Consider the following 129,967-nt stretch of genomic DNA (forward strand, 5'->3'; position numbering starts at 1 on the left):
CCCACTGTGAGACCCCAAAGCCTGTGCTCAACTGCAACCCTCTCCCCCAACATGGGTTCAGCTTCAGACCCTGGTAAAGTGTGAAGGCAAAGGATGGGGAGCTGAAGGCCAGCAGCGTCTTACCTGCAGGTTCCCCCTCGGGGCTTGAGTGGCTTGTCTCCATCTGCCCAGGAGGGGAAGACAAGAAAAAGGACAGCTTCCTTATAGCTTCACCCAGCTGGAAGAAGGCACCTCAGCTTGGACCTGAGGTGAGGACAGAGTGGCCATGAAAGAGGGACATTCTTGTCCCGGTTCCCCTGGTAGTGCTCCCCACCTACCTTGCATCAGGCATGAGGCCAAGGACCCTGGGAAACCACTCAGGGTTGCCATGTCTGGGTGGAGAAAGGGGACTAGATGGCGAAACTGAAGCATCAGACTAAACTCGGGATACCTGCTTCACCAAAGTAGCCAGAGGCGGAGTGAAGGACTTTCCCTCTTCAACTTGGAGAGCGCTATACACATCCTACAGATACCACCTCCCACAAATAGGAGGACAAGTTGTCGTTGGACAGCCAAAAAAATGACAAATATGCCACGGGAATTCCCTGGTGGTCCAGTGGTTAGGACTCTGCGCTTTCACTGCTGTGGGCCCAGGTTCAATCCCTGGTCAGAGAACTAACATCCCGCAAGCCTCAGGGCACAGCCAAAAAAAAAAAAAAAAAAGACAAATATCCCTACAGTCCACTGTTTTAGATGTCCAACGTCCATGCATGTCCTTATTCTAGTATTTACTCTTAAAAATATCATAGGTATTATATATATACATATATTTATATGTATCATATAATATATATATATATACATGGTATAATACATCTATGCCTCTTTCTGTCCAAAATACATTCACTCATTTCCCAAAGGGAGACAACTCACAATCTTGTCAATGACCACATCCATTTCCAAGTCCAGGATTTCGAGATGGTGTCCATTCCCCCTGCAATTCCTTTACCAGCCCATCTCAATATTTTGCAAACTACAAACTACACTGTAAAGTTAATTACCACCAATATACCCTATACACAAGAGTGGAGAGAAAGAGAGAAGAATGGGAGAATTAAAATATATAAAAAATACACTGGACACAGCAATAAAAGAAATATATGTAGACTTTTCTACAACAAAGCTTTGTCTGGTGTGAATAACCTCCCTTCTTCACTACCCAGTTCTTGATACCTTTGCCTTCAACCTGCATCTTGCCTGTTCAGGGTTCTTTACCAGGTGACATGTCCTAAATCTTCTTTTTTAAAGAATTTGAGTTCTTGGAGGATCTCCCTGTATAGACACTTCCCCGAAACTTTTTATTTTGGAGCATTTCCAACCCACAGAAATATTAGAAGGATGGTACAGTGTACACCCATACACCTTCATCTAGATCTGCCAGTTATTACCATTTTGCCTCATTTGCTCTATCTCTTTAATATAAAAACTTTCTTCCTGACCTTCTGAAAGTAAGTTGCAGACGTCAAGACACTTCAGTATTTATTTCCATTGTCTTTCTTTAGCTTGCTTGGGCCTTATTTGGCTTCTGCAACGTGTGAATTCGTGTATTTCATCATTTTTGGAAAATTATTGATCACTTTCTCTTTAAATATTGCCTCTACCCCCTTTCTTTCTCCTTACCCTCTGGGACTCCAGTTAAATGCATCTTAGATCTCTCTCTATATCCTCTATGTTTCTAGTCTAGTTCTGTATTTTCTTTTCTTTTGTCTTCCATGCTGTATTAAGGACAAGACAATGTCTTCCTATGTACCCTGTAGTTCACTCATTCTCTCTTCAGCAGTGCCTATTCGCTTTTTCAGCAATTTATTGTGTTCTTAATTTTGGTGTTGGTATTTTTCAGTTGGACGAGTTCTATGTGGTTCTTTAAAAATTCTGTTGTGACACTTCTTACTAGAAATGTGTTGCCTGTGGGGAGGGGGAGGGGTGAGCTGTGACGGGGCGAGAGAGAGTCATGGGCATATACACAGTAACAAACGCAGTAAGGTAGAGAGCTAGTGGGAAGCAGCCGCAGGGCACAGGGATATCGGCTCGGTGCTTTGTGACAGCCTGGAGGGGTGGGATGGGGAGGGTGGGAGGGAGGGAGACGCAACAGGGAGGAGATATGGGAACATATGTATAACTGATTCACTTTGTTATAAAGCAGAAACTAACACACCATTGTAAAGCAATTATACCCCAATAAAGATGTTAAAAAAAAAAAAAAAGAAATGTGTTGCCTGCAGATATTTTTACACTTGTCTTTATCTTCTTTAAACACAATGAGCAGTGTTATGTTATGGTGGGTATCAGGTAATTCCAGCATCTGAAATCTGTATGGGTCAATCTGTGCTTTATATCGTTTGCAGTCAGTTTTTTCTTTCTTTCTTAATTTTATTTATTCTCAGCTGTGTTGGGTCTTCGTTGCTGCGTGTGGGCTTTCTCTAGTTGCTGTGAACAGGGGCTACTCTTTGTCGCGGTGCACGGTCTTCTCATTGTGGTGGCTTCTCTTGTTGCGGAGCCCGGGCTCTAGAGCACAGGCTCTAGAGCACAGGCTCAGTAGCTGTGGCACATGGGTTTAGTTGCTCCGCCGCATGTGGGATCTTCCTGGACTGGGGTTCAAACCCGTGTCCCTTGCGTTGGCAGGCAGATTCTTAACCACTGCACTATCAGGGAAGCCCTGCAGTCAGTTCTTGTGCAAGGTTTCTTGTTTCTTTGTGTGCTTGATTATCTTTGACTAAGAGCTGGATATTGTATCTGAAAAAGTATTTTTAGAAATAATTTGAGGCCTTGGATGACAGTACATTCTTTCAGAAAGGATAGTGCTTGGTCCCAAATATGCTTCCTTCTGCTAGGTGACTAGAGGCATTATAAGGATGCGTCCACTTAATCCAAGTTCAAGGCTTGAGCTTCCCTGGACCACCTGGATAATATGATTCTGGACTACTAGTCCACAGAAGTTAGGATCCCATCTTAAAGTGGGCATGTATTGGTAGTAGGGTATCTGACTTCTACCTTGGGCAGGCTCTGGGTTTTGATTTTGACCTTCCCCACCAAAGACCACCAAACAACAGCTTAGCTTCACAGTTATATCTTCCAGATCAGTAAATGTCCCCAGGACAAAAATTGCCTTGAATTCTGGGCTTACAGCTCTGGGCTTCAACCTCTTAAATGTTAGCTCAGGAATTCGTCACTATACTACTAGCTTGTCAATGCTTTTAAGTTTTTTTTCACTTCCTCTGTTTTTTTAGTTTGTATTCAGTGGGAAGGTTGGAATTAAATACCAAATCAGGTGGGCTTCCCTGGTGGTGCAGTGGTTAAGAATCCGCCTGCCAATTGAGGGACACAGGTTTGAGCCCTGGTCTGGGAAGATCCCACATGCTGCAGAGCAACTAAGTCCATGAACGACAGCTACTGAGGCTGTGCTCTACAGCCCCCGAGCCACAACTACTGAGCCCGTGAGCCACAACTACTGAAGCCCACGTGCCTAGAGCCCGCACACCGCAACGAAGAGTAGTCCCCGTTCTCTGCAACTAGAGAAAGCCCGCACACAGCAACGAATACCCAACACAGCCAAAAATAAAGAAAGAAAGAAAATAATTTTTTTTTTTTTTTTTTTTTGCGGTCCGCGGGCCTCTCACTGTTGTGGCCTCTCCCGTTGCGGAGCACAGGCTCCGGACGCGCAGGCTCAGCGGCCATGGCTCACGGGCCCAGCCGCTCCACGGCATGTGGGATCCTCCTGGACTGGGGCACGAAGCCGTGTTCCCTGCATTAGCAAGCAGACTCTCAACCACTCTGCCACCAGGGAAGCTCCAGAAAATAATTTTTTGAAAACTACCCAATCAGGAGCCTGTCTCCCTGACTGTAATTTTTTTTTTTTTTTTTTTTTTTGGTCTCGCAGCTTGCGGGATCCTAGTTCCCCTACCAGGGATCGAACCCGGGCCCTCACAGTGAAAGCGCCGAGTCCTAACCACTGGATTGTCAGGGTATTCCCATCACTGAACATAATATTAAGCAGATCCCCTGGGTTTTGTTTATATTTCTCCCTGCCCCCACTGGGTAACAGCAATCCCATTTACCCTAGAGAATTAAAATCAGTCACCCCAGCCAACAATGGTACCCACTTTTTACTTTGCCCAGTGGCAGGTGGAACTCAAAATAGCCCACTGGCAGTCTCAGATCCTAATTTAGAGAAAACATTTTTGTGCCCCCTGGTGGAAGCATTCCTTCATTGGGTCCTAAAGGCTCTAGATCAGCCAGAGCCCTGAGCGGCAGAAACAGAAAACAAACATTTTGCAAAAGAGTCATTAGTTGAGCTTGCAAGAGGCTGCACCCCGACTTCCACTGCTTGGTTCCTGTCTGTAAGAGTAACACTGTATATATATATCGGTCACTGGTTCAGAGCATAGGGAGTATCTGTTATTCAGTGATGGAGTATTTCTTAAAAGAATCCCAAAAGAATCAAAAGCCATTGGTGCTGCGCTCATAAACTGCCTTTCCAATAATAGAGAACTAGCCTACTTATCATTTCTAATATTTTTTATTTAAAATTTTTTATTGAGACATACCTACAGAGAAGTGCACAAATCTTGTGTAGGTCAATGAATTTTTACAAAGTGAATAAACCTGTGTAACCCAGATGAAGAAAAGGAACATTACTAGGCACCTAGTGCCCCCCACTCCTTGTTATTATCTTCCACAGGGAACCACTTTCCTGAATTCTATCCCCATAGGTTAGTGTGTCTGTTTACATAACTTGATATAAATGGAATCATACGATATGTCCTCTTTCAAAATTGGTTTCTTTTATTCAAATATTAAGTTTTTTGAGATTCATTCGTGTTGTTGTGTAGCAATAGTTTGTTCTTTTCAATGTTGTTTAATCCACTCTAGCACTGTGGGCATTTGGGATGCTCCAGTTTGAGGCTATTACAATTAATGCTGTTGTGAGCATTCTCATACAGGCTTTCCCATATATGTATCCACGGACAGAACTGCTCAGTCATGGGGTATGTGTGAGCTCAGCTTCAGGGCTCGCACACTGTCTTAGACAGTTCAGGCTGCTGTAACAAAGTACCACAGACAACAGACATTAACTTCTCAGTTCTGGAGGCTGGGAAGTCCAAGATCAAGGTGCCAGCAGATTTGATTCTTGGTGGAAGTCCACTTCCTGGTTTGTAGACGTCTGCCTTCTTGCTGTGTCCTTACATGGCCTTTCCTCATGGAGAGAGATATTTCTGGATTCCTTTTCTAATTAGGGCACTAATCCCATCATGAGGGCCCCACCCTCAGACCTCCTCTAAATCTAATAACCTCCCAAAGACCCCACCTCCAAATACTATCACACTGGAGGTAGGGCTTTAACATATGCATTTGGGGGTCACAAACATTCAGGCTGTAATGCATACTTTTGACTCCTGCTTTGGAGCCACCTGTGATACCCACAATCATTTGGGGATACAAGAGTGCACCAGGATTGTTGCTGGGTGTCCTTCCAAGCCGCTGATGCCTATTCTGCAAGTTTGTGCAAGGTAGGCAATGAAAATACCTCTCAACTCTCATCTGCCAAACATGATTTTAAGGCACAGTGATGGTAAGATGTGTCCTGATTCTGAAATATTAAAATGGGGGTGGGGCAGGGAATAGGTGCATCTTAGAATTGCTGAAATAAGATATATTACCAGGACCAAAGACCAAGCCCTGGGGGCTCTGACAGTTACAGGTGGAAGAGAGGATGGAGAGCCAGCAAAAGAGGCTGAAGGTAAGCCTCTGTGATAGCATAGGATAGCCTCTTTGTGAAGGTGTGCCAGTGTGATAGGGGGACAGCCAGAAGAGTGCATGTCTCAGAGACCTGGAGAAGAGTTTGAAAAGGAAGGGAATGGTCAGTGGTGTCATGGGGGTTGATAGGCTGATAAGGACAGAGAGGAAATCTCTAAATCTGTTGAAATGGAGGTCGTGGTGTCTTTGTTAGAAGATGTTTCAATGAACTGGGGGAACAAAATCCCCATTAAACTGGGCAGAAAGAGACTTGGAAATAAGCCAACAGAGATATGGAGTATAAACAGAATATGTGTTTTTATAGGGTGAAAAGAAATGGGGTGACAATCAAAAGCAGAATGGGCTTAAGGAAGGGCTCTGATTTTTTTCAAAGTCGTATTTGTAGATGAATTTGCGTGATTCAATAGTGAAGGAGAAATGAATGGTACAGAAGATAGTTGCAGGAGGGAAGTTCTTCATGGAGGTTACGAGCTTGGGAGTAGGAAGCAAGGGAGAAGAGGCGGGCATCAATTAAGTTGGTGGCTTGATATGGTGGCAGGAAGGTGGGGGAACTTCTGTCAGACCCCCAATATTCAGGTCAAAGATCTGCCAGGTTCTGGGAGTTAACTTCGCCCTCCCTAAAATGGGCACATGTTTGGCAGCCCAAGTGGACTGTTCACTCCTCTTACCTTCGAGTACCCACCAACCCCTGGCCTGTAAGTGAGGGTAAAGGGTTAACCATGAGGTTAAAGAAAGGTCGGCGAGGTAGCAGGACGCATGAACTCTATCTAGGCCACCTCTGGGCCTGCCAGTTCTCCCCAACCTCTCACCTTCTCATTTTTGGACGGGCCCAGACTCTCTCTCTCTCCTCCCACTCCACCAGGTGGAAGAGGGAGAACTGGAGCCGGAGTCTCGGGACGCGCGCCCGTCTCCGTCGCGCCTGCGCATTCGTCCCTCGTCTCCATGGCCCAGGAGAACCGCAAGTATCTCGTACTCCGTCGCTCGCTCTCGGGCGCGCGCGCACGGGCGGCGCCTGCGCAGAAGGACGAGGAAACTGGTTCCCCGTGCGGCCCCAGCGCCTGCGCGCTGCGGGCTCCGGGCCTCTAGGCCTGAGGGAGAGGAGCCGGGAAGATGGCGGCTGTGGTGGAAAATGTAGTGAAGCTGTGAGTGGTCGTTTCGATCTCTCCTAGGCCGGGAGGTCTTGTAAGGGGCCTGGGAGCAGGGGGCGGCATGGGAAGGGACGAGGCGGAGAGAAGGACGTGCCCGGGAAGGCATTGTTGCGACTCCTAGTGGGGAGGACAACAGGAGACTCCAGAGAAGACGTTGCGCTTCTTTGGAAACTTGTGGAGGCCCTGAGGGTGGCCCACAGGAGCCCCTAACGGGCAGCCTCCCTGTGGGGCTATGCGGTCTGGGCGCTGCCTTCATGCTGAGGGTTTCCAGAGTATGGCGCCCTTGTTGCGTACGAGAGACGGTCCCGCGTTCGCTCCCGAGACGTCTCAGTCCGGGGGAGCCGGGCAGAGGGCGGACCCGGGAGTGGCCCGGCCGCCGACCCCTTCTCATCGGCTGCACGCAACCGGCCCTGGAGGAGCGGGCTCGGCAGCCCTGGCGCTGTTAAGCACTCTGGGCTGTTTTATTCTAAACAGCCCCGTGATGTTCCGGGTGGCGGAGGGGGCGGCGGGTGGTCCTTGAGTATCAGGTACCCGAGACCAAAAATATTCTTGGGAAGAATTTGTTGAGGAGCAGATACAGAGGGAAAGAACTTCAGGGAATAGGGCCTTTGCGCCGCCCAATCCCAGCCATCCAAAAGCGGGCATTGGACGGACGCGGTCCAGGCCGCCCTGCCGCCCAGAGGGGCATCTAGGCCGTCCGTCTTCGCTGTGCAGTACTCTTGGGCTAGGCAGATTTCGAGCAAGGTTAAAGTTAATGGTTGTTGGGTAAATGGAGAATGGCCTGTTAGCTGTGAGTTAAAGATGCCTTGGGACTTGATGTAACCCAGACTCCTCCCTGCAGAAGAATCTGAATGAATTTTGCAATGGGTTCATGCCCCCCGTGGGCGAATACAGCAAGCTCCTTTGATGGGTAAGTTTGGCTGGCTGCAGAGGTAGGAAAATTGAGAGCTGTCTGGGTGTCTAGTTTTGGATTTTGACTGAATGACAAGGTAAAGGTTTGGGAACTCTTCTAAAGGACTCAGCTTCTCATCTGTCTTTGCGGTGGGCTGAGCCCCACTCTTCCCGAGAGCCCTTTTTAAGGGTACATTTGCTTCTCTCCCTCCCCCTGCCTGGAGCCTTTTCTTTGAGAATGCTTTCCCACTTCCATTAAGCTAAGTGCCTTCTCCTTCTCCTCTTGTGGGTTGTTGTTGTTTTTTTTTAACTTGCTTTCAGCTCCATCCTGCTGCCTCTTTCAGCCACCCCTCCTCCCAACGCTATTATCTTTCTCTCTGATCTGCCCACTCCAGTTTCCCCAGCTCTCTCTTCAAGCTGACATTTCCCTCAATTTAGGAATGATGCTGTTGATCCTTATATAGTTATCCTTCCTGACTCAGATGTTCTTTCTTTGTTTCCCTCCCTTTCTCTTTGTTGACTCCCCCTGTCCCATCGTAAGGGGAGGTTTTACACAGGTTTCATGCTTCTCGAAAAAGAATCTAAGCTTCTACTTTGGAAACCTTACTGTACTGGGGGAATGTCAGACTAGCCTAGGTTTAAGTGTTATACGTAGTGAGATTCTTTATGTTGGAAGACTTTCATCGGGGAAATAGGGGTAGCAGCCCTTTTGTGTGATGTTAGAAATGAGGGTTTGGCCATTTAAGTAGAGCATGACTTATTTCTCTTTAAAGAACTGTAGCGATCGTGAGGGTCACCAGCCACTGGTTCCTGAATACCAGTAATGAGAAACCAACTTTCTCCTCCTCAGTTCTAGCTGTAGAGAGCTGTGGACCACAGTGAATACATTTCCCTACAGAACTTGCCCTTTAAGAAGGGACTTGCCGGCTTCCTGTACCATATTCTCATCCTGGAAAGAGGTGCTTTTCTGGCGCTTCTCTTGACCATGGTGTGCCTAGTCTTCTGACAGCTGAGGTTATACATCGAGGTCAGGACTACTAGCTCATCTTTTCTGACTTGCATTTTGTTCTGGGAGAAGAATTTCCCTGTTTATAAATTTTATGTCCCTCCCAAACGTGGTGTCAGAATTGAAACGATCTTTAAGGGGTCTTACTAGGGCAAAATAATGGTGTAAAATAGCTATGTTTGCTGACTGGTTTTGAAATCCTCTGAGTTAGGTAACGAGATCTGGAGAATGATGTTACCTTGAAATTTCTTGAAATAGGAGCCTTAGATTCTTAAGAGATCTCTCTCATTCTCTCTTGCTCGTCAGATCCTCTCTTCCTCCAACTGGTGTTTCATTCTCAGCTCTCTTACTCACGAGACAGTTTGCCCCACCTTCCGAAATCCCACTTAACTCTCAAGAGCTCTGATAGAACATCTCTCATCCATCCCCCCCAGCTGTTTCCAGCTTCCTTCTTCTGACTTTGCAGCTCTCAGCCTGTCTAGCCCTTCCTTCCATTTGACTTACAGTGTCAGTGTCAATTCTCATCAGTGGAAACAAAGGAGCTGCTGCACTCAGCCTTGTTTATCCAGTTTTCCTCTGTTTAGTGAGGACATGGCTGCCTCCTAAAGGCGAGCAAATATGAACCTGTTCCCTTCGCTCTACTGTCCAATACAGGATTCATGCCTACCTCAAATTACGGTCAGTACGGCGTGTTGAATCAAGCCAGGCTGTCTTGTGGTGTCACAAGATGTGTGTGCAGTGTGTGTCTTTTTCAGCTGCTGGGAATGTGCTAAGCTGTGCCTAAGTGGTCTATTGTGGCTGCCCAGTGAAAGCCCCCCTCAGATTCCAGAGAAGGGTTTGTTGCTGTAGCTTGAGTTATGGACATAAACAACAGAAGACCTCGGTTCAGCTTCTTTTGCTAGGAGTCTCCCTCTCGTAGAATATGTCAGAGCTTATCTAGTTCAGCCTCCCCAATCAATAGCATAGGAACCTGAGGTCCATGTAGGTTGATTAAATGTCCACATTTATGTGGTGACTTGAAGCCAAGCCAGGTCTTTTTAATCCTTAGTCAAGATGCTTCAGACACCATCGTGGGTACTGAGGATATTGTGGGAAAGAAATCATCTCTGCCCTCATTTTGTTTATTTTGAGATTGATTGGATATATAAATGTGAATATAGTTAAAGTTCCCATACTAAAGTACTTGTTAAACCCTGAAGCATGAGAACAAGATTGGTTCTATATACATGCTTCTTAATTTATTTACTTTTATTTTTGGCTGCATTGGATCTTCGTTGCTGTGCGTGGGCTTTCTCTAGTTGTGGTGAGCCGGGGCTACTCTTTGTTGCAGTGTGCGGGCTTCTCATTGCAGTGGCTTCTCTTGTTGCAGAGCACAGGCTCTAGGTGCACGGACTTCAGTAGTTGTGGCTCGCGGGCTCTAGAGCGCAGGCTTGGTAGTTGTGGCGCACAGGCTTAGTTGCTCTGTGGCATGTGGGATCTTCCCGGACCAGGGATCAAACCCGTGTCCCCTGCATTGGCCGGTGGATTCTTAACCACTGCGCCACCAGGGAAGCCCATACATGCTTCTTAGAACCAGATAACTCCTGGCACTGTGCAGTTTTGCAGCTTTTTAAAGCACTTTAAAAAATCAGATTTCAAATGGAATCTTTTGAGTCCAAGAAGTTTCTTTCCTAAAAAATTTGATGGTGTGAGAATGGAGAATGTCCTAGGATAGGCCTTTGAGCAAACAGGTTTTATATCAGTGTAATGGTACTCAGTAGAAAGTAGGCTTCGAGAGTGTCCAAGTATTTTCTGATGTTTTCCATTTATTGTAAAATTAGTATATAGAATTAGTTGGCTAAACACCTAGTTTAAAGTTAAGAAGATATAAAATGGCACATAGGAGAAAGTCCCCTAGTCACCTGGTTTTTCTCCTTGGAGGCCTGCAGTTTCTTTTCCACCAATTGGCTACATAAATGGTGGCATCCTATAACACTGCTCAGCCCTGTACCTTTTTTTTTCTAGTTGTCTTGGAGATTGTTTAATGTTAGTACACGAAGAGTTTCCTTTTTTTTTTTATGGCTAAGTAGAATTTCATTGTATAGATAGTTTGTATAGATAGAGTTAGTATAGAGTTTGCTAAATATAGTTCCATAAGTCTCCCAGATCTTTTTGAATTCTTTTCTCATTTGTAAAAAGGAGCTGACCTCTGCTTCTCAGAATCCTGAGGGTTAAGAGAAATAGCATCTTGGCTAGCACAGGGTTATACTCTTGAGAGGCACAGAATGAACATTATTTTCTTCCCCTCTTTGTGGGTTAGACTAAGGTCCGCTTAGACACATGATGAAATCCTGTGTTCCTGACGGTAATTTATTTGTAAAGTACCTTTCCTCATAATGACTTAGTAAAGGGGCTTGGTGTCCCGTGAGGCAGAAATGGTAGCAAATGAAAGCAGAGTGACACTCTCCAAGTCCCTTGAGCCTTCTAGAGAAGCAGATGGCAAGTGAAAGGGATAGCTCAGCACCAGCCCCACACACACACACACGCACGCACGCACACACACACGCACACACACGCGCGCGCGCACACACACACACACGCACACACACACCTGATCTTTGTCTTTCCTGCAGCCTTGGGGAGCAGTATTACAAAGATGCAATGGAGCAGTGCCACAATTACAACGCCCGCCTCTGTGCTGAGCGCAGCGTGCGCCTGCCTTTCTTGGACTCACAGACCGGAGTAGCACAGAGCAACTGTTATATCTGGATGGAAAAGCGACACCGGGGTCCAGGTGAGGGTCCACTCAGGAGCACAAGGAGGAAGAAGCGTCCTCATCTTAGGTGATGAGCAGCTGAAAGGGTTTTCCTTACTGCTTTCCACCTGTGGATGACTATAGTCTTCCCATGATTAGAAGCCCAGGGAGGATGAAGCATCTTTGTTTTCTGCAGGCTGCACTGCTGAAGCTCTTGTTGGGCTCCTGGAGAGCTATGTGTTAGCCAAGGCCTCTGAGCTTACATCTGTTTTTCTTATCCGCACCCCGTCCCCAGGCCCTCACTGTCCATATTCCTCCCTTGCTCTAGAACTCAGTCAGGGCCTACTCATGCAGAAAGTGTTTGGTATTATTTTCTAGGGTTAGGTCTTGACTTCTCTCTCTTTTTCCCTTCCACAGGATTGGCCTCTGGGCAGCTGTACTCCTACCCTGCCCGGCGCTGGCGGAAAAAGCGGCGAGCCCACCCTCCTGAGGATCCAAGACTTTCTTTCCCAACTATTAAACCAGGTAAAGCACACTCCTCCCTGAGCAGGGGCGTAGCCTGCTGTGTAGTAGGAGGCCTGCCAATCACCTGTTACGTACCAGGCCCAATGCTAGATCCTAAAGACGCTAAAATGAATGAGATGTGATTCCTTCTGTAAAGAACTCAGTCGAATAGAAGAGACAGGTAAACAGATAAGTTATGGTGCCAAGTGAACCACGGTGTCTTGGTTCAGCCAGAGACCAGAAGACAGTGACTGGCTAGTGGCTGATCTAGCAATGTATACACCCAGAGAGGTCTGCTTTCCGCCCTTCTGAGCCTCGCCTCCTCCTGGCCTTGCCTGCAGACACAGACCAGACCCTGAAGAAGGAGGGGCTGATCTCTCAGGACGGCAGTAGTTTAGAGGCTCTGTTGCGCACCGACCCGCTGGAGAAGCGAGGCGCCCCGGATCCCCGAGTTGATGATGACAGCCTGGGCGAGTTTCCTGTGACGAACAGTCGAGCACGGAAGGTACAAGATTAACACTGTGGTTAAGGGAACTTTGATGGAAATCAGTCTCCTCTTCATCAGAGGCCACCCAGTAATCAGAATAGAAGTAGAAGCTGTGGGGCTGGAGGCAGCCACCTGGACTTCTGTTCCTGCTCCATTCCGTAATGAGAACTTCATTGTTACCTTCCAGTCTTTCCTGCTCCTTTCCTTCTAACTACAGACTCTCGTTCATCTTCTGTTGCCACCGAAGTTTTTTGGTGCCTGGGGTTACATGGGGGATGCAGACCTGGTCTCTGCCAACAAGGAAGATAAAACTGTACATAAAAATAATAAGAGCTAAAAATATGCCAGGCACGGTGCTAAGTGCTTTTCCATCATCTTCTCCAGTCTCTACAACCTTATGAAATAGGTATTGTTGCCCATTTCACATATAGGGAGACTGCGGCAGATCAGTGGAAAAAAAAAAAACTTCCCACCAGGCCACCCAAGTAAGCAGGAAGGCTCTAATTTAAATCTGGGAAGTGAGGTGTCGGAAGGGAACCACCACTAACCCGCACCTAAGGTGGCAGATCGGAGGCAGGAGAGGCCACAGCTGCTTGGGGTATCAGGGAAAGTTTTATGAAAACATGGGGTTTGATTTAGCCACTTGGAGTTGATGGGAAAGGCATTCCAGGCTAGGGGAGCAACATGAAGAGAGGCGCAGAGGAAGGAGAGCCCAAAGCACTGAAAGAACAGCAGTGAGGAGTGAGGCTGGAGCGGAGGGGCCAGGTCACGGAGGAGGTTCTGGGCGGCCTCGGCCAGTCCCATCATGGGGGAGCTTTTGGATGTTCCTTATTTCTGCCCATCCTAATCTTCCTGTCCACTCAGCGGATCCTAGAACCGGATGACTTCCTGGATGACCTCGATGATGAGGACTATGAAGAAGACACTCCCAAGCGTCGGGGCAAGGGGAAGTCCAAGGTGAGGGGCCGAGTGCTGCCTGCAGCCTGGGGGCTCAGGTAGCCTGCAGAGTCCCACTGTTTTATTGCTCGTTGTTGCCATTTTCCCTCTTGAGTGAGATGAGCAGCCAGCTTCCGGGAGAGTCTAACTCCTCAGGCCTAGACACCTTATTAAGGGCTTTTTTTTGCTCTTCTTCACAGGGTAAAGGTGTGGGCAGTGCCCGTAAGAAGCTGGACGCTTCCATCCTGGAGGATCGAGATAAACCCTATGCCTGTGACAGTGAGTGCCTCACGAGTGGGTGGGTAGTCCTTGCCTTGGACCCAGCTCCTCAGGAGATGAGAGGAGGGGAGGTTGTGTCCTTGTTCAAAGTGGTAAAACAAGCCTGGACTCTTGTCCTGCCTGCTGCCTGGTTCCCTCTGAGATCCCTGAGAGGCCCTGGCCTCCGCTACACGGTGGGTGAGCCCTGCATGCTCTGGGGGAGATTGCCGTCCTCGGGGTGGGGGTACCCGTGAGGGGCACACACAGCAGGCAGGGTTGGCCTCAAATAGGTTGGCATCCAGGTCTGCTGGCCCCAGTCAAGTCAGGGCCCCAGGAGTCCAACACTGACTTTTTCAATGTCTGTGCTCTCTCCCCCTTTTCTCTCTCTTGCCCACTTCTGTCCCTCCACCCTGGGAGCACCATCACCGCTGGGGTTTCTCTCTCGTTTGCTCCGCTTTCCTGCTGCTGCCGCACCTGTCTCAAGTGTATCAAGGCCTTCTTCTCATGACTTTTCTTTCTGTCTTTCAGATAGTTTCAAACAAAAGCATACCTCGAAAGCGCCCCAGAGAGGTAGCTCTCTCAACTTTTCAGACTTTTGGTTTTCCTATCCCTTTTTCCCTCCTCCCTTGTTCCTGCCTTATCATCTGTGATGCTAGTCGTAAAGTCTCTGGAATGGCATGGGGACAGGAGCAATGGGCCTTCTGTGTGCTCCGCTCCTCACGGTCCTGGAAGCTGCCTTTACCACTGCTTGTCTCCCACAGAGTTGCTCCTAGGGCTGCTCGGGCCCACTGCATGGGGTGGCTTCAGAAGCATTATAAGGAACCCGTTACAAACAGATCCCTCTGCTCCCCCTTCCCCAAAACAGACACATAGTGGTCAGCTAACGTTCCCCACCATCCCGCCACCCCCTCCTCCCATCCCTTCCCTGTTCCTTTCCTGCTGCCCCCTGCTCTTCTTGGTATCACTGCTCAGAACTGCGAGATGCCTCGTGGGGATCTGCTTTCCTTGCTGGTTGGGGGGTGGGGGGTCGGGCAGGGCACTGATGTGGGAGTGTCTTTGAGTTTCTTTGGGAGACAGCTACCCCAGCAGACTCAGTTGGTAGGTTATCCCCAAGAGATCCACCCCCTAGCTCCTTTATTTGGGCAGAGATGGGCTATGTTATATATGGAGTAGCGTAAGCCTCCTTCATTTACTGAGAGGTAAAAAAGTTTGGAGTCTCTGCTACCTTTCTTCCTTCCTGCCATATTGCAAGACTATAGAAATTTCCTCTCCCTCCTGACCTGGAGCTGCCCAGACTATTCCCAGGGCAGGCGGTGATGGGGCAAGGGCTCAGCCTCCCAGACAGCCTACGTGGAGGAGTAGAGGTGGCCGTGGGCTGGAGTTTAGTAGGGAGAAGAGCCATGGAAGCTGGAGAGCCCCAGGCCTGATGTTCCTGGCCACGGGGAGGCGGCTGTCACTAAAGGCCTGTCCCTGAGCAGAGCTGATGGGGGTGATTACCTCTGCCTCAGGTGGAGCCCACAGCTTAGAGGGGCAGGGATGTGGCACTCTGGGATCCTGACACCCTTCTCTGCAATCTTCTCTGCACTTAGTTTGTGGAAAACGTTACAAGAACCGACCAGGCCTCAGTTACCACTACGCCCACTCCCACCTGGCTGAGGAGGAGGGCGAGGACAAGGAAGACTCGCAGCCACCCACCCCGGTCTCCCAGAGGTCCGAGGAGCAGAAATGTAAGCTGCTGTCAGAGGCGGGGCAAACAGGTGTTGGCCTGGTTATGAAAAGCCCTCCCTGCAGGGATGTTGAGAGACCCAGAGGCCCACATGGGTATCATGAAAGTTCTTCCCTTTCTCCCTGTAGCCAAGAAGGGTCCCGATGGATTGGCCCTGCCCAACAACTACTGTGACTTCTGCCTGGGGGACTCCAAGATCAACAAGAAGACAGGACAGCCCGAGGAGCTGGTGTCCTGTTCTGACTGTGGCCGCTCAGGTACCTCCAACCCAGGGCCAGGGCAGCCCTAGCCGGCACCCAGTCCCCGAGGGGCTCGTGGCTTGCCAGCATCCAGCGGCTGTCACAGTCACCCAGGTCACCTCGCTTCTCCCCGACCTCCGGCTGCCTGTTTCACTCGCTCCCCCCACAGGGCATCCGTCCTGCCTCCAGTTCACCCCCGTGATGATGGCAGCCGTGAAGACCTACCGCTGGCAGTGCATCGAGTGCAAGTGCTGCAACATCTGTGGCACCTCCGAGAACGATGTGCGTGTGTCGTCCCGTCCCGTCCCACCCCCGCCCCCAGCACGCTTCTGCTCAGCTTCTACTGTACTTTCCACCCGTGGGAACTTTGATTTGTTGGGCAGGTGTTCACTGAGTACCGACTTGGTGTCAGACACTGTTTTAGGCAATAAGCACGCTAAAGGCAAACAAGGTCCCTGCTTTCGTGGGGTTTACGTTCTTGCGGGAGCAAGCAATAAGCAAGGAAGTGGGTGACGTTTTTATGCTCTTCCATGAAGAAAGTGAAAGCAGTAATGTGGCAGAGAGTAACTAGATAACTGATTCAGATAGAGACGCCTTTTCTGAGGAGGTGGTGTTGGTGTTGAGGTTTGGGTGATACAAAGGAAACAGTTCAAGATTTGGGGAGAGAGTATTCCCAGGAAAGAGTAGCCAGCAAAAAGGCCTAAAGGTGGACACACTGGATGGATTGAGGCCCCTGTGGCCGGCTGGAGCCCTCCTGCAGTGGGAGAGCAGGTAAAAGATGAGGCTGGAAGGCGGGTGCCATCAGCTCCGAGAGTCTAATCAGGAGTGATGTGGTTTGTCTTACGTCTTAAAAAGGTAACTCTGGCTGCTCTGTGGAGGACAGATTGGGAGGGAACAATGTGGAGGCCATGAGATCCGTTAGGCGGCTGGTGGCGTCCAGGTGGGATGACAGTAGTGACTCTGTCTGGGTGGAAGTGGACAGCAGTGATTTTCTGTCCAGAGGGTCCCATGTCTGTTCTTACTGCCATCTATCCTGCCCCTCCTGGAATTAGCAGTCGTGTCTGCAGAAGCCCTCCTTCCTACCTGTCCTCAGCAGCCCAACTGAGGCCCATTAGTCATTCACCTCCCCCCTTCCTCCTCCATCTTGCCTTCTCTAGGACCAGCTGCTCTTCTGTGATGACTGCGATCGTGGCTACCACATGTATTGTCTCACCCCGTCTATGTCTGAGCCTCCTGAAGGTAGGTTTCCCTGATCTCTTACTCAGGACAAGTATTTTATTAGTAACTTGGAAAATCGCCTGTACGGTTAAGTGAGTTCTCGTATCAGTGATACATTCTTTCAGATGAGGGAGTAGGCACATTGCCTTCACTCAGTTCAGAGTGCTTTCCTAGCATTGCAGCTTTGAGGCTTTAATGTTTGTACATTATCACCAGATAACATTTACAAACACAGAAAATCGACAGCCTGAGAGAAAAGAGATGCTGAGCAGAGAGTAATTACCAGAAGGAGAGATTTGTTTTCCTCCAACAAGTCTAAGAAACTCAGTTCGTAGCTTGTCTGATGCGAGACTAGTTTTAGCACTCCATTCTCGACAGATGTGAGCGTTTGTTTCTGCCAGTGTGGGGGAGGGAGTTGAACCTGGAGCCTGAGTGGGTCACTCTGGCCCTCCAGCAGTGCTTAACGATGCTTCAGGTTTATGGAAGGTCTTCGACAAAACCAGTGGTGACACCAAAAAGTGGCTGCCTCGCCGCAAGTCCTCTTCCAGCCAGGTGTCTGTGCCGAGGCCCCTCCTTTATAGAAATTCAGAAGCTTACTCAGGAGGACACAAATGCCTAGTAGCTGTTACTGTGACAAAGGACGTGGGCCAGCATTACAGGCAAGAGAAGGTAGCTCACTGTCATGTGGGCTGACTCGTAGTGTAGGTCAGACGGCTGTCACCCCCTAGAGAAGGAGGCCACTAACAAAGTCTGAGGTCCTGCCGCAGCTGCAGGGGAGCACTCGGCTTTTTCATCTGTCATCCCGCGTTTATAAGTTTCATCTGTCATGCCATGTTTGAGGAGAAGTAGTGTGTTTTGGGGATTTTTAACCATAAAATACCAGTTCACAGGCACAATTCTACATTAACTGTAGAAAGGCTTTCCTAATGACGTGCTGTCAGACACTGAGGTAGTGGAGGGTTGCAGGCAGCTCGCGGGGGGGGCCCCGTAGAGCCATCAGATGGTCTAGGCTCTAGGTCAGGGGTTTGCAAACTGTGACCCTCTGGCCAAACATAGCTGCAGCTAGTGTATATAGCTCACAAGCTAAAAATGACTTTTACATTTTTAAAGAGAGTTTTTTTTAAAAAAAAGATATGGCTGAGACTGTATGCGGCTCACAAAGCCTCAAGTAGTTAGCGCTCTCCGGCTACTTACAGGAAAGCTCATCAACTGCTGCGTGTTTACCTTTGGGTCAGAAAGGATCTTACCTTTTTGAGAGTCTCATATCTCTGAAGAGCTGATAAAAGCTGTGGATTCTTTCCCCCAGAATAATGTTCGAATACACGTACGCACAATTACGCTTATAACTTCAAGGCATAAAGGGCTCATTTTCTTTCTCAGAAAAAAAAAAGCATAGAAGAATCCAACCATAGCAAATATTAATAAACAAGGTATGAGCTAGTTATTTTTCTCATAAGGGACATTATTTCCTGTTTTTCTGTGAAACCAGACTTGGGTCACAACAAGTTGGGTCATCATAGTTGGCCCCCTTTCCTCTGATTGGGTCCTCAGCCTCTCTCAGGCACCTAGTGATGGTGGGGAGCCCTTCTCATCTTTCCGTGGTCTTCACAGAAAGCTGTCTTATGTGGAATCAATATTGGTTTCTCTAGAGCCTCTATTCATGATCTTTATTCTAACCTTTGGGGCCATGAGAATGAAGTGTGGTTCTTCTGTAATCACAAGTTTAAAGCTTTTTAAAGCTTTAAAAAAGTTATATCTACCCAGGTCCCCTTTAGTGATTCTGATTTAATAGGCCAAGAGGGCCTGGGCATCTATATTCTGAAATAGGCCTCTAGGCGATTATTTCTTATATCTCCATTGAGAATTATTTTTCATGATATTTGAAGACCTAGAGTTCCTCCCTGCTCAGGATAACTGTGAAACTTTGCTACTGCAGAACATCTCCCATCCTGCCTGTAGCCAATCCTGCTACTGGAGGTGAGGTATGGGGAGTAGAAGAACAGCAGATGAGGATTGTGCGGGGCCCCTCCTAACCCCGTTATGCTTCTCTGCAGGAAGTTGGAGCTGCCACTTGTGTCTGGACCTGCTGAAGGAGAAAGCTTCCATCTACCAGAATCAGAACTCCTCTTGATGTGGCCGCCCCCGATCCCCCATACATCTAGGGCTGTTTCTCTCCTGTGTTTCATACCCACCTTCCCTTCCTAATCTCTTTCACAAGTCCAGAGAACCTCGGGGAGGTCGTGCCAACCTGCCTTTGGCAGCAGCAAGCTGAGGTGGCAGCTCTGACCGCCTCTGGCCCCAGGCCCTCAGGGAGAACGGAGCATCACACTGCCCCAAGGCACACCTGTGGGCCCAGCTCCTCGCTGTTCCCCATGAAGTGCATTCACTCTGTCTGCCTTGGGCCCCGGCCCTGGTATTCACAGCGTTCAAACCGTGTCCTCCGAGAAAGAGTGGGAGAGCAGCTCACTTCTCTCAGCTCTGCCTCCACTCTGGTCCCCAGGGTTTTCCCTTCCCCTGGAGGTGAGCCAGGCTGGGGCCTCTGCCAGAGCAGCTGGGAGTGAGAACTGAGCAAGCTTGCAAGAAGCTTCCGGTGCCCTCTGTGCTGCTTAGCCTCACAGCCTCCTTCCCCCAGAGTGGCTCTCTGCGGCTCTCTGTTCCTGCTACCCAGGATCCTTTGCCTGAGCCAGGATGCTCTTGGTCACCCTCCTGGCTCTATCCCATTCCCACCACTCCACCCCAGGGGGAGGAGCAGCTTCACCTGATTGTTCCTTGTGCTTGCCTGGCTCACTGTCACAGGCCCTGGTCTCTAGTGACTGAAGCATTCCCCACCCTTGTTATTTCCTGTCTTCTGCCTCCCCTCCTCATTCCCTTTGGTTTTGTGGGGAGAGGGGAAGCATTAGGGGGCCAGGCCAGCAGCTTGGGGGCCACAGGGAGATGTTGGACAATGTGCCTGTTTTTTAACTCGATGAAAAAGCCTACCTCCGAAATCCCCTTTTAGTTCTTCCTGGACCTGGGCATTCAGCTCCTGCCCTTAACTGAATTGGGAGCCTCTGCCTCCTGCTCTGTGTATCCTGGCTCCTGGGTGGTGGGGAAGCCACATAGACATCCCTTTCTTCCCTGGCACACTCGCTAGCAGCTGGTAAGGTCTTCGCACCCTGATTCTTCAGTTTTCTGCCTGGTGACACATTAAGTAGTGGGGCGGGGACAGTCCATGCCAGGACACCCTGGAGTGTCCTTCCCCTTGGCTGTGGGAAGGCCCTAATTCACTGTCACTTTGGAGTTGAGGTGTTTTTTTTTTTTTTCTTTCTTTAGTTCCTGTATACTAAGCATTAGTACAAATAAACATTTTTACACAGAGCCCTCTGCTGGATTGTTTATCTCCAAACTCCCTTTCCTGGTTAAGGCCACTTCATCCTAAATCTTTCTTCCTTAGGACAGTGGCTTTTTTTTTGTTTGTTTTGCGGTACGCGGGCCTCTCACTGTTGTGGCCTCTCCCGTTGCGGAGCACAGGCTCCAGACGCGCAGGCTCAGCAGCCATGGCTCACGGGCCCAGCCGCTCCGCGGCATGTGGGATCTTCCCGGACCGGGGCATGAACCCGCATCCGCTGCATCGGCAGGCGAACTCTCAACCACTGCGCCACCAGGGAAGCCCAGGACAGTGGCTTTTAAATGTTTTGAAGCATAGCTTTTACCCCCAATTAAAATTTTTGCTTAAGCTCAATAGATTAAGTTGATATAAAATTGGGTATTTAATTTCTTATGTAGATTATAACAATTTTTTTATAAAGAACAATGAAGTTTTGATTAATACAAAATTTGGGTTAAAAAATAACTTTAAAATCCTGTTTATTTCTGTATTTTTGTTGGTTTGGAGGAAATTCTGCTGGATTTGTATATGCAAGTGGTGACAGGTTTGTAACAGCTGACCTGGCGATTTCAGATACTTAAAAATAGGTCCAGAAGCTTGATTATAATGACAGGAAAATTAATGACATCACAGTGAAACACATGAAACCTTTCTGCACGAGTAATGAACATGAGCAGAGAGATACCTCAGCCTTGCTTGGCTGACGTACTTTCATTGTATGCAGTGTGCATGAACTCAGCCCATAGCGCAGCGCTGCAGCCTTCCTCCAGGCATATATACGTGCACAAAAATGAGTTTCCTTTTCCTGCAGCCGTTTTAAAGATTTGAATCAGTTATGAACCCCCTGAAGTATCTTTAAGGTTTTCTGGGACAGTCTGAAAGCCACTGTTTCCTACTGAAAGGTGTGGCCGGGGCCCTTGTGTTCAGTTAAGTAAGCAGGGTGCTCTAGTTTGGGAACTGTTAGGGACAGCACAGCCCCCATCCTCATGCCTTTACATGGAAGTAGGCCTGGAGCAGAGGGAGGAAAGCAATGAAATGATCCTTGGTGGTTCAGTGGTCTAAGGCGAGAACAGATAAAAGGAAAATGTAAGAAATGAGGATGCTGATGAGAACACTAACAGGCATAAGTGAGAGGAAATTTGGAAAGTTTGCAGGCGGTGGATTTAGGATGGCATACAGAAGGATGGAAGAGGGGTCAGGATTGGGATGGGAAGGGAAGCCTATGAGAAAGCAGACTCATCTGTGGCCCCAGGCTTCCAATCAGAGCTGTAAAGGGAGAGGAAAGGAGGCTAGATCTGAATGGGGAGCACTAGACCCCAGGTTAGAAAGTCTATATTTGATTGCAAAGAACTGAAGGCTACCAAGGAAGGGAATAATATTAAATCTTGGGGCTTCCCTGGTGGCGCGCTGGTTGAGAGTCTGCCTGCCGATGCAGGGGACACGGGTTCGTGACCCGATCCGGGAAGATCCCACATGCCGCGGAGCGGCTGGGCCCATGAGCCATGGCCGCTGAGCCTGCGCGTCCGGAGCCTATGCTCCACAACGGGAGGAAAAAAAAAAAAAGAAAAGAAAACTAAATAAAAATTAGTCTTTGGGACTTCCCTAGCTGTCCAGTGGTTAGGACTCTACACTTCCAATGCCAGGGCACGGGTTCAATCCTTGGTTGGGGAACTAAGATCCCGCATGCTGCGTGGCATGGCCAAAAAAAAAAGAAAATTAGCCTTTTCTCACCCTAAACCAGAACTGGCCCCACGCAAGTAGTTTATTGTAGCCGGGCTGATAGACGTGAGGCCCGTGCTGTCCATGGTAACATGTTCTGCGTAGCTCAAAACCTTCCATTTTTTAAAAAAACACTCAATGAGGGGTATTAGACCTGTTTGGCAGATGAGGAAGCTGCCTAGGGTCACGGCTAGGAAGACCTCCGGCGTTCACGCTGCCCAGAGTCTCGTCAGGCCCCGAGGGCCGGGACGCCTAAGGCTGGCGGCGCCTCCAGGACTCCCGCCGCGTCCGGGATCCGCCTCGCCGTCCCTTAGCACTGGAAGCTCCGTCCCCCGGGGGACCCGGCGACCCGCCACTTTCGCGATGCCCAATGAGACTTAGCCAGGGGCGGGATGGACGCCACCGAAGGCCAATCTAACTGGGCCGGGGCGGGGCTGAGGCGGTGGGAGCTGAACTGCGGACCGCGGTCTTCCCTGTCGAGAGAGGGCCCGGCGCGGGCGGCGCGCTCGGGGCCCTGCTGTGCGCGCGCCCGCCACCCGCGCAGCCCCTCTGTCCGCTCCGCGCGTCCCTCCCCTGCTCTCCCGTAACCGCAGGGATAGGGGCTCGGGAGCCGGGCCGGGGCCGGGGCGGGAGCCGCGGGACGAGCGCCTGAGGTGGGTGCGGAGCGGGAGGCGGGGAGGCGGGGAGGCCTGGAGGCCCGGCGGGCGGATAACTGGGTCCGCCCTGCCGACGGACCCCGGGTCACCGTGGGGAGAGGCCGGCCGGGTTGCGGAGCCCGACTCCCAGCCTGCCTGGGTCCCGGACGCTCGTCCCCGCGCCGTGGTACCCCTCCCTGGCCACGACCCTCCCGGCTGAGGACACCCCGCCCCTCTCGCTGCCCGCGGCCTCCTAACCCCTCTGGCCCTTCGTCGCCTGTGCACCTGCCCTTTCGGCCTTGTGCTCCTACTCCCCCTCCAGGCAGGACCCTGGCCCAGCCTTACCTGCTCAGGACCCAGCACCAAATTAGACTTGCTCCTTCAGCCCCCAATCCGTCCCTCTTTGTCGTCTGTACACCTGTCACCTCAATTCTGTTCATTCACTCCACCACCCTGCCCCGAACATCTTCATCTACATCCAGCCTAGGCCATCATCCCCCCACCCCCTCCCCCTCTCGGGGATTCCTCCCGCCAGCTCTGATTATCTCTACACCTGCCCCACTCAGCCCCAGGCCCCCTGTCCTGGCCCGTCCACTCTCCTTTGTTGCCTCTGCAGCTGTTCCCTCAGCTCTATTCATCCTTCTCCCCCAAACCCCAGCCCAGACTCCCTTCTCCCTCTGACCAGGGGGCCACTTCCTCTGGGCTCTGTTCTGTCATTTCTCCCCATCAGTGCCCAGCCCACTGCTCACTCAGCCTGGCCATTTCCCTTCCTTTCAGCCCAGCCCTCTCACCTCCTGCTCAGGGTACCCTCACCCTCTTCCAGCTGGTCCGGTCTTCCCTGGCCTCTCCCCCACACCAGCCTATCTCCCAGCCTCATATGTCTCTTTTCTTACTGACCTCCTCTCCCAACACGAGTGGCCTCCACCGTTGCCCCCGCTCGCCGTTTCCTCCCCACACAGGTGCTGTGGAGACACCATGGAGCTGTGCAGCAAGAAGAAGCTTCACGCCCTGTCCCTGGCCGAGAAGATCCAGGTGCTGGAACTCCTGGATGAGTCCAAGATGTCCCAGTCGGAGGTGGCCCGGCGCTTCCAGGTCTCCCAGCCCCAGATCTCCCGCATCTGCAAGAATAAGGAGAAGCTGCTGGCGGACTGGTGCAGTGGCACGGCCAACCGGGAGCGCAAGCGCAAGCGGGAGTCCAAGTACAGCGGGATCGATGAGGCTCTGCTCTGCTGGTACCACATTGCCCAGGCCAAGGCCTGGGAGGTGACGGGGCCCATGCTGCTCCACAAAGCCAAGGAGCTGGCCGACATCATGGGCCAGGACTTTGTGCCCAGCATTGGCTGGCTGGTCCGCTGGAAACGCCGAAACAACGTGGGCTTCGGGACCCGCCATGTAGTGGTGTCTCCGTTCACCCCTGAGCTGCCTCCCCCAGCTCTCACGCCCCAGGCCCAGCTGCCTCTTTCTCTTAAAGATTTCTCCCCAGAGGACATTTTTGGGTGTGCTGAAGTGCCCTTGCTGTATCGGGCAGTGCCCGGCAGAGTGGGTGTGTGTGATCGGGTACAGGTGCTGTTGTGTGCCAACAGCAGGGGCACAGAGAAACGGCGGGTGTTGGTCAGTGGGCTCCAGGCTGCCCCAAGATGCTTCTTTGGGGTCAGCAGTGAGGCCCTGCCCGCCTCCTACCACCCTGACCTGGCCATCCCCTGGTCAGAATGGTTGGCACAGTTTGATCGGGACATGGGGCGGCAGGGCCGACAGGTAGCCTTGCTGCTGGCTGCCCGAGTGGTGGAGGAGTTGGCAGGCCTGCCCGGGCTCGGCCACGTGAAGCTCTTGCCTCTGTCCGCTGCTAGCACCACGCCTTCCCTGCCCAGCTCCGTGGTCCAGGCCTTTAAGGCCCATTACCGGCGCCGTCTGTTGGGCAAGCTGGCTGCCGTCCAGAGCGAGAGGGCTGGTACATCGCTAGCTGAGGCCGGGGCAGGCATCACAGTGCTGGATGCTCTACACATGGCAGCGGCGGCCTGGGCCAAGGTGCCTCTCCAGCTCATCGTGAGCAGCTTTGTTCAGGAAGGGCTGGCTCCAGGCAGAACGGCCCTGGCCCCGCACAAAGCCTCGGAGCTGCCACCCGTCCCCGGTGGGCTGAGCCTCGAGGAGTTTTCCCGCTTTGTGGACCTGGAGGGTGAGGAGCCTGTGTCTGGAGTGTGCAAAGAGGAGGTGGGCACCGAAGACCAGGGTGGGGGTGGAGAGGACGTCTTGGAGCCCCTGCCCACCAAAGCCGACGCCCTCCGGGCTCTGGGCACGTTGAGGAGGTGGATTGAGTGCAAGGGCAGCGGCCCTGAGCTGTTTGCAAATTTCTACGCCTGTGAGGAGGAGGTGGAGCGACTCTGCTGCCTGTGAAGGGCCCTTCCAGCCGGAGCCCCTCCTCTCCTGTTTCCCATGGAAACGCCCTCGCTCAGAAGGCAGATTGGGGGCTGGTCTCTTTCCCGTGGAAATGGAGCTTTTGTGAAAAGCGTTGAAGGGAGACAAGTTGGGAGACTAAGTCTAAGCTCTGAGCGAAAGTTCTCCAAGCCCTGAGAAGAGGGTCTAAAGATGGGGTGTCAGGGAGGGAAGCTAGGCTGCATGGTTTCTGAACCGCTGTGGAGTCAGGGACTTGGGAAGGTGGAATTCGGGCTTTACAGACAGGCCGATCCCTTGAATTCTGCGTTAAAAACAGTTCTGCTTCTGGAAATAAAGTTTTTAATCAGAAAAGAGGCCAGGGTGTTATTTTCACGGGAGAAGGGTGAAAACGTTCACCTCAGATTTTTTTTTTTTTTTTTTTTTTTTTTTGCGGTACGCGGGCCTCTCACTGTTGTGGCCTCTCCCGTTGCGGAGCACAGGCTCCGGACGCGCAGGCTCAGCGGCCATGGCTCACGGGCCCAGCCGCTCCGCGGCATGTGGGATCCTCCCGGACCGGGGCACGAACCCGTGTCCCCTGCATCGGCAGGCGGACTTTCAACCACTGCGCCACCAGGGAAGCCCCACCTCAGATTTTTAAATTGATTGCTGGGGGTCGCTGCAACGCGGCTGTCGAGCTGTGTGCGGATGACCAGCAGTGAGCCTCTCCTGGCAGGAGGGACTCCCAGGACGTGGGGACTCCTCATGGGCAAACAGGCAGATCCCAAGTATTGCCCAGGACATTCTGCTGCTCTGATTTCTCTCTCAGATTGCCATGGTAGGGGTGGTGTCTGAGAAAGAAGGGGACAAGCTAGGGACATTCTAGGGGAACAAAAAGGAGCCAGGGGAATTCCTTGGTGGTCCAGTGGTTAGGACTCTGCACTCTCACTGCTGAGAGGGCGAGGCTTGGGTTCGCTCCCTGGTCACAGAACTAAGATCCTGCAAGCCGAGTGGCCAAAAGAGGATTTGGAATAGCCATGCATTTTTTCTTTTCATTCATGTGATCATTACACGACATCTCTTCAGCAAGGCCTCCTGTGTGACAAGGTTGCGAAGATGGTGTCCCCGCCAGGCAGAACCTTGCAGACAGTGACAGTGGAGTGTGATTAAGGGTCGTCATAAAGGCGTGTGCACAGTGCTGTGGCCCTGGGGAGCCTCGGGAGGAGGTGAGCTTTGAGCTACAGCAGAAGGACAGACAGACAGAGGAGTGGGAAGCATAGTCCTGGCAAAAGGGCGGCAGGCGAGGAGGCAGCCGTCCCGAGAGAGCACGGGGAGGCCCAGAGAGCTGGAGGCACCTGTAGCCCCCCAAGCCTGGTGGTGGGGCGCCCCCAAAGGGTTTCACTCATGGTGGGGACAGGTCATTTGTGAGGTTCTAGAACACTGAGGTGTGGAGGGTGGGTCAAAGACGTGAGACCTAGAGGCAGAGAAACTCCCACTGGTCCCAGTGACAGATGGGGAGGCCTGAGCCAGATCCCGCACGGGAGCAGGATGGGAGAGGACGGCTCACCTGGAAAGGACCAGGACTTTGGACGCAGACAGACCCTGGCTGCTGGAGTGCAGCTCCAGGCCGAAATCCTACATGAGGCCTTTCACGCCGACCGCAGGAATCACAAGACAGGGCGGTGTGGTTTTCTGGGGAGCATCACAGTCAAGGACTCAGACCAGCCCAGGGACCTCCTTGTGTGGCCTCAGCTCAGGCGCTCTCTAGGGGCTTCGCCAACACCTCCTTACTGGGGGCGTGGGCTGAGACCCTTCCTCCTCTTTGATGTCGTACCTTTCACTCCCAGCGCTTCTCTCCCTGCCTTCCCCCGCTCCCCACCCCACTCCCACTGTCCATAAAGAGGCAGGAGACCGTGTCATCTGACCCTCCCCAGTGCTGTTGCATTGGGGAAAATGGACCCCTGGGGAGCTGGCGCCTCTTTCTGCCTCTCAGACAGTAGCGCTCAGTGAATAAAGACCGACTGTTCTTTCAGGTTGGTTCATCGTCCTCACTAACCACCTCAACACCTGGCAGCCCGACAGTGAGACAAAGGTGTGTCATTGCCCACTCACTTTTAAACAGTTCTGAAGCTGCCTGCTGGCTTTCCATTTCTGCCTAAGGTCCCGAATAATTCAGCCTTTCCCCACAGATTCTGCTCTCCTACCTGTATTCTTTTTCTTTCTTTCTTTTGTGGCTGTGCTGGGTCTTCGTTGGGGGCTTCTTTAGTTGTGGCACACGGGCTGCAGAGCTCGCAGGCTCAGTAGTTGCAGTGTGTGGGCTTAGTTGCCCCGAGGGCTGTGGGATCTTAGTTCCCCGACCAGGGCTCAGACCTGCATCCCCTGCATTGGAAGGCAGATTCTTAACCACTGGACCATCAGGGAAGTCCCACCTGTATTCATTGAAATTGTCCTTTTTCTGAAGTCATTCCAGTTCTGACATATCTCTTTTTAAATGTTGAAGCCAAAAGTTACATGATCTCTAAAGGCCTGACCAAAGCAACCGAGGGGCAGATAAGCAATCTGTCCTCAGGTGAGTCGTATTCCTGTTGGAGGAGCGGGATAGAGCACAGGGTTTTCTTGCTGACTTCTTTCCAGAGCTTGTTTTTGGTTTTTTTTTTTTGATTTTTTTTTTTTTTTTTTTGCGGTACGCGGGCCTCTCACTGCTGTGACCTCTCCCGTCGCGGAGCACAGGCTCGTGACGCGCAGGCTCAGCGGCCATGGCTCATGGGCCCAGCCACTCCGCGGCACGTGGGACCCTCCCGGACCAGGGCATGAACCCGCGCCCCCTGCATCAGCAGGCGGACTCCCAACCACTGCACTACCAGGGAAGCCCTACAGCTTGTTTTTTAAAGCCACCAGTCCCCCAAAAAGAGGGAATTCCCTGGCAGTCCAATGGTTAGGACTCGGCGCTCTCACAGCCTGGGCCCCAGGTTCGATCACTGATCAGGGAACTAAGATCCCGCAAGCCATGCAGCGCGGCCATAAAGAAAAAGCCACCAGTCATCTCTTCTTTTCTTGCATTGATATCGTGTATCGTACTTAACTTTTGGTGGGTGGCGCCATGGGCTCATTCAAGCCGTATTTACTGAACGCTTTGCTTGTGGAGCAGGTCCTGTTCTGGGACCTGAAGCTAGTGCTGAACAAGACAGAGAGGATCCTCCTCACTAAACCCTTCCTTTCTGGTAGAGGGGATAAAGAAAAGACAAGTAAAGAAATAAACACGGTGATTTTGGACAGCAATAAGTGCCAAGATGAAAATAAAACAACCATGTCCTAGAGAGTGACTGGGAGAGGGGAGTCAGGGAAATGTTGGGGGGAGTAGTGACTGATAAGAAGGGAACACCCATTCTTCCAAAGGAAGAGTGTTCTCTGCAAAGGGAACAGCAGGTACAAATATCTAAGGTTAGAAACCGCTTGACAGGTTTAAGAAACAGAAAATGAGAGAAGGCCAAGCAGAGGAGGAGGGCAGAGAAGTGGGCAGGGGCCTCTGAGCTGGCAGCACTTACATTTCATTGGAAGTGAGACAGGAAGATTCTTTTTTTGCGGGGGGGCGGGGAGAGTGGGAAGATTTAGACAAAGGAGGAACATGATATGTTTTACGTTTGAAAAAAACTAATTCCAGTTGCTGCATGAAGAATACATGGCAAGGTAGGGAGCAAAAGTAGAAACCGGAAAACCAAGTAAGTTAGGAAGCTACTGTGGTTGGTGGGACTTCCTCACGCACTGGGCATAAGGTGTAAGGAGCCAGAGAAGGCGAAGAGGACTTCAGCTACTCCCAACAGACCTAATTTTTTTAATCAAGGTCAGGCAGTCCTATCCAATTTTGCAGGTTTTGCCACATGCAAAATGGGGGACAAAGAAATTATGTGCATTATTTCAGTTGATTTAAATTTTCTATGTTCAGAAGGCATTCAAGGCTCCAGGGCAGCAAAGATGCATAAGACACAGTCCCTGTTCCTAAGAGGCAGAAATAATATGGGTCAGTCATGAGCATTAAACAAATTAATATTTATAAAATGTTTACTACTCGCCAGGTGCTATTTTAAGCACTATATATAGGTGCACTATATATATATAGGTTAGATATTATTGTTATTACATTCAGCAGCAGCATCAGTCTTGAGAAGATGACGAACGGGATCCAGAGAGCCCCAAGGCAGAAAGATTGGCTCCCCGTCTTTTTTCTCTCTGCATTGCACTCTAATTTCTCCCAACCTACCTCCAATTCTCTTCAGCTGTGACAGTTCTTTTTCTTTTTTCTTCTTTTAAATATACAGAATCAGGGAATTCCCTGGTGGTCCAGTGGTTAGGACTTGGCGCTTTCACTGCTGTGGCTCGGGTTTAATGCCTGGTTAGGGAACTAAGATCCCGCAAGCTGTGCAGCACAGACAAAAAATATATATATATATATACATATATATATATATGTATATATATAGTCATTTTTATGCTGTCTTGCTTCTTCTCTTTTAATTCTTTTATATATTTAGATCTTCTGTGCATGGTTATTTTACATTCTGTATCTGATAAATCTAACATCTGAAATCTTCGGAGGGACAAATCTGTTGCTTTTGTTTCTCCTGAATCCATGGTGGCTCTTTTTTCATTGTGGGTCTGGTCGCTTTTTTTGTCGTGGGAATTTTTTTATTGGTTGCATTTAATCCCTGGAAAACCTGAAGATCCTGATTTGGGGGCGCTCCTTTAGAAAAGCCTGTAGTTACTCCTTCCAGACACAAGGTGGCGCTACCATCATGATAAATTAGTTTCTGGCGGGGGAAGGTGTCCCAGAGCTGAAGGACAGTGTGGTAGCAGGTGCCGTGGTTCACAGGAGCCCATCTTATTCTTAATTTTTTCCCACCACAGGGAGAGGCAGTTTTCTTTGTAGGTTCCGTTTACCGGTGGGTGGAGGTTTTCTGGTCTACTCTTTCACTAAAGGTATAGCCCCTTCCAGGATCTTGACTTAATTTATCAATCTTGGGTTCAGCTACCTTAATGTCTGGGCCAAAGTCTAGTCTTCTGTGTGTTTCTTTAATCTTCAAGGTTGCAGTGTTAGCATTTGCCCCAAGGGCTGCACAGTTCCAACACGCTGTTTACGCTCACTTCCTTCTTTTGAAGGGGTCTTTGGGAAGTTCCCTTACTTCTTGCAAAGTTAACAATGGTTTTAAAATCATGTTTTAATGGTTTGGAACCTAGTTGCTTTAGACACATGTAGCCCTCGTGTCACTATACATGTAAATTAGGTCTCCTGCAACTTCTCCTACTGTGATCGGTGCTGTAAAAATAAGTATAACATTTGATGACACGAATCCAATGAGACGCTATTTAACATGTTTGCCCAAGTTATAAACCCTTTATGTGGGACTTCCCTGGTGGCTCAGTGGTTAAGAATCCGCCTACCAACGCAGGGGACACTGGGTCGAGCCCTGGTCCGGGAAGATCCCACATGCTGCGGAGCAACTAAGACCATGTGCCCCAACTACTGAGCCCGCGTGCCCCAACTACTGAAGCCTGCGTGCCTAGAGCCTGTGCTCCGCAACAAAGAGAAGCCACCACAATGAGAAGCCCACACACCGCAACAGAGTAACCCCCGTTCACTGCAACTAGAGAAGGTCCATGCACAGCAACAAAGACCCAACGCAGCCAATAAATAAATAAATGTATTAAAAAAAAAAAAAAAACCTTTATGTGTGACCCTCAGACACCACCCCCATTTTCAACCTCAGAGCAGGTTCATTTACTATTTCCTAGCTCTCAGGGACTCCTCTCTGAGTCTCAAATAATGATGACCTCTAATAACATCTGTTAATTCCTTAAGGAATTTAACAGGCGTATTCTGAGTCCCTGCTGATGTACAAACATCTGGCTTTTTAAAATATCTTCGGCCATTTCCTGCCTGATCTTTGTTTGTCTTTCCATCCTCCTTTCCAAGAGGAGTGAGTTGTTTTCTCACTAATCATGCCACGCTTAACTCTCACCTCACTGCAGCACTGTTCTCCGGGCCCTACTAGCAGCCCCTGCCATAGGCCAGTGGAAGCAACTCAGGCCTGGGACTGCATGGCCCGAGGGGTGCCGGCCATTCTCTCTGGTTCTAATGAGGTGCATAAAGAAAAGGAGCTCCAGCCCCTGCACAGATGCCTCTGGACAGAACCAGAGAGAGGAGACAGAAACCCATGCCCAGCAGTGAAAAGGCAAGCTTACAGGCATCATTTCTGCCCCCAAAAGGATTTAATTAAAACAAAATCAGAAAAGGATTTTAAAATGTTATTCTCTTGCTAACTGGTAATGTGGTGAGAAATGACAAACTACAGAGGACCACTCTGACCTACTGATCCCTCCTTGCCCCGTTTCTAAGAGCCACCTTCTGTTTCACATGTATACTGCTTGCTCCCTTTGAACCAGCCGCCAACTCCCCTGAGATGTTCCAGTGACTGCTCCCCAGCACTTCTGTGTCCGGCCTAAAATCCCTGGCACCGTGGTGGTCCTGGACTGGCCACTGGGGCCCAAAGATGGACCAGTTGGAAGGGATCTCAGAGGAAAATGGGGCACAGAAAGGGCAGTGACTGTCTCAGACAGACCTTGTTCTTTCACACCAGGAACGTAGGCTTCCTGGATCTGTGCAGGAGTTGAGGCCACCAGAACTGGAGTCTGAGTCACTTCCATCAGACTCATAACTTCCTCAGCTAGAATGGGCAGTGTATTTCTTCTATTAGAAGCATCCAAGGACTTCCCTGGTGGTCCAGTGGGTAAAACTCCATGCTCCCAATGCAGGGGGCCCGTGTTTGATCCCTGGTGGGAGAACTAGACCCTGCATGCCGCAACTAAGAGTCCACATACTGCAACTAAGACGTTCGCATGTCTCGGGGCTTCCCTGGTGGCGCAGTGGTTGGGAGTCCGCCTGCCGATGCAGGGGACATGGGTTCGTGCCCCGGTCCGGGAGGATCCCACGTGCCGCGGAGCGGCTGGCCCGTGAGCCATGGCCGCTGAGCCTGCGCGTCCGGGGCCTGTGCTCCGCAACGGGAGAGGCCACAGCAGTGAGAGGCCCGCGTGCCGCAAAAAAAAAAAAAAAAATGTTCGCATGTCTCAATGAAGCTCCCGTGTGCTGCAACTAAGACCCAGCACAGCCAAAATAAATAAATAAAATAAATAATAAATATATTTTTAAAAGAAGCATCCAGAACACCATTTCTTTTTTTTTCTTTAACATCTTTATTGGAGTATAATTGCTTTACAATGTTGTGTTAGTTTCTGCTTTATAACAAAGTGAATCAGCTATACGTATACATATATCCCCATATCTCCTCCCTCTTGCGTTTCCTTCCTACCCTCCCTATCCCACCCCTCTAGGTGGTCACAAAGCACTGAGCTGATCTCCCTGTGCTATGCGGCTGCTTCCCACTAGCTATCTTTTTTTTTTTTTTTTTTTCGGTATGCGGGCCTCTCACTGCTGTGGCCTCTCCCATTGCGGAGCACAGGCTCCGGACGCGCAGGCTCAGCGGCCATGGCTCACGGGCTTAGCCGCTCCATGGCATGTGGGATCTTCCCAGACCAGGGCTTGAACCTGTGTCCCCTGCATTGACAGGCGGATTCTCAACCACTGAGCCACCAGGGAGGCCCCCTTAGAGGAGTCTTACTGGCATCAGGGGAGGAGGTCCCAGCCCCCAGTGTCTCCCCACCTCCTGGTCCTGCCCTACATAGTGGATGCTGGTCCCCAACCTTTCGGTGAGGTCACAGTCCCGGGAGGCAGGTTCGGATGTCTCTTTCTTCAGAGAGAAGTGTCACCTGGACGCTGGATTGGGTCCACAGCACAGCTGGCCTCAGGGCACGTTGCCAGGTAGGGCAGAGGCCCAAAGGGGAATGCAGGACAGCAGGTGAGGTCAAAGGTGAACTTCCTTTCTGAGCCCCGGAGAGTGGCTCCGGCGGTGCAGGTGAGTCTGGGAGAGCACTCAGCATGGCACCTGGGCACTTGGCAGGTATCCAGGTTGTTGGGGGGCAGCCTGGGGACTGGGCAGAAGCACCCGCCTCTCCTCTCCTCTCCAGCAACTCCCAGGAGGCTCCAGGACGGCTGGCTCTGGGTGCTCCTAGGCCGCCAGGACTTTGGCTTCAGCTCCTCCTACGTCACCCACCTTCCCCAGGAAATGACCCGTAATTGGGGTTACTATGACGGAAGGAAGAAAAGTGTCTCACCAGAGACCCAGCCGGTCACAAACTCCTCCACGGGCACTGTCTGGCAGGGGTGGGCACTGGTGGCTCCAGCAGAGGGGACGCTGGTAAAAGTGTAATTCCACCCTCCCCCTGACCCTGGATTGATAATCTGCTACTAATGTTTAACCCTGGGTGAGGGCCCAGTGCCAAGACCAGGACAGGAAGGGAGCCAACGCAGGCGGCCTGGTGGCCTGGAGCTGTGCAGAGCGTGAAATCTCACAGGGCAGGGAGGATGGCCCACGGTGGCCTGACCCCCCTTGCCGGCCAGCAATGGCCTCACAGTGTGACTAGGCCTGGCAGCTGGGCTCAGGCCCTGGTGGGACCCCTCCAGGGCTGCCTCAGTCAGCCAGGGTTTAAGGAGCCAGCCCGGCCCGGCCCAAGCAAGGCCCGCAGCAGTGGGGCCTGGCCACGGGGAGGCAGGCCCAGCAGAGAGGAGTGACTCACCAGGGCCCAAAGCCACCTTCTCCAGGGGTTGTTTACGACTGACTCCTCCGCGTGTGTCAGAAACAGCCTCCCTCGCCTTCCCCTCCTCATGCCTCTTTCCGGGGTAAGGCTGGAGACTCGGTGTACAAAGGGTGGTGTGTCTGTCTGCCTGGGGGTGACCAGGCTATGACTTCCCACTTCTCTTCAGACAACAACCCAAACTGACAGGACAGGGACCTGAATCCCTCCCTTGCTCTCTGCTTCCTTAGACCAACTGCCTCTGTCGCCAGTTCATGAAATAAGTGCTATAGCATGAATGATTTTTTTAAAAATAAATTTATTTATTTATTTTTGGCTGCGTAGGATCTTCGTTGCTGCGCACGGGCTTTCTCTGGTTGTGGCGAGCGGAGGCTACTCTTCGTCGCGGTGCACGGGCTTCTCATTGCGGTGTCTTCTCTTGTTGCAGAGCATGGACTCTAGGCGCGTGGGCTCAGTAGTTGTGGCTTGGGGGCTCTAGAGCACAGGCTCAGTTGTTGTGGCACACGGGCTCAGTTGCTCTGTGGCATGTGGGATCTTCCTGGACCAGTGCGCTCGAACCCGTGTTCCCTGCATTGGCAGGTGGATTCTTAACCACTGGGCCACCAGGGAAGTCCCAGCATGAATGATTATTCCACTCACCCTCTTGCTCTGTTATGAGCTGAGTATGGTTAAATACAGTTACTCTTTGTTTTGAAAATGCTATTTTGTATCATTTAAACATTTGTTGCCACTTTGCTGTACACCAGAAACTAACACAACATTGTAAATCAACTATACTTCAATTAAGAAAAAATTCATTGCCTCTTTTTATAAATCAGATGATTGCTCACCTGTTGTGTCTTCCGTTAAGTGTCTGGTACTTTTATTTTTCCTACTCTGTCATCTTTCTCTGCCCCAGAACGGGGGCAGTGTACATGGAGTGGGAGCAGCACAGGCTTTGGCACCTTCTAAACCAGGTTCCAGTCTCAGCAGCCCCGGGCAGCCTGGTGATCTGTGACCAGGCACACACTTTGAGGTTCTCTGCTCCCATGTCATTTGGGAGGCTTGGGAAGTCATTAAAGGGGGTTTCCAGGTGTTGGTGTTGTCGAGGAAAATAATCGATACACAATGTATAATAGGAATTGAAAAGAGTTTTATTTGAGCCGAACTGAGGACTAGAGCCCGGAAGACAGCCTCTCAGGTAACCCTGAGGGACTGCTCCGGAGAACCATGGTTTTCGGCGCAGTTTTATGCCTTGTCAGAACAAAGAACATCAAACAAGTCAGGGAGACATTCTTTCATGGTTTCAAAAAAACAGATCAGCACGTACATAGAGCGTCAGTATGGCCTTGGCGCCTGGGAAGTGAGACTTATCATCGAAGGAGCACCAGCATTGGCGTCCCAGGAAGAGAGGCACTTAATCTTCTATTTATTTATTTGGCTGTGCTAGGTCTTAGTTGCAGCCTGCAGGATTTTTAGTTGCGGCATGTGAACTCTTAACTGCGGCATGCGAGATTTAGTTCCCTGACCAGGAATCGAACCCGGGCCCCCTGCATGGGGAGTGTGGAGTCTTAGCCACTGGACCACCAGGGAAGTCCCTAATCTTTATTTTTAATGTGGACATTCTTTGCTTCTGGTCAATGCGCCCTTTTCTCTAATGATTAAAGCAGACGTACAGTGTATCCTTGGTAGGCCACAAACAGGCTGTTCCAGTTAGCACCACATTCAAGTTAACTCAGGTATAAGCCATAACAACTCAGGTATGAGCCATAACTCAGGTATGAGCCATAACTCAGGTATGAGCCGTATAAGCCATAACTCAGGTATGAGCGTTTCCTTTGTTAGTGTCCACGTTCAGGACCACATCATCCAGGCCACGTTTCTGACATTCTCTGGCAACCTCACATCGATTCCTATGACGTAAGGCCCGGGAGACAGCAGTGGTGGGGATGTGGTGGCAGGGTGGGATGCACACATGCTACCGGAACACGGGGCAGGACAAGGGGGCAGACCCGTGGATGCAGGCAAGGTGCTGACTGCAGGTTTGGCTGCAAACGCAGAGAGAATGGCGGCGTACAGATGTACCACGTTCTTCACATCAACAGCCATAAAATATTCCGTCAGATTTCTATTCTCAGGAATGCTGGGAAGTTGGGGCCTGGGGTGGGGTTGAGGAGGAGGGGGTCTTCTCTCAAGGGCATGGAGATCCAGGGCTCAGGCACCACTGCCCAGAGAAAGCTGTGAAGTCCCCAAACGTGTCACCAACCCCTGGAGTTGCCTTGACCCCTCCCTTTCTCTCAACCTCACCACCATTCCGTGAGGAAACTGCGTTCATGTTACCTTCCAAACGGATCCCGAATCCAACCCCTCCTCACCTCCTCCACTGCTACTGCCCTGGCCCACAGCCATCATCACCTCCACTTGGATTCCTGTCCACAGCTGACCTCCCTGCCCCCACCCTGTCCCTCCCACCCACCCACTTCCCCTTCCAGTCTGTCCTCCACAGCAGTCAGATGACACAGTTGAAACTGAAGTAGACCATGTCTCTGCCCTGCTCCACACCCTGCAATGGCCCCATCCTGCTCAGACTCAAAACCAAAGCCTTCCAGGGACTTCCCTGGCGGTCCAGTGGTTAAGACTCCACGCTTCCACTGCAGGGGGCACGGGTTCCATCCCCGCTCGAGGAACTAAGATCCCGCAACCCACACGTCGCCATCAAAAAAACCTAAAAAAACAAAAAGCCAAACCCTTCCTAGGCTCCAGGTGCCCTCGAGGTGCCACCCTGGCTTCCTTCTCTTCTTCCAACAGGCTCCCGCCCCCAGGCCTTCACACTGGCTGCTCCCTCCTCCAGTCGGCCTCCTCTTGCCTGGGCTCAGACATCGCCTGCGCAGTGAGCCCGCCCTAACTGGCTCGCTGAATACTGCCATCTGCCCCACCTGCCCAGCATTCCAGGTGCCCCTTCCCTGGCCCAACCTTTTCTTTCACTCATCACCTTCTGACACACTATGCAATTAACTTGTTGTCTGTCTGAGCAGGGATCTCTGGCTGTTTTGTCCACTAATGTTACCTTAAAGGCTTAGAACTATGTGTGGCACAGTGTAGGCAATGAAGGAGAAATGAATGTGTGGACAAGTGAGGGAACAGCATTAGTGAGCTGCCCTGCAGCCAGCCCTGGGTCTCCAATTCTCTGTCCCCATCTCCAGTGGGCCCCAAAGAATGTAAAGTCCTCCAAATACCCGCAACCTGCCCCTCCAGGTCTCTTACAGCTCTTAGTTTCCCATCAAATGCCCAAGGACCAGCCCTGCTGATGCTTCTCCTCTCCCGCTGCTGCCAAAGCAGAACACATCCACCCCCACCACATTCTCACGGATAGACAAGTTCTAGGAAGCAGGGTTCCATCTCTGACCCCCTCCCCCTAGAGCTGCCCAGGGCCCTTAGGGCTGCCCCCAAGGACCTTCCCGAGTACTGGTCTCTCGCGGAGGGCTGGGCTGTTATCCTAGCTCTGCAGCTCGTTCTCTCCTGAGTGATGCTGGGCAATCCCTCTGTGGGCCTTCACTGTTTGCAAAAGTAAAGGACCAGCCCAGCAGATTGCTGAGTCTAAGGCCTCTTGGCTCTAAAGGCCTTCAGGCTGCCCTGTCACTTCAGAATGGGTCCCACTCTCTTCTCTAATCCCACCACACCTCCCCAGTTCAAGGGAGACCCATTGCCACTCCCCAGAGGCTGGCAGAAGGGCAGCCCCACCCCTGACTAGCTCTTCTCCAATCCTCCAGCAAGATCCACCAGCTTGACCCTCTGTCTGCCGGAGCAAAGCTCCGATCTTGACATTCTGTAGCTCACGACCTCCAAAATGGCCTCACTGTCTGCTAAACACACCACAGCCCTACCCCTGCTGTTCATGCCTGCCCCTCCAGCCCCCCCCCCCGCACCAGGTGCACCCCCACCTTCCCACCTGCTGTGCTCTGATGGCCCAGGGCTTCCCTGGTGTCCTAACCATGCTCCCACACCTCCCGCTACCTGGAATGCCTTCAGGAATCTCTTCCAGCGCCGCTCCTCGCTGGATCTGGGTTCCAGTCTCCTCACCACCACCACACGTACTGCCAGACGTCAGCTTTGTTACTGAACCTTTCTGATCCTGTTTTCTCATAGAATGGAAATATGATACTCACCTCTTAGTGTGTTACAAAGATTAAAGCACTTAGAAAAGGGTCCAGCACATCATATATGCTCCGCAAATGGGAGCTACTATTGTTCTCATCTCCACTCTGAAGGTCCATGAGGATGACATGAGGAAACACACGGGAAAGGGCCCAGCATACAGTAGGTGATCAGGAATTGAGGACGCTGCTCTTCCTGCTTGTGACATTTTATAGCTCTTAAAGCAATTCTGTCATCTTATGTAGCTTTAAACATGCATCTCTCGGGACTTCCCTGGTGGTCCAGTGGTTAAGACTCCGCACTCCCAATGCAGGGGGCCCTTGTGCCATCCCTGGTCAAGGAACTAGATCCCGCATGCCTCACGGTGCAGCCAAAAAAATAAATATTTAATTAAATAAATAAACATGCATCTCTCCTGGGCTTCTTTCCCTCTCCTCTCTCCCTCCACTCCCCAATGAAACCCCTGAGGGCAGGGACCACGTCTCACCCAGGTCTCCATCCCCTGCCCCAGCCCAGGCCACACACCCAGTAAGCACTCAACACACTGAACTGTGTTCACACTTCAGTCCAGCTGGTTTAGGGAGGCCACCAAGCCACTGCGGCCTGTCCCAGAGCTGAGAACGTGGAGGGAGATGCCGATTCCCACTGCTCACATCTGAACTTCCTTGAGTCCTCAGGTCATGCTGGGATGGAAGACATGATGTAATAGACCCACTGTGGGGGCAGTGTGGGTCCCGCAGGTCAGGCAAAGAGCTGTTTCAAATACTGAGGAAACTTGGACTGGGTTAGGAGCTGGAGCTGCCTTCCAGTGCGCTGGAATCAGGGCAGGGCGAGCCCTCTACCTCCCACCACCCCCCATCCCCTAGCCCATTGTTGTCACTTAGAACAACCTCTGGCTACTCTGGCTTAGGAAAGCGCCGTATGGACTTGTTTTTCTCTCTGAGGCACATCTACACCTCAGGCACACACATGCTGGCCTTGCCAGGACATACATGTTAGTGACATGACCCTGGGGATAAGTGGTTTCACACCTGCTTCTTCGAGGCCCCAATGCCTCTCCCAGCCTGCGAACGACGCAAGGTGTCCCAGGCTGTGTCTCCAAGATAGTGAAGGCTCATGTGACTGCTCCCTGGAATAACAGGTGTGCCCAGCCTGGATTTTTGACATGTAATTTGAGGACCTCTGGAGGTCATCGAGTACAACCTCTTCATTTTACAGAGGGAACTGAGGCCCGGAGGTGAAGGGGCTTGTCCAGGACGAGCGGGGACAGGGACCCTGTCCCCTGACCACCGCGGAGAGCCTACCACCCCTCACGGCCTCGAGGCGCTGCAGTAGAGGCGGCGGCCTGCGTCACCTTTACCTAACGCCCAGCACAGTGTGGCTCCATGATACGCAGCCACGAAGCATCTCCCTTTTACAGGTGAGGGGACCGGCCCAAAGTCACACGCGTTTGAGCGCCAGAGCTCGCGCCCCCATCCCCGATTTCCTTGAACCTTCGCCACACCCTGTTAGCGGCCAAGAGACGGGACCCTTGTTTGTGTGGGCCACTGGCCCTCCAGTCACTCGAGTAGGTGGCGAGGAACTTTCGCAACGCAGGCACAAGAAGCTGGAGGCGTGACGCCGGAATAGGCGCGAGCCGGCGAGGGGCGTGAGCGCGTGGGCGGCAGGCAGGGCGCCTGCGCGGCGGCCCCGAGCTCCGATTGGCTCCTGCGGGCCGGAGAGGCGGGGCCGTGTGCGGCGCTTCCTCCGCCTCTGCTTCCGCGTAGCAGCCCCGGGAGCTGGAGCCGAAGTGGGATTCGGAGTGCCGGCCGGCGGTGAGGCCGGGGCAGCAGCTGGTGGCCGGTGTCAGGGCAGGAACCTGGACTGAGGCGGCGGGCGCTGCGTCCCTGCAAGGTGAGGGAGCGGCGACGCCCTGCACGGGCCCCCGCCCCGGACGGGGGTGCGCCGTGCCGTGCCTGGGCACCCTGGCGAACCGAACTTGACCCGTCTTCTGACCACCACGGCCCCGACCCCTTCCACCTGCCCCGACCTCCAGTTGGCTGAGGACTCCCACCCCTGACCGCGCTAGTCAGCACACCAGTGCCTCCAGCCCTGGTTGTTCACCTTCGTAGATCAGTTCGGGACCCCTTCCTTACTCAGTGAGAGCTTGAAGGGCTCCGGACTCTTCACTAGCTGCTTTTTCTCTTTCCCTCTGCAGATGGACGGAACAGAAGGCAATGGGGGGCAACCCGGCCCCGCTGATCGGTCCCATCGAAGCAGCGTGTCCTCCGTGGGAGCCCGAGGTGGGTCCCTGTCCCCAGTCTTCTCCCCGCTGTACCCTCCTAGGGCCCCAGCCCTGAGGAAGTGGCCCTGGTTTGTCATCTCTTTCAGTGAAGAGAATCTTATTTATTAATTAACAAATAAGGTCTGTTGAGGTGGAAAAGTGACAAGTCAGTCAGGTATTAGCTATACTTTGCACCTGAGGCATTTGACACACTGACTTTCTGAAATCGGTCAACTAGCCAGAGGCCAGGCAGGATTGGAACCCCGAGTATATTGGCCTCGAAGCTGAGTGCTTCTTCATGGTACCTGTGGTTCCAGTGATGGAGAATTGAATCTGGCTGCTCTTTCAAGGGTCTCCTTTTGGCTCCAGGCTCCAAATAGGCATCCCACAGGCTGTCACAAGGGAACACTCAACTTTTTGGATTGTACTTCTGTTTGACACTGAAAGGCCATCGTGTTGAGTCCTGAGTCTTAAAGAGTCCCAAGGAAGCTGAGCGCTGGAACTGGCTTTACCCTGGGGTGGCCTTGAGAATCCTCTGTCCCCATGTTAGCTTGGGCCAGAGGGAGATAGTGATTTGCTTAAGGATGATAGCTCTCTCCCTCCCTGCTTGATTTACTAACTACTGTAACCTCAGGATGGGTTCAATCTATCTCTGCCTCAGTCCCACCTGTAGAATGTTCTCCTTCGGGGGAGAAGCACACCAGAGTCCTTGGGGCTGCCAGGGGAGTGTGTGTGGGTGCAGCAGCCCTAATTTTGAACTTCTGGGGGTTAGGGTGGGTCTAGGCTGGTCCCTGGGCTGGAATTGCTAGGTTTCTGGGTGGTTTGAGGGTCTTCAGTAAGTCCTAACAGACAGCACTCTTCACGGGGTCCTTAGGGGATGCCGGGGCTCTGCCTCTGGAATGTAGCCTTGGTCACCCTAAGGGTTGCAGGGTGGGGGCTGCAGCCCCAGAGCGGGGAGTGGAGGGCGCCTGGTTGGCATGCCTGGGCAGTGGGCCCAGCTGACCCTGCCTGGCCTCCATCGCAGCAGCCGACGTGCTGGTGTACCTGGCGGATGACACAATGGTGCCCCTGGCCGTGGAGAACCTGCCCTCGCTCACTGCCCATGAGCTGCATCAGGCCGTCCGTGAGGTCCTGCAGCTCCCGGATGTTGCCCTGGATGCCTTTGCGCTCTGGCTTGTCTCCCCTCTGCTGGGTAAGAGTTGGCAGTGAGAAGCCCAGGGGGAACGGCTGGAAGGGCGCTGACCAGTGGGGAAGGAAGGGGCAGCTTCTGGAACCTCTGGCCGCTATACATCGGGGGAAGGTGGGACATGTTTGTGTCCTGGAGCTGGCCGTGGCTTTCAGGACCCAGAGCCCTGAGAGGTGGCCTGGCTCCTCTGCCCCCGCCTCTCTTTTCTTTGTGCTGGAGGCAGAGGAGGGGCCAAGCCTACCCCTCAGCCTCAGTGCTGCTGGAGCCTGCACATCAGGAGGAGTGGGGGCGGCGGACAGGGAGGGAGGGGGCGCGTGTTCACCGAGCACGTGGTCTGTGCCACAGCCTGAGCTGGCATTTTGCAAGCAGAGTTTCACCTTATCCTCATGGCCCAGCCTGGTCACGCAGATGAAGAATTGAGGTTTGGAGCCATGGGACCAGTGAGTGGTGGGACCAAGATCAGAATGGAAGCCTGGGTGGCCCCCAACCAGCCTCCTTGAGCTGCATCCTGCTCCGTGGAGGCAGGGAGGAAGGTGGGACCCGGCCCAGGAAGCAGCCACCCCTGAGGATGGGACTTTTCCTGAGGGTCGGGAGGATGAGTGGGAACCCAGCTTCTCTGCAGGGGGCCTCCAGCCTTGCCTGGTTTCTGGCCCGTGATCACCCTGTCCTGCCCTTTCAGGCTGAGATCCCAAGGCGGGCGGGTGGAGTGGGAGTGAGGGCAGTGGGAGCCCTCCAGCCCGCAGGCCTGGGGGACATGAGGTGGGGGGGAATGGGGAGCTCCCTGGGGCCTCAGAATAGGGCTTCTAGCCTGCTGGCTTGGTCAGGAGAGGGACCAGGAGAGGATGCCCCAGCTGGTGCCGGGACCACGCATGTTTTCTGCACTCATTCCCCTCCCTTGTAGAGCAACAGGGGCGAGAAGGGTGTGCCTGGTCCCTGGGCCCCTAGGAGTTTGTGCCTGTGCCCTGGAGGGAGGGTATGCCCACTTGGTCGGAGAGGGAGTGCCTGTCTCCCCACCCCCACCCTCTAGTGGGAGCTTCCTGCCCAGCTACTGCTCTCGCCCACCCTCTTCCTGCTGATCCGTCTCTTTCCGCTGCTCCCCACCCAGCTCAGCTGCCCCTCCTTCACCCTTCTGGCTGTTGGTCAGGACCGCGGGCCCCTTGGCTCGTGTCTCTGCAAAGCTGGGGGTGGTTTCATGGGGCCCCTGCCCTACCTCAGGCTCCCTGTCCCTGTAGTGGGGCAACTCACTTCCTCCCCCACTCCCTCGTCATCGCATTCCTGCTCCCCCTTCACCGGAACATGAATGGGCTGCCTGTGTGGCCCGTGGGTCACCCTGGGGCACCGCCCCATCCCAGAGGCCCCAGCACAGAGTCAGCGCCCGCTTTGTTCCCAGGCTGGGTTCAGGAAGGCTGAAAGGCCGCTTCAGCTTTGACTTGGGCCCTCAGAGCTGTTGGTCCCGCACCACGCCCGGAGTGGGTGACATATGCCCCAGGGACGGGGTGCTGTCTGCTGGAGCCGCCCTTCAAGGTGGATGTTTGGGAGGGTTTGACCTTCTGCATGCCATTGTCACTCTGCATGGAACAGGGCTCCAGGGACTGTCAGTCTCGTTGGGGTGGCAGCCCCCAGGCAGGAAGGCCCCATCTGGAAGCGTGGGACGGCAGGGTCAGCGCAGTCCTCTTCTGATAACGGGAGTCCTCTGAGCTGCTGGGGCTCGGGGTGAGGCTGGCTGGGGACCGTGGACAGTGTCCCGGGGTCCCAGCTAGCCACTCACCTCATTCGTCTCACAAGTATGTGCAGAGCAGCCCGCCCACAATCTCGTACTGGGCAGAGAGCTAGACGCTAGGGGTCCGGTGAGGAACAGGAGTGAAAGTGTCCCTGCCCTCAGGGGACTCACGGTCTGAAGTGTGCCGGGAAGGCTTGCCAGGAGCAAGTTGCCAGGAGTGCTTCCTGGTGGAGCCACTGATCCTGGCGGCAGCTGGGTGGCATGGCGTTGAGGCAGGGAGCTTGCAGGATGGAAGATCAGCTGGAGCCCAGAGCCCCCGGGGGAGTTGCTGGGGTGGAGGCTGGCGGGGCAGAGGCCCAGGCAGGGCCAGGAGCAGGGGAGAACAGCCCCTTGGCCCTTTGGGCCTCAGTTACCAGCTTTGGGCTCTGCTTCCTAACGGCGGTGCTGGAGCCATCTGTACCACCGGCCCCAGCACCTTCCGTCTGCCACAGCCTCTCAGCTCCAGCCCATCCTGGGCACAGTAGGGAACAGTCAGAGGCTGACTCTGCCTGGAACCTGACCCCCTCTCATTGCTGTGTGGCTTTGTTTTTTTTGTTTGTTTGGGTTTCTTTTTGTTTCTTTGGCTGAGCCACACTGCATCCCAGACCAGGGATCGAGCCCACGCCCCCTGCAGTGGAACTGCGGAGTCTTAACCGCTGGACTGCCAGGGAAGTCCCTGTTGTGTGACTTTGGACACACCTTAACTTCTCTGAGCCTCATTTTTCTTCTCTGAGCCTCATTTTCATTGGATGAAATGAGGGTAGGGTTATCGCAGGGCAGTTGCCTTTAACCACTTGAAATGGTTCTGGACACTTTGTGCCTACTTCAGTTAATATTGGTCATGACGGCGTCATCGTTGCATTGTTGTTGTTGTTAGTGGGTGGCAGTCGCACTGGTCAGGGCTTCATGGCCGCCTCCCCTCTCGTCCTGCAGAGGTGCAGCTGAAGCCCAAGCACCAGCCCTACAAGCTGGGCCGCCAGTGGCAGGAACTGCTGCTGCGATTCACCGACGCTCCGGACGATGACGTGGCCATGGGTCAGTGCTGCTGCCTGTGCGTCCCTGTCTCGGGCCCACCGCGGTCTGGAGCACGGACCCCGGGCCCAGCCAGGCCTCCCCTGGCAGGTGGAGCTGCCCTGGCTGAGAGGCAGGGCCGGCATCTCCCCCAGAGGAGGGAGGGATCCCTTAGAGGAGCCCCGGAGGGGTGGGCTGGGGGCACAGTGAGCAGCTTGTGATAAGCCACGCCCCCTATCGCTGGACAGCCCGGGGGTTTTCTGAGTGGTGGTGGAGGAGGCTTGGGGAATGGAGACTGGGCCAGTCGGGGAGAGGGCAGAGCTGGCTGCGTGGGGCGGCCGGCCGGTGACCCCCTCCTTTCTCCCCAGATGAGCCTTCCCTGCAGTTCCGGAGGAACGTGTTCTTCCCCAAACGGCGGGAGCTCCAGGTGAGGCAGGGATTCCCAGGCGGTACCACCCAGGTCTGGCGCCCTGTGTCCAGCCTCCCCTTGTCCTGACCCCTGGACACTGGTGCCCCTCCCAGCTGAGCCACCCCTCCCTGCCACACCGGCCTGCAGATCCATGACAAGGAGGTCCTGCGGCTGCTCTACGAGGAGGCCAAGGGCAACGTGCTGGCCGCTCGGTACCCATGCGACGTGGAGGACTGCGAGGCCCTGGGCGCCCTGGTGTGCCGTGTGCAGTTCGGGCCCTACCAGCCTGGCCAGCCCACTGCCTGTGCCCTGAGGTGAGGGCCAGCGTGACCTGAGGCAGGGGCCCGAGGTGGGGAGGGTGACCTCGGAATCCTGGTTACAAGTGGTCTTGCCAGGTCCTGGAGTCAGGAGGCCCTGACGCTGTGTGACCTTGGGTGAGTCACCCCACCTCTCTGAACCTCCTTTTCCTCGTCTGCTCTGGGCTGAGGGGCCTGGGCAGTGGGAGATGGGGGAAGTGACGTCCGTGAGAGGACCCCCAGAGGTGTGTGAGGGTGGAGCCCGGCCTCCGTGTGAGGTCAGGGGGAGTTGGGCTTGTTCTTTTTTGGGGGTCGCAGCCAGGGTGTGGCCAAATACTGAGTCCCAGTTGTCAGTGACAGTCTCACTTAGTCTCGAGCTCCAGGGATGAGGCCCCATTTCCCGGACGTTCCAGTATGCCGGCTCTGTGCTTCCTACCATCTCTCTAGAAGCCGTGCTCTTTGCTGTGTGAATTGGCAGGGCCTGGGGTCGTGACGATTGAGCTACCCTGGAAGCAGACCAGGCTGTCTCTGAGCTCCGTGGACAGTGATCTTAAGGTTTAGAGATATTTCCAAAGAAGATGAACTTTTTTTTTTTTTAAACTGGTAACAGTTATGTAGCCTTTTTTTTTAATTTTTTAAAAAAACTTACTTATTTTATTCATTTTTGGCTCCATTGGGTCTTCGTTGCTGCGCGCAGGCTTTCTCTACTTGCGGCAAGCGGGGACTACTCTTCCTTGTGGTGTGCGGGCTTCACTGCGGTGGCTTCTCTTGCTGCGGAGCGCTGGCTATAAGGCGCACGGGCTTCAGTAGTTGTGGCGCATGGGCTCAGTAGTTGTGGCTCGTGGACTCTAGAGCGCAGGGTCAGTAGTTGTGGCACACAGGCTCCGCTGCTCCGCGGCATGTGGGATCTTCCCGGGCCAGGGCTCGAACCCGTGTCCCTTGCATTGGCAGGCGGATTCTTAACCACTGCGCCACCAGTGAAGCCCTGAAGATGAACTTTGAACACAGCCTGTCCTAGACCCAGGGCTCTAACCCACACCAGCCCTTCAGGGTACAGTTGTGTTGCGGGGGGAGGATGCACAGAGACAGGGCCCTGTGTCGGGGCCCAGCAGGGGCTACCCTGGGCTCAGTGGAGCCTGAGTGATCCCAGCTGAGCTGGCTGGAGGCTGGCAGCCGTAGAAATCCTGGCTCTCGTGATAGGCATGTCTGGTCCTATTGCAAGTGACAGCGAATCTAGCTCAGACTATTTGGACTTGAGGGACTTTGTCAAGAAATGGACGGGTCTGGGGTGATTGAGGTGCAGGGGCTCCAGTTGGGTACCCCCAACCTGCAGATCCTGTCCTCACTCTCCTCGCCCAGCCCTGTGTCCTCTGGGCCAGCTCTCAGTCAGACAGGCTCTTGTCTCGTGGTGGCCAGGTGGCCACAATAGTTGCACATTGGCAAGGAGAGACCTCATCCCTCACGTGACCAGAGTTCTAAGACTCATCTGGTGACTGGGCCCACGTCCACCCAAAGGAGACAGAGTGGCCAGAGTGCTGATTGGCTGAGGCCCAGATCCTCCCTTAGGACCTGCCATGAGCCTGCACAGATGCTGTGGACTGACAGTGGGAAGGCGGGATTTCCAATGACGAGTGGGCGCTGTGGCTGGAAGCAGGGATGTTGGGGGACAGATGATGAAGATGCCTACAGCAGCCCTGAGAAGTGGGGGCAGCCCCCTGGATACCCCTCCTCATGCCGCCCTGCAGTTGGGCCTCTCTGGGCATCAGGGTCCTTCCTTGCGTCAGCCCTGCTGCAGGGCCAGCCATCCCTTCCCATGGCCCGGGGTGTTGGTCCTCCAGAAGCCCCTGCGGGGACCCCTCCCCTCTTTGGTGACAGTGACAACCTCGGCCATATTTGTTTGGCACCCACCACATGCCAGGCGCCTGCCGGCACCCGTCCATGTGAGTAGGGATCCGTGTCCTTATTTAAACGTGGAGACGTAGACTTGGAGAGGGCGCTCACTGCTCTTAGGCTGGGCCCTGGCTGCAGTCCACCTGGAAGGGCCAGTGCCTGGCCAGAGTCAGGGGGCTGCCTGAGGGGGAAGAACGGTGCCGTCACGCCAGGATGCTTCCCGACTCTGTGTGTGTGATTGAAAATGCCCTTTCCTTCATGAACCTGTGCTGATGAGTTGTAGGTTGGTGGTTTTTTTACCTCCCTATTTGGCAGAACAGAACATTGATAGCTCTAGGACCACTTCTTGGTTGCGAAATCACCAGTTTAGAAACTGAAACCTTCCTCTGGCCACAGTCTGCTTCTGGGGTGGGCCTGGTTTCAGCTCTCATCCCGGTCTCCTGACTTCTCCTTCAGGCCTCTCATGCTGCAGGGTTCTCGGCAGTGGGCTCTCCGGGGGTCCGTGTGCAGGGTGCCCCCTGCCCTCCCCACGCCCTGGGAACCTCGGCGCCTCCCCAGCCTGCCGGCATGGAGCCGCCCTCATGCTGGGCCCTGTTTTCCTTCCTTCACAGGGAGAAGCTGGACTCCTTCCTCCCTGCCCACCTCTGTAAGCGGGGCCACGGGCTCTTCGCTGCCCTCCGGGGCCGTGGGACCAAGGCCGGAACTGGCGAGCAGGGCCTGCTGAACGCCTACCGCAGGGTGAAGGAGGTAGCCGGCAGCGAGAGCGAGCACGAGGCCTCCCTCAGCCCCCACTACCGCGCCTACCTCCTCAAGTGCCACGAGCTGCCCTTCTACGGGTGAGCGGCTCCCTGGCCGTGGCCACAGCCCCAGGCCCACTGTCCCTCCCTCAAGACCCCGTGAGCCCATCTCCGTTCCCGCTGAGCTCTGTCCTCACGCGAGGTGTGTCCGGATGCCAGCACCTGGGGCCCCGCAGGTCCCAGGCTGGACACTCGTCCTCCGCCTTCCCCATCACGGGCTAGGACACCAGACAGGTCCTCTCCTTCCTCCTGCCGCAGCCACGTGGTCCATGGACCTGCCCACCTCCCCCTCGGCCAGATCTCATTCATGCAGGCACGTCTAGCCAATAGCTCTTGTGTGCCTACTGTGTGCCCGCACCCTCTAGGTGCTGGAGACCTCAGTAAACAAAAGAGACCGCCATCCCTGCCCGTGAAGAGGCCGTTCTAGTGGCGAGAGAGACAGCAAGCAGTAGAAGCCGAGAACAGACTACAGGGGGGCAAGGGAGCAGCTGGACGGCCCGTGAGGACAGTGGCCGTACTCCACAGGGTACTGTGGCTCAGGCCGCACGGTGGTACCGCAGGAGGGGAGACGCGGCCAGATTCCAGAGACGTTGAGGGTGGAGTTGAAGGAATTTGCAAGATGTGCAGTACAGGAGGTGAAGGAGAGCAGGCAGAGAGGACTCCAGGTTTCTGCCTGAACAGCTGCAGGGTGGCCTTGTCATCAGCTGAGACAGGATGGTGTGTGGCGGGGGGCAGGTCAGGGAAGTTCGGGGGCTTGTCCTTGAACGTGTTGATTTTGAGATGCTCTCCAGCGACCCAGGTGGCGATCCTAGCGGGCATTTGGGTTTCTGAGTCTAGACTTGGGTAATGGGTGAGTCACCAGCATGCAGGTGCTGTTTGAAACCAGGAGCCCCAGCAAGTGAGTGTGGACCAGACAGAGAAGGAGCCCGGCCAGCAAGGCGGGAGGGTCTCCACCAGCCCGGCGAAAGGAGGTGTTGAGGAGGAGGGAGTGACCAAGCCTCAGGTGCTGCTGCTTCAAGGTCAAGTTCAACAGGTCCCGAGTGGCTGATAGTTGACCTTGGCTCCAGCATCTTGGGGGTAGCAGTGGGTGGAGGACAATGAGAAAAAGAATCAGTGAGTGTAACCAGCTCCTCAGGAGCTGCGCTGTGAGATGGAGCCCAGAGGCGGAGCAGCAGTGTGGCTGTGCGGCAGCAAAAGGTCTTTAGCTTTTATGGTGAGTGAGATGCATGTGGCCGCTGTTTGGGTTGCTTCAGTTTCCTCAGCGGATTAGGAGTCCCAGCCCTGAAGCGAGCCTGTGGCAGTCTTCCTGGAGTGGGAGCACCGGGCCGTGCTCTTGGAACTGAAGGTAGAGCGTGCTTGTCTCCAGTCCTGTCCTCGGGGCTGCAGGATTTTTTTTTATATATATAAATTTATTTTGTTTTTTTATTATTTTTGGCTGGGTTGGGTCTCCGTTGCTGCGCACGGGCTTTCTCTAGTTGCAGCGAGCGTGGGCTGCTCTTCGTTGAGGTGCACGGGCTTCTCATTGCAGTGGTTTCTCTTGTTGCGGAGCACGGGCTCTAGGCACGTGGGCTTCAATAGTTGCAGCACGCAGGCTCAGTAGTTGTGGCTTGCGGGCTCTAGAGCGCAGGCTTAGTAGTTGCGGCACATAGGCTTAGTTGCTCGGCGGCATGTGGGATCTTCCTGGACCAGGGCTCGAACCCGTGTCCCCTGCATTGGCAGGCGGATTCTTAACCACTGTGCCACCAGAGAAGCCTGGGGCTGCAGGATTTAACTAGGGCTCTGGCTTAGCCAGGGCTGAGGGGGCGTGTGGGCGAAGGCCCAGGGCAGCCAGAGGAGAGGAAGAGGCCGTGGCCGGGCAGGATGGAGGAGGGACAGCTCAGCGGGTGGGTGTCCTAAGGTTGATGCGCCCTTTCCCTTTCTTGGTGTCGAGTCCTGAAGCTGCTTCTCTGCCTGGGCAGCCCCTGGGAGACGGTGGGCAGCGGGGCTCTCCCAGCCTCCAGCAACCACAGCCTGCAGACCCTGAGCCCTTGGGCTCCTGGCTGTTCCCTGAACGTAACTTGCTCTGTCCCACACCCGGGTTCATGCTCTACCCTCTGCCTGCAGTGCCTACCCTTCGCTGTGCCACCCAGTTCCTCCTCCTGCCTGATCAGCTCAGATGCCACCACCTCCATGAAGCCTCCTTCTCGCCGCCCCCTCAGTTTCTCCCTCCCCTGGGGTGGGTTTCCATTTAACTTCTGTCACCCAAACAGCTTAAGCTTCTCAGGTGCCTGGGACAGGGGCTGGCCAGAGCATTCCCTGGTGGGTGAACCCAGACCCTGGGCCATCTGTTCTCGCTGCTGGAGGGGACAGCCTAACCCCACTTTCCCTCCCCAGGTCTGCCTTCTTCCACGGCGAGATTGACAAACCAGCCCAGGGCTTTTTGCACCGGGGAGGGCAAAAGCCAGTGTCTGTGGCCATCGGTCTGGAGGGTGTGCATGTCATTGACAGCAGGGAGAAGGTACCTGCTGCTCCTTCAGGGTGGGACCTGGAGTGGGGGCCTCACTGGAGAGGAAGGGAGTGGGGTCATTACCCAGGCCTTCCTGGTTCCCTTGGGCTTCTGGCTGGCCTGGGAGCAGGTGGGCGGCCTGTCTGGCCTCCTTCCCTCAGATGTCCCTGGGGCTTCCACTGTCATCCCGGGGGCTTCCCTGGGTCTGCTGTGGGTCAGCTCTCCTGCCCAGCCTGCTAGGCAGGGCGGTGGCGTGGACAGGGGGAGGCTGCAGCTGGAGACAGGTGGAGAGTCTGGTAGGGCCTGGCTGCTCTGCCTGGCCAGTGGCTGGAGACTAGCTGGTGGTTTTCCAAAGAAGCCCTGGGAGCTTCTCCTGCGGGACTGGGGGCCCTCCTTCCTGCATTTGGTGCTGGTTGTCTCGGCTGCCTGTGTAGGAGGTGGTGTCGGCAGCCTGCCCTGTGGGCCTCTCTGCGCCTGGACAGGGGTCCCTGCTAAGCCAGCAGAGAAGTTTGGGGGAGACTTCTGGTTGTCCCCAGGGAGGGATCCCAGCCCTTCCTGGGCGTCTGTGCCCCAACATGCCGGGCCCACATCCGGCCTCCTGCTGAGATGCTAACCAGCTGATTGCAGGGGAAAGGCCTCCCCTCCCCACCTTCCTTTCCCCGAGTCACTACCCCAGCTGTCAGGAGCTTGACCCACTGATGAGAAGTGCGTGGTTTAGGGGGTCTCATCCTCCCTGGACCACAGCCTCCTTTGAGGGTCTGATGGAAGCGGGGCTTCTTCTCCTGAGAGAAACTGACACCTGAATTTAGGCTCAGCCTTGGAGGTAAATAGCCTGGCCAGGTGTATCCTCCTGGCGATGCCCGCGTGGGATGGGGCAGGGGAGCAGGCCTCTGCCCAAAGGAGTCCAAGCTCTGTGTCTCCCGCTGGCCAGCACGTCCTGCTGGGCCTGCGCTTCCAGGAGCTGTCGTGGGACCACACCTCTCCCGAGGAGGAGGAGTCTGTCCTGTGGCTGGAGTTCGACGGGGACAATGAGGGCACACCGGTCAACAAGCTCCTCAAGATCTACTCCAAGCAGGTAGTGGTGGGTGTTGCCTGCACTGGGGGTGGGGATGGGGGTCGGGGAGGGTGTGCTCAGGGCGTCCCAGACTATTGGAGGCTCCAGGCTGGGTGGCAAGGAGGTGAGAGGGCTGCTGAGGGCCTGGGGACCAGGGGGCCAGCTCCTGCTGACTGGGAGCCACCCTTGCGGGTTCGGAAGGCCTGGCCAGGTGGTGGGGCAGTGGTTGGTGGAGGGCTGCCCGGTACTGTGTGACCAGCCCGCACTGGCTCCCTCGGTCCTTGAGCCCCCCGTGAGCGGGGCTCTCAGGTGACGAGCAGGCATGGAATGGCTAAGACCCCTCTTTGCCTTTGTTTCACTTTCATCCATTGGGCACCTGGTCTTCTCAGCCAAACCTTCATCCCCGCCCCTTCCCCTCCCACCCTGGTTTCTCCAGGAGAGCCCTTCCAGGACTCAGGGCCTCCTTGCTCTCCGCCCCAAGCACAGAGACGGGCTCCAGGGACTCCTGTGAAAGCACGTGCCCCCTCCTGGGGGCCCGCCACAGCCAGGCTTCTCCCGTTGCTCCCTCTACGCCTTCCTTCCCACCGCTGCACCCACTGCTCCAACCCCAGCAGCCTCTGCCCTGCTACACCCGATACCCGGTGCCTGCTCTTGCTCCTGCAGGCTCCCCTCCTGGGCCCTACGGGCCCCTCCCACCTCCTGCCCTTCTCCCCCTGTCTCCCCTGCTGGGCCTCCTTTCCAGGGCCTCGCAAGGGAGTTCTCTCCCTGTCCTAGCTCTTCCCTCTCTCGTCTTTGAACACTCGGCCGTCCCAACCTTTATGCTGATGACATCACATTTTCTACATCACTCTTAGTTCCCCGATCAGGGATCAAACCCATGCCCCCTGCAGTGGAAGCGCGGAGTCCTAACCACTGGACCGCCAAGGAATTCCGTAGAGTTCTTTTTTAAGTAAACATTTTATTGAATTATAATATACATGTAGAAAAGTGCCCAGCTCTTTTTTTTTCAATATATAAATCTATTTATTTATTTTTGGCTGCGTTGGGTCCTGGTTGCTGTGCACGGGCTTTCTTTAGATGTGGCAAGAGGGGGCTACTCTTCGTTGCCGTGCGCGGGCTTCTCATTGCGGTGGCTTCTCTTGTTGAGCACGGGCTCTAGGCGCGTGGGCTTCAGTAGTTGTGGCACGTGGGCTCAGTAGTTGTGGCTTACGGGCTTTAGAGCACAGGCTTAGTAGTTGTGGCACACAGGCTTAGTTGCTCCTCGGCATGTGGGATCTTCCCGGACCAGGGCTCGAACCCGTGTCCCCTGCATTGGCAGGTGGATTCTTAACCACTGCACCACAAGGGAAGCCCCCCAGCTCTTAATCTCAACAAATTTCCCCAAAGAAACCCATGTAACACCTTTCAGATTAAGAAAGACCCCTTGAGCCCCCTCCCAGCCTTGCCCCCACCAAGGGACCTCCACATCCTGACTTGTGTCACCCCAGAGTCATTCTGCCTGGTTTTGAGCCTTAGGGCAGTGGGTTCCCACAGTGTGTTCTGTTCTGCCCGGTGTCTTGCGCTCAGCCCTGTGTCTGTGAGCTCCATCCTCGTCCCCACTGCAGGTGGCAGTGCTTTGGTCTTTCATGCGGCTCTCGGGTGTTCCCACATGTGAATTTGCTGCTGTTGACTTTTCCATACCATAGCGGACGGGCACTTGGGTCTCCAGTTTGGGACTGTTGCAGACAGTGCTGCGTGGTCAGTGTTGCACATGTCCTCTGTGTGCGCGTCCAGGTACGCGCCCAGGAGCCGACAGGCCGGGTCACAGGCAGGTGCTGTGCTCGGCGTTCACCCACGGTGGCTGGATGCTGGCTGCGGCAGTAGTTAGCACTGTCATCGTGAACGTTCAGCCAGTCTGGTGGGTGAGGAGGAGTATCTCCTTGTGTTTTCTTCCTTTATTATTTAGTCACTTTATTGAGGTATAATTTACAATAAAAGTGAGTTTTAACACGTTCACACACCCTTGTAACCACTGCCACCACGGGCAAGCTGTGGAGGCGCTTAGATACATCCATGTATCTTTCTAGAGGGGAAATGTCTATTCACGTCTTTTGCCCATTTTTTTTTTCTTTTGCCCATTTTTTAATTGGCATTATTTCCATCACCCCCAAATCTCCATGTGGTTTTAATTGACAACACACACACACACACACACACACACACACACACGCACACGCACACTGATGAGGTTGAGCATCTTTTATGTGTGTATCCACCATCTGGATACCCTGTTCATTGAGGTCTTTTGCCAATTTTTCTTTGGGGTTGTGCTTTTTTTTTTTTAATTGTTTTGTACATTTTGCTTCTGATTTAAGACTCACCTCTTCACCCGCTACTTGACAGCTCCCCTTAGCTATCCCTAGAGTTCAGCTTTCTCCAGAATGTCATAAACACATGCATCATAGTTACCCAGGAGAAACGGAGATATATGTCCACACAAGACTTATACTAAGATATTCATAGCAGCTTCGTTTGTCATAACCAAAGAATTGGAAACAACATAAACGTCTGTCAACTGGTAGATAGATAAACAAATAGTGGTCCAGCCCTGCAGTATCTATACTGTATGCAGCCTTTTGAGCCTGGCCTCTGTCACTAAGCTTCATGCTCCTGAGATTCGTCCACATTTCGTGGTGTAGCGGTTCGTTCCTGCTGATTGTTGAATAGTATTCCGTTGTATGGATGCACTGCAGGTCAGCTCTTCACCCACTTGTTTGGGTTGTTTCCTGTTTGGGCCTTTTGTGAATAAAGCTGCTCTGAACATTTGAGTACAGGCTACTGTGTGGGCGTGTGCCTTCATTTCTCTTGCATAAATACCTAGGAATGGGATTACTGGACTGTATGATAAACATATAATCAGCTTTACTAGAAACTACCAAATGGTTTTCCAAAGTGACTGCACCATTTTGTTATCCCACCAGCAATGTCTGAGAGTCCCAGTAGCTCCGCATGCTTGCCCAGCACTTGGTGTGGTCAGTTTTTGTTTGTTTGCCATTCTAATAACTGTATGGTAGTGATAAGTCATTGTGGTTTTAATTTGCATTTTCATAATGACTAATGATGTTGATTATCCATCCGTGTGTTCATTTGCTATCCATAGGTCTTCTTTGATGGAATGTCTGATCAAATCATTTGTCCTTTTTTTTTTTTTACTTTTTTTTTTCTAACATCTTTGTTGGAGTATAATTGCTTCACAATGGTGTGTTAGTTTCTGCTCTACAACAAAGTGAATCAGCTATACATACACATATATCCCCATATCTCCTCCCTCTTGCGTCTCGCTCCCACCCTCCCTATCCCACCCCTCTAGGTGGTCACCAAGCACCGAGCTGATCTCCCTGTGCTATGTGGCTGCTTCCTACTAGCTATCTGTTTTACGTTTGGTAGTGTATGTATGTCCATGCCACTCCCTCACTTCGTCCCAGCTTACCCTTCCCCCTCCCCGTGTCCTCAAGTCCATTCTCTATGTCTGCATCTTTATTCCTGTCCTGCCCCTAGGTTCTTCATAACCAATTTTTTGTTGTTGTTGTTTTTAGATTCCATATATATGTGTTAGCATACGGTAATTGTTTTTCTCTTTCTGACTTACTTCCCTCTGTATGACAGGCTCTAGGTCCATCCACCTCACTACAAATAGCTCAATTTCGTTTCTTTTTATGGCTGGGTAATATTCCATTGTATATATGTGCCACATCTTCTTTATCCATTCAGCTGTCGTTGGACACTTAGGTTGTTTCCATGTCCTGGCTATTGTAAATAGAGCTGCAATGAACATTGTGGTACATGACTCTTTTTGCATTATGGTTTTCTCAGGGTATATGCCCAGTCGTGGGATTGCTGGGTCGTATGGTAGTTCTATTTGTAGTTTTTTAAGGAACTTCCAAACTGTTCTCCGAAGTGGCTGTATCAGTTTACATTCCCACCAACAGTGCAAGAGGATTCCCTTTGTCCATTTTTTTTTCCTTTATCCATTTTTTAAATTGGGTTGTTTTCTTACCAAGCTGTAAGAGTTCATTATATATTCTGCCTACCGGTCCCTTATCTGATATATATTTTGCAGATGTCTTCTTTCAATCTATAACTTGATGTTTTTTCCTAAAAAATGTCTTTTAAAAAGATGTTCTTAAATCTTCCAGTCCATTTATTTTATATCTCCATTTATTTGTCTTTGATTTCTTTCACTAACATTTTATGGTTTTCAGCATACAAGTCTTGTGCATCTTTTATTAGATTTATCTCCCCCTCCCCCTTTTTTGGTGCTACCAGAGATGGTACTATTTTTAATTTCAATTTCCAGTTATTCATTGTGGTGTATAGAAATGCACCTGATTCTGTTACCATATATCCTTTTATCCTGTAACCCTGTTGAACTCACTCACTATTTCTAGTATCTTTTTTGCAGATTCTTTGTGATTTTCTGTGTGGACAGTTACATTGTCTATGAACAGGGACAGTTGTATTCTAACTTTCCAGTCTGTTTGCCTCTCAGTTGTCTTGGCTGATAGCACTGCCTCGGACCCCCGTTACAGTGGTGAGTAGGTGTGAGCAGACATCCTTGACTTGAGGGGAAAGCATTCAGTCTTTTTTTTTATATAAATTTATTTATTTCTTTTTGGCTGTGTTGGGTCTTTGTTGCTGCTTGCGGGCTTTCTCTAGTTGTGGCGAGCGGGGGTTACTCTTAGTTGTGGTGTGCGTGCTTCTCATTGCGGTGGCTTCTCTTGTTGCGGAGCGTGGGCTCCAAGCGTGCGGGCTTCAGTAGTTGTGGCACGCGGGTTCAGCAGCTGTGACGCGCGAGCTCTAGAGCACAGGCTCAGCAGTTCTGGCGCACGGGCCTGCGGCATGTGGGACCTTCCCAGACCAGGGCTCGAACCCGCGTCCCCTGCATCAGCAGGCGGATTCTTAACCACTGCGCCAACAGGGAAGCCCAAGCATTCCGTCTTGCTCTGAGTAGGTGTGGTGTTAGCTGTGTGTTTTTCATAGACGCCTGTCGTCAGGTTAAGGAAGTTCCCGTCCATTTCTAGTTTGCTGAGTTGTATCCCGAGTGGATATTTCATTCTGTCGGATGTGGCTGAGGTATAACGGCAGCGTCCCCGAACCTCAGGAGCATCAAGCGGTGTTAGAGAAACTCAGAGGGCTCAGGGCCTGTCCCCACCGGCTGCCCGCTGCCCAGCGCCCCTCTCAGCTCAGCGCAGTTCCCTCGGGGAGGCGAGGAGGCCGGTGTGGAGCCCGGACCCGCCTGTGCACGGTTCCCTGCCCTGCTCTCCCTGCGCAGGGCAGCTTGTGTGGCTCTGGGGAGGCCTCGGGCCACCCCATCGGGCAGCTGGGCACCAGCTGCCCCCTTGGCCTCTGACCCTGCTCCCCAGCGGGTTCTCTTAGGACATGCGGCAGGCATCTGTTCACCTCAGTCCCTGCTGTGTCCTGCCGCCTGCAGCGGGGTGACACTTCATAAACACATGCTGCCTAAGCGACACCACCTGCTGGCAGCTTTCTGTCTGTGGGTCTGCAATCCCCTGCCATCCCCGCCATATGGTGCCCAGACCGTGCCCGCTGACATCTGGTCACATCACCTTTTATGTCAACATGCATAATGTTTCCAGTCTGTTGAGAAGACGTCACTTTAGAAGAACGTGCCCAGAGGGAGCCGCTTTCCCCGCCCGGTGACCTCACCACCGCCTTCTCCTTGACTGCGGGTTCTTCTCTCAGCGAACGCACAGGCCCAGAGAGCCCTGCCCCCTCCTCCCTCCCGACCTGCGCCTTCTAGCTAGAGTGTTCCTTCTTTCCCAGCCCATCTCTGACCCCTGAAGTCCCCCCACATGGGAGGCCTCCCCTGCCTCTGGCCCACAGAGCACACCCCCCTTCCTTCTCCTTGCGTAAAGGGTGTTGGTTTCCTCATTGCCTCCCCCACCAGAGGGCAGGGGGCTGTGGGTTCGGTTCATCTGGCTCTGCAGCAGGTAGGGAGAGGTGGGCCTGGGCCAGGGCTCCCCCCGCCAGGCCTCACGCTGGCCCCCTCTCCTCCCCAGGCCGAGCTGATGAGCAGCCTCATCGAGTACTGCATCGAGCTGAGCCAGGCCGCGGAGCCCGCCACCCCTCAGGAGAGCGCGGCCGGCCCGGCCTCGGCCCCTGGCTCCTCACCACCGCCCACTCAACACCCCCAGCTGCGGAGGCAGGGCAGCGTGGTGTGCAGCCGGATCCAGCATCTCTCCACCATCGACTACGTGGAGGAGGGTGAGTGACCCCCTTGCCGTGTACACGTGTACCTACGCGCGTGCACACGCACGCCATGGGGAGCTCTGGAGGGTAGGGAGGTGGGGAGCAATTCCAGACCCGGTGAGTTAGCCTCCAGCGGCAGGACCTGGCTTGGGGCGTGGGGGGCAGGCTGGGCACAGGTGTCCCATCGTCTGAGCTCTGCGACAGGGAATCTGAGGCCTCTGGGGCTCTGGCAGTAAGAGCCCTTCTCCGTCCCTTCTCACTGCTGCGTCCGCAGACGTGTCCAGATGTGAAAAAGTAGAAATTACCAGTGTCTGTTATTAAAGGTGTGGGTACAGGAACGATGGGCCCACACCCTGTGGGATCAGTCCAGCTGGTAAAGATGCCATACGTACCCTAGCACACTGTGGTGTCTTGGATCGAGTCCCAGAACAGACAGCGGACATTGTGGAAGAACAGGTGAAATCCACAGGTTTGCCGCTTAGTTGATAAAGCTGTACCAGTGTTCTTATCTATGACACAGACCGTGGTAACAGCCGGCCCGTGCTGACACAGGAGAGGCTTATGAGGATATGCAAGCACTCTATGTATTATCTGTGCAACTTTTCTGTAAGTCTAGAATTATTCCAAAATAAAAAGGGTTTTTTTTTTTTTGGTTTTCAAATGGCAAGAGGTTCACAAAATAGCACTGAGTAGAAAAAATCAGGTACTAGGAGAAAATCAGGCACGAGTACTAGGTACTAGGTGCTCATTAGCATGCGAGATAGCGTCCACGTGCACAAGGAGGGAGGGACCCCTTTGCAGCCATCAGCTGCTGTAACTTTCCTTTTTTCTTCGTGCTTCGTTCTGGCATTTAAATTTTTACAAGCATGTCATTTTTATCATCGGAAAAAGCAAAATAATTTATAATTTTTCTCTGACACACTTGTTACCACAGTTGCTGTCTTCCTCTCCTAGTGAGCTCAGCCCCTTCCCCCGCCATCCCCTGTTGGTGGACATCATAGTTACAGTTGACCCTTGAACAACACCGGTTTGTGCTGCGCGGATCCACTTACACGCGGGTCTTTTTCAGTAGTAAATACTGGTTGGTTGAATCGGTGGATAAGGAGGAACCACGGGTATATGAAGGGCCAACTGTAAGTTATACACAGATTTTCGACTGCGCAGAGGGTTGGCATTGTCCTAGGGCTGACTGTAGTTCTCAGCTACTACAAACAACGTACCTGTAGCCAAATCCTTACCTGGAATCTGAACTGTTTCCTCAGGATAAATTCCTAGAAATGGGGTTGCTGGGTCAGAGTGTGTGCCCACTGTGCCCGTCCCAGGAGGAAAGGAGGCACCTGCCTTCCCCACCCTCACCCACGATGGGTGTTATCGTCCTGAGGGGCGGAGAACTCACTGGAGTTAGGGTTTGGATGCTGGTGAAGTGGCATCGTTTCTACACGCTTGATCACGTACAGTTTCTTCCTGCGTTGCTGTTCATTTCTGTTGCCTGTTTTTCTTTTGTGGCTTGAGTTTTTAAATTAACGTCTTATGTTAATATGGTGTATTTGTCAGAATTAATGAACCGATATGATGCAGTATTATTAACTAAAGTCCTTAGTTTTAACCTAACGTCCTTTTTCAGTCCCAGGGTCCCATCCAGGACACCACCCTACATTTGGTTGTCATGTCTCCTTAGGCTCCTCTTGGCTGTGACAGGTTACTCAGACTTTCCTTGTTTTTTGATGACCTTGACAGTCTCGAGGCGTACTTGTCAGGGATATCGTAGGATGCCCCTTTATTGGAATTTCTCTTACGATTTTCTCATTATTAGATGGGGTTATGGGTTTGGGGGAGGAAGATCACAGAGGTAACATGCCATTTTTACTACATCATATCAAAGGTACCTTATCAACATGATTTATGACTGTTGATATTAACCTTGATCACCTGGCTTGAAATTTTTAACTTTTAAGAAGTCTTTTTAGGGACTCCCCTGGCGGCCCAGTGGTTAGGACTCCAGGCTTCCACTGCCAGGGCCCTGGTCGGGGAACTAAGATCCCGCAAGCCTCGCAGTGAGGCCAAAGAAAAAGAGGTCTTTTTATCTCATTGAGGGTTACCTTCAGCCAGTAGTATGTGTTATAGGTATTTTGTGGTTTTGGCCTGTTCTTTTTTTCTTCTTCTTCTTTTCTTTTTTTGTAATTGAATTATAGTTGACATACAATATATTATATATTGTGATATATATAGTGATTTTGACAAACATAGTGATTCAGTATTTTTATATGTTACAAAATGATCGTAAGTCTAGTTACCATCTGTCACCATACAGAGTTATTACAATATTATTGACCACATTCCATATGCTATGTATTACATCCCTGTGACTTACAGCTGGAAGTCTGCACACCTCTCTGGTCTCTTCTTGAACAGGCTTAGACAGCACAGCAGGCCCAGCATCAAATGCAAACCCTGGTGGCCTCTGATTTGGAGGCTGGCCACCCACCCCACGTGTCCTGTCGTTGGTGGGAGAGCTGGGGTGGGGCTGAGGCTCAAAGCCGGCAGGAGTGAAGAGGAGAGCTCATCCTGAACAGGCTCCAGAAGGGGCTCCCCTGGGGCTGGGCCCCCTCCCCTCAGCGTGTCCCTCTTGCTCCCCGACAGGTGAGCAGATCAAGCGGGTGAAACCGAAGCGCAGCACGTCCTTCTTCAGCCGGCAACTCTCCCTGGGCCAGGGGACCTACGCCGTGGTGCAGCCCACCGAGAGCCTGGAGCAGGGCTGAGGGCCGCGGTGCCTGGTGGGAGGGCGCGGGGGCAGCCCCCGGGCGTGGCCCAGCATCATGCTACCTGAGGGGGAGCGCTGGGAGGAGGGCAGCCTCAGCGTGTGGACAAGTCACTTCTGTACCCGGGACACTGCCCGGGCTGCGCTGTGCAGAGCCAGCTGGGGGCAGCCGCAGGATCCCTCCTGCAGCCTGCCTGCCCTCCCTCTGGACGCTGGGCCCCGCTGCAGTCTCAGGACCAATCTGACCAGGCACCGGCCGCCCCCTCCCACCCAGGGACTCGCCTTTGTGCCCCTCTCAAAACGGACAGTATCCCCTGCCCTGAAGTCCCCGCTGGAGGCAGGTGTCCCCACTGGAGGAGGAATAGGGCTCAGGACACTTGGGCGTACTATGTGTCTTTGGTCTTTCCCCTGGACTTTGGTGACCACATCCCTGCATTCCTTCTGCTGCATTCCAGCCCACACCACCAGGCTGGGACATGGCCCTGCGGGGAGAGGGCAGGGGGCCTCCCTGGACTGAAACACAGCAGGAACAGCGAAGGTGAGGCCCCCACCAAGCCCTCCCCGGCTGGATGAAACTGGATGGCCCCTGCGCCCCTCACTCAGGCCTCTTTTGTGGGCAGGAGACACTCTGACCAGAAGGAAAGTGTGCTTGCTCATCTTTGGTGATGCCACTGTGCTGGGAGCTGGCTGTCCTGTGGACCAGCAAGTCCACTGGACCCACGGTCCACACCCGGAGGAGCTCCCAAACCCCCTTGGGCTTCAGGTTTTAGTTTTGATCTTTCTTTGTCTGCTTTGGTTCCATGAAGCCTGTGAACTTGGGCAACTCACAAGGTTGCTGCCACCAGCCTCAGAGCCACTGGCGCTCCTTCCAGGATGGCGCTGTGGTTTCACCCAGCCTGAGCCAGGGGGCCGGCCCATGCACGGGAAACCCCAGGACGGGAGTGGTCTCCTCCTTCCTGAGGACCTTGTAGGTAGGCTGGATGTGGCCTGGGCATGGCTCTTCCCACACCCGCCTGCCTTCCCCCAGATGAGCTGGCCGCGGGGAGGGCCTCCCAGCCCTCGGGCTCCTCCGTGGTAGGTCCCTGGCTTTCATGAGCGCTTCCTGGGACTTGAGGCAGTCCCAGCTCAGCACAGGCTTTGCTTTGTCTTCCCTTCCCAGGGGAGAATGTGGGAGAGGAAATGTGAACCTCTTGTCTCTGGATTTCCAGTCACCTCCTTCTCTCTTTGGTGACTCTTGAGCATTCCAGATGTTTCGAGGTGGCTTGCCTTTCAGCAGTAGGGACTGTTATCTGTCAATACACAGGCGTCTCCAGTCCTTTGGAACGTCCTAGCCGTAGGACACCTCATCTCTCCTCCTGGAACCCCTCCCCGGCTCCCAGCTCACTGTTCTGATGCCAGGTGCATTCTTACCTGATGGGTTGAGGGGCCTGGCGGGGGGGGGGGCGGTGGTGTACACACAAACTACTTGTTTTGACTCTTCAGCCTCTTTTTCCTATTTTCTTAGCATCCACTGTACCTTAACTTTTTCTGCCTGCCCTTTCGGGCAGAGCAGTATCTTACTAAGTGTCCTTCGAATATTCTTATCCTTTCGTATCATGTGACTTATCAATAATAAAATCAATTTCCAGCAAATTTTGGGGTGGTTTATGGTGTGAAATAACGAGAGTGTGTTAATTACAGCCTGGGAGTTAATTATAGGCTGTGTATTGGGATGCAGCCCGCTGGGCTTGCCAAGCTAGACACAGGTGGAGAACCCAGAGTAAAGCTTTTTAGTCTCAGCGGTTGGTGAGGGACTCCCAGGGTGGGAAGGTCCAAGGGGGCTTTTGGGGTTCATGGTGGGAACCAAGGTGACAGCTCCGCAGGGAGCAGGGGAACAAGGAGCTGGCAGTGGGCAGGCAGACGCTTTGTCCCTGTCCAGTGAGCCTAATTGGCCCGGCCTGCTGGACGCTGTGCCATCAGCTCGCACCTCACGCTCTGGGCTTGGGACCCAGGGCCCAGTCTGGATGCCAGTGCCTCAGGGGAGAGGCCAGAGAACCCAGGAGGTCTGGGGGTTTCTCCTGCCAGCCCTGAGGTCTCCTCGTGCCCCGGGCTTGGCCAGGAGGCAGTCTGTTTCCCACAGGTGCTGTTGGCGGGTGGGCACGGGACAGCACGAGACCCACACACCAGAGCACTGGAAGCGCCGCAGGAGGCAGCAGTGGTAACTGTGGGCTTTGGCCCTGGAGGGTGGGCACTGTTTGGGGGCTTGGGGTTCACACTGAACATTTCAGGAGCTGGAAGGAGGAAGCCATGTGTCCCAGTAATAGTGCGGTTCCAGGACTAGGGCCCCTCCCCTTGGGCGTCTGTGACAGTGAATGGGGTCCTCAGTGTGGCATGGGCAGCAGGACACCATGGTCGTGGGCACTTACATGAGGCATCTTGAGCCTCTTCTTGATGGGAATGATAGTAGTACCCACCTCATAGGGTTATTAGGGTGCTTCAGGGTCTGGTGTTGACAGGCACTCGATAGGCATTAGCTATTTTCATCACCTCTAAAAGTCCTGTATCTGGAAAGCTGGGTGGGAGAACGGGATCCACCTGAGAGGCCGGCCCCTGCCGCTGGCACACCGCCCCCCCCTCCCCCCGCGCTGTGGTGGGGAAGGGAGCGCTGACAGCCTGGGGCCTGGCAGGCCTGGAGCCCTTCCTCTCACCCAGGCCCCTCTGCCCTCGCCACCTGTGCTAGTTTCCTAGGGCTGGTGTCGCAGATGGCCACGACCTTTTATTTTATTTTTTTGGCCGCTTGCGGGATCTTAGTTCCCTGACCAGGGATTGAACCTGGGTCCACATCAGTGAAAGCTCTGAGTCCTAACCACTGGACCGCCAGGGAATTCCTAACCATGGTCTTTTTTTTTTTTTTTTTTTTGTGGTACGCGGGCCTCTCACCGCTGCGGCCTCCCGTTGCGGAGCACAGGCTCCGGACGCGCAGGCTCAGCAGCCATGGCTCACGGGCCCAGCCGCCCCGTGGCATGTGGGATCCTCCCGGACCGGGGCACGAACCCGCGTCCCCTGCATCGGCAGGCAGACCCTCAACCACTGCGCCACCAGGGAAGCCCCCTAACCATGGTCTTTTAAAACAACACACAGTGGGGACTTCCCTGGCAGTCTAGTGGTTGAGACTTCCCCTTGCAATGCAGGGGGTGTGGGTTTGATCCCTGGTTGGGGAGCTGGGATCCCACATGCCTCGCGGCTGGGAAGCCAAAACATGAAACAGAGGCAATGTTGTAGTAAATTCAATAAAGACTTTTAAAATGGTCCACATCAAAAATAAATAAATAAATCTTGAAAAAATTAGTCAAACAACACACAGGGAATTCCCTGGTGGTCCAGTGATTAGGACTCCATGCTTTCACTGCCGAGGGCTGGGGTTCTGTCCCTGGTCAGGGAAGTAAGATCCCACAAGCCGTGCACTGTGGCCAAAAAAGTAAATAAATAAATAAAAATAAAACAACCCACATTCAGGATCTCACAGTTCTGGACGTCATAGTCTGAAATGAGTCTCCCTGGGCTGAGATCAAGGTGTCGGCAGAGCTGCATTCCTTCTGGAGGCTGAGGGGAGAATCCATTTCCTTTGCTCTTGGCCCCTTCCTCCATCTTCAAAGCCAGTCATGTAACCTAACATTCATAGGCTCCGGGGTTAGGACGCAGACATCTTGGGGGGCCTTTTTCTGTCCACCACGCCACCTTCTCTGCCCCAGGGACCCGGGGCCCAGTCTGGATGCCAGTGCCTCAGGGGACAGGCCAGAGAACCCAGGAGGTCTGGGGGTTTCTCCTGCCAGCTAGGCCCACCTGCTTTGTGCTCCAGGCAGCGATGCTTGCCTCTTCTCTGCCCAGCTCTGACAAGGCCTCCCTGCGCTGTGGCCTGGTTGTCAGGGGAGCAGGAGTGGCTGCCGGTCTGTGCGAAGGCTCAGCAGACTCAGGGACCCCTCCCAGGGCCATGGAGGAACTTCTGCTCCAGGCTGGCCTCTCTGTGGCTAGCTCCGCCCAGGCCTCCTCTCCAGGACCACCGCCCAGTCTCCCCCTAGTTCTACAGGTGTTCCATGGGCATAAATTCAGAACGTGTCTCTCCCACCCCACAGGTGCACACCATTTCAGTCACCAGAGGGCTCTCCTCCACAGAAGGGCCTTTGTGCTCTCCTGTGCCCACCAGGCCGGCAGAAGGAGAGAAGGGGGGCACTGCCCACCCAGATCACCTCACTGTGCTTGTCGTTCCCCTGCCCTGCCCCCTTCTCCTAGGCTCAGTTCAGCCTTCACTGCTCGTGGCGTGCCGGCCACAGCCACTGCTCCAGGTGCAGCTGGAGAGAGACCGGCCAACCCCTGGAAACCCTGCCTTGTGTCCTGGAGGGGGATATGCACACGCGAAGTTGGAGAGGCCTCTTGGTTCTCTGAGGGCCAGGGGCCCATGATCTCAATTCCATGCACCTGTGAGATGGCCAAAGGGGACAGGGGAGGGAGCCTCGCTGGGAACCAGATCCTGGTGGGCAAACTGGCTCTGCGTGGCCGGTAGGGCGTGTCCTGCAAGGTCCCCTGGGGGTCAGCTTCCTGGTCTGTGACGCGCTCTGACCCCCTCCCTTCCATGCAGGTGGGGTGTTTTCCTACTGCCTCCCCATGGACACCCCAAGGTCGGGCCCTGGTTTAGCCATCCCCACGAGGCAGCACTGGCCCAAATCCAGGCTCCGTCGATGCTCAGCAATGTGGACAGAACAGTGAAGGCAGCAGCATCAACTCTGGGCCTCCCTCCCCCACCCTCTGCACCCAGACACGGGCCTGCCTGGGGCTGAGTCACCTGGACTGAACGAAGTTCAAGCTTCAGGGCCTTTCTTTGGCAGGAGTCTCTTCCGAGTCCCTGGGAGGGCCTAGCAGTGTGTTCTATGGTTTTGTAAAATTTATGAAAAAACAGGAATTAAATAATTTTTTTTTTTTTTTTTGGCCACGCCGCGTGGCTTGTGGGATCTTAGTTCCCTGACCAGGGATTGAACCCGGGCGCCTGGCAGTGAAAGTGCTGAGCCCTAACCACTGGACTGCCAGGGAATTCCCTAAATAATAATTTTTTCTAAAGGGGGCCCCTAAAATTATTTAAGCTTCAGGCCATACAAGTCCTGGATTGGTCCCTACGCACCAGACACACTGGCTCCACTTGGTTCTAGAACACGCCCTGCAATCTCCCTGCTCTGGGCCTTTGCTCTCCAACTGCCTCCCCATCTTGGCTTCTCAGCACACACAGCCCATTCCCTTCACCCTGGCTTGTGAGACTGGACGGCTGTCCTCCCCTGGGAACAGACTGGTCACTCAGTCACCCTATTTATTGTTGTCTCCTCCATCCCTGCTGTGCAGCCTTCAGCGAGTTACATCACATTTCTGGGCCTCCATTCCCTCATCTCTGCACCGGGGTGGCACTACCTACTTCTTCAGGCTGGTGGCGGAGGTATGATGCCTCGCTAATGGTTTCTTCTCCCACCCCCGCAAGGGCAGAGTGCGGTGCTCTCACACATCTGCAGATGACAGGCAGGCATGTGGTTTCCAGAGGCGGGGGAAGTGGTCCGCAGGGTCAGCAGCCCCTCCCACCGTGTGGGGCCACAGGTCAGCTCTCTGACCTCAGTTTCTTCATCTGTGAAATGGAGACAATCACCCGCTTTCCAAGGTTGTGGGCGACATTGGGTGAGAGATGTGAAAGCATCTGCGGGCTGCATGGCTGCCTCTGTGTGTGATCCTGTCAAGTTCATTCAGTCACTGATCTCTTAAGACCCACCTCGCGCCAGGGCTCATTTTCATGCACCCTTCGTTCCCTCCTGCATGAGTTTCCTGGAGCTGCCATGACAAATCACCTCAAACTGGGGGCTGAAAACAAGACATTCATTGTCTCAGGTTCTGGAGGCTCCAAGTGCAAAACAAAGGCGTTGGCTGGCAGGGCCACGCTCCCTCTGGAAGCTGTAGGGGAACCTTCCTTCCTCGTTCCTTCCAAGCTCCGGGCGCTTGGCTGGCACTCTTTGGCCTCCCTTGGCTTTGCAGCTGCATAAATCCAATCTCTGCCTTCACCATCACATGGCTGCTCCCTGTGTGTCCGTCTTCATGCGGGGTGTGTCTGTCTTTTGGGGGTTGGGGGGTATCGTATTAGTTTGCTGGGCTGCTGTAATCAAGCACCACAGACCGCGTGAACAGAAATCTATTTTCTGTCTCTGGGGCTAGAAGTCCGAGATCAAGGTGTCGGCAGGGTTGATTCCTTCTGAGGCCTCTCTCCTTGGCTTGCAGATGGCCGTCTTCTCCCTGTGTCATCACATGGTCTTCCCTCTGTGTGTGTCTGTGTCGTCATCTCCTCTTCTTATAAGGATGCCAGTCGTGTTGGATCAGGGGCCCACCTTGCTCCACTTTGTCTTAACTAATTACATCTGCAAGGACCCTATTTCCAGCTCAGGTCATAGTTTGAGGTCCTGAGGGTTAGGACTTCAACTTTTTTTTTTTTTGGTGGGGAGGATACAATTCAATCTGAAATACCACCCTAATGGTTTATTGTCGTGGTCTTCTTTGGGGCTTTTGAGAAGCAGTAGTGGCCTACTCCAGCCAGCCTGGCTCAGCCAGCACCTGGCTCCAGTGGCCCCCCAGACCAGAAGAGGCCCAGCCAAGGCCACCCATGGAGGTCGGGGCAGTGGGACAGGGTCTTCCCGGCCCCCAGACACCCCCTAACTTTTCAGGTAGCAGAGATCGCAAGGACAATCAACACAGGTAATCCCGTTGTCCCTTCTGAGGCTGGGGCATTTCTGGGTCATCCTCCACCACTTACAGCCTCTGGGACACTCCTGTAGGCCTTCCCATTTCTGGCCTCTCTGGGCTAGCTGGGTACAGGCAGCCCTGGCCACACTGCAGCTCACCAGGAGGCCAGCTCAGATCCAGCCACAGGAGGAGGGCTTCCTGCTTTGAGCTGCAGTGGCCCAGCAGCGTGCTGACACATGGAGAGATCCACAGGAGGCCAGAGGCCCCACTGGATTCAGAAAGGCTACAACTGGGCAAGCAAGGAAGCTTACATGCTCAGTCTGAAAAGATAAAGGCTCGAGAGACAAGACCATATAAAGCTGGGAAGGAGTGGGCTGGAGTGACCGTGCCAGGAAAGTCTGACACGTGTTAGTGAGTGACAAGGATTCTACATGCCCCTGCACAGGGAGTTGCAGAATGAATGACCAAGTTGCCCAGGAGGATGTCAGCTCAGAGTTCAGTCAGCTTTTCAGGGGACACTGGGGATGGGAACACAAAGGACCAGGAAATCAAGCCACTTTGCACATACATGATAGCCCTGATAGATAAGCTGGCCACACCCAACACAGGACAAAGGGGAACAGACAACAGATGGGGTGGCAGTCAGTGATCCGGGAAGGCTTCCTGGAGGAGGGGGCCTGAAAGGTTCAGTAGGATAGAGACAAGTGGAGCAAAGTGAGAGGGTAAGGGGGCAGGGCAGTGGAGCCAAGCAAAGCCTGGCTGTGACCTTGATGCTGATGGACACTGAAAGCTCTGAGCCAAGGAAGGACAGATTCTCACTGCTCAGAAGGATGCCTTAGAGCCACCTGGCCCTTTCTCCCTGCCCAAATCAGCCCATTTCAGAGAAGGCAGGCAGGCTACCCAACATCACCCAGAACTGGGGTGTTGGGGCCGGGCCTGGGTCAGAAGTTCAGTTTTAGGCAGTAAGTCTGATGCCCCGTGGTCCCCTGCTTTTCTGGCCCCCACCAGTTGACAATTCCTGGCGGAGGGTGGGGGGGTGGTGTTTGGAGGGGAGTTGGCCGCGGTCACTGTCTGTAGGGTGCTGGTCCGGCTGTGGCCGGCAGGGGGCAGTTGAGCCCGCCCTTTCCTCCAGCTCAGCTGCAGAGGTGGAGCCGGCACTTCCTGTCCGGATCTACACATCCTGGAACCCAGGGCAGAATCTGGGGTTCTTGGGTCTGGCGCTGCATGCCCACCCCCTCTCAGAGTGGGACCCCTGGCTCCTGACCGCTGCCACCTTCCTCTGGTCCATGATCGGGGGTCCTGGACCTCCAAGAGCACCAGAAAGAGGGTTTTCCCCCTGTGGTCCCCAGTTGGTGAAGGGACCCACATTTTCCAAAGATCAGGATGCATGTCCCAAAAACAGATTCTGCTTTGGAATTTTTTTTTGGTTTTTTGTGAAATGAAAATCGAGTCAAAATATTTAAAACAAGGGCTATATGGGGGAATCCGGGAAGTGGGGTGGGCACACCCTGGGGCTAGTCATCTATCTCCCTCCGGCTCCACCGCCTGCCCACAGGAGCTGACTGTCCCAAGCCCCTGCCCGCCAGGCGCCCCCCTTCCCAGCAGTCCCGCCCCTCTCTCAGCACCTCCTCCCCTCCCCCACCCATACTGAGTTCTTCAGCTGTTTTATTTTATTTTAAATTATTTATTTATTTTTGGCTGCGGCTGCGTTGGGTCTTCATTGCTGCATGCGCATGGGCTTTCTCTAGTTGTGCAAGCAGGGGCTACTCTTCATTGCGGTGCGCGGGCTTCTTATTGCGGTGGCCTCTCTTGCTTGCAGAACACGGGCTCTAGGCACGCAGGCTTTAGTAGTTGTGGCACGTGGGCTCAGTAGTTGTGGCTCGCGGGCTCTAGAGCACAGGCTCAGTAGTCATGGCGCACGGGCTTAGTTGCTCCGTGACATGTGGGATCTTCCCGCACCAGGACTCAAACCCGTGTCCCCTGCATTGGCAGGCGGATTCTCAACCACTGCGCCACCAGGGAAGTCCTCTTCAGCTATTTTAAACTACTTGTCAAAGGTATAATTTGCAAGTGGGAGAATAATAATAGTCCCAGCTCTCCCCAGGACTTCTGTGTCCCCTGCCCATTTCACTGTTGCATTTGGGGGGTGGGCCATGACTGCTGACTCTCTGGGTCAGTAAGAGCACAGGCCTCCCTCAGATCATTAAGGTCAGCAGCCTCCAGGGGCAGATGGACCACTCGGAGGGGTTCGCTCTGCCCACAGAAGCCACGGCACCACACACACGTCTCTCGCGGATGCCACTCAGGCAGGCCAAGGGGAGTCAGAACAGAAAAGTCTCCTTCAGAGGTTTGAGGACAGTCTGAACAAGCAGCGCTCCAGTGGGATCACGTGGGGGAGAAACAGGCTCGGGCATGAAGACGTTTCCATCCACAGGGACGGAGCTGAAGCGGGCCCCCACAGTGGGGGAGGCAGGCGGACCCAGAAGACAGAGTGTTTCCTGGGGGGCTGAGCAGCCCTAGGCGTGGGAGGTGGTGCGTGTCAGCACCACCTGGCTCCCGAGCCAGAGGAGCTGTTGCCAGGAATCCTGATGGGTAGGGCTTGGGGCGAGGCTGGCAAGATGGACACAGGCCAAAGGGTGGGGCCTACAAAAGCTGGGACTTGCTTAGTCTGCAACAGGGAGGCTGGCCGAGGAGGTCTGGGGGCCACTGGTGGGGCAACGCTTGTGGGACCAGCTCCCTCATTCCACAGGCCTTCCCGGGGCTGGGGGCGGGGGGCTGGGGAGTGAGGACACAAGCGCTGGGCATCGGGTGGGGGAGGGGGACAAGTGGGTCCGGTGCGCACTCGGGCAGGGGCTTCAGGACACAGGGAGGCGACCATGAGACAGTGAAGGTGCTGGCAAGAGAAGGGCAGTGTGAGCTCCAGGCAGGAGGTCAGCTGGGGCAAGGCTCAGGGACAAGGGGGGTGGGGTAGGAGGGCTGAGGCACCAAGGGCCTGATGCCCTTGAACGGAGCAGGGAGTCCCAAAGCTCAGATGCAGGAGACTGACACCATCAAAGTGACTTCCTGGAGGCGAGGCCCGAGGCCGAGGCCTGGCCCTAAGCACAGGGGGCTCGCGGTTGGAGCTGCAGCAGTGGCTAGGTAAGGGCTTCAGGAACCCAGAGCCCACAGGCCCTGCAACCCCCAGTGGAGGCATGGGTCACATGTGTGAGAAGCCCTCTCCTAACTTAGGATACCCTCGCTGCTTCTCCCCTCTCCTTTTGACACACATGGGCCCCAAAAATGAGAGCATGAAATGCAGGTGGGCTGGCCCACTTCCTCCTCTGCTTTATAAACCAGGGCCTGGGGAGTATCCACCCCCACGCCCTCTCCCTCGAGTGCCTCCTGCCAGCGTTGGCCCAGAGACGCTCCCCTGGCTCTTTAGCTGCGCCAGACCCTTCGTGTGAGCTGCTGGGTCCAGGCCACAGGGAGCAGCGCCTCCCCTTTCTCCTCCTCTCCAGACCTGGGAGTCCGGGGCTGGACAGGCCCCCAGATCTGGACCTGTCATGGAGTTTGTGGGCCTGCTGCTAACCTGAGAACTCATTTCCTTCCTTCAATCAGTCCAGAAACATCACAAGTATTTACTGAGAGCCTCACACTGGACAGTGACCTTTACTGTAATATTGATGATTGTTTGATCAACACATTGATGGAGGTCTGCTCCATGCCAGGGCCATTTCATGGACCTGCTGGACACAGAGAACCGGGGGAGTACAAAACAGACAGAAACCCCTCACTTGAGGGGCTCAATGAGAAGGTGACCTCTGAGCAGAGGCCAGAAGGAGCTGAGGGAGGGCTGGGCCAGGAGGCCACTGGGTGAAGCACTTTCAGGCAGAACAGTATTCATCAGAATTATGAAGTGAGAACAATAAGGAAAGCACGCTGGGGAGGTTAAGGGCCTGCCAGGGTCATGCTGCAAGGTGGGGTGGGGGGACCGGGCCAGAGCCCAGGCTGAGGCCCTGCTTCCTGCCAAGGCTGGAGAGGCCAGTGGGCGCTGGGCGGGGAGTTCCTGTTTGTTGTTCCTGCTGGGCTGCTGTGAGGTGAGTCAGGGCAGGAAGGGCTCTCAGCCAGCACGCGGTGACTATGCAGTTCCTCACCCAGGCTCACCCAGGCCCTGAAACCAGGGGCCTCAGGGCTCAGAAGGAAAAGGCCCCAGACAAGAGTCTCCTATGAGTGGAGAGCCCAGGGTGATCCAGGAGGCCACGGTTCTGGAACTGGACCTGTGGGGATGGCGGCAGGGCTCTGGCACATTCTCTAGCGGCAGCAGCAATACTGTCAACCTTCTACCCATCTTGAACCTCAAGTATCACCTCTTTCTCACTCTCCTTTTTTTTTTTTTTTTTTGGTTGTGCTGTGCATCTTATGGAATCTTGGTTTCCTGACCATGGACTGAACCCATGCCCCGTTCTGTGGAAGTACAGAGTCCTAACCACAGGACCGCCAGGGAAGTCCCTCACCCCTCTTCTTCTGTCTCTTGGGTCCTTTCTCGGGCTGATGTGTGTTCGGAAACAACAGAGCTGAGCTAGCTTCAGAACAAGAATGTGAGGTGGCCACGGCTGTGAGAAAAGGCTTGGAGCCCAGGTCCTGGCCCTGAAATCTGTATGTTGCCCAAGGGGTCCTTCCTCTCCTCCTTACCCCTGCAACCCTGAGCCCCTAAGTGGGCTGCCCAGGAACGAGCAGGCCTCCGCCACCCACCTGGGCGGGGCAGACCTACCACCACCCAGCCCCACCCAGGGAACCAAGGTCCTCTGTTTACTGCTGTTTACTGGAACAGCTTGTTTTGATCTAGAAAAATCTGCTGACGCACTGGCTGCCCTGCCCTCCCCCTCTGTCAGGGTGCAAGTATTTTTAGCCCCATTTGCAGAGAAAGAGGCAGAACCCAAGCCCCACATTTATCCACCTTACTGTGAGTACTGCCTTGGCCCCTTCAGGCAGGACAGAGAGGTCCCTGTGCGGTTTTCTACCCTCATCCCTCCTCAGACACATTCCATCTCCAAAGAACCCCGAGGCCAGTAGAAACTGAAACCAGGACCCACTGAAACTGTGCCATTTTGTCCTTGAAAATGGAGTTGGGCCCCTCCAGACACAAGGGCACAAAGCAAGGCCTTAGTTCCTTTTGTGTTGGGACTCCTAAGCTTTGTAGTATCCTAATGCTTTGTGTGTTGCTAATTCCACTGACTCCTGCTCTAAATCTAAGACAGTTTGTTTCTGGAATTTGGGAATAATATGTGTGAATGAGGAAGGTTATGAGACCAGGTAGAGAACAGCAAGCTAAGACATGAAGTTGGGCCTGGGAAGCTGACACACAGCAATTCCCACCGCCTCTCAGGCGCCGCCGTGTACATAAAGGGCTGAGCCCACAGTCTGGCACAGTGACACAGCATAGAAGGCACTTGCTTGCTATTACACACCTCCCGGCCTTTCTAGAACACTCTGACAGGCAATTCCCTCTTTCCACACTGTTCTTTCAGGCCAAGTCTTCCCAACCCACCCCTAGCAATGTTGCCAGTACAAGACGGATGAGGCAGATCTTGGGGAAAAGTGAGCTGCCAGAAGCTTTCCCTGGCAGGAGAGGGCAGCTGAGCAGCCCTGTGAACAACCCTGGGCTTGCCACGTACTCGACGTTCTGTGACAAGGGTCGCAGGAGAGTCACCAGTTTCCCAAGGACTCAGGGAGGGTGCCCCCGCTGGGCCCGGCCCCGCCTGCAGATGCCATCTCATAGAGGCAGGGGAAAAAACCTGCCCCAGTTTCCCCCTTGCTGCCAAGGGAGCCTGTTGTCACAGGCGGGTTTGTTTGGGGTGTGGGTGGTTACCCCGGGAGGAGACAAGCCCTTCTCAGTTGTTCCGCACCACTGTCTTTCCCGCTGTGCGCAGGGGCTTCAGGGCTGAGAGGAGGCCCCCGGGGGGGGGGGGGGGGAGAGGGCGGGGTCTGGGGCTGTGGCTCCTCCTCCCGCTGGTCCCACACTGGCAAGGGAGACGCCAGCGACCCATTTCAAATTGGGTCGCCTTGGTGGAGGGGACAAGAGTTCACCGGTTTGCTTTTGCCTCCGCTTTGAGAGACGCAGGTTGGGGGACTGCTCTACGTGGGCAGCCAGCGAAAAGTGCCCCCAGCAGCCACCAGACAGGCTCCCTGAGGACCATCACGGGCTGTAAACTGACCTGGATAAACTAGTTTTTTCCCCCAAATCTTTTTCCCCACCTCCCAAACCAAAAGGAAAGCGGGTTGAATACCTATACTCTTTTGGTCTTGTTGCCACGCGATTACACGTATTGTTTTCTGCACAAACAAGATCTTGCTTTTCACTACCTTGCATCTGCCTTTTCCCATTTAATACATAATGAATAATCATCAAGTATTCTTACCCAGCAGGGACAACTTTTCTGAGGAAATACTTCAAGCCTCCAAGCCCCTGGTAACAGAGAATAACAAAGCCACGAGGAAATACTTCAAGCCTCCAAGCCCCTGGTAACAGAGAATAACAAAGCCACGACACACGCCCCTCAAGCTACCTAGCAGCAACGCGGTGGCTTAACTTTTTTTTTTAATTTATTTTTGGATGCGTTGGGTCTTGGTTGCTGCACACGGGCTTTCTCTAGTTGCGGCGAGCAGGGGCTTCTCTTCGCTGCGGTGCGCAGTGTTCTCATTGAGGTGGCTTCTCTTGTTGCGGAGCACAGGCTCTAGGCGCGCGGGCTTCAGTAGTTGTGGCACGTGGGCTCAGCAGTTAAGACTCATGGGCTCTAGAGATTGGGCTCAGTAGTTGTGGCACACGGGCTTAGTTGCTCCGCGGCATGTGGGATCTTCCCAGACCACGGATCAAACCCGTGTCCCCTGCATCGGCAGGCGGATTCTTAACCACTGCGCCACCAGGGAAGCCTGGGGCTTAACTTTTTAATGAACTTTTAAAATTAAAAATCACAGCAGGGTTTCTTAACCAGAAACACTAAGCACAGCTACGGGTGCGGCTCCCCGTAGGCGTGTCCCTGGATCCAGCCTCGCGGAGCTCGGGCCGCCCCACCCCCACACTCCCACACCGCAACCGGCGCGCCTCAGCACTGACATCACAGGCGCTCACGAGGCCCAGCCGACGCCCGAGGAGTCACGCGCTTCCGCCCCACCCCCACAACGCCGCGGGGAGTGATGCGCCCTCTGCAGAGATCCCTCCGCCGCCGCCTGGAATTTTCCAGACGCTCTGCCGGCCCTTCTTTCGGGCTTCTTCTGGGCGGGGTGACCTGAGGCGACCCCAAAAGTTCCCTTAGACTCGAAAGAGCAGCCCCAGCCCTCCTCCCCCCCCCCCACCTCCAGGACCGGGATGCCTCCCCAACCCTGGCACTGTCACCGGCCGAAAAGAGGGCTTACCCTCCCTCCCGGTTGGAATCCGCCTCCCTAAGTGACCTTGAGATCTGTCGTCGATCTCAGGAAGCACTTGCTAAGGAGAGTGGGGGATAATTGGGGAATCTGAGAAGGTGGACACCCCGGAAGAGCGGCAGCCGCCCCGAATCGTGTCCTTGGCCAGGGTCGGGGAGGGACTTTTTTCCGGTGGCAGGGGAGGAGTCGTCCTGTTGAGCAATGCCCTGGGTAACGCGGCCCAGGCCTATAAAGGCAAAAGTTGTGGCCCGTCCGGCAGGAGTTAGCGACAGGGAGGGCGGGGGCCCTGGGCTTAGTTTTGGGGGAGGAGGTGGCCAGTTTAGGGTCTCAGGGGACAGGTGGGGGAGATGGCAGAGTTAGATGGGACTGGGGGGGTGGGGGGTGCCAGGAGAAGGAAGGTTAAAAGGGAGACTAGATGTTGGGGGAACTGTGCTGGGAAGAGCTGCGTCGGGAGTGCCCACAGTAACTCGTGGGGGAGGAGAACACCCCAGGCCTGGCTGTCGCAGCTGCCTGCTGGAGAAGGGGGGCCTGACCTCTAGGAGGGCGCCGCTGCTGTGTAGGCTGAGCGGCCCCCAGTGCCCTGGTTTGTATGGAAGGAGGAAGGCAGAGAGACGGGAGGAGGAGGCTGACGGTCCCGCGGCCCTTGCTGGAGACACACTTGGGCAGTCGACGCCCTGAAAATTTGCAGGAAGGAAGGCAGTGGGGTACAGGGACGCAGATAGGCAGGGAGGGCAGAACCTGAACTTGTCAATACCAGCAGCCCCCTTTTTTTCCAGACAGAGGGTTGTGAACCCGCCTGGGGATGAGGCCTGGTGTTGTGGAAACTGAACTTAGCTTCGCGGGGCTGACAGTTCTGGCCCAGGGCGGTATGTAATTCTGGCTCGGCCTGGGACAGGGTCCAGCCAGGCCCAGCTGGGTGGAACCCAGGTCTCGGCGTGAGGGTGGTCTAGGGAGTGATGGAGGTCACGTGCCACCCTGAGCGGTTACTGGTATGGCGCCTCGTGTATCTGACAGGCGGGAGCTGTAGGCAGACAAAATTGACGCCCACTTTATTTTCCAGGTGGCAGTGCACCCCTTTGGACTTTTCCTCTAGGTTCCATGCTTACCTCTTCTGTGACCTCACTCTACCCTTCCTCCTCCCTCTTAACTCTCTCGAGGTTACCCCTTCACTTAAAACGTTGCTTCTGGTAATCTGGTAAGCCGGGAAAGTTGCTGGAGTCCCTGCCGGAGTCGGTATTGTCGGTAATCCCGAAGGAGGAGAGGCGTCCCCAGCGGAGACTCTGGGTGGGCGGGTTGGTCTTGCTTGCCGGTGGAGAGGGTGGGGATGGAAGGTGCACCCTTGGGTGGGCCCACAGCGATGGTACCAGCTGAAAGCTACAGAAATGCTTCATAGACCGTGGTTTGTTACTATAGCGTTCATCATGGCAAGCTGGTGGCACCAGGAGAAATGGAGGCCCTGGCCAGTGTGAGTCGTAGCCGTGCAGGAGGGGAGACCCTGGAGGAGGAGAGAGCCCGCCTAAATTGATGTCTACAGATTGAATTTCCAGAGGCTTAGGAGGAGGAGTTCTCCAATGTCCTGTTTCCAGGCCTTGCTCAGGAAGCCCTGTATTCATTCAGGAGCCCACCCTTTAAGGTTTTCAGATGAGCTTATGAGGGGGTAATCTTTAAAAGTCCAAAGCAGATGCATCCGGGGCCTTCAGCAGATGTGTTGCTTTGAGTGTGTAATCCGGGAGCAGCGATCTCTGGGCACGTGAATGCCAGCAGGCGCCTCTCCTGTTCCGGGGTGGAGGTTTTCAGATGCTGCATCTTCTCAATTCAGCCTCCTGTTGTACTAGTTCTGTGCTACGAACCTTGCTTCCAGAGGACCCTTAAGCTGTAGAACATTTTATCGCGATGCCACAACACAGAGTGCTGCCTTGTAGACGGAGCTCGCAGATGCGTTCCCGTGCCCCTCTCATCTACCCGCCCGCCTTCCTGCGCGTTGGCCGGAGGAATTCTTAGTGTGATGATATAATCTGTGTGTTGGGAAAGTGTCCAAGATTGAATGCCTTAGGCAAATACTTAAATGAGCCAACTGGCAAATTGAGGGGGTCATTGTACTGTGCTGGAGGTGCGGGTTGGTCATGCCCCAATTGTGATAGAAACGGCAGGTCTAGTTTGGGCATTCCTACTAAGAAGGGAGTGGTCAGGATACCGGTAGTGATCTTTGATTCATCTTGCTCTTTGTGTTTTTTAACTTCAGTTTTACTTGATCAGATTTGAGAGTAATCTCAAATGGGAGGACCCTGAGGTGAGGGGTGGTGGGGAGGGAAAAGCCTGCCGCAGGTGCTGGGAGGGGTGGGAGGGGTGGGCGTGAAGAAAGGGAGAAGGGGGGAGGGTTGTGGTTAGGTGTGGGTTGTAGAGGGTGGGAGTGGTAGGGAATGTGGGTTGAAGGGAATTCTCTGGAGAAAAGATCAGTAGACAGAGCTCTGGGGAATTATATAGAGCTCATGGGCAAAGAAATTACTAGTTAATAGTAAATTGTTAATGCTAGTTAAATTATCGCTTGGAAGCACAGAAAACAGTTGCTTGGAAACTTTCTAAAATGCTTAAAACTCTGCTAAGTGCAGGGGAAAAAGCAAAATTGCTTTGCTGCAAGATGGGGAAGACTGAAAAGGTAACTGAAGACCTGGTTATTGGTGGCTTGAAAGATTGGTGTCAGAAACTTGCATCAGCAGGTTAACATCCTTCACTGCTTTCAAGCTTCTTACGTGGTTTATCTGGAGATGTGTGGTATTTGGGAGAGGTCTTGGAAAAGACTTTAAATACCCATATTGTGGGCTTTTAAAGTAAGCTTGAGGTTTTGGAGTGCACTTAAGATGGTGAGATGTACTCTTCTGGGTTTGCAACATTTTTTTTCACTGAGGTTTTGCAGTTGAAAACTTGAGCAAAGTGAAAATGCAATGATTTCTAAAGGAATTTTGTGTTACTTCCTGCCTTATAAGCACATCTCTTTGTGATGAGTATTAATTAGAAACAGCAAGAGTTTTTACTTTTCGTCGTCATTGTAACAAGGAGAACCTAATGACTCTGTGATCACTGTAAAATTACTGTCATGTTTGGTAGCAAACACTCCATGTAGGCTTGCTAAGGTTACAGTTAGTAACCCACTGTCTCTTTAGTTTGAATGTTTGTGTTTTTTAAGTGATAACCGTATTAGAGGGGAAACTATCAGCCAAACTCAGTTTGGGAAATAAGCAAAACGGGATGGGGAGGTGCTTTATTACTAGATTATGGTGTGTTTGTGAAAATTCAGGGAAAGATCCGAATCCTTTGTGATAAAGTAATACCAGTGGCTTTTTTATCTTGTCCTTCTTCCCATTGAATTTCACTTTGAAAATTTTAAATCCCCAATATTTATACACTTGGCATCTTTCTAGGTTCTCTTTTTAATGTTTAAAAATATGTTGACATGATCAGTTCTTAACCCGTGATTTGGGCATGATATAGTAACTGTCATTGGAATTTAAAGAATACTAGTCATGCATGTATGGGGAAATGGTAAGCTGTTGTGAAATTGAAACTGTAATAAAAGTAGGAGGAAAAAGTACTTTTATGTTGCTCTGTATGGGAAGAACCAGTCTTGTTACACCATGTATGTGACTCATCATCATTCTTCCCCTTTACAGCATGAATAAAGGTTTGAGTTCTAAACTCATTAGAATTGTTTGTATTGCTATGTTATATTTTTTCAACCCTGATCTTGTCTGTATATCAAGTTGCCTTCATAAAGAGACTGTGGAGTCAGGTGCCCACCAGCAAGCTGCCTGTGCGGGGCTCACGGCCCTGCCAAGAGTGGGCACCAATGATCTTGTCTGTGTATCGAGTTGCCTTCATAATGAAGTTGAATGTACCTTCATATTGGAGATTTAGGCCTAGATGTACTAAAGTAGCTCCACACTGAGGGCGTGGAGTGGAGTGTGCTAACCTGAAACAACTGGCACATCCTGAATGGCCTGCAGTCTGGTGGGTGGGGAGGGGCTCTGCTCACTGGGCGTGTGTGATGGTTGCGCAAAATGTGATGTCAAACCACCAAGCCAATGAAGGTCAGTGTCGAGGTGGGGGAGTACTTCGTAACACCCTGGAATTTTACCTGGGTATATTTCCAAATGGTATTGTCAAAAAGGGGACTGCCTTATTCCTGTTTGCTTGGAGGAAACAAGCTAAATAGAACGGACATGTAATATGTATTTGATGTATGTATTTGTGGTCTTTGGGAGGCTGGAATGTATCTGGGATTTGGGTTTAACGCACATAATTCTAATTTTACTAAAGAATTTGACGTTCCCTTAAAGTTTTTCCTTTTGGTGAGTGATAAAAGAATTTGGGCTAAGTTGTGTCTAAGCGCTGTGCTAAGCAGGCCAGGACTACGCCCAGGGCGTGAGTAGAGCGTTTGGAATCCAGAGTATGTGTTGTGATTCTAAGTTGGTCCTGTGTCCTGGGTGGGGAAGGCACAACAGCAATGCATCCTGGGAGCTCATTCTTGTACCGCTGTTCTGTGTTCATTCTTTGGGGCCATAAGGTTTTGCTTCCCAGCAGACAAACTTTGGGCTTGGAATAGAAACCACTGCCAGCCTCTGCTGAGGCTGTTGTTTCCAAGGGAGTGGAAAGGGGAATGCGACAGGCTGTGACCAAAACAAAGGCCTGGGAGAGCAGCTGTTGTCCTCACTGGCGCCTCCTGTTTGCCTGCCTCCTCTGTCCACGTGAGCCCTCATGTGTTTTTTCCTGAGACGCTGGAGTTAGGGGCCCACCAGCAAGCTGCCTGTCCAGGGCTCACAGCCCTGCCAAGAGTGGGCACCGCTGTGCGGCTACCTTACCCTTGCTTTTTACCTCGTCCTCCTCCACCTGCCTTGCCCTCTTTTCAGAACTTGTTTCTCCTCTTGTTTTTATATGGTGATTACTAAACTCTTGCTTCCAGACTTGAGGGTAATTGCTACCAGCGTCTCTGGGTACTGTTTCTTAGCGACTGTGGTGGGCTGATAAAGAATTTCTCCACAGGGGTATAAGTGTTTGTCATTGGAAGTGGTTGTAAAGTACAGGCGCACAGCAGGCAGCTGAAGGCTATGCCCTTGCCCTCCTGGCCTCTGCTCTGTCTGGGGCCCCTGGGCCTGTTCTTTACCCTTCACTATCCTCAGGTAGGGTGGGATAGGGCGCAGGTGTTGATGGCAGTGTTGGTGATCTTTGCTAATCAGCTTGCATCCTCGTATGTAGATCTGACCTCAGCCTTCCCTCTGAACTCTCAGAGGTGGTGGATCGTACAATGAAATTCAGTGAGTGGGCTTGTGGAAGTTAGGTAGAAAATGGTGATCTGATGCAAATTAAAAGTGATGGGGTGTAAGAACATCAAGAGTTGAATTCGGAAGTTCTTTCAAAAAGGAATAGCCTGAGAGGAAGCATTGGTTGAGGCTCCTCTGTGGGCCCAGGTTGGACACACTAACTGCAGAAATGGCCTGTGTTACCAAAGGGGTTGGATGGTAACTGCCCTTCCCCACCCCCCCCACCTCACCCCGTTGTCTGCCCTTGGTTTGTCTTATGGCCGTGAAGGGACCCCTAGGACCTCTTAGGCATGCCAGGGCTAACCTCTCTGACTGTACTTTAGTTTCTGGAGGAAATGTTAACCTCTGGCCTTGAGCAGTACTTATTATTGTGCAGTGCTGACATTAAATGAAATGCCAAAACAGGCTTCAGGTATCTGTGGTATATTTTAAATGTTCACATTTAACACAAAAATACACTGATGCAGTTTGGAAATGGCAAGAGGAAGGTAGCAAAAATAAGAAAGATGTGAAGATGTGTGTCCCAGGGAGTGTGGCCTTGACCTTCCTCTGGGTGAGGAGGAAGCCCCCCTACCACCTTGTCTTATGCGTAGGACACTGCCTGCTGGAGGCCTCTACCCTCCAGGGCCCCTCAGGGCTGCACTGACTTCCCTCTTCTTTTCTTTTAAATAACTCTTAGTTGAGTTTTCATGTTGTAAAAAGGGTTTATTATTGTAAGGTTTACAAATAAAATTGATATAAACAAAATCCTCAGTAATCTGTTGACAGTTGTTGGCATCTTTGCTTCTAGAGGTTTGTTCCCCTATGCATAGGATATATGCCTTTTTATACAGAAGTGGAATTATGCTGTAAATTCTGTTGTGCAACTCTTTTCACTTAATATACAATGAACATCTTTTCCTGGCACTGGAAGCATCTTTTGTAGTGACATAATGTCTATTGTATGCCTCTATCAATTTAATCTCATTTAGATGACATGTGAGTTATTTTCCAGTTTTTCTTCTCTTAGGAAGTAATGGTGTGATGACCCCTGTAGCTCAAACTTTTATCACATCTGGTATTTCTTTGGGATTCATGAATACATTCTACACGCGAATTGCCTACGTCAGACTTCTTAAGACTTTAGGTTCCTATTGCTGAATTGCCCTCCAGGGAGGGATTTTGTAAATTAGCATTCTCACTCTTGAGGTAAAGCTAGCTGTCTCCCCTTTTTCTCAGAGTGGGTAGTGTCATGCTAAAAACCTTTGCTTCCTGAGTGGATCCAGGCTGCTTTACCAGGGGGTGTGCGCACTGTTAGTGACACTGAATATCTGTGTGTTCGTTGGCCACCTGCAGTGTTATTATGTGCGTGCGAGTGTGACTTTACACTTCCTAATGGTTCATTTTTCTGTCGATTGTTTTGTAAAAGCACTTACATGTTAATAATGCTTCGTATGTTTGATGCAAATATTTTTCCCAGTTTGTACGTTGCCTTTTCATTTGTTTATTGTGTTTCAAACATACAGTAGTTACAGTTTTTCTGAGGTTGTCACTCTTTATGGTTTCTGTACTCGTGTTATGCTTAGATCTCTCCTACCCCAAAAGTGTATACATATTAATCTGTGTTATTTTGTGGCAGTTGTATGGTTTCATTTTTTACATTTAAACATACAATCCAACCGGAGTTTACTGTGCAGCCTGTTGTGTGTGTGTAGTAGGGGAGGCTTGCTCCCCCCCAGTGCCCACGTCCCTGTGGCCAGATGATGGAGTGGCAGAGAGCATGCCCTCCGCTGGGAGGCTAGTTGTCGCAACGGGACGGTTCACCGAAGACCTGAGGGGCAGGGGGCTGCTGTGTTAACTGCGCCCAGCAGGCAACCCTGGGTGCAGGCGGGGTGCTCAAAAGCAGGTGCAGACGGACAGATGTGGTTCTGCTCCTGACTTGGGAGCTTTGTGACTGGGAGTGCATTACTGGCCTCGCCGGGCCTGTTTTCCTCACCTGTGAGATGTAGATTTAGGCCTAGATGTACGAAAGTAGCTCCGCACTGAGGGCGTGGAGTGGAGTGTGCTAACCTGAAACAACCGGCACATCCTGAATGGCCTGCAGTCTGGTGGGTGGGGAGGGGCTCTGCTCACTGGGCGTGTGTGATGGTTGCGCACAATGTGATTACTGTAACTACTGTCTGTTTTACCGCCTGATGTACCATCTGCGTTCTTCCTCTTGGACCATTTACCATATAAAATTTCTGTATTGATTTGTATAAAGATCTTGAAGCTTTTGCCAGTAGTTGTCAAACTTAATCTCATGTTTTCCTTTTCTATTTGTGCTCAAAAAGTATCTTATACAAAAACTTTTTAAAAGTTGTTGTAACGAGTCTAATAATAACAAATGGGGTGTTGGGTTTGCTTCTGATGACTTTTTCTTTCGTAGCTAAACATGTTTGTGCTGCCACATGACAATAAGTGCTTTTCTCCATTTAAGGGGTTACGGATCCAGCCTCCAAAGTGTATAAATTAATCACCCTGATAAAGTTGAACTATCAGGCTTTTACTGAGTAAATACTGTCCTTGCTCTTTTGTTCCAGGTCTTGTCAACAGCAGCTTCTTGTAATTATCTGCTTGAATCTGCTTCTCAAATTTTTTGTCTCTAGTTTTTGTTGTTTCTAATCAAATGCAATGAATTTTAATGACTGTTACTATTCATTAGGTTATAAAATCTAGTAAGTGGAAGCTATGATACTCCTCTCAAGGCAAGAGTATTCCTTCTCCTTGTTGGAACTTGAGCACACAGAACTGGGTTAATCTTTGGTTCAAGACATAATATGGTTCTCTTTTATTTGGTTCCTTGATGTTTTTAATAACGTGGCAAGCATTTTTGAATCTTCTGTTCGCTGTATAAACAGGACTTTAGACAGTAACTTCCTCTGCTTGTGTGGTCCTGGTCATCTCCCCCATCTCCCTCCCTGCCTCCCTCTAGGCCAAAGTAATCATCATCCTCAACACTAGGTTTATCTTCTACTTGCTTTCTTCTGATATAACTTTGCAAAAAGAAAAAACTTACCTAAATGTGTTTTTTAAACTATGATTTTCATTTCAGTTGTTTTTAATTTTATAGAAAAGGTATTATGTTGTATATAAGCTTATGGAATTATTCTCATTTAATGATTTTAAGATTCATCCTTTACCTTGTGTGTAGTTCATTTGGAGTCTCTATGTGACTGTAACACAATTAACCAATTTTTCCCATTGCTTCTCTTACTCTGGTCAGTGTAATTGGGTAAGTGGTAGGTGGATGCTCTCATGTTATACAGAATGAAACCCTGACTGACCGGGCCGGCACCACCAATATGCACCGCTACCCTCACCCTGCCTGCTGCTTTTCCTGCCGGACCTTTTTCTGTACGTTTTTATCCACATCTAGTATTCAAAGAACATAGGTTATAAGTGGGAAGATACTGTTTTATACTGTATATCATTATCGACTTGCTTTTTTCACTTAGCAGTAGGGAGAGTCACATGAGTACATGGAGAACTGCCGTCATTGTATTAAGCTGCTGTGTCGTATTCCTTCACCTGGGCGTTCCACGAGTTATTTAGCCATTCCGCTACTGGTGGATAGTTACACTCTTTCCAGTCCTTTCGGTTGCTGTGTGATCATCATCATGAGTGCTCCGTGTGCCCGCACATGAGTGCCCACGCGTGAGAGTAGGTATCAAAAAGTGGAATTGCTGGGTCAGACATTTTGCTCAATTCCTCCCTGTCGTCCTCCAGAGTACGCGTACCTGATTATGAAAGTATCTGTTTGTCCATATCCTCTTGGACACCCTGTATGTATGTATGGCAAGCTTTTAAATTTCTGTCAGTTGCCTTTGATCCGTCATGTATTCACAGTGACCCACTGAGTCTTTGATGGGTACAGTGGACTCTTGGCATCTGTGGGCTTGATGCTGATAGGGGTACCAGAGTCCAAGGCACATGATCCTTTGTGATTTTCTTGAGGTAATTTTTTAAATTACTCATGTCATGAGCGTCCCCAGCCAAACGGTCTGTTCCATGTCACACTATGGCTTTGTTCTCCACTTGTCTCTGCATTGCAGCAACTCTCAAAGGGACCAAAACTTTGCAGATTTGGGTAGGTTTATGGCTCATGTTACTATACTATGTACTGTGGTAATGGATGGGACTGTGGAGTGTATGTTTGTGGCAGAATTTATTTTAATCCCTTTATAAATTACTAACCTTGCATTTAAATTTTAAACACTATGGGAAAACAATGTAGAAGATAAAAGTTTCTCTCTAGTTCTTCTCCCAAGAATAATTAGTAATGGCAACTTCATTTATATTCCTTCAGATGTTTTCCCTCCATGGACATACAACAGTTTATCCTATTATTATTATGTGCTCTAAAATGGAAACATACAGTATGTACTGTTCTGCAACTACTTTTTTTCATGACTCTGTAATATTTAATCTTGCACATGTTGGTATAGTCACTTTAACCATTTTCCTGTTGATGGGCTTTTAAGGTTATCTCTAGGGTTTTCTGGCCATAGCAGACAGTGCTGCAGTGAGCTTCTTATAAATACTTCTTCGTGCACATGCTACGCAAGCCCTCAGATCGTGATGCCTGCAGGAAACATGAGCTCCAGACATGCACACCTGCTCCGCACAGCCCCGCGCTGCAGCTCCCCCACCCTGGTGCTGTCGGGGTCTGGGGCGCTCAGTCTTGTGAGGTGGGTTGCGAGTTTCTGCTGCCAAAGTAGAATAATGCTGGCCTTCTCCTAATGTGTCGGGGAATTCAGTTGAAACTGCTTGTCCATACCAGGTTTTAGCTTAAGATGGTGTCTGACTTACTTAGCACAAAACAAAAAGACCCAACAAACCTCAAAGTCCACTTCCCAGTTTTCTTCCCCTAAGCAGGTTGAAAAACAAACTCTTCTAGGAAAGTAGTTGTGACATTTGCAAAAAGTAGCATTTAATTATGTTATTGTTTGTTTGTTTGGTCTCTTGAAGTCGTTTCACCTGGCATCTCTGTAGGCGTTTCTGGTCCTCGGGAAAGCAGTGCGTTCAGGTGGGGCACAGGCTGCTCCCTCCTGCCTTTCAGCACAGGCTTGGCTGCTAAGTACATGCTCCCTCTCTAAGAGGCCACCACGTGCCAGGAGCACAGGTGTGAGCCCGCTCTGTCACTCACCTCTCAGGATCACGAGGGAACTGAGGGCACAAGATCTATCCCAGCAGCCTTATTCTCTCCCCTCAGCTTCGGGGGTGATCCGTGCACTGTCCCCCATACCCTTCTGTCGATGAGACAACTGTGTGACCCGCCGTCTGTATGTCAAATCAAGGCCCTGCCTCTGCCCTGAGCTGACCCCAAGGGCAAAGGCTCTTTTAAGTTGTTTAACTTAAAGGTGTAAAAAATGCTCAAAGTAATACCTGCAAGTGTTAAAGTTCAAACCCTGTAGAAGATACTGTGACGCCTTTCTCTAACCCCTGGCCTCCCCTCCCACAGAGGCAGCTATCGTGGCCAGTTAGTTGCTGGAGTTTCCTTCCAGAGAATTCTTGTACCTGTTTTGCTGTGAGGTCCTGGTATACCACATGCCCTGTCTTGCACTTTGGGTGGTTCAGTTAACCGTGCGTCGAGGAGCCCACTGTGTATCTGTATTCGTGGTCTGCCTTGGGTCTTCAGTATCTGTGTGGTAGTGCGTGTTTGAATTATCCATTCCCCTTTTGAGGAACAATTAAGATTGTTTCTAGCAATTTTTGCTGTATATAATGTCTATCCTGAGTATCTGTCTCCATGTGTTTTTATGTACATGGCAACTATGTCTGTGGGGGACGTTTCCTTTGAGGGGAATTCTGGGCCACAGCCCATGTACTTTTCCAAACATGAGGGAGCTACCAGCTTACACTCTAAGGAGGCTGTTCAGGTTGACGGTTCCCTACACCTTGTGTTCTTGAACTAGATTATTTGTGTATATGAAAAGTGAAAATAGTATTTCATTGTAATTTGCGTTGTATTTCATTGTATTTTGTAATACATAATACATAGTATTTCATTGTAATTCGTAATTTGCATTGATTTGCATTTCTATTGGGATGTGTACTTAGGGATTTTTAAGAGCTCTTAACATATTAAAAAAGTTAACCCTTTGTCATTTGTGCTGCAAATACCCTTTGTCATTGACCTTTACATTTTATGCTTTAAAATTTTTTGCTGTTCAAGAGTTTTAAACATATTTATACTTATGTTTTCTTTCATGGCTTCTGGATTTTATGAGTAGTTCAGAAAGACTAATGCAGCTCAAGATTATTTTTTGTTAAACCTCGTGTTTTGCCCAGTTCTTTTAAGGTGTACGTGGAATGTCTAAGTGGAATCCTGCTCTAGTAACAGGCACCTGACCCCGAACTGCCTTTTTCTCCTGTCCACACCTGATGGACCGTTTACAAAATGTCTCGCTTGCTTTCCTGCCTTGTCAGAGAGATTACACAGACCAGAATTTGCCTTTTCTTTGGCGTCTCAAGGCCGCCATCCACATACCGTCGTCCAGTCCTGCACATGGCAGTTGCTTCAGGGGCTGCTGAGGTGGCCTGTTTGTCCCCTCACTGACTGTCCTCCCCAGCCCGGCCCTTCCTCGGGGTCAGCCCACCCCTCCTGTACTGGGCTCGCGGTGTCTGTACTAGAGGCGAACCGAAGGTGCCTGGAGGTGAGGCAACAAAGCCTTCCCTTTGGTTATTTTACTGTTTCACCTGTGTGTCAGTGGTGGCCTGTGTCTCTTCAGAGATGATCCGTATGGGCCTGTTTTTCAACCAAACACAACTCTGTTTTCTAACTATGATTTTTTCTGATTTACTGATTTTCTGATTTACTGTTACTTTTTCTGATTTACTAGGATGCTTTTTTCTCTGTTTTCTAAGACTGTGATTTTTTCCTTAAGGGAATTTCTTAACACTGACATTACTGGCTCAGAGGACTTGGCCAATGTGAAGGCTTTTGAGTCACGTTGCGTTGCTAAGTGCCTTCCTCAAAGGCCAGCACAGCTCAGCCTGGCCCTGCCCTGTTTGTTTTCATCTTGGCTGACCGGAAGGTTAAGCAGTGTCTCGGGGTTCTAACGTGCACACTTTGACTCTGTACAGCTGAATGTGCGCCCTTCGTGTATGTTAGCCGACCCATGCATCTGCTTTGTGCTTCACTTCTATTTCCATCGCTTCCTGAGAACTCATTTTTATGTGGAGGGCATTTACCCACAGATACTACGAAATGTTTTGCAAGTTTGTAGTTTACCTTTTAAGTTTACATCTTGGATCTTGCTGATGGTTTCTTGCCGATGGTTTAAAATTTTGTAGCCAAATCTGTCTAATTTTATTATTAGGGTTATGTACTTTGGTGTCATGTCTGGTTCTTTTGTGGTTTCATTTTTGACATTTAACTTTTTACTCCATCTAGAAGTTGTTTTGGTCTACAGTATGAGGTAAGAATCTAATTTAGTTCTTTCAAAATGGTAAACAAATTTTCCCACACTTTTACTGAATTGAAATGCTGCTTGTTAATTATGGGCTAAATACTCAAACTGAGTCTGTTTCTAAACTTTTCAGTCTGTTCCACTGGTCTGTCTTTCCTCGTGCCAACCTAGTGCTTTAAGTATTTTAGCTTTATAATATCTGCTTTTAATAATATGGTAATACAGGCCCCTGCCATTCTTTTTAAAAGTATTTGGATTTTTATTGGCATTGAATTACATTTATAGATATGTTACTGAGACTGCCCATTTAGGAACTGGTCTCCCTGTTCATTCAGGATAGAATGATTTTCATGTCCCTCAGGAATTTTAGACCTCAAACAATTAAAGCACATTTACAAAGCTTGTTCCTAGAAATGTTCTGTTCTGTATTGTGGTTGAATAAGTTTTTCTATTAAAATTTCTGATTATGGTAGCCTATGGTAAGACTCGTTTTACATATGTATTTTATAAATAAATATGCTGTACTTCATTACCAGCGTCAGTTGAGAGGCAGTAATAGTATCTTGGCTAAGAGTGTAGTCTTTCGAGTCAGATGACCCTGATTTCATGCTGGACCTGCCTCATTTCTGTGTGACCATCTCTCTGCCTCAGTTTCCCCATCTATAAGAGGGGATAATCTTATTATCTACTAAGAAGTGGTTGAGGAGTTCTTTGGCAGTCCAGTGGTTAGGACTTGGTGCTTTCACTGCTGTGGCCCCGGGTTCAGTCCCTGGTCTGGGAATTAAGATCCTGCAAGCTGAGTGGTGCGGCCCCCCCCAAAAAAAAGGAAGAAAAGAAAATTGGGTGGGATAAGGGTTAATGAAGCAATGTAAGCCTTGTACTTGGTGCCCTCCAGACATGGAGTGAGCACTGTTCTCTTGAGGTTTCCAAGTAACTAACATCAACTTTTTTAAAATTTAATTTATTATTATTTATTTTTGGCTGCATTGAGTCTTTGTTGCTGCATGTGGGCTTTCTCCACTTGCCGCGAGCGGGGGCTACTCTGTTGCCATGTGCGAGCCTCTCACTGCAGTGGCTTCTCTTGTTGTGGAGCACGGGCTCTAGGCACACAGGCTTCAGTAAGTGTGGCACATGGGCTTCAGTAGTTGTGGCCCGCGGGCTCTAGAGAGCAGGCTCAGTAGTTGTGGCTCACGGGCTTAGTTGCTCCGCGGCATGTGGGATCTTCCCGGACCAGGGCTCGAACCTGTGTCGCCTGCATTGGCAGGCGGATTCTTAACCACTTCGCCACCAGGGAAGTCCCAATGATTCTACTTTCCTGATATTGTCCTTTGAAATAAAATAAATTTATATTTTAAAAGTGAGTTGATTTAAGGAAAAAAATAGGACCGCTGAACTCAAAAGTGGCAAAAAAAAAAATCTCAAGATGTTGTGTGAATTAAGGTTTGGGAGAGTGTCTTCTGTGAACCACAATTGTTTGGAGGCAGAGAAAAGAGTGCAAACCTTAAATAAGAAGCGGGTGAGGAGTGCTGTCCCTTTGTGTGTGGTGTCAGCTGGCATCACTGCCAGACACACTGGGATCATTTGTTATTAGATTGTGAGGAAGTTTCTGTTTTGTTTTTTAAATTTATTAAAATGTCTTTCCTGAATCTATGGAGATGAACGTCACGTTTTTCTCCTTTCATCGTCTAATGACTAGTTGGATTGATGGAATATTAAGCCCTCCTGTGACTTCTGAAACAAACCTTTCCGGGACTGGAGCTCTATTTTGTCGACAGAGAAATGAACCAGAGGGTCCACTTTGACTCGGGGCCTTGCCAGGCAGGCAGGTGTCAGGATCTCAGGAGAGGTGGACACAGTCCAGGGCAGCAGCTCTGACCGCTGGTCCCTATTCCCTGCTCTGCTGCTTATCAGCACATGCCTTTGGCCAAATTCCTTAAATTCTTGAAGCCAGTTTCCTCCGTGGTAAAATGGGGACAAAAACAGTGCTAGCACATCTCTCTCGATCTGTGTGAAGCTGAAGTGTGGTGGCGCAGGCTCTGGGAGTGAGTGGGCCTCCACTGTTCCTGCCCCTGTTACGACAGGAACATGTGACGTTTCTGGCGGGACCACCGTGGGAATTCAGGATGGGACCCCCGGGGCACCTGAAGGCCTCCTGGCTGTATTTGGGAAAGAGCTCATTGTCCTTATTTCCTATATGCTTTGTGGTTTCAGTTCTGATGTATAATTTGACCATAGTTATTTAAGAGTATGCTTTAAAATGTCAAAAAAAAAAAACCTACTTAAAAAGGCAAAAAACTACTGCTTTTTTGAATCAATGTCTCCCTTTCTTCATTGCTTGAAGTGTGATTATTTTCATAAGTGTTCCATGGCAGTCGAGAAGGTATTCTCTGATACGTTCCATATTCTGGATTAGTCCCTTCGCGTGTTTTTTGGTCCAGTCCAAATCCACTATATCCTTTTGTAGGTGAGAAGTGTGATTCCATTCTCACCACCACTTCTGGTTCTCTCCCCTCCCCCCAAGACGGCTTATCAGTTCTGTTCTCTGTTTCGCAGCAGCATTATTGGAACATTGAGATTCCGCCTGTGTGGACTGCCTTCTGCTTGGAATTCGCTTTGTCTGGTATAGGCAGGGCGGGCCTGCACCTGCGCCCCACCCACCACCAGCCTGGCTGTGTCTTGTTTGCACTTGGCTGAAGTACCTGTCGAGAGTTACTTTCAACTGAAATTTGAAACTATCTACTTTTGCATCTTTCTGCCCACGTGTGTGTGTTTATTTTACGCGGTTGTGATCGGTAGTTGCTTTGCTTTCTCCACTTCAGGTTATGTTTTGGGCGCGGTTACCCTGCTGAAATCATCCACCCGTTCCGGGTGAGGCCCTCTGGGGCATTCCAGGGTGTGAGCCTGTCACTGCTGCCTTGCAGTCCGAGCGTTTTGTGATGATGAATGACACAGTCACAAACGTCTTGGGGCAAATCCCCTTGTATACCTACCTGGCTGCTTCTGGTTTGCATTCCCCACTGGCCAACGGGAAGGGGCAGTTGCTTAGTCCTCCTTGCTCACTGCCCTGTGCCCTCCAGATGGCTCTAAGAAGCCAGCGACACACTTATCTTTGCTCATTGACTATGAGTGTGTGTGGTGGTTTCTTGAAGCCATTTAATTTTTCCTCTTTTAGCCAGTGCGTATTTCCCTGTGTAGATAACTCTCTGGGTTTCCCAAGGTAAAAATTGCGAGGGCCTCGTCACTCACCTGCTGAAGTGTAATGCTTTGCTCATCTTACAGAGTGTGTTTTGACTCCCCCCACTTCTGAGGCCTTTTAAGGTCAGAGCTCTGTTGCTTCATCGTCAGGTTGGACTTAGATGGTCGTGCACATCCCTCTCTCCTGCTGCAATAAGTAAGTGCCCGCCCTTTGTGGTGTGTTTGGGGGACGAAGGTGAAGGGAGGCTGTGAGGGGAGGTGGGCTAGAAAGAGGGACAGGGACGTGAGGGAGATGGGCTGAGGGGGACGGAGGCCAGGCCCACGGGCCTGGCTCTGAGCCCACCTGATGGGCCCCAGACCTTGGGGTCGGGGTGTGTGTATGAACGGGGCCCCACTCACGTTCCTCAGCCTGGCCTAATTGTTCTGTGTGACCCTGAGCAGGTGTCAGCCCTCTCTGGGCCTCAGCCTCTCATCTGGACCTTGCTGGGAAGAGGCTTCTGCACTCCTCAGGGCTGGCAGGAGGGGTGCAGGAGCGCTCCCCCTGTGAGAGGCCGGGACAGGACTCCTGGACGAGAACTACGGAGCTGGGAGCGCGGAGGAGGGTAGTGCACCCACTGGACCCGTCGTGGGCCCAGGGGAGGCAGAGCCCGGCCCGCAAGCAGTGGGTACTGCGGGCTGTGGGCTGGGAGGGAGGCCTGGGGGCAGGTCCGGGGTGAGCTCCTCTGTAACCTCTCGGGGCCCTGGGGACTGTGACCTGCCCTCCCCGGAACTTCAGACTCCCGCAGAGAGTAGGTGAGAGGAGAGAAGGTGGCGGGGGCGTTCTGGCCTCGTTTTCAAGTAACGGCAGTTCCCAGGAGGGGTCCACAGCTGACTGGGACGGAGAGATGGGGGCAGCAGGTGTGGCAGGTGGGCGCGTCTGCGTGACCCCACGTGGCCGGGGCACGGCAGACCTGGAGGACCGCTGGCATTCAAGCTAGGCCAGAGTGCTCAAGTTTCCCCTAGTTCTTAGATTTCCTGTTCTAACAAAAAATTTAAGATTTTTGCCTTTAAATATAAAAGTAATTTGCCTAGAGTTAAAAATTCAAGCCATGGAAAAAGTATAAAATACAAGTAAAATTCCTTCCCCTGCCACCCCATCCCGGCCCTGCTACACAGAGGTGACCTCTCAGTGTCTCAGGATCTTGGAGGTTTCTGTACACATACGCATCTTGTCACTGCTGACACTGTCCTAGAACCAGCAGGACCGTATCTTGCGGTTCAATCTGCCTGTCTGATTTCATGCGCTCCTGCGGCTGGGCTATGCAGCCAGCACGACAGGAGACGTGTGGCTGTGGGGCTGAGGGGCCGTGTGTCCCCCGGCTGTGCCTTTGAAAGGGGCGTCAGGGCAGGGAGGAGTAAGCCTGGGGGACGGGAGGCACGGAGCCGGCGCAGGTGTTTTTTTTTCCTGGACGCGCTGATGGCTGCGTCCAGGTTTTGCTTTTCACCTTTGAGTCTGTGAGAAAATGAGCAGGAAAAAAGCAAAAGGCACTGGTGGTGGCACGCCTGGTACTGCTGGGCCAGGGTTCAAGTCCCTGCAGTGTCCCTGCTTCCTTCCAGCTCCCCACTCCAGGCCCTTCCCACCCCGTCAGGGACATCATGGTCCCCAAGGAGAGAGGTTTCCGGGTGGGGCGCCCATGGCCTCTCTCCCAGGAGCCCTCACCCGCTGGAAGGGGGCCTGGCTGAGATGAGTAGACATGGATGGGGGGCTGGGCGCTCAAGGGCTTTTGGGGCTGCAGCCCCGCCCCCCAACCCCTGGTCCACATGTGGCGGGGGGAGGATGTGGGAAAGGGAGGACAGCCTAGGGGCTGTGAACCCCAAGGCTGGGGGCCCCGCCTAGAGGCCACCCTTGTCAGGGTGTGCTCCACACCCAGCCTCGTCCACCCAGGGCTCCCGGGATCAACTACCGCCCTCCTCTCTGCCTCTGAGGACCAGGAAGGGCTGGGTGGACAAGGTCTAAGAGGAGGAGGCCTGGCTGAACTGGGCAGGTCGTGGAGTGGCCCTGGGGAGCAGAAAGAGAGAGGCCGACAAGCAGGTGCTGGTGCAGGAAGTGCAAGAGGGGCCTGGGTGGCCCTGAGGGTGCTGAGCCTGCACTGTGCAGGTACCTGAGACCTGGAGGAAGGACCCCAGGAGACCCCAGCTCAGGACCCAGCAGGGGCAGCTGTGATCCCAGGCAGGCTGACAGCGGCTGCCTTGTCTCTCAGCCTCTGAGGTTCCTCTGCCCCTCTCCCAGCTGTGGCCGGCCTCCTCCATTCCCCTCTCCCCAGAGGTCAGAGGATCACTAGCCATTTCGCTGGTCCTGATGCTGATGCTGTCGCACCTTGGAACAGGGCTGCTCAGGCTCCAGCCAGTCCCCATGATTCCCCAGGAGCCCCTGCCCATCACTGCAATAGTCTTTTCCTTTAACAATCCACATCCCATAAGGAACAGCTGGAAGCAGGAGGGGAGCCGTGCAAAGTTGGCCAGGAGGCAGGGCTCTCAGAGCCCAGTTTGAACACCAGGCCCTGTGGGTCTTCTCAGCCCAAACTCAAGTCACAGGATGGTACAGGTCCTCCCAGGAGAGCTGGGCTCCCATGGGGTGGAAGGGACACCACACCTGGACAAGCCCTGAGGGAGATGCAGGATGCCAGTCTGAGGGAGGGGAGCTAGGAGACAGAAGAGGGCAGCGGCCGGTCAGCCTTGCCGAGAGAACCCCTTAATAAGAGGCCTGGGCTTGGGCCTCCTGAATGAGAGCAGTGTCTGCTCTGCCGTCATCTGCAGTGCCTTAGCCCCTTGGCAAGTTTTGGTGACAGAAAACCACCCTTTGGAGGTGGTGTTTCTTGAGGGTGGTGAGAGGAGGCAGCGGAGGCCGTGGTCCCGCGAGCAGACTGTCCCCAGGCGGGTGGTGAAGTCGCGATGTCCACCAAGGTGCCTGTTTATCTGAAGTGCGGCAGCCACAAAGGCAAGAAAGAAGCTGCGGGAATTGCTGTCCTCAGACATGATCAGCCCGCTGGTGGGGGCTGACAGGCTTATGCTCACGCATAAGCAAAGGCACTGAGGCACCAGAGTGCATTACAGAGAGGAGCCAACACATGGCAAAGACAGCATAGGTCTCTGAGTCCAACCGAGCCTTGTGAGGCTCAGTTTCCCATCTCTAAAATGCAGCCAGTGATACCTACCTAACAACCTAGCAGGGTTGTTAAGCAAGTCAGGGATAACGTTTATTAGCGTGCACATGGAAGGTATTCAAACATGGTTATGCTGTGAGACATAAAGGAACCCGGGGCTCGGGAAAGGCAGGACCGTGAAGCTGGAAAACTGGGTCGGAGTCGGCTTAGAACAGTTCTCCTTGCAAGGCTGAAGCTGAGGCCATGGGAGCTGCCGAAAGAGTTTAAGCAGGAGAGACGGGGGGTCAGACCCAGGTTTTAGAAGGGTCACCAGCCAGGCCGAGTGGAGAGACGGACCAAAGATCAAAGAGGAAGAAGCCGTTGCAGGAAGAGGGCTGGCTCTGCGTGGGGACAGTGGGGACCGAGAGCAGGGGAAGGTGCTGGGGTGGGGCTTGGTATCTGACTGGTACAGACCATGTGGGCAGCTGGAGGCCAATGCCGGCCTCGGTGACCCCTCTTCCATTCTCTGCTGGTTCTTTTCCATCCTTTTGATCCTGTGAATCCCAGAACCCCCCTCACCCCCAGCCTTTCCTGCTTCCAGTCCTTGTGAGATTTCATAGTGGAGGCTGAATTTCAGCAGAAGGCATTTTGCTTGGCCATGCAGGGTTTTCTTTTAATGTTTTTTAAAATTTTATTATATCAATAGATACACACACACGTATATGTATAACATAAAACTTGCCCTCTAATTTTTTATTTATTTATTTATTTAATTTATTTATTTTTGCTGTACGCAGGCCTCTCACTGCTGTGTCATATAGAATAACAGCCCAAGGTACACGCAGGCTCAGTGGGCATGAGTGGGCTTCTCCTGCACTGTCCTGTCCACTGGCAGACACTGCCATCCAGCACAAAAGGTCAGGGTCCTGCTGAAGACCTCCTGGCGGCCTCCTTATCACATCCCCAGTGGTCCACAGCCCACACCAGGGCTTTCCCACCACTGGAAGCCAGAAGCTCCCCAGAGTGGCCCGGCTTGAGGAAGCCCTGGTAATTGCAAGGGCTAATTGCAAGGGCTGGTAATTCCAAGGGCTAATTGCAAGGGCTAATTGCAAGGGCTAACCTTGCAGCCTCATCTCCTCCCCACCCCTTATGAGCTGACATTTTGCTTGACACAGGAATGTCCGGGAGCGAGATCCACAGGCTGCAGAGGTTCCTACGACCTGGAAGCAGACCCAGTAGAGGAGTGCATGCTCCAGCACCGACTCCACAACACACCATGAAATGTGTGGAGTCCCTCTAACTGAAAATGCCCAACTCCTGGCAACGCCTGCCCAGGTAACTCTGTCTCCCAATGACATACAGAGGCCAGAAGGGTTCAGGAGCGCAGGAAAAGCTCAGCAGGGCTCATCAGGAAAGTGGAAACACACTAGAACCAGAGATACCATGCAGACACACGAGCAGAGCAAGCTGCAGAAAAGCCCGTTAGCCACACACTGGGTCCGCGCACTGCAAGCCCTCCAGTTACAGAGCATGGGAAATGAGTCAAGGTCATGCTGTCCCCATCTGTCGTGAGGGCTGAGTTGGGCAGAGAACCTGCTTGCTTGCCCTTCCCTCTCTCTTCAGCTCCTGTTTCCTAAACTCACACTGAACTTCAACATCTAGATTTCTGGAGCCTGTCTCTGTCCTTGTCCTCTGTTCCCCCTTTGCATTTCTTCTGGCCTGGTCTGACTCTGTTTTGCTTTGACCTTGACACCAGCTTTTCCCTTCCAGTCTAATGAATCTAGTATTTGGACAACTTTGAAATACCGCCCAATGTTCCCTTCCAGTTGTAGCATTCCACAGCATGAGTAAATCACAGTAAACTGTCAACCTTTTAATCCTTGTTAAACCAGTTTAACAAGCATTTCCTGTTCCTTATGTACAATACAAACCACTTTACCTAAGTGATGTGAGAAGGCTTGTCCGAGAGGAAGCCAAGCGGAGGGCAGCAGAGCCTCATGGTGGGGAGCCATGGAGAGCGCTGGGGCCAGCTGTGGTGGAGACGAAGACCACCTCTGCGTTTTTCAATAACATAATACAATAAATATCCTTTTTGCTGAGGTCCTCTTGCGGTGGGGTGGGAGTTTCAGGTGAAACTGAAGAAGGTCTGGTAGACCTTGACCTGGTCCTAGTGCACTAGTGCTGACTTGCCTTAGCTGTGCAACGACAGGCAACTAATAATGGGATGAGGGCATGTCTCTTGAGGGAAGAAAAAAGACCAGTCCTAGACCTGACCTACTCTGAGGGGCAGGAAATCTGAATTCTAGACTGGCTTCTTTCACTTCCGCACTGAGCCGTCTCTGGGCCTCTGCTTCCCGGTGGCTGTGGAGAGGCTGAGGGGTTGAAGGTCCCGCCTCACTCTGGGAGCGGGTGTCTCCTGCCCAGGCTGCCAGCTGTACCACGGGCACCCGCTCCGCCGAGGGCAGTGTGCACTCCTCCACGGCACTCTCAGGGTCAGAACCAGGACTTGTGACTCAGAACAGACATATCCATTGCCAACTGATGAGATGGGAGAGACAGAGGAGGCCGGTGTACCTCCCCTACCAGCTGCCACTGATCTCTACAGCTGCCTGTCCCCAAATGAGTGCCCAGCCCTGGCACAGTGGGAAGGCCCTTCAGGGTTCAGACTTCCCCTCCGTGCAAAGAGGGGCCCCTCCGTGGCCCCCACTCTAAGGGGCGCAGGAGGTTCACAGCCTGGACCCTGCTTGTTTCTTGGGCTGGAACTTGAGCCGCAGTCTGGCTCTAGCCCCTGGCATCTAGTCTGGCTCCCCCCGACCCCGGCCAACAGACACACACCCCGTGCTACTCTCCGTGGGCCTCTGTCTCACCGTTGTCATGGTTCTGCTATTTAGAAATGATTATCCCCCCTCCAGACCCAGTCCCCTGTCTGCAATGATGTCCTGCCCAACCTATCCACCAGCTCACCCTTCCTGGCCTAATTAAAGCACCACCCACTCTCAGAAGCCTCCTCTGAGCTCGTGATGGTGACTGTCTCCCTGACGCAGGTTCTTCCCAGCACCAGGTCCCTCAGCGACAGCATTCGCAGGCCCACGCACGTCACAGCTATTTATAGATGTCTTCAACTCCCTGGAAGGAGGCTCTGACTCAACCCCCAAAAGCAAGTTGCAGAAACACGCTTAGGAAGGTAAAGAAGCAGCCTGGGAGAAAAACAATGCTGTTGCCGTGGGGCGGGGGGCGGGGGACACTTACTTTTTGCTTCATACATTTCATCACTTATAAAATTTATCAGTATTACAAGGTTGTAAACATTACATTATAACATTACAATGTTATAAAATAACATCTTCAGTAACTTTCTACATAAAATCTCACATATTTCTTTTTTTTTCTTTTTTTGTGGTACGCAGGCCTCTCACTGTTGTGGCCTCTCCCGTTGCGGAGCACAGGCTCCGGACGCGCAGGCTCAGCGGCCATGGCTCACGGGCCCAGCCGCTCTGCGGCACGTGGGATCTTCCCGGACCGGGGCACGAACCCATGTCCCCTGCATCGGCAGGCGGACTCTCAACCGCTGCGCCACCAGGGAAGCCCTCACATATTTCTTAAATTTATTCCTAGGTATTTTATGGTTTGTGTTGCCACATTAGCACTTAAAAGAATAAGGTAGGTCTTATGTGCCAAAATAGATCTCTAGCTCTATTTTTGAGAAAAAGCAAGCTGTAAGACAATATCTCCGGTATAATACCTTTTATAACTTTTTAAAAAAATAAAGTTATTTATTTATTTATTTTTGGCTGTATTAAGTCTTTGTCATTGGGTCTTTGTTGCTACATGCAGGCTTTCTCTAGTTGCGGTGAGCAGAGGCTACTCTTCGTTGCGGTGCGCGGGTTTCTCACTGCGGTGGCTTCTCTTGTTGCGGAGCACGGGCTCTAGGCGCACGGGCTTTAGTAGTTGTGGTGCGCGGGCTCTAGAGCGCAGGCTCAGTAGTTGTGGCGCACGGGCTTAGTTGCTCTGCGGCATCTGCTTCCCGGACCAGGGCTCGAACCCGTGTCCCCTGTATTGGTAAGCGGATTCTTAACCACTGTGCCACCAGGGAAGTCCCTCCACTATAAGACCTTTTATGGAAAAAAATCCCCAGCCACTAAAATGATAGTACATTTGTATATATGTGTATACTATATAGACACACATACCAAATAGCGTGTATATATATTTGTAAACATATACGTATGTATATATGTGTATATGTGTGTGGTGTGTATATATATATATATATATATATATACACACACAGCACATTATTTAATATATCTATGTTTTTGTATAAACATATATAAACTGGAGTATATATATATTCTGCACACTGATATATATATCAATTAACAGGGTAACAGTAGTCAACTTTAGGACAGGCCTAGGATGGGAAGCGATGGTCCAAGGGACTTTAACAGTGCTGTTTAAATTTTATAACAATAAAGTGTTATTTCTAAATAAATAATAATATAATAAAGACATCACAGGGTGGAATCAGTAAGTCTGAGGTGGGAGAGGCAGTGTTTCAGGTAAGCCCATGAAAACTTCAACAAAGTTTAATTGGCCCTGGCAGCTGAGTCCAATCGGACATCTTGGTGAGACAGTCTCCAGAAGTGTCACAGCATATAATTTTCAAAGCTAAAAGCATGACCCTCAGTATAGGGTATATGTCAAAGATTACTTAACGTCTTAAGGAAAGTACCAGTATGGTGGAAGACCTAGTTCAAAGAGAACCAGGGAAACAGAAGTATTTAGAGGCACCAAAAAAAAGTGCTGGAATAAGATTGCTGGGTTACATACAAAGTGGCTAATGACCTACAGGGGTCACTATTACCTTGGGGGTCATGCTCTCTACCTGACAGTTATTTACAGCTTATCAATCTACTTATCACCGAGCTGGGGCTGATAGCCACCCTTTTGCCTTTTCAAATTTCGAATAATTTTTTCTTAACTGAGGAGTGTTGCTTAACCCCTTCTCCAAATCTTCTCTGCTGATCCCGAGGTTTCGCAGAGCTATTGATCTGAGCTGGGTGGAGAGTGGACTGTCCACACTTGGTGGCAGCATTCTGAGCTACCCTGGTTCTGGGGCCATTGGTGCTCCTGTCTTGAGGGCTGAGCTGGGCCCCAGGGAGAAGGAATGAGTCTGCTCTCTTCCTAAGGTCAGGGAGCTCTGTGGCACGACTCTTACTCCCGTGTCTTCAAGGAGGCTGCTGCAGGGCTGAGCTGAGACCTAAGGGCAAACTAGATTTCACCAGGATTGGGGACAGCGGTGGCTGGGGTGAGCCAGGAACACAAGGAGGATAAACCCAGAGAAGCCTGCGTTTACTCAGGGAGGCCTTGGATGGGACAGGACCAAAGACTGGTTTATCACAAGTTTCCTGAAGGCGGATGATGTGCGGCTCAGGACACAACGGAGAGAGAATGGCGAGAGGCCCTGGCCTGGGGGGGAGGCCAGTCATGGGTGCAGGGAAGGGGAAAGTGGAGGAGTCAGAATCTGCAGGAGTTGAGGTCCACGTGAGGAAGCAGGGGATGAAAAGAGAACATCAGGCTGACACAGTGGGGACAGCAGCCCTGCTTCACCCACCTGCATCCCCGGGGCCTTTCCAGGCCCCCCAGAACGAGGCCTAGCCACAGGGTCCTTCAACCCCCCTTCGGCCTCACCCCCTGCGGTCCTGCCCAGATCTCATCTCTGCGCCTTTGGGTCAGGGACCACAGTACCTGCCCCACACTTTGAAAACACCAAGCTAGGGGACTTCCCTGGTGTGGCAGTGGATAAGACTCTACACTCCCAATGCAGGGGGCCCAGGTTCGATCCCTGGTCAGGGAACGAGATCCCACATGCATGCCGCAACTAAGGAGGCCGCCCGCAACTAAGACCCATCACAACCAAATAAATATTAAAAAAAAAAAAATCGAGCTGGGCCAATCCGGCAGGAAAAGCAGTTCTCAAAGGCTGACACAAACCCGGGAGTTCCCGCCCAAGGAGCCCCTCCTTTTCGGACACCACGCCAGGCTCCGGACATACGCCGCCCACAAGTGACAGACCAGGGAACCGCCCGGGCCGAGAAGACTACACAGTTCCGAGGCGGCCCACCCCGCCCCCGCCTCCCCGGGCCTCGGCGCGGAAGTCAGGGGGAGGAGACGGGGGCGGGGAGAGGGAGGGAAGGCAATGGGTTTCCGGTGCCGAGCGGCTGTTTACTAGGACAGTCACGTGAGGCGCCTGGCTTACTGAGGCACCCGGAAGCATCTGGCGGGGCGCCGGCCTCCGGGCCTGGCCAACCTGCGGACCGTCTCTCCCGGCCCAGCGGCCCCAGTGCGGGGTGGGGTGGGGGGGAGCCCAGGTCCGGTTCTCCTCTTCCCAGGGTCTCTGCCTTGGCCTTACATTTTTGGGAAACCCCAGGAGTTCCAGGCTGGGGAGGGGAATCTGGGGGCAGAAAGGGTATCTAGAAGGAGCCTGGAGTTGTCAGACCACGCCCCTCATAGCCGGGGTGCAGGACAGGTTTGGGGGGTCGTCAGGAGTCAGTGGAGGGAGAAGAGTGTCCCAGGTTTGGAGAAAGGGTGGGGGTAGCATCTTGGGAAGAACACTCTGGGAAAGACCCAGGATCATGCGCCGGAGAGGTGGAGAAGGGGGAATGTGCATCTATACACTCTACCTTCCCACCCACTCCGAGCAGCTTTCAAGCTCTTGCTGTGCCTCAGGGGACTCAGGCCTCGGCCTCTCCCACGTGGTCCTCCTCCCGTCCCATACACCTACAGGGCCAGCAGCCTCCCCTGGCACCCTGCTCCATCCACCGCGTGGCATCAGGCTCTTTCACATCCCAGCCAATGCGCTCTCAGGCCCTACCTTCTGCTCTGCGCGCTCGCTTGCCTGTTCCGACAGGGGCACTCTTACACGCCTCTGTGCCTTTGCACATGCTGTTCCCTGCACCCGGGCTACCCTGTCCCACAACCCCTCTTCTCTCACTGGTGAACTCCGGAGCCAGACCCCATATCCACCATATCGAGCTACAGAGTAGTCCCTTTTGGAATGCCTTGTCTAGGAGCGTCGACCACCAGCTCCACTCAGCCCCACTTTTCGGCCTCCCTCAGACCAGGGGCCAAAGCGTGTGCGCGGGGCCTGTCACTTGCAGTGAAAGCGCTTTGAGGCTGGGGAACTGCACATGGCTGAGAGAGTAGTGAGCAGGTCACTCGGCCTCTATGGGAATGAGGTGTCAAGGGACGCTGGGCGGGGTGCAGTGGGGACAGCTTCGGAAGGAAGGAGTGGTGTGGTGCTTCAGGGCTCTCCCAGCCCCAGGTTGGGAGGGGTTGTCCGGAACTGCGTACCATGCTGGTGCCCACGCCCCCTCCCTTCCCCTCCTCCCCCAGCCGCCCGGGCGCGGGCGGTGGCCGCGGGCTGAGCTCACTCGGCTGCAGTGACTCGCTAGCTCCAATTGCGGCCCACGCGGCCCCGCCTCGCCTCCCGGAACCGGAGCCGGCAGAGCACGCTCGCAGCTGCGTCAGCCCCGACGCCTGTCTTCTCCAGCCTGAGCCCCGCGAGCGGTAGGCGCAGGGGAGGCCCTCCTCAGGTCTGGGGTTCTAGGAGGCATGAGTGCGTGGACAAGGCTGACGGTTGCGGAGGCGCAGAGGGGTCTAGGGTTCAAAGCAGTTAAGCAGACAGTGTCAAGGAGTGTCAGTTGCTTTGTTTGGACTTGACCTCCCCACTCCAGGGTATTCAGAGCTAGCCTCACACCGCCCTGGGATGGAAGGCTCCCCTAGGCCCTCACCACGCCTTAAGGCAGGACCCCAGACCAGTGGCCATCCTGCAGGTCCTTGGTTCCTCCCAGTAATAAGGAGCTCGCTACTAAGAACGATCTTAACACCCCCTGGCTCATTCATTTATTCAACAGATGTTTACCAGGCACTTACTATGTGGCAGAGACTGGGCACTGGTTTAGATAATGAGGATTTAGCTGTGACAAAACCAAGCCTTTTGGTCAATGTTCCAGGATTCTTCTGAGTGTGTGGATCACTTCCCCCTGGAAGCCCTCCTAGCTCTACCCTCTGAGTTAAGCCCCTCTTCTTTGCTCTAATAGTTCCCAGCCTTCCCCACCACCACCACACCTCCACTTCCTTAACCCAGAGAAGGCAGAGCCTCTTCTGGTTTGGACCTGACCAAGGTGTTTGGTGATGACTGATGCACCAATGCCCAGTGGAAGCTGAATCCTGAGCTTTGAGAAATCCCCACGGCTTTCCGCTCTGCCGTCTGGAGCTAGGCTGGTCCAGGGAAAACCTTGCTCCTGCCTTGTGGTACAGCCCCTAGAGCAGGTATCATGGGCAAACGTGTGGGGCAGGAAGCCAGGACTCCAGGAGCTGCCCGTCTGAGGTTAAGCCCAAGGGTCAGAAGGCCTGGGACCCTCCCCCACAAAGAAGGACATGGGCATGTGTTTTAACACAGGTGGTAGTTGAAATCTGGGGGCAGGAAGGGCAGCTGCATGTTTCACACCAAGGGCAGATGGCCATACTGGGAGACTTCCCCATGGTCTGAGGGGAAGGAACCCCCCTCTCCCCACTGGGGAACAGCCCACTTCCCAGAACAACATCTCTGTGACCCTGACTTCCTCTGTCCACTCCTGTTCTTTCTTCTGTCTGGAATCTCCCTATCTCTTCTCAAGGCCAGTTCATTCTCATCCTTCCACTTGCTGCTCAAATGTCACCTTCCTGGTCCACCCTATCTAAAATTCATCCCCTCCTCCGGTTCCCTTCATGCAACCACCTCACCTTCTTCAGAACACTTACACGGCTGCTATTCACTGGGATTGTTGCCTGGCTTCCTCCACTAGAATACAAGCTCCATGAAGGCAGAAAACTTGCCTTTCACCTGCCTTATTTTTTTTTAATATTTATTTATATATGTGGCTGTACCAGGTCTTAGTTGCGGCATGTGGGATCTAGTTCCCTGGCCAGGGGTTGAACCCGGGCCCCCTGCATTGGGAACACAGAGTCTTAGCCACTGGGCCACCAGGGAAGTCCCTCACCTGCCTTATTTCCACAAGCTGTGCCCTGCGTGGAGGGTGTTTGTTGAATGAATGAAGTTTTGTTCCAGAATCACATAAAGAATGAAGCTAAAAGTCAGGAAAACCAAATCCTGCTCTGCTACTAATTTTTTTTTTAATAAATTTATTTATTTTTGGCTGCATTGGGTGTTTGTTGCTGTGTGCGGGCTTTCTCTAGTTGCTGAGAGCGGGGGGCTACTCTGTGTTGCGGTGCACAGGCTTCTCATTGCGGTGGCTTCTCTTATTGCGGAGCACGGGCTTTAGGTGCATGGGCTTCAGTAGTTGTGGCACACGGGCTCAGTAGTTGTGGCTCGCAGGCTCTAGAGCGCAGGCTCAGTAGTTGTGGCACACGGGCTTAGTTACTCCACAGCATGTGGGATCTTCCCCGACCAGGGCTTGAACCTGTGTCCCCTGCATTGGCAGGTGGATTCTTAACCACTACACCACCAGGGAAGTCCCTCTGCTTCTCATTTTTAAATTTATCTCTTTATAGCTACCTTTTACACAAAGGATTGCCGTCAACTTTTAAATATACAGTGAGAGTGAGATAGGTAGGTAGCTAGATAAAAAATCAGGCAGAGAAAGTTCAGGCAGGTTTAAAAGTAAAGGCCATAGAGTCATTTATCACTGCCAAATTTGTGCCTCAGTTATGGTTTTTAGCTTCCTGGGAGCTAAAGTAAAAGGGAACAGTATTTATTACATGATTCATCTTGTCTGTAAGGAAAAGCATCCCAGTTCCTCAGGGAAAGCAAACTTTTTTGCTGGTAGGTGATGTATAAGACATTTCTCACGTAGGCCTTCATACGGGGATGTGGTAGCTCTTGATAGCAACTCTCCCTACTAAAGGCCTGTGCACGGAGAGCTGCAATATCAGCAGTGAGCAGGATGCCAAGGACACCTCGGCACGTGCAGCTCTGCAGGGTGAACAAAGGGGTTTTCTGGGGCTCTGGCTAGACCCGGGGGGTAAGGCCTAGAATCAAAGAGGGATGGAGGGACTGAATTCCTTTCAGAGCAGTGTGGCTCCCAGCTTTTGGGTTTACATAGCCAATAATTTTATTTTTAAGTTGGATATTTTCAATACCATCTATAAAATATTCCTGTAAAAAAAAAAGAGGAACCCAAATTGGATCAAGATCTAATCACCTCCTTATAAAAACTGCAGAGGGGGAGAGGGCTTCCCTGGTGGCGCAGTGGTTGAGAGTCCACCTGCCAATGCAGGGGACACGGGTTCGTGCTCCGGTCCGGGAGGATCCCACATGCCGCGGAGCGGCTGGGCCCGTGAGCCATGGCCGCTGAGCCTGCGTGTCCGGAGCCTGTGCTCCACAACGGGAGAGGCCACAACAGTGAGAGGCCCGTGTACAGCAAAAAAAAAAAAAAAAAAAAAGTTGGATATATTGATATAAGGTTAGCCTTTTCTCAATTAGCCAACTTTTCCCAAATAAGAACGTGACAACAACAACAACAAAAAGAACATGACAACAAAATAGCTACCATCTGCTCTCACCATCATTTCATAAGAAAAAGGACTTTATAACATCAAAGATGCAGTAAGGGCTGCAACTCTGATAAAGGCCAGTCAAAATGGAATGTATTTTGCTTTCTGGAAAAATCACAGCAGACAGTACCGTGGGGCAGTACTGGTGTGTGGGCCCCAGCTTCAAACAATCCTTCCCAAGCCTGTGTTTCTCAAACACCAGCTGCCAGTCCACCAGGCTTTAAATCTAGACCTTGCCGCTTGCTGGCTGTGTGACCTCGGACCAGTTTACCTGACTTCTCAGGGCCTCAGTTTCCACATCTGTAAAATGAGTGGGAGCTGTAATAATGATCCTCACCTTCTAGGGTTGCTGTGAAGATTGAGCTGGTGCACGGGCGGTGCCTGCCGCCTAGAAAGTGCTCGGTGTACGGCAGTTGCCTGTATTTTTACCTCCCATGGGGATGATAAGGTCCACAGATTTATTGTGGAGGGCAGGCAGGCCTTTAACTTAGGTTTATGGAATGTCAGAGCTGGAACGGGCCTTCTGAGATCATCTACAGAGGAATCCTCTTACAGAAAGAGAAAGGGAGTCTTTGGGGGGACTATGTGAACAGCTGATGGTCCCAGTGACAGAACAGTAAGTGGACTTCAAAGGGGCCCCTGAGTCCTGGGGCTCCGGGCTTTGCTGAACAAGTTGGTAGGGCCCCCAACCCCACCTCATAGGGCCATTCCACTCTATGCTCATGTCAAAGCCGGTCAATTAAAGCCACATGGCGAGTGCACAGAGCTTTAGTTTACAGTGAGCCTTTGCAAACTTACTCCAGCCCTAGAAGGTAGGGTGTCCTGGAATGAGTATCCCATTTCACAGAAGCCAGGGGTGGATTGGTAACCAAAGCCGTAAGCAGAGGCTCAGAAATTCAAAAGAAGAAGGTTAGGTCAGTATAAAATGGCTGCCACTCCCTCTGCCTTTGGAAAAGTACTTCAACTACAAAGAAGTCAACTACTAACTCCAAGGAGAGCAGAAAGGAAAGCAGTTGCTATGGCAACATCTCTGGCAGCCTATTTTCCATCTTCCTCTGGTTCAAAACAACAGCTTCCAGCAGGTTCTGGCTGGGGGGTAGGGAAGGTCTAACTCCAGCCCAGAAACAGCTCTTGGCCAATCTCCTGCTAGATTTCAGTGGCAAGAGAAGGTGGCAGCCAATGAAGAGGCCTGGAGCTTGTGTCATCGGCCTCTAGCCAGGTTGGAATAAGCAGAAGGCAGGCACACATGACCGTTTCCATGGTGACCTCAGTTAGCAACCCGAATGGTCCTGTTTATGAGCACTGGAAAATTCCACCCAGCCTCTGGCCTGATTTTGTTACCTTCTCTGCCTCCTTCCTGCTCCAAGGCAAGGAAGAAGTCACTGCCAATGTTTAACCCCTTCCTAAGATGTGCCTGGCTCCCGTCAGATCTGGGGGTCTGGGAGGCAGCTGCGTGCTTAGTATGCGAGGGGGGAGGGAAGGTAGTGACAGACACCATTTGCAGGGCACGTCATTTGAGCCAGGCACTGTACTCAGCTCCTGACGGCCTCACAACCTGAAAAGGGGGTACTACACGATTTCATTCCTATTTCCCTGAGGACTAAACTTGATTCAGAGAGGTTAAGTAACTTGCCACCATCACAGGGTACAGCCAGTGAGGGAGGAACCAGGCTGAGACCAAGTGTGTGGGACTCTCAAGGCCACTCTCTCCATGACCCCTCTATAAGGGTGGAAGAGTTGAAGAACCAGATGGGGTGGGCGACAGGGACAGGGTGCGGAGGGGGAGAGATCCATGGTCTTCTGGGGAGCTGAGAGAAGGCTGAGTGGAAGAACAAGGAGGAGATACCTGCTTGGCTCCAGGACACCCACATTGCCGGGCTGGGGCCGACGGCTGGTGGGCAAGGCCAGACAGGCCCCAGGGAAGGCTGTGGCCAGGACCCTGGGCTGAGTCCCCATCATTCATCCTCTCTGGGATCCTGGTTGGGGTGGGGAGAGAAGTCAAGCCTATAACCATTCCTGCCAAACTCCTGCTGGGGAAATGCCAGCCTGGGCTGGGGATGGATCCTGGGGCCCAGCAGCTGGAACAGCTGGAACCTGGGGTGAGCCTCTCAGCGTCCCCAGCACCAGCTGGAGGTCACACAGGACAGGCTGCGTAGGTGCGGAATAAGCTGCATGCATTGCTGGTCTGAGCCGAGGCGGGGCTGTGGGAAGACTGTGTTTGCAAGGATAAGCGACAAACAACAATAAAAGTCATATACCATAGCTCAGGGTAACAACAGGTGAGTCACTGAGCGAAGGGCAGACCACAGGAGTGCTGGTGAGGTCACTGGATGATGACAGCCGCAGGCGCCTGTAGGAGGGACGGACCATTCAGCGGGGAGGGCTTCCTGCAAGGAAGGAGGGCAAGGGGCCTCGATGTGGCTCCTAAAGAGGGGGCTCCCACTGGCCGGGAGGTTAGCCGTGTCCCTGGGGGAGAGGTGGCGGGATATCTCATGAACTAGGGGTCTGAGAGCAAATGAGGCTGGAATAGACGGGACACAGCTGATTGAGGGTTATGGCCCGGGTTCAGGGTGGGGCAGTGGGTGACAAAGATCTGGGAGAATGAGGAAGGGTGACCCTCTGTGACCTGGATGGTTTCTAGCTCCCAGGTCTGTCTCTGCCTTGGGCTCAGCTGAAGCCTTTGCTTTGGCAGAACAGTCATGGAAATTTCCACCCAGGCTCTTTTCCCAGTGCTTTTCTTGTCTCCACCTTCTTCCCAGGCGCTGCTGAGTCTAAACTTCCTTGGTTTGTGTGGGCTGCAGCTGAAGAGGCCTGAGGCAGCCTGAGACTGAGTGACACAGAAGGCACTTCTGGCGTGGACATGTCAGAACTTCAGTCATGCTGGGCATTGTGTTGCCATGGGACACGGGGGCTAGCCCCCCAACTGACGGTCCCAGGGGCCCCGGGATTCCTGCACCTGGGGAAGGCAAAGGGGAGGAATGAGAGCTTCTGCCACCATTTCACAATTCTTGAGCCAGGTCACTCCGTTGGGCCTGCTTCCCTGGAGTAAAGGGCAGAGGAGCTGGGAATGCAGGGACCAGAATGAGCTCTGGCCTTAGAGCAACAAGTTACCAAACGGAGCCAAGTGACATCTCTGCAGAGTTCTCACCCTTTGTCCACAGCTGGGACTCACCGCTGGGAGGGTGGCACAGACCCATCTCCCGTCTGTGCAGGAGAGTGAGCCCGAGGGCCCTCTGTCCCCAATTTCAGCCTCCAGCAGTCGCACCCCATCCTCACTGCTGACCAGGCTGCAAACCCTGGAGTTGCCTTAACCCTCCAAAGAGTTAGGGGGACATGTTAACGAACACGTGTTCATCCAGGAAAACAGGCTGTGCTGTGACAGTGAGTAACTGTGGGGTGGTGATACGGGATGACTTTGGAAGTGCTGGGCAGAGGCCCTAGGCCCTTTCCCAGGCAGGGTGATGAGAATGAGTGTCATCTGAAGAGTGGGGGAGGTGCATTCCATGCAGATGTGTCATCGAGAGTAAAGAACATGAGTGTGGACTCACAGAGAGAGAACAAACTAGTGGTTACCAGTGGGGAGAGGGAAGTGGGGAGGGGCAAGATAGGGGTAGGAAAACGAAGGGTTATTACAGGATTATATGAAATCATGTGTGTTAAACTTTTTTTAATAAATACATTTGTTTATTCATTTATCTTTGGCTGCATTGGGTCTTCGTTGCTGCACACAGGCTTTCTCTAGTTGCGGTGAGCGGGGCCTACTCTTCGTTGCAGTGCATGGGCTTCTCATTGCCGTGGCTTCTCTTGTTGTGGAGCACGGGCTCTAGGCACGTGGGCTTCAGTAGTTGTGGCTCACAGGCTTAGTTGTTCTGCGGTATGTGGGATCTTCCTGGCCCAGGGATGGAACCCGAGTCCCCTGCATGGGCAGGCGGATTCTTAACCACTGCGCCGCCAAGGAAGCCCCGTGAAACTTTTGAAAATTGTAAAACACTATAGAATTTAAAGGACCTTTCTTTTAATAAACATCTATTGAGTGCCTACAAACAAACAAATAAATAAATAAAGATGAGCATGAATGCTTAAAAAAAAAAGAAAAGGGGACTTCCCTGGCAGGCTCCAGTGGTTAAGACTCTGCACTTCCACTGCCGGGAGCACAGGTTCCATCCCTGGTCAGGGAACTAAGATCCCGCATGCCGCACAGCATGGCCAAAAGAAAAAAAAAATGGAAGAAAGAAAAGAACATGAGTCTGGAAAGGGCTAGGGTGCTCAGGAGACAGAGGAAGAGACCAGTGTGGGGAGCCTGGAGAGCCTCAGGCAGACCTCTACCTGTCTTCTTTCTCTTGTGCCATGCCACCACCCCCACCACCCCCACCACCCCCACCACCCCCAAATCCAGGCCTCCACGACCTCCAGCCCGGGCTGTGAAGATGGACTCCAGGGCCGTCCCCTCTGCCGCCTCTCCCAGCTCAGCCACCTTGCAAAGAGCAGCTACACAATGCTTCCCAAAGCCAGGGCCTCTCCCAGCTCGGAAGCCATCCTTCTGTCCAAAGAACAGAGTCCAAACTCCCTCTTCAGGGAACCCCAGTCCTCCCAGACCTCACTCCAGTCTCCGCTGCTCTCTAGTGAGTTCCCATCACCTAAAGAGCTTTCAGGTCTCTTCCACCGCAATCACTGCAAGCCTGTACTGTCACATCAGCCCCAGAGAAAGAGCCATAACGCCGTGGGCTTCTGTTCTTACCTGGCATGTGCTGAGAGATACACCTCAGGCAAAGATCCTAGACTGGCTGACCTCTACCCCTGTTCCATGAGACTTGTCTCTGTGGGATGCGGGCCACAGCTGGGTTGAGGAAGAATGAACACGTGTGTGTGGTGTGTGCGTGCGTGTGCGTGTAGGAGGGGTGAAAGGTTTCATGAGCACCACGCTGGGGATGTGGTGCTAACGCAAGCATCTGCCTGGGACCTCAGGGGGGTGACTGAACAGATCAGGGTTATAAGACTGTGATACTGTGGATACGACCCACTGGGAAGCCTCACAGTTCCTTCAGGCTGTTCTGAAAGGTCCACTCACAGGCCCGCGCAGTGCGGGTGAGACTGGACACAGCACCTCCTGCTTCCCGCGGTGAGGCCTCCAGCAGAGGGGCAGCAAGCCCTGAGTCCTGAGGGTGGGCTCACACCCCTGCGTTCTGGAGGCAGGAGCTCCACGGAGACTCAAGGCAGCCTTCCGGGCCACACCCTTCCCCACCTCTATGGGTCAGTCTGTCTAGAAGTTCCGCGGTTTGTGACGCGGTACCGCTCAGTGCGGAGTTTACTCCCTCCTGCCGGACGGTCGTGTTTGTGTCACATCTGAAAGCATTTTGCTCCTGTCAAAGCATGTCAGCTTGCGCCTCTTCCTCACCACCGCGCTCCAGTACCTACACAGCGCAACCAACAGCTGGAAACCTCAGAGAACCACTGAGCTCGCTTTACACAAGTGTCTCTGGACTGGACATTCCAGGATGGGGGACGCATTGTCCTTTCACAGCCCCTCCCGAGCTGGGTTACAGTCACTCAGTCACTCTGCACTTACGGGGCATCTACTGCATGTGCTCTTTTCACTGTTCTGCCTGGTTTTTTAATTCCAAAAGAGATACTATTCCAATTTAGTCATTTAGTCATGGTTCAGTAGGCACATTTTGAGCTCCTAATGTGTGCCAGGCACTAGTGATGCCAAGAGAGACAGCCCGGGCCTCAGTTTCCTCATCTGTCCAAGGGGTTAACAGCAGCACCTCCCTCACAGGGTGGCTGTGAGAACTGAAAAGAGATGGTTCATTGAACGCGTATGGCACAGTGCTCAATAAATGCTACAGAAAATAACGCTGAAGTTCCTGTCCTGCAGATGCACCAGGCACAATGCAGGGACTGAGGAAAGCGTGGTAGACTCTGTTCTCTGCCGGGGAGGGGGTCAGTAGACCATCTCCACCCCAGGTTAACCAGGACAAGAGGAAAGGCCACAGGGAGGGTGGACGGCCTGGGGAAGGAAGGTCTGGAAATGCTGGGTGAAGCCAGTGAGGGGCCTTGCTGAGCTCTTAAGCTGGGGAGAAAGAGGCTGAGGCAGCTGGTCTGGAGAGCTGCGTTCTGCCCCTTGTTGTCATTCTGTCCTCCCACACCCCACAGTGCTACAGCTGGGCTTCCACAGCCAGGCCTTCTGGAAAGATCCACAAACAGGCTGCAGGGCCCAGGGCCAAGGACATTACGTGGCGAATAAACTAAAGAAGGGAACTAGCAGCATGGAGTTCTCGAACTGGGGTTGAGAAATCTCTTTTTCAAGATGCTTTCTCCTGTGTTCTCCCCCAGAAAGAGAATTCTACCAACACAGAATCCTTCTGCTATGTCTTGGAGGAGGGTACACTTAAAAGATGGATGGTCTTCTCAGGAAGACAAGAGGAGAATGTTTCCTTTACTCTTCAGCCTAGAGATGTTCAGTGCCTGAGAGGGAGAGGCCCAGGCTGCCTCTCCCCAACAGCATTTTGGGGAAGGCTGATGACGCAGCCGTTTTTAGTTTCTGTAACTTGTTTTTGCTAGAATTGCCCTCAGCTCTCTGTGAGGTAATGGTGTGTCTGGTGGATTTCAGTGGTTGATTTTTCGACTTTCTCCGAGTACATTTTTAGTTGTCCAAAATCCCCTAGAAAACAATGACTTCTCTTCTGCATAATGGAGCTCTGAGCTGCGTCATCTCTGTGGGTTTTTCCTGCAGTGGGAGTTGGCTGCTGTCTAAGGAGGAGGGAGCTGAACTTTTGTGCAGTCATTGTTCCAGAGATCAGCTCGGGGAATGTGGGCAGCAGGAGGGGGCTGGGAAATGCAAATTCCTTGAGTCTTTAGAAAACAAGGAAGTTGTTTATTGGGGACTCCCGTGGCCTTTTATTTCTGACCTGCATTTCCAAAACTGTCTCTGGCAATGAAGGATTATCTAAATAGCACAAGGTTAGGTAAAATGCAACAAAAGAGGCCTGGGGGGATGCCAGGTATCGCTGAAGACTCACCCAGACTGGCCTCTGAACCATAGCCCCAGAAATGAAGGGCCTCAGAAACTTCTCTTGACTAAGCCTGACTGGCCTTTCTAAAAAGGGAAGGAGGTGGAGCAGATTCTGGCATTCTCTGGAAGTTTCGGATCTGATGTGATTCGGGAGGATTAGGTGACAGAAGGTCTGGAGGCCTGATTCTAAATTTTTGCTACTTTAGACCTTTTCAGGGCTCCACCTCCTTGAAGCCACAGCCAGGAGGCCTAAAACCTTCCATGTTCCCTTCTCATCCCTGTTTACTGCATTTTATAGAGTTAGCGTCATCACTCCTTCCATCGAATCTCCTCATTTTACACATAAGAAAATCGCCAGTGAGAAGTTATTTGGGTTAGTGCCCAAGGTCACCCGCTGTTTGTCAGGGAAGTGATTGCCAGAAACCGGAACCAAGAGCCCCCTATTTTTAGCCTGGGCTTTTTTGAGGGTGGGGTGTGGGAACATGAGATGACCTACCAGCTGAAACGGATTAGCCCTCCTATACCTGTGCCCTGAGGCCCAAATGCAGACCAGGTTTCAGACTGAGGTAGAGGGGAATACATAGGATATTGAGAGCAGCTGCCTTAGGACGTTATGCAGTTAAAAGGAACATGGATTAGGAAAGGTGCCTTGAAGAAAATTTCGTTTTATGTTAAAGGGAGCCTTAGCTCAAAAGAATTGAGAGAAAGGCTCATAATCAAATGTATTATTTATCTTCTCACCAAAGAACATGGCGATTTTAGGCCATCTTGTTTAAATATATCTTCCAGAAAAAAAGAGACTCACTACATCAAGAAGAGGAGGGAATTAGAATATTTTGGAGACAGCTAGTCAGTTTTGCGAAGCAAAAGCCAAGAGAGATGAAGGCAGTAAACCTTTGGGCCAAAATAGTAAAAAGGGGATTAGTGTCCATAATCTCTAAAGTATTTTTTACTTACCAGTTTGGGAAAAAAAGGTAAGAATTTTCTCTCTGGCTTTGGCAAGCCATCTCTCCCACACGAGAGATTCCTGAGTTCTGAGCTTCATTTAAATCTCTTTCCCCAAATTCAGGGAGAATTAGCCAAATACGACACAGCCATTCTAACAGTATAAGGAAAATGCTACAATCTATGTGTAAGGGAACTGGAAATGACTAGCTACGCTGACAATTATTTAAAGCACTTCAGGGCTCTTAACATTCACTTCGGCGGCTCCAGAATGGGAGAAAGGTCACAGATAAGAGGGGGACCTAGGTCCCCTCCCCGCCCAACCCTGGAGAAAAGGGCAGTTGAGGAGGCCAACATAAGTACTGGGAGAGAGTGGGGGGACAAAGGGAGGCACCATGAGGTTGAAATTCGCAGATTCAAGAATAGGTTCTGGTACTAATTAGCTGTGTCTGATGTTAGGCAAATCACAAACTCCCCAGGCCCCCAAATCTCCATTTGTAAAATGAGGTGACCCAACTCAGGTTTTCCTCCTTCCAGCGCTAAAATTCTACTAAAACTTTTCCAGTCCCAGAGCAAACATCAAGACTACGTTTGAAGGGAGCCGTCTGCATCTCTGTAATATTCCACTCTTACAGGGAGAGGGAAAGAGTGATTAAACAAGAACAGCTTCACCAGGGCCACTTTAAAGTAGCTGCTCAGACTGGCCCTGCTTTATTGGGGGTGGAGGAGGTGGGAGGGTAGCATAGAAGACAGTACCCTAACTTGCTAGAGCCCCCCAGGCCTGCTCCTTTCACAACCACCGCCATTTATAGGAGCCAAAGGGGGTTTAAAAATACAGACTACGGGACTTTTTACAACTCCTATGTCATCATTCAGTTGCCATCCTAACCTGTACCTTGCCAATAAACTCCGTCTTCCCCTCTTGGAATTTACTGCCTAAACACAAGGTATTGCAGAGATTCTAGAATTAAAAACTCTGGAGGTGAGAGGCGGCGAGAGGGTGGGTGTCACCACCCTGTCCTGGGCTCTAGGCTTGAAACCACCATGTGCCCTGGAACGCTCCACGATCTCATCGCCACTCCAGTCTTTTCAAGGAAAACAACCCAGGCAGTTTCTGAGACCCCTTCCGCTTCGAGCATCCTAGACTAGTAAGGTCTGGTGACATACAAACACTCAAGGGATGTTACAATAAACAGAACTAGATGACTACAGGGGAATGACGTGCGAATTTTTAATAAACGGATGACTTTGCGATAATAAGGAAGCAATGACAAAGGACGGGGGAGGGGAAGGAAAGGCCGACCCGGGCTGAGAAGAGAAGGAGGGCAGCAGCCCCTGGAAGGGAAGAGCAACCCAAACGTGGCGAAAGGTTGTAAGGGCGGTGAAACAGCCCCAACCGGCTCAGGGCCAGCTGCCACCCTCCCCCACGCCTTTCTCTAGGACAGGCACCGGCCCTGGGGGCGGGGCGCGCGTGCGCAGTGGAGCGCTGCGCCAACCGCCACCGCTCCCGGAGGCGGCTGGGACCGGCTGGAGCCGGTTAGAACCGGCGGAATCCGCCCGCGAGCCTACGACTCACAAAGGGAGCCGGCGGCTCACGACCAGCATATCCCTGCGCGAGGCGGGCGTGGAGTGGGGGTGGGGGTGCGGGTGCGGTGGCGTTAGTGTAGCGCCCCTCCCCCCACGTCCTCAAAGGCCTCAGGCCGCGCCGGCCCGGAAACACACCCCTCCCCCGCCCGGGTGGCCCGAGGGTCCTGGAGGCCCAGCGGCCCCGGCGGGGCGTGCCCAGGCCGCTCGGCCTCTCAGCATTTTCTCTTCGCGGCTTCTTTAGTTGCGTGGAAGGCCGGTGTCCGGGAAGCCCCCCCCCATCCCCCAAGACTTTTAAAAGTCTCTAGAGTTAAACAGTAGATAACGCAAAATTTGTAAAACAGAAGAACCTAGAAAAGCAAACCCGCAATTAAAGGTTCACAAAAATTTGAGAACGTGTTCCCTCGCGGAGTGCCTGCCCAAGGTCGCCTTGTCTTTCGAGGTGAAATCACTGACTTTTGTTATTGATACTTTATAAACAGGACATGTAAACTTGGTTTTGACAACTTTAACGAGAGAGAAGCCTGGAAGTTTAGAAACGCTTCACGTTTGGAAAGAACAAGAAGTTAATCCCGGCTTGATTTAAAATGTCTAAGCAGGCAACCAAAAGTGTAGGGCTCTAGCTGACATTTAGTAAATACAGAATCGACAGCAAAAGCATGTAGCATGTCAAGTAACTAACAGGCCCACGCTGATGCCTCGATTTTAGTCAGCCTTTGAGATGGGTAGCCAGCTCTGTTTCAGAAGACAATAAACTGTGGGTCTTGAAACATTTTCGAGAAGTGGACTTATACATTTAGAATTCTTAAGCAGATAACCTGGACCGATCGGATTTCATGAATAAAAGGGCAAACAGGCCGCTTGCGGTATAAACCTCAGAACCACCTCGCAGGACTTGAGGCTGTTGGGGGAAAAACTGCAACGCTTTGCTTCTAAAATGGCTGCGGTCTGTACTTGTGAGGCTGCGGCTCGGTTACATAATGGAAAGGCAGGCCGTCAGCAAACCTAGTTTAACCTTCCTTCAAAAAGCACTAAGTTGTACCCACTGTACTCCAAGGAAACACGAGAAGTATTTTAAAAGTTGCTAAAACATTCCCAAGTAATGGCTCTGAGTTTTTGTAAGCTGGTCTATTTAAATGTGATTTTCATTGTTTTTGCCCAAATTTTCAGCTCAAATCTACTTGTTAATAAGTTTTAAAAATCTGGGTACAGGGCTTGCGATCAAGTTGCACAAACTTAAGAGTCTAGAAAGTCTCGTCAACCAGATTCTATTTTTACCCCTCCGGAGGAACTATTTTTGCTTCCCTCACAAAGGCGGCGGAAGGGTATTGAAATTTGGAGGTGTCAGCCGTCCTTCCTCTATAAATATGCCGCAGCGGGCGAGGTGGCAGGTATTGAGGCAGCGAGCGCAGAGGCTGCTGTGAGGGAGGAGGCGCTGCCTGAGGCGACCACAGATAAGTTTTTCTGCTAAGATAGATAGGATTAGTATAATTCTGTAGGAATTATAAATAGAATACTGAGATACTGCTTTGCATTAAATTCTTAGAGTAACTTTGATAACTTAAGATTATTTTACAGGAAATATGAAGACTTAAAGGGTAGGTTGAGAAAGGAAGAAAAATAATTTTAGAACATGGCGGAGGTTAGGAGCTGAAACTTCTTCATGGAGTGAAAAAAATAATTTTAAAAGGAATTGCTGAAAGAAATAGGACTGCACAGTACGGAATTTTCTTAAATGAAAGGCAGCCTTTTAGATTAACGTTAAAACGTAGGATGACATAAACAGAACCTAAACCTAACCGTCATTTAAAAAAGTCAAGTTGTAGAGGATTAAAATTCTTTAAAAGCCGTCTTTTAAGAAAATTAACTGAAGGTGATTTAAAAAACATGCCTTCAAATTCATGGCGCAATAAAAATTGCGACATTTGAAGCCTACTTGATTATAAGGGCTTTATTTGCTAAAGCCGACGGAAATAATAATTAGGGATGGTAGGATAAAGATTTTGAGAAAGAAGATTAGAAATTTGAAGTGGAAAACTCGGAAGACAGAAGTACAGGAAGGTGAAGAAAAGACTAGAGAAGATAGGAAAAGTAGAAGATAAAAATACGCCCGTTAGAAGACAGAAAAACTAATTTTAGCCCAGAAGGTAGAAGGCGGAAGAAAAAGTAGACAAAACTAGAAGAGAGAAAGAAGGTTGAACATACGGTCGAGTATTTCAGATAGAAAATGAAAAACAAGCTATTGGACATAAGCATACCAGATAGACGTCAAAAAAAAATTAGAAGATGCGAAAGTTCAAGGCCAAAAAGTTGGATAAAGTAAAGGAACAAAAACTAAGGAAAATAATTTTTTATAGTTAAAAGAATTATAAAAGCCCATCAACTTAATTCTGGTGGTGCAGAAGTTAGATTGGAGAAGAGGGTTTTTAAACTGCTGTAGGTCAGGACCAACTTAGAAGACTATCCCAAAACTAGAAGGGAAGTCAGTTTAAAATCACAGCAAAAAGCTACTAAAAGGACTGAAGTAATTTAAAAACTAAGAATGTTTTTGGAAGAGTTAAACATTTGAAAGGCTGTAAATACAGTAGCTTAGTTTCCTTTGGAAAATTTAAAGGACTTTGTAACTGAAGGAAATCCAAGAGCAAGAATAACCGTCAAGTTAACATTTTTGCATTGGACTTTGCGCTAAGATGAAATTTTAAATTCTGAGGACTAGGCGCTAATTAACAGCTGACCCAGGTGCTACACAGAAGTGGATTCAGTGAATCTAGGAAGACAGGAGCCGCAGACAGGATTCCAGGAGCCAGTGTTTGGTGAAACTAGGACTGAGGAGCAAGCGGCAGTTCGTGAATATAGGAAAGAGGAGCCCGGGAGCCAGTGCGATTTGGTGAAGGAAGCTAGGAAGAAGGAAGGAGCCCTAACGATTTGGAGGTGAAGCTAGGAGAGGATCCCAGGAAGGAGGAGGCCAGTGCGATGTGGTGATGAAGCTAGCGTGCGGCTTGGCTTGGCAACCACGCGGAGGAGGCGAGCAGGCGGTGTGGAGGATAGATAGAGGATCCTAGAGCGGCAGCCCAGTGTGCCAGGCCCGCAGGGAGAGCCAGTGGTGTGGTAAAAAAAATCCGTGAGGTCGGCCATATCGTGGGTTGTTTTTTTCTCTTTAATTTTTTTTTTTTGTAATTGAGTATGGTAATATCTTTGAATTTCCTAATGGTAATGGGGGAGTTGTGTACTTAAGCATAAAGGGTTTTATGGGGATGTAGGCCGATTTTCGGGTGTCGTAGGTTTCTCTTTTGCAGGCCTATTTTCTCATGCATCTTTTCTGGAGCTTTTGAGGGCAGACTTCCAAGGCCCGGAGGAATGGTAGATGGCAAGTGTTTTTGTTTTTAACCAATATGAGGGAAAACAAATGGATTTGATAGAACGACTTTGAGAGGATTTCAGCAAGTTGTGTAAGCAGGTTTTATATTTAGCTTGGGGTAATGAAGCATTTCAATTTCGTGAATAGAGGACCTATTTTTCTTTCCTCACCCTGTATTCTAAAAGTTTTCTGAATATGTAGCTTGGGTGTGTAATTGTGGGGGGAAAGTTTTGGGGGGGCAAAATATGTTTTGAGTTTTTTTCCCTTTAGGTCTGTCTAGAATTCCAAAGGCAAATGACTCAAGGTAACAGGAAAAAAGAAAATCCAGTATCAGGATTATCAGAACACCACAGGTTTACAGTTTGTAGAAACGAGAGCACAAGCAGCTCTCATTTGAGGTCTGTGGCGGAGCTATCCATTGGAGAAATGGCTGGTAGTTATTCTGTTTTTCCACCCCTTAATCAGATATTTTTTAAAGTACGTAACTGGTTATTTTTACTTGAAGTATTTTGGGGACGAGGGTGGGGGAGAAAATGTTTCTCTAAGATTTTCCACAGATGCTATAGTACTATTGACAAACTGAGTTAGAGAAGGATTGTACTGCTACGCTGTTTGGCACCAACGCCTTCAGGGATTGGAGCTGCTTTTTTCCTTGGAAGAGTATTCCCAGTGAAGCTGAAATGCACAGCACAGTGCAGCTTTGGTTCATACTCAGTCATCTCAGGAGAACTTCAGAAGAGCTTGACTAGGCCAAATGTTGAAGTTAAGTTTTCAAATAATGTAACTTTTAAGATAACTTATTAAAGGGGAGGGGCAGACTTTGGCAATTAGTTGGCAGTGGCCTATGGTTGGGATTGGGAGGGTTGGGTTTAGGTAATTGTTTAGTTTATGATTTCAGATAACTCAAACCAGAGAACTTAAATACTTAGGATGGAAAACTAAAGAACTCTCAACTTCCAAGGTGGCAAGTAACTCCCAATTTTCTAGTTCTGTTTTTCCCCAGTTTTTGAATTTGACAGCTGGGGAAGTTCATGAAGATTGGATTTAAAGTGTAGGGCTTGGGGAAGGAAAATGGTGGACTGGGGGTTGGTCTAGCCCACTGGGCTGCCTTAGATTAAAAACTTGGAAATTTTTTAAATGCTTAAGTTGTTTGCATATGGTAGTGTGTGGTTCTCTTTTGGAATTTTTTTCAGGTGGTTTAATAAAACTTAATACTACTATAGGAGCTTCAGAGCAAAGGAAGTGGCTTAATGATCCTGAAGGGATTTCTTCTGATGGTAGCTTTTATATTATCAAGTAAGATTCTATTTTCAGTTGTATGTAAGCAAGCATATTTTTTTTAGTGTAGGAAAACCTTGTGTGTGTGACTGCAAAACAGGATGTTAAGGTATGATTCAAAATTATTGTAAACTGTCTCAAATTTGCATCTAAGTATTTGTAAATTATAACTGATAAGAGGGTGGGCTTTTGTTGATGAGGGAGGGGAAACCCTTTTTTTTTTCCTGTAGACTTTTTTCAGATAACAACTTCTGAGTCATAACCAGCCTGGCAGTATGATGGCCTAGATCGAGAGGGGAACAGCTCCTTGGTGAATGATAAGTAAAGGCAGAAAAGATTATATATCATACCTACATGGGGGAAAAAGCATAACCCTGAGATCCTTAACTACTGATGAACAAACACATTGTCTGCATATGCCAAAAAAAATTAAGCAAATGAAAGCTACCAATTTAAAGTTAATGGAATCTACCACTTTAAAGTTTGGCTTATCAAGCTGTATCCACAAAAATAATGAATTGATGAGAAATAATGAAATGATGAAATACAATGAAGATCAAATGTCCATCTCAATACTGCTTTTACAAAAGCAGAATAAAAAAGCGAAATGAAATGAAAATGATAATGCTACACATTAATCCTGGAATAAAAGAAGCTGAAATAATTGAAATGAGTGGGATCAAGTGGATTGAGGAGGAGGCTGTGCTGTTTGCCAATCTTTCGTTTGCCTCAGACAGGTTTCTCATTATCAGAAGAGTTGCTTCATTTCATCTGGGAGCAGAAAACAGCAGGCAGCTGTTAACAGATAAGTTTAACTTGTATCTGCAGTATTGCATGATAGGGATAAGTGCTTACCTTTGCTAAGAGCTGTGGAGGTCCTAGGTCCCTTACCTAAGGGATTCCGGGATTGTGAGGGATTTTCCTATCCAGCCTTTTAAAATTAGACAGGACTTAGTGTGCCTGTGGGCTTCCATGATGGGTTAGCACACTTCACTCAGAGGCTAGTAATTCCTTAAAGCCTCTTGAGATTAATAAAGGTAATGTGTGTAATACTAAGAACATTTGTTTAGCATTGAATCTCTGAAAAGCCTATTGAAGGGTAGCATAATGTGCTGTTAACCAGAATTCAGATTGTTAATCTTGCTAAAATTTAAATGTTATGATGTGTATTGTGCAGAAAACCGTTAAATTATTCAAAATAAAATACTTTGTAGAGAATGTATGCTTTTAGAAAGCTGTCTCCTTATTTAAATAAAATTGTCTGTAGTTAGTGTTGGGCAATCTTGGGGGGATTCTTCTCATCTTTCAGAAACTTTGAACACTCTTTAACGGACAAGATCAGGAGTTGAGCGGAAGAACGAATTTAACTTAAGGCAGGAAAAACAAATTTTATCCTTCGTAAAAGTGATGAGCATTTAATAATTCCAGGCACATGGCAATAGAGGCCCTCTAAATAAGGAATAAATACCTCTTAGACAGGTGGGAGATTATGATCAGGAAAACAGGTAACACCTACGCTGTTTTCAGAAAGTCAGGAGTCTAGTGGTTAAACTAGAGTAATGAGAGATCATACTGTCCACGTTTCCAGTTTGCATGTTAACTTTAAATGCTTACAGTCGTGTTATCTAGTGGTAGCTGATGTTTACACTATTGGCCTTTTATGTAGGCACTTGGTGTGGGGGAGGGCATGTGGGTTTTTTAAAGCATTTTCCTTTGCAGAGGCTTCATTTCATCCTTCATGAAGCTGTTCAGGATTTTGACTTGCATATAAGCACTTGGCTCTGCCTTCTGTTCTCCTAGTGAGTGTGAGACCTTGCAGTGAGTTTATCAGCATACTCAAGTAAATTTTTCCCCCCTGATTTTGGAGGGAAGGGAGGAGAGGGTGGGGCTTACTTGTTTTAGTTTTTTTTTTGCAGACTACACAGAATGCAGTTGTCTTGATCTCAGGTCTGTCTGTTCTGTTGGCAAGTAATGCAGTACTGTTCTGATCCGCTGCTATTAGAATGCATTGTGAAACAACTGGAGTATGATTAAAAGTTGTGTTTTCCCCAATGCTTGGAATAGTGATTGTTGAAGGAAAATCCAGCTGAGTAATAAAAGGCTGAGTGTTGAGGAAATTTCCGCAGCTTTAAGCATTCGTGTTTGCGATTGAAGCAAAGTCCCTTTTGCTGTGCTTTTAGGTAAAATGCTTTTTTGTTCACTTCTGGTAAGGGGGTGGGAGGGCACTGAAGCCTTTAGTCTTTTCCAGATGCAACTTTAAAATCAGTGACAAGAAATAAATTTCAAACGAACAACAGTCTTCACGAAATTTAACTGGCAAGTGGAAATGTTTAACAACAGTTCAGTGGTCTTAGTGCATTGTCTTTGTGCCGGGTTTCTCTCTCCCCTCCCTTGGTCTTAATTCTTATATACAGGAACATTCAAAACAACAGACGTATGCGAAGGGCCAGAGAAGCCAGACCCAGTAAGGAAAAATAGCTTATTTACTTTTAATAAACAAACCAAACATTGCATTTTAAATGTGGGGATTGGGAACCACTAGTTCTTTCAGATGGTATTCTTCAGACTATAGAAGGAGCTTCCAGTTGAATTCACCAGTGGACAAAATGAGGACAACAGGTGAACAAGCTTTTTCTATATTTACATACCAAGTCAGATCTGTTATGGGTAATTCAGTACTAAATGACCTTCCAGCTTTACGCTGGTGTCAACAGCATGAGCAAGTTGTTTGTTGGCCTGGGGGTGGAGGGGTGAGGTGGGCGCTAAGCCTTTTTTTAAGATTTTTCAGGTAACCCTCACTAAAAGCACCGAAGGCTTAAAGTAGGACAACCACGGAGCCTTCCTGTGGCAAGAGAGACAGCAAAGCGCTATTATACCAAGGTCAATCAGAATGGTGTCGGCCTCTCAACCCCATCTTCTGTTAGGAAATGAGGACTTGCCTCAACGACACCCTTTGCAGACAATGCATTGAGGCTGTCTTTTTGGGGAGTGAAGCATCCAAACGAATGCTCGAGTACCTTGTATATACCCTGGGCTTGTCCTAACATACAACTCAGCTGTTTTTATAGCAGCTCTTAATAAAGCCCAAACCTCAAAAAGTGATGCTTGAAGGGGAGGGAAAGGGGGAAAGCGGGCAACCACTTTTCCCTAGCTTTTCCAGAAGCCTGTTAAAAAGCAAGGTCTCCCCACAAGTGACTTCTCTGCCACATCGCCACCCCCTGCCTTTGGCCTAGCGCAGACCCTTCACCCCTCACCTCGATGCTGCCGGTAGCTTGGATCCTTGTGGGCATGATCCATAATCGGTCTTAAGGTAATTGGTGTCAAGGTCTTCCGGTGGGTTGCACTACTAGAAATGACCATTAATTTGCCTGCAAATAGTTAATGATGTTAAGACCACAATTAAAAAGCTCTAAGATGTTTCAGATGTGTGGCATTATTATCCAGTGATTAAAAGAAACTTAAACCAGTAAGTGGAGAAATAACATTTAAGAACTGTCATGTTGGGTGGGAAGGTATAAACTGAAGTAGACAGGCACTTTAGCAGTTGAGAGGGGCTGTTGGGGGGGATTGCAAAAATTCTCTGCTAAGACTTTTTCAGGTGAACATAACAGACTTGGCCAAGCTAGCATCTTAGCTGAAGCAGATTCTCCAGTGCTCTTCAGTAGGGTTATTTATAAAGGTTTTTCTTTTCCTGAGAAAACAAAAGGTTTTGTTTTCTCAGGTTTTGCTTTTTGGCCTTTTCCTAGCTTTAAAAAAAAAAGCAAAAGATGCTGGTGGTTGGCACTCCTGGTTTCCAGGACGGGGTTCAAATCCCTGTGGCATCTTTGCTTGACTTTGACCTCTGCTCTCAGGACTCTTACGTTTTTCTTCTTTGGCTTCAGGTGCTAGGCTCTAGAGTTAGGGGAGGTGGAAGATAAAAGTAGCTTCAAACTATATCTTTTCATTTCATTTGTCAGAAGTCTGAACTGGTTTGTATTTGTATTTACATAGGAACCTAATATAATAACTGCATTGTCTTTAATTTTCAGGTATTCCTCATGTATCTAGTGTTTGGAGAAGTCTCACTATTGAAATGTTTAATTACATATTAATAAAAATTAAAAAGCTTTTCATTGGTGTGATTCATTTGTGTATAAATCAAACTGGTCCGGTGGGTGTTTTCGTGGGTGTTCTACCTTGTTCCTGTTTAACTTGTCTAATGAAATACTGTCATGCAGTCTAATCTCCCAAGTAGAGCAGGGACCTGGAGGGGGGAAGCGGTGCACCGGGTGAGCTGAAGGACCCAGCAACATCCCTACAGGAAAAAATGGACACTTCCTTTAAAGCAGCCTACTTTCTGCTGTTCAGCAGTTGGCTGTGAGCTGGGCTGGGATGAAGAAAAACAGCTGGGGGACATGGGGAGGAGCGGTATTACCATTTCTTCTATGAAAGTACTTAAAGCTGGTTAAAAAGCTCTCTGCTGTTCCCTCTGATGTCTTAAGTGTGACTCAGTTTTTTAATCAGTTGTCATTTCCCAAGCTACAAGCTGGTCACGTCACTTGTCCTGTGGAATGGCCTGTAAACCTGCAGATCATCCCTCTCACTTGCAACTGGAAAACCCTCACGGTCCCACCCATCTTCTAAACCCCTGAGAGGTCCTTGCTTCCTCCCTGTATTCCCTGAACGAGTAGGAGCGTCTCCTTCCAGTAAACCTGGCCAGTGAAACCTAAGTGTGGGACACAGTTCTGAAGAAGATGCTGCACCTAGCACCGGTCTCCCAGCCTGGCTACACCCTCAGCCCAGTGGAGGGGAGGGGCCTCAGCAAACAGCTTTGTCCTACATAACTCATGTTAAGTTGCTCATGTGTTGCAAATGGGGAAGCAAGCTCTGATTGGGTCACTGGCAAGGCAGCAGGGCTGGAATTTGAACCCTGGTCCCCAACACTTGAATTCTCTTGCTTTTACTTCAGTGCATGAATGTACGTTAACTGTCCAACTACATAGAAAATAAACAAGGACCTACTGTATAGCACAGGGAACTATATTCAATATCTTGTAATAACCTATAATAGAAAAGAATCTGAAAAAATATATATATGTAATTATATGTATATTCACTTTGCTGTTCACCTGAAACCCAACGTTGTAAATCAACTATACTTCAATTAAAATAATAAAATCAACTGTCCAGACAGGTCAGCAGCAGACCAGCCCCCAACACAATGGTCCCTGGGCTTAAGTGCCTATTCTGAATTGATGCCCAGTTTCAGCATCTTTTGGAGAAGTCTCTGTTCTTGCAGAGCTGGAAGACTCCCAGGAAGCGCAAGGACTTCACTGGAGAGCAAAGGAGTAAGAGGAGAGGCTGGGAATTCACCAGGGGCTACATGTTTCCTGGCGCTGAGCAGGCTCAAAACTGGCCAGGATTGGAAAATGTCAAGGCCAGGGTCAGCGACAGGAAGGGGCAAAGAAGGAGGCCAGAAGTCATTTCCTCCTTCTGAGCACAAAAAGAAGGAGGCCACCATAAAATTCCTCTGAAGGTTATGTCCAAGGCAGGGGCCTAGATCTTGATAATATAAACGAACCCCAGGAAAGTCCTTTATTTACTCCTCCAGCTGTACAACAGACTTTTTCACTCTGGGTTTTTTTTTTTCTTTTTTTTTGGATTTCATTATTCTGATAATTCCAGTACTGCAGTGGGTGACTAAAACAAACCTGAGTTAAGTGACAGCTCCACCATTTCCCAGCCTCTCCAAACTTGCCCTCAAGTCTCCCAGGCCCAGGGCTAGTTGGTTTGGATTTGGGAAGCAGATTTCTGACTTCAGTAAGAGTGCAACTAGGAAAATGAGAAGACTTGGAGGGAGGGGCAGGGTATTGGGGAAAGTAAGAAGTAGGAGTGTCTAGCAGGGTTTTTTTTTGTTTTGTTTTTGGCTACGTTCGGTCTTTATTGATGCGCACAGGCTTTTCTCTAGTTGTGGCGAGCCGGGGCTAGTCTTCGTTGTGGTGCGCGGGCTTCTCATTGCGGTGGCTTCTCTTGTTGCAGAGCACGGGCTCTAGGCATGCGGGCTTCCGTAGTTGTGGCTCGCGGGCTCTAGAGTGCAGGCTCAGTAGTTGTGGCGCACGGGCTTAGCTGCTCAGCGGCATGTGGGATCTTCCTGGACCAGGGATTGAATCCGTGTCCCCTGCATTGGCAAGCAGATTCTCAACCACTGCGCCACCAGGGAAGCCCTCTAGCAGGGTTGTTGATTCAGAAGCTCAGAAAATATAGGCGACATAGGTCAGATCCTGGCTCCTGGCTCTGACAAGTTGGCAAATGGGGTGTCACCTGCCCTTTCCAGGACTCTGTTTTTCCTCTGTTTAAATGGGGACGATGCCCTGTCTGCCTGCTGCAGTGAGCAGAGTAGCCACAGGAGATGCAAATGTATGGAACTGGACATGAGTGGGCTTTTGCCGCCATCTAGTGAACAAATGCAGTATTGCAAACCCTGTCCTTGGAATACTTCATAATACACTTGTTTGTTCAACAAACGTTTATTTTTATTGCTGAGTAGTATTCCATTGCATGGATATTATAATTTCAGTTACTTCCCATTTTTAGTAATTATGATGCATAGTTTTTAAGAAATTTCCAAGCTATTTCCCCAAGGGGTTGTACCGTTTTGCATTCCCACCAACAGTGATGAGAGTTCCAATTGCTCCATACTCACCATCATTTGGTATGATCATATCTTTTATTTTTTTAAATAAATTTATTTATTTTATTTGTTTTTATTTTTGGCTGTGTTGTGTGCGTTTGTTGCTGTGCACTGGCTTTCTCTAGTTGCGGGGAGCAGGGGTTACTCTTGGTTGCAGTGCACGGACTTCTCATTGCGGTGGCTTATCTTGTGGAGCACGGGCTCTAGGCACGTGGGCTTCCATTGTTGTGGCGTGCGGTCTCAGTAGTTGTGGCTCGCAGGCTCTAGAGCGCAGGCTCAGTAGTTGTGGCACATGGGCTTAGTTGCTCCACGGCATGTGGGATCTTCCCGGACTAAGGCTCGAACCCGTGTCCCCTGCATTGGCAGGCGGATTCTTAACCACTGCGCCACCAGGTGATCATATCTTTAAATTTTAGCTATTCTAGTGAATATGTAGTGGTGTCTCATTGTGATTTTAATTTGCATTTCTCTATGACCAGTAGTGCTGAGTATCTTTTCATGTGCTTACTTGCTATTTATATATCTTCTTAGGTGTAGTGTCTATTCAATTTTTTTTTGGCCAATGTTGTTATTGGGATGTTTATCCTTTTATTGTTGAATTGTAACAGATTTTTTTTTTTTTTTTTTTTTTTTTGCGGTACGCGGGCCTCTCACTGCTGTGGCCTCTCCCGTTGCGGAGCACAGGCTCCGGACGCGCAGACCCAGCGGCCATGGCTCACGGGCCCAGCCGCTCCACGGCATGTGGGATCTTCCCGGACTGGGGCACGAACCCGTGTCCCCTGCATCGGCAGGCGGACTCTCAACCACTGCGCCACCAGGGAAACCCAGAAGTTTTAAATCTTGAACAAACCACTGATGTGCACAATAACATGGAGCAATTTCAAAATAATTATGTTGTGAGAAAGAAACCAGTTTTTTTAAAGTACATACAGGGAATTCCCTGGCGGTCCAGTGGTTAGGACTCTGTGCTTTCACTGCTGAGGGTGCAGGTTCAATCCCTGGTCAGGGAACTATGATCCTGCAAGCTGCATGGTGCGGCCAAAAAACAAAAACAAAAAACTACACACTGTCTGGTTCCATTTATGCAAAATTGTCAAAAATAAAAACTAATCTAGGGCTTCCCTGGTGGTGCAGTGGTTGAGAGTCCACCTGCCAAAGCAGGGGATATGGGTTCGTGCCCTGGTCCGGGATGATCCCACGTGCCACGGAGCGGCTGGGCCCGTGAGCCATGGCCGCTGAGCCTGCGCGTCCGGAGCCTGTGCTCCGCAACGGGAGCGGCCACAGCAGTGAGAGGCCCACATACCACAAAAAAAACAACAAAAAAACCTAATCTAAAATAACAGCCAATAACAGCTGACTAGGAGTTATAAAGGGGCACAAGGAAACCTTGGGGGTGATGATCATGTTCATTGCCTTGATTGTTGGTTTCATGGATGTACACATGTCAACACTCATCAAATTATATACTTCAATTACTTGCAGCTTATTGTACATCGAGAAACTGTAAAATAAAGAATATACACACACATGAACAAGCATCTCTTGCACACTTACTGTGTGCCAAACACTGAGAAGATGCTGGGGATACAAAGAGAAACAGTGGACTCTCCTCAGCAGCTCAAGTCTTGAAGCAGAGCCCTACATTCACCTCCCCAAGGCTATGGCGACAGGGTGTCTTCCAGGCCCTTCTCTGCTCCCTGCCCATCCGCCTTCACAGACTGCCTGTTAGGATTCCTGTGCACATTCTGGCTGTGCCCACCTCACTGGCCTCTAACCAGCCTCTGATACCCACACCCACTGACCAGCAGTCCCTTCCTTCCCCTACAGGAACCACCCACACCCCACACACAGCCCCTCCTGTCCCGTCTCTGGCCTTCCCTCATGCCTTTCCCCCTTGCTGGAATACTCTCTGCCCTCACCCATCTCAGAGGAAATCCCACTCCTTCAAGGTTCAGCTCAGAAGCTCCCTCAGCCCTTGCCTGGGCCGTCGTGCCTTGAGCCCCCTCCTGCGTGTTCCCCAGCCTCCTGGAAACTGTGTTCTGGTTTCTGTCCAAGCCCTGCCTGGGCACTGACCCAGGGTCATGCTCTGGTTCACTCCGCTAAAACAGGAGGACCACACCCTCCTGAACAGACATGTGTGTGCACAGCCCTGGTCACAGACCCTGGTGTTGCTACACACTTGCCAACTTTTCACCAGAGCCACTCTTACAAATGTATACCGCTTTTTAGACAGTGATTCCTTTTTTTTTTTTTTTGCGGTACGTGGACCTCTCACTGCTGTGGCCTCTCCCGTTGAGGAGCACAGGCTCCGGACACGCAGGCTCAGCGGCCATGGCACACGGCCCAGCCGCTCCGCAGCATGCGGGATCTTCCCGGACCAGAGCACGAACCCGTGTCCCCTGCATCGGCAGGCAGACTCTCAACCACTGCACCACCAGGGAAGCCCAGTGATTCCTTTTTCAGTACAATTTCTCCCCTTCCCACACCCCTTTTCTTAGTTCCCCGACAAGGGATCGAACCTGCGCCCCCAGCAGTGGAAGCGCGGAGTACTAACCACTGGACTGCCAGGGAATTCCCCTCCCCTTTCTTTTTTATTTTATTTTAAAATTTTTATTTATTTATTTTTGGCTGCATTGCTGCACGCAGGCTTTCTCTGGTTGCAGCGAGCAGGGGCTACTTTTCACTGCAGTGCGCAGGCTTCTCATTGCGGTGGCTTCTCTTGTTGAGGAGCAAGGGCTCTAGGCACACGGGCTTCAGTAGTTGTGGCACGTGGGCTCAGTAGTTACGGCACACAGGCTTAGTTGCTCCGTGGCATGTGGGATCTTCCCGGACCAAGGCTCGAACCCGTGTCCCCTGCATTGGCAGGTGGATTCTTAACCACTGCGCCACCAGGGAAGTCCCATCTTTTTTACTTTAATAACCTTTTTATTTTATAATGTTTTTAGACTTACAGAAAAGTTGCAAAAATGATACAGCAAGTTATAATGACTATTATTTTTTAACTGAGAAATGCACCAAATGAACTCACTATTACATGTGATACTTCAACTTTACGGTTTCAGGCAAAGAAACTCATCACTGAACTCCATACAACAGTTTGGAACAATCTGGAACAAATGGAATCATGGACCAGATTTAGTAGAACCCAAAGTGTTTTACTTTGGACGGCAGTCCTGCCAAGCCCGAGAGTGGGCAGAGTGGAAACAGAACAGGTGGCCCTGGCCTCGCAGACCAAGGTGGGGGGCATCTGCCTTCACGTGAGTGAAGTGGGAGCTGTCGGAGGGTCTTGAGCAGTGGAGTCCGGTGACCTGCCTTACGTTCTGTAAAGATCCCTCTGGTGGATGGAGGACAGGGGGATGCAGGGGAGACCAGTGAGGCAGCTGCTACAGGGGTGCAGCAAGGGATGCTGGTGGCCTGGCAGCTGGGGGAGGGGCAGCGGAGGTGGTTGTACCAGGTGATTGGAGCCCAGATCGCCTGCTGGTGGCCTTCGTGGGACAGGAGAGGAAGCACTGGGGTGAGCCTGGCTTCTGGCCTGGAAGGGTGGAGTTGCATTTGCTGCCAGGTGAGCCGGAGCCGGTTTGTGGGGGACTGAGAGCTGTCGGAGGGTCCGTTGCCTATCTGGGCTGGGCTGAGGGGATGGTCCCCACTGTGGTGGGGCAATGCAGTGGGCATTTGAAACCCCAGACTCCATAAGATGACCTGGGGTGACTTGCCCTGGCCACACCAGCTGCCCGGCCTTAGACCTCAGCTTCCAAACCCTCCCCGGAAGCCACCCCCGTCCCTAGCCCACCTCAGCACCTGTGTCCAGGGATGGGAGCCCCAGAGGCACCACCGGGATTCAGCATCACAGACCTGCAACAGTGACACTGCCAATACCCAGCAAACGGTGTGGCCTCCCTTCCTTTTCCCACCGGGGAGGGAAGCCCATACCCAGCCCTCCTGGCAGCCCAGGTGCCCCCAGAAGGTGGAGTCAAAAGGGAGAGAAGTGAGGTGGTCCTGGCCTCCCCTGAGCCCTGGCCCCTCCCAGCTCCTGCCTGGAGCCTGGAACAATAGCAGAGGGGGTGTAGGGCAGTGGGGGGCCAACAAGCCTGGGAAGGAAGATGTGAGGACGTGGAGCAGGGGGGTAAGGGGGGGCGTGCTCTCACCCCCGCCTGACCTGGGCCACTTGCCCCAGAGAAGTGACGTTGGGGGAGGGAGAGGGGTGGTGGTGGAAGTCGACCGGTTCCCAGGCCAGCCCACCTCAGAGCTGAAATGTTGTCCCTGGGAACCAGACGTTCCTGGGCCCAGGCAACTGACAGACAAACAGGTGGCTCGAGCTGCATGCATTTCTGCCCAGGTGGAGCCAGGCCACTGGGAGACAATGCTGTCCCTTCATCCCTCTGCCTGACAAGACTGTCCCATCCTGCCTCCGCTCGCTCACTCGTAACACTCATCCACATGCTCCCAGCAGTCACCGGGCTGAGATTTGAATCCAGGCAGCCTGGCACACACACAACTCACATTCTCAACATACACTCGCCAGCCAGCTGTGCCTGGGTCCAGTGACAGAGCAACATGGGCCCTGTACTCAGGGAGCCCGCGCCATCAGCCCTGACATGCTCATGAATGCTGGGTGCATTGGCCATTACGGTCAGACCAAGGGCCTCCGGGGCTGGGAGGAGGGTGGGCTTCCTGGAGGAGGAGGCATCTGAGTCGGACCTTGACAAAATGTTGGGACTCACTCATGCGAGGACAGGAGGAAAGTCACCCCAAGGGAGGGAAACAGCGTGAGCCAAGGCAGGAGGCTGGAAGGCTGTTTGTCCGTGGGGTTACATCCTCAATTCCAGGAGGTGTCTCTCCCCAGCCTACTCCTGAGCTTTGGGGACAAACCCCCGGCTCCCCACCCCACTCTCTTTTCCCCAGCCTCCCCCACTTTCACTTTCTCTTGATTCCTTTTGCCTCTCCTTCCAAGGCTTTGAAACTGTCACATGATTTCTAATCGTGTCACCCTTACATTTGTAACCAGGGCACTGATTATTCACACTGGCCCACTTGTGCCCCAGGTTCTCAGCTCACCCTTGCTTTCTTGAATCCTGTTCCTTCCTTCTGGGTTCAAGGTCCTTCTTCCTAAGGTACTTCTGGAAATTCTCTCAGCAAGGATTTCTGAGTGGTAAATACTCAGAGCCTTTGTTTGAAATATCTTTATTTCACTCTCTGCTTTCAAGGATAGTTGGGCTGGGTATGGCATTTTCAGTAGCCCTCACTTTCCCTCAGCACCTGAAGATGTCGTCTGGATTCAGTTGTTGCTTTTCAGAAGTTGCCTTCTGCCCCACATTCTGCCCCTGGACCCCAAGC

General features: G+C 51.7%; 3 protein-coding genes and 3 long non-coding RNA genes across 14 annotated transcripts; 4 read left to right on the forward strand and 2 right to left on the reverse strand.

The window, feature by feature from the left end:
- Window positions 1–6,779: 6,779 nt before the first annotated feature.
- Window positions 6,780–20,297, forward strand: DPF2 (double PHD fingers 2). Of its 5 annotated transcripts, none has more exons than XM_073809146.1 (13): window positions 6,815–6,935; window positions 7,783–7,851; window positions 11,451–11,611; window positions 11,990–12,097; window positions 12,418–12,581; window positions 13,428–13,520; window positions 13,700–13,778; window positions 14,286–14,327; window positions 15,347–15,484; window positions 15,612–15,740; window positions 15,892–16,004; window positions 16,880–16,961; window positions 18,995–20,297. In XM_073809146.1, the coding sequence occupies exons 2-13, from the start codon at window positions 7,793–7,795 to the stop codon at window positions 19,069–19,071; spliced, it is 1,245 nt and encodes a 414-aa protein (XP_073665247.1). In that variant the 5' UTR covers window positions 6,815–6,935; window positions 7,783–7,792; the 3' UTR covers window positions 19,072–20,297. The 5 variants fall into 5 exon arrangements, with proteins under 5 accessions (XP_073665249.1, XP_004317926.1, XP_073665247.1 ...); XM_073809147.1 differs by having other exon boundaries at window positions 6,907–6,935; window positions 7,769–7,851; XM_073809148.1 differs by lacking the exon at window positions 7,783–7,851 and having other exon boundaries at window positions 6,780–6,935.
- Window positions 20,298–22,471: 2,174 nt separating this feature from the next.
- Window positions 22,472–25,411, forward strand: TIGD3 (tigger transposable element derived 3). The gene is made up of 2 exons (XM_004317877.4): window positions 22,472–22,679; window positions 23,621–25,411. Exon 2 carries the CDS (start codon window positions 23,637–23,639, stop codon window positions 25,050–25,052), a length of 1,416 nt encoding a protein of 471 aa, XP_004317925.2. The 5' UTR covers window positions 22,472–22,679; window positions 23,621–23,636; the 3' UTR covers window positions 25,053–25,411.
- Window positions 25,412–39,600: 14,189 nt separating this feature from the next.
- FRMD8 (FERM domain containing 8) lies at window positions 39,601–61,654 on the forward strand. 5 transcript variants are annotated; one of them, XM_033861038.2, is made up of 12 exons: window positions 39,601–39,758; window positions 40,063–40,147; window positions 41,156–41,320; window positions 44,007–44,108; window positions 44,453–44,511; window positions 44,641–44,807; window positions 47,291–47,515; window positions 49,850–49,973; window positions 50,893–51,036; window positions 55,544–55,585; window positions 57,075–57,279; window positions 59,905–61,654. In XM_033861038.2, the coding sequence occupies exons 2-12, from the start codon at window positions 40,063–40,065 to the stop codon at window positions 60,021–60,023; spliced, it is 1,437 nt and encodes a 478-aa protein (XP_033716929.1). In that variant the 5' UTR covers window positions 39,601–39,758; the 3' UTR covers window positions 60,024–61,654. The 5 variants fall into 5 exon arrangements, with proteins under 5 accessions (XP_033716929.1, XP_033716931.1, XP_033716928.1 ...); XM_033861037.2 differs by having other exon boundaries at window positions 39,602–39,758; window positions 41,153–41,320; XM_033861040.2 differs by lacking the exon at window positions 41,156–41,320.
- An 11,367-nt stretch (window positions 61,655–73,021) lies between these two features.
- On the reverse strand, window positions 73,022–74,224 carry LOC141279412 (uncharacterized). The gene is made up of 2 exons (XR_012333595.1): window positions 74,156–74,224; window positions 73,022–74,028 (listed from the first exon to the last, which is right to left on the reverse strand). It is a non-coding gene; the product is annotated as an uncharacterized lncRNA (long non-coding RNA).
- Window positions 74,225–76,492: 2,268 nt separating this feature from the next.
- Window positions 76,493–107,481, forward strand: LOC141279410 (uncharacterized). The gene is made up of 2 exons (XR_012333593.1): window positions 76,493–94,276; window positions 94,405–107,481. It is a non-coding gene; the product is annotated as an uncharacterized lncRNA (long non-coding RNA).
- On the reverse strand, window positions 107,449–111,844 carry LOC141279411 (uncharacterized). Its single transcript, XR_012333594.1, has 2 exons — window positions 111,756–111,844; window positions 107,449–107,702 (listed from the first exon to the last, which is right to left on the reverse strand). It is a non-coding gene; the product is annotated as an uncharacterized lncRNA (long non-coding RNA).
- Window positions 111,845–129,967: the final 18,123 nt, after the last annotated feature.

The sequence above is a fragment of the Tursiops truncatus genome, chromosome 8 (assembly GCF_011762595.2).
Source record: "Tursiops truncatus isolate mTurTru1 chromosome 8, mTurTru1.mat.Y, whole genome shotgun sequence".
Lineage (NCBI taxonomy): Eukaryota > Metazoa > Chordata > Mammalia > Artiodactyla > Delphinidae > Tursiops > Tursiops truncatus.

Bases quoted from the DNA above. Each gene is read 5' to 3' on its own strand.
- FRMD8 (XM_033861037.2), top strand. From the start codon at position 40,063: ATGGACGGAACAGAAGGCAATGGGGGGCAACCCGGCCCCGCTGATCGG. The intron at 44,512-44,640 runs GTGAGGCAGGGA...ACCGGCCTGCAG, and splicing joins CCAAACGGCGGGAGCTCCAG to ATCCATGACAAGGAGGTCCT. The intron at 47,516-49,849 runs GTGAGCGGCTCC...TTCCCTCCCCAG, and splicing joins CACGAGCTGCCCTTCTACGG to GTCTGCCTTCTTCCACGGCG.
- TIGD3 (XM_004317877.4), top strand. From the start codon at position 23,637: ATGGAGCTGTGCAGCAAGAAGAAGCTTCACGCCCTGTCCCTGGCCGAG.
- DPF2 (XM_073809146.1), top strand. From the start codon at position 7,793: ATGAATTTTGCAATGGGTTCATGCCCCCCGTGGGCGAATACAGCAAGC. The intron at 12,098-12,417 runs GTAAAGCACACT...CCTTGCCTGCAG, and splicing joins TTTCCCAACTATTAAACCAG to ACACAGACCAGACCCTGAAG. The intron at 12,582-13,427 runs GTACAAGATTAA...CTGTCCACTCAG, and splicing joins CGAACAGTCGAGCACGGAAG to CGGATCCTAGAACCGGATGA.